This window comes from Perissodus microlepis, chromosome 15, assembly GCF_051167445.1.
Source record: "Perissodus microlepis isolate ML-2025 ecotype Zambia chromosome 15, ASM5116744v1, whole genome shotgun sequence".
NCBI lineage: Eukaryota > Metazoa > Chordata > Actinopteri > Cichliformes > Cichlidae > Perissodus > Perissodus microlepis.
In genome coordinates this window covers 22,189,204-22,331,404 of record NC_140475.1, presented here as the reverse complement: position 1 = coordinate 22,331,404, position 142,201 = coordinate 22,189,204, and the positions used below count along the sequence as shown (strand labels likewise).

Below are 142,201 nucleotides of genomic sequence, written 5' to 3'. Positions count from 1 at the left end.
GATGCAAACATAGTGACCACTCGATGATCACTCGATTTTGACATTTCATAATTTCATGAAATAGTGAAGCAATATTGTTTCCGAGAAAGTCTCGAGTTGGCAAAACTGAAAGTCAATTTTGTTGGTACATTCAGAGAAACTGGGAGTTTCAAAATTACAAAACTGAGAGGGCATTATACTGAAAATGACAGGAAATGAGAAAAGGAAGGAAAAGATAGAAAGACTACAAGGAAATAGGAGGGAAAGAACCTTTTCTTCAGTGTGTGAAATCACTCGAACAAATAAAAAAAACCTATGACACTTACAAGTTAAGCACATAAACTGCAGTAGAGGTCACCAAGATGCCCAAAAGCTTGCATCTTTTAATCAGAATTAAAACATCCGCATGAATCAGGTCACTTAAAATCTAGTAGGAGTAATCTAGTAGAAGCAGGATTTTACAAAACTGCAGAGCTGTTGTTGCATGGTTCGTGTTAGATAACAATCTATCAGGAAATTATTGCATCATGTACGCATTCTGGAAAAAGTTGAGCCGAGTTTTCTGCTTTGACAGGATATGTAGGCATCATAACAGACACACACACAAAATAATAACGTTGTTCTGTTTTCTGACAGAAATATTTGAGACAAAACAATCTGTTTCTTTTCTTTTCTTTTCTTTTTTGGAATGATTCTGAGTTGCTTGTAAATTGCAAATAATAAAAGCTGCAAACAGGATGACGTCAGCATGCTCTGCTTGTCTTTGCTAGATATGTGTGCACTTTGAAGCCATGCTGCTTTCTGCTTTACGGCTGCACATTAAAACAGCCCAACATACACAGCTGCACCTGATGTGGGTCAGCCCATATGGAAAAAAATGAAATAAAATAAACGTGCGTTTCACGAACCATCTTCTTTTGCAGTTTTTGACAATTCAGTAAGCATAAAATAAACATTATGTTACTGTAGCAGAGTTTTATAGCTAAGGTAAAACCCTTTAAAATGTCTTTTCCTTTAATCTGACTGCTAGGACGAGGACATTACTGCTAGCGCTGAAGTTGCAGGTGTAATTTTGAAACTATTATCAATAATAATACATAAAAACTGGTGTGAAAGACTGCTAATAATATCGATTATTATGTCTGAATATTATTAACATATAGATGCTTACTAGTTGTGTATTTCCACAGCTGCCACGACTTACAATTTAAATTTAGATGTTAAATAGTGAAAATTCGCACATATTTTTGTATTCTGAAGCCAAAAACCAACATTCTCACAGTTAGGAAATCTGTGTCAGCAGTCGAGTAAACAAGATCATCTGATTATGACTAATCAAGAAAATCCCTGCGTGTAGATTACATTTACTGGCAGTCTACAAATCTGTGACACACACACATGTAAAAGCACACATAGTTCAGAAATGAAAACATGCAGAAAGTTTTCTTTACCTGTCCTCACAGGTGTATATCATCATATCATCAGACAGGAAAAGGAAAATCATTATAATCCTTCCATCCATCCATCCATGCAAAGATCCATATCTGTCTGTATGTCTGTCTAACCTCTTTTATACCCCAGCTGGTGAGTGTGGTGTAACCGCACAATAAATAACCGTCCGCTGTCACTCAGCCTGAACGGCCTTATTCACTCGTTAGTGTGGAATGCCTGGAATGGAAATCCATGTCAGTGTCAAAACAGGGAGAGATGACAGAGAGGGAAGGGAAGCGTGTGAAGAGGTGATGCTTATGGAAACAATAATGGAGGGGAAAGAGGAATAATAAAATGAGGTTGATTAGTACAAGACGGGACAAGTGTATGGGGGTGAAAAAAGTGGAGGAAAGAGAGAGAAGAGAAATAAGATAAAAGTAGTAGAAGAAAGAGGGCAAAAGACTGAATAGAAGAAGGAAAGATGTACAAGTACTATGATGAAGGAATATAAAAACATGGATAATTAAGAAAAAAGTATCAAAGTAAATACTGGGAAAAAGTGAGCAGAAAGAAATTGGAAATATAATCATGTAGGAGTGAAAAAGGAAAAGACGTGAAGGTTTTTAGTAGAAAACAGGAGACAAAGTAAAAAGGGAATAAAAGAAACTGCAATTTTAAAAAGAAAAAGAGCAAACAGGTTAAACTGGTTATCTGTAAATACCATCAACCTACCAGGTGTCGCAGAGGAAAATTAGCCCGTATTTCTAAATTTGGTAAATTTACAAGACAATAACAAAAAAAGATTCAAGTGATTAGTGGAGATGCGTGTGCAGGAGGGACAGCAAAGGGTGGAGAAGAGACAACTGGAAATGGGATGAAAGAGATTAGATGGGAGGGAAGATAAGAGAAAAACATGTTATGAGAGTGGCAAAGAATAGAGGGATTTTGGGACATAAACCTTGGAAATTTGTGAAAAAGGACAAAGCTGATGGGGGGGGGATTAAAAAAGGAGGGGGATAGAAACTATACCAAAAAAAAGAGGATTAGAGATGATGAATGAAGTGTTGAAAAAAGAGACAAATATAAAAACAAAAAAGGGAAAAAAAAGATTAAAAGATTGGGAAAGGAATAAAGCATTGGTGGGAAGAGGGTAGGAAGCAGAGAGGAGGAGGAGGAGAATGAGGAAGAGCTGAAAATCTGCGGGAGGAGAGGCAGAGGAGGAAAAAAACATGAGGAGGAGGAGGGAGGGGGACGCCTGTCCTGTTATGGCAGAGAAGAACACTCGGGGTTGCTAGATTGCATCATCGCCGGATCAGCCTTCTAAAAATAGGATGACGTCACCCCTCCCTACTCTCAGGCTCCCAACCCTAGCGCGCTCTCTCTCTCGCTCTCTAGTAGCGTTGCGTTGCGTCATGTGTCCCGCCCCTTCAACCAATTTAAAAGCGCGAGGTGACGCAACGTAAAGGCCACAAGAGCAACCGTAGCCAACGAGCAGGAAAGCAGACACAGGAAGAGCGGAACGCACAGACATAACAGAAGGTTTATTTTCTTCACGGCGCACTTCATCCGATCCGGACACTCACAGCTTTAACAGGTAGGCTGGAGATCTGTTTCCCGTGGAGGAGGACGGGGGTGTTTGAGCGTGTGTGTGAGGGGCAGAGAGGCGGTGTTGTCGCTCTTTGATCCCGGTGAGAAGCGCAGAGAGCCGGTGTCTCCGTGCGCTCCGTCCCGGGACACTGCGAAAACTTCCGCGCGTGTTTTTGCGTGAAAATATAAAATATATAAACAAAATATATAAACAAGCGCATCTTTTTGGAGCAGTTTGCACTAACGATTTTTCTTTTTTTTTTTTAATTTATTTTAGCGTATTTTGTATTTATAAAAAACTTTTGAGATGTTTTTGTTTCAAATATGACATCATGCGACGTTTTGCTTGGATTCTGCTTGAATGCATTTTGTTACACTTTTTTTTGTAACTTATTTATAATCAGGTATTTCGGATTTTTGCACTTGTTTCCTCACTTTTGACGAGACTTTTAATATTGTTGTTTCTTTTTTTTTCTTCTTTTCTTTTGAGTTAACTTTATAATAACAAAACCAAAACAAACATATGAATAGCACAATTCTCTTTTATAATTACCTGAACACATAATAACGAAACTGAAGGGAACAGAGGGAGGCGGTGGTAAAATATTTGTAGAGCTAACAAGACTTTTTAAAACTTTTTTTTTAATTCTAAGAAGGTGCAGCTGTGTGCAGACTAATACAAACATAGCATTAATGACTTCGTTGCAAATGATTTATTTCTGGAGAACATAAGAATATAATATAAATGTGCTTGTTTTGGTTTTGGTCTCAGAGCTGATGTAAACACCTTCTTATCTGGCTGATGGCCATAATTCAACTCTTTTCACTTCTCTGTTTAGATAACAAACATCCACACCTCCCCAATTAATGAGCCTTTTTTACAGCATGTTTTCCACAAAGCAAATATTTGCTTAGTTTTTGAATGACACAGCCATTTGTCTTGTCATCACAATCTGTTTGTCCTCCTTAACATGCCATGTTGACCTTTCAAACCGATCTTAGCTTTGGTCTTCCTTCTGACATCTGTGTCATTGTTACTCAGCAAAAAATTGAACATTCCTTTATTATTCTTGCCACATTATTTATCTTGTTACTTTCAGTGTTGGGTTCACAGTGACTTTATCTCTGGGCTCTTTTGAATTATATTAAGTGTTTCTAACCCACCTGACGATTTTCATCTCTTGCGTTTACAGAATGATGCTTCAGCACTCGGGTCCTTCTCTGGCTGACATCAGCTGCTCCGCCTTGGTTCCTTGCTTCTCCCCTCAAGGCACACTCACCCTGGACGACTTCACCAACTTCACACCCATCGTGAAGGAGGAGCTCCGGCTGGCAATCCAGAGCAAGCGACTATCCAACGGGCTTAGCACCGACATGAGCTCCGATGGTGCCAGCTCCAGCTCAGATCGAGCCTATGAGCTAACTTCATGCAGGAACGGGGTCAAGCGAGAGGTAAGGCAGAGGGGGAATTACAGCATGTAGTTATCTGTAATGTGTCTGTTATATATATATATATATATATATATATATATATATATATATATATATATATATATATATATATATATATATATATATATATATGCATGTATGCATGTATGTATGTATGTATACAGAGAGAGTATTTTTTTTCTTAATGGTTTATATTTCTCACTTTTTTTTTAGTTGACATCTGAGGAGCATGAAAGAAGGAAAAGGAGGAGGGAGAGAAACAAAATCGCTGCCGCCAAGTGCCGCAACAAGAAGAAGGAAAAGACTGAATCACTCCAGAAGGTAGTTTTCCACTTTCATCAATTTGAGCATTGGTTATTCTGCACCTACTCTTAGCTTTTTGCACCCTCACAGTTAGACAATTTATAAAGCATGACATTCACAGCTTGCGGTGAGAAGTAGCTTATGTTTCTCGGGTGAATAACAGTCTTCTTCTTCCATCCTTCTCTGCAGGAGTCTGAAAAGCTGGAGAGCATCAATGCCGACTTAAAAGCTCAGATTGAGGAGCTGAAGCAGCAGAAGCAGCAGCTGGTCTACATGCTCAACCTGCACCGGCCGACGTGCATCGTCCGAGCCCAGAACCCCCAGACGCCCGAGGACGAGCGAAACCTTTTCATCCAGCACATCCAGGAGAGCACCTTACAACTCCACAACCTCACCTCCACCACCACCTCATCCGCATCCACGTCCACAGCAGCGCCTCTCGGCGGAGGACTTCTGACTCTCGATCATGTCCAGTGCCCCAGTCACTTATGATCGCCCAGAGTGTTATCTAGGGCTTGCAATTCTTCCATCTCCTGCTGCTGATGTAGGACTGACTGGTTTCGCAAGAGGTGGAGTTGCCACATACAGACTTATGACCTGAGAATGAAATGCCACCTATGACTCCTCACGCCCACCTGCCGTCCATAATGCTGCTAGAGAAAAAGAGAGCGGTGTAAAGTGACTATACCCGTAGCTGTTGATTGGACAGGAGTGAGAAATGATGGACAGCACTTTGACTTGCATTGTGTTTCTTTTTTTTTTTTAAACATTTTAAACAGTCAGGGCCAAGAACAGATGCTAAAGCACTTAAACAAAGTTCAACAGCTTTTCTTGATTTATTAGTATTTTGAATAGTCGATGGTCTGATTTTTGTACCAAAGCACGATTTCAAGGTGATCAAGGCACATTATTTAAGAGTTCACCCCGACAGTAAGGAGATTCAGAATGACTGTGTGAGTGTATACAGATGCAAGTCACTGACTTTAAAAAGAAGCGGTCTTTGTTTAGTGTACAGCAAAGATGACATATTTATTAAATGATTACTGTATGTTAGGATGTTGCTGTTTTAACCCTGTCTGCTTGTCCTGTATACAAAGTGAATTACTAAAAACGCTGCTACTACTAACCACTCAGGACCTAGGTATGCTATAGACGTCAGTTTTGTTATACATAATATGAGATGACTCGTCCAAAAGCATGAGTACGGGTCAGGTTCCTTGCTGTGAGTGTAGCAGACACAAAAGGGAAATGTACGTTGCAGGCAGGGTTTCTAATTCTGCACTTACTGAAAAAAGCCTAGTACAAAAGACAGTGTAATCACATGTATAGATAAGTGTTTTGTTGTGGGTTTTTTTTTCTTAAGAATTCAATATTTTCTGGCAATCACAATTGCCCAATGGACACTTTATTTATCACTGTGTTCTCTCTTAAAGCAAAGGGGATTTTTTTTCAACCTGTTCTGTGACAATGAAGCTACATAAGTGTTATTTTACAGATGTGTTTTCTACCTAGTGTCTTGTATAAAGTATCAAATGCATATTAACTATGTGCTGCTGTATGTAAACACCAATGCCTCCTTTGGTCTCAACAGAGCAAAACCAAAAGTTATTTTTTTAAAAATGTATTTATTGAAAACATTTGGTCCGGATGTTGTGTTCATTAGATATCGTTAGCTAGGTATCAGAAGCGCTGCATCAGTTTACTCTGAAGTTATGCAAGATTTGGTGACACGTTAGAATCTAAGTGTGTCGTGAACTTCCACTGTTTGAAAACGAACTGCCAAAATAGTTGTTGTTCACTTGCACACCCTTTTCCATTGTAAAAAAAAAAAAAATAGCCCAAGGAAAAAAGCAGTTAATTGCTCAAACAGAAATTTGACAAGCACGATGATTGCTGTTTGTTGTTTATTGGCAGTAAAATAAAGCCAAACATGAGATCAGAAGCCCTTTATTCCTGAGCGACACTCTAACTTCTCATTCTCAATCAAACTGAAACTCTGACGCACAAAGCGAAGGATGAGTACATACCAGAAGGGGTTTCCTTTGACAGGATAATAATGAATTTTGTAGACTGAAGTTGTATTCCTCTGTTAGAAGGTTTATATTGTTGTATGTGTTGTGCGAGAGTCACATTGTTAAAGGGACGCAGGCGTCTTTGTGGTCATAGTACTTTTGTCACCTGTTGTCCCGATGCTAGTCATTACTAGATAGTCACTAAACACTGAGTGCATGTATTCATATTGTGCCTATTTCTACTACTGAAGACTTTTTTTTTTCTCTATAGCTGTGTCATAGCAGAAATAAATAAAGGATGTCAGGTACAACTGCACTGCTACTATCACTGTGTAACTACTTCCATCTCTGTTTTGATTTTGATACTTTGATAATTAAAGATGTGAACTGAAAATGCGACCTGTGAGATGCCTTTTCTAGAAACGGACGGGCAGATGTGACATCAGGAGTTTCTGGTAGAGAGCAGAATTCATGTTTCCATCAATTACAGCAACCATTGAGGTCCTGAAACAGGACAGCAGTCCCAGACCGTCACCCTGACACCACCATGTTTGGCTGTCGTTTAATGAAATGCTGTGTTAGTTTCACACCAGATGTAACGGGACTCATTATTGAAAACATTTGGTCCGGATGGCTTTGTCACCCTGTCCAGACTGATAGATGTTAGTGACTAGTTATCTCTTTCTAATATTATATTTTGTTTGACGATCTGAAACATGTAACTGGGACAAAAATGCAAAAAAAAAAATTGTTATTAAAATATCAGCAGTACATAATAATAACAAAAATAATGGTTAGAGCTTAATAAATGTGCAGCAATGATTGTAGAACCAAAAACAAGCTCCATGAAGCTCAGTGGAAGTGGGCTGAGTAGCTGATTTCTTATGATAATCTTAAATTAAATTATGATATGATTATTGCTACAGTGAGCTCACATGATGCTGGTGGAAAAAAAGCTGTGATAGTACGTTGATAACACTAAACAGAGCAGAAATACAGAAATATTAGTGCCTTGCTCTTTGCTGTTGGAGCTGTACAATATCTTATACCTATAGACTTTCTGCACTTATGAAAACATGTGCCATCTGATGCAACACATTGTAAAACAAATGTTTGCAATGCTTATCATCAATAATCACCACTTTCTGACAATGTAGTTGACCGGTCAGTTGCTTTGGATTGCATCAGATCAGTTTTGAAACAATGATTTTCATTTTGTAGCCATTAACCCGCTCGCGTATGTCTCATGTTCTCCGTGTCTGAAAATGACAACAGCAGAACTAACAAAACTCATGCTTGATCTTTAGAAAACTAACTCTGCAGCTGTGGTCTTCTGTTTTACTTTAGGAACACAGTTACATCAGCACCAGGCCCTCTCTCATTAAAATAAAGAGTGTGTTATGAATATCAGGAAAAATAACACAGTTTCCTTGAAGGATACTCGGTTTTAAAAGCTTACATTCCCAGATGGGTACTAGGAAGCTGCTGTACTTCTATCACCGTGTTTTTTTCCACAAGTGGAACAATTTCACAACATAAACGTTTGCTTACAAAAATCTCCGACAGAATTCCTACATGTAAGCACAGAGCAACTGTGCATGTGATGGAGCTGAAGGACAAGACTGAACATGTTGTGTTCAAAGAGGCAGGCAGAAGGGTGAGGTAACACTGCCTTGTTAGATATGACTGGATGTTTTCTACAGTATCTGTCCAAGAAGGCTCTGATATGCAGTTCACATAACAACAAACCCGCCCAATAAGGCCACTGGCCAATCGCTACCGGACCTCAAGAGATGTGCGGTACATCACACCGTAAACAAGCGTGTTCAAACACGAGCCAATTTGTGGATTGTGCAAAATCAAATCCATTTGTTTCCCGTCTTTTTTTTTTATACATAGTTATGCCTAAGTTGCAACATAGAATGATGTGAATGATGTGATGTGATAGGGAATTAATCCGATGAAACCATTCAAATGAGCTTTCTGAAGAAACGTGACATACGTGTTCTAAACAATCCCAGCAAACTGAAAGCGTATAAACAGATAATTATGTGATTACACAAGATGCTTCATGCCTTCAAGCATCAAATCTCACCCACCTGCACCAGGACGTTAAAACTCACACAGAAAATAACTTGTTCCAGGTCTGCCAGCCTGAGATTTGCTATGGTTTGACCCCACCTAGCTGTCACTGAAAGTGGATGAAAGCAAACATCCAGGTATACAATCACTGTAATCAATACTTTGCACCTGTCCTAGTGAGTTTCACGGTACCAATAGTTAGTATTCCGGTAAGCTGCCCAGAACCTAGAGAACACATGACGTTCCGCCTCTTTCCTATCACAAGTATTCTGATTTCCTGTTAAACTCCTTAAAGAGCAAGTCATCTCATTTCAGGAAACCATGCATGGAATAAAAGAGTGAAAAGAATCAATAAATAAAGAGTTCAGTTCACAATTGTGCTGATATTTTCAGAAGAATCCTGTGAGTAAGATTCTCATAAACAAAGCAGTGTGAGAAAAAGTGGGTGGGGCAGCATTTTACCGAAGGTGATGTCTAAACCTGCCCATCAGTTTAATTTACACAACTGGTATGTTAATTACAACTCATCACAAACCAAAAATAACATTCCAGTTACTCTCGAGTTTCTTCCCACTCTGTTTCCATATTGACATTTTAATAATTTCCCCAAATACTTCTCCTAATAGGGAGAAGCAAACCTTTTTGATGTTGAGCTCGGTGGCATTTTTTGTGTTCACATGTCAATTATTCAAGGCCTTTCACAACAGCTCTTATCGTTTATCAATCTAGTTGTTGAAGTGATGAAATAACGACATTCTTTGAGTCTATTGTACACTTCAGCCCTACAGGTGGTGTCCCAGCCTCCAGATATATGTGGACATCAGTAGTATCAATCTTGGGTTGCCTAAGATTTCAGTGGATATTAAGGTCAGGTTCAGGATCTTTTCACTGCAAATAATCCAAACTTTGCGCCCATATATAAATCTCTAACCTTGTGCTGTGTGTGGGCTCATCTCAGGCATTTCTTGGCTGGCGTTTAGTCCATTTTTGATGTTTTTATGCTCTCAAATGATGTTTGAACACGAGAGACTTTCAACTTGTTGACATTTTAGAGAAATGTATCCTTCTACAATTTCCTGTAAAAAAAATAGCTCACAGATCATATATGCCGGCTAGTCCAGGTTCACTGACACTCACTTCTGTTGATACCTGTCTCTGCTGACATTCAGAGTTGTTCATGAGACCACTGGGATCTGCTTGGCTCTGAGTCATCAGACATTGAGACCGAGGGTCCATGTGGATGTCTGCATGCTTGCCAATTTTCATGACTGCACAGACTTGTCGACAGATCATTTACATCACGTTACAATGTACCGACCGTACGACTGCTTTAGATGACAACTTTTTTGACTTCAAAGAAACTACTTCTCCAGCTCCGGCAGCAGAGTACAATTGAGGCTTGGATTTTGGATGTAGTTTTTTATTTTTTACAGATGGAGCTCCCAGACAGAAGGAGGAAAAGAGGAAGACCACAGAGGATTTGTGGATGCAGTGAAGGAGGACGTGCAAAGACTTGGTTTGACAGAGGAGGATGATAGGGATAGAGTTAGATAGAGGCAGATGATCTGTTGGGAAGACCCCTAAAGGGAGCGACTGGAAGAAGAAGAATTTATCTTAAGTCCAGAATTGAATCCACACCCTAAACACTCCTGTCTATAAATGCCTCTGTGCCCACACACGTTTCTCATTGTTTCTATGCCCTACCCTCTCTCACGCGCACTTTGTCAAAGGTATCAGTCAGGGAGCTGCTGCCAATACTTCATAAGGCTCCAAGCTTTGTTGCTTCATTATTATAAAACATTCACATGTGGGGTTTTGGTACTTGCTAGTGAATGATGAGTGCAACAAATAGAATAAAAGAGGGCTCCACTCCTCATTATTCAGTTTATTACAACGCTGGGATGAACAACAACGGGGCTGTGACCAATTTATCACATCTGTATAAACACCTTAGTTTCATTATTATCATCTTGTAAAGAGATGACTTCAGATTGGCTTAAGGTATACTCCTGTGTCATAAAAAAATACAATAAAAGGTTAATAACTGCGTATGGGATCTTTTCAGAGGTGAGCCAAGGTTCAGCGTTCTTCAGCTGCAGGCTGTAATTAACAGGTTCAATGGGAATGTCAGGAGGAGAAACATCAGCAGGCAGAACAGCATCTCACATGAAGGTGTTTGTAATGCAAATGGGATTTCTCCTTTGCTTTTGAGAAAAAGAACAGTGCCAACTATTTGGTCAATCTTTTTGTGCGCTCGTTAAAAAGGAACTAAGATTGCACTACTTCACAGTATGCAGGCATGGGGACTGTTGTTATGCACTGATATGACAATGTACCATAGTTTTCAAACTCATTAAAGTGTTAGTAATGGTAACTAAGGCGAACTCCCAACTCTTGAGCCACGATCGCCCCGCAATCTCATTGCACACAATCACAAAATTAACAAACATCGCTAAACTGTTATATGTGGCAGATAACATTATTTCTGGCCCATAACTTTGAAGTTGAGTTTTTATGTTGCTTGTTGCCATGCAGGAATGTTTACTTTTGGCAGGTCAACAAAGTTGTTGGGACAAGTTTAATGGCAACACCATTAGGGGTAGGGTGGCTTACATAAGTGTTATGGTTTTATAAGTATGCACGCATCTGTTTGGGTCCGAGTTGTGCTCTGAGACAAGTTACGACAAATTATGCGTCCGTCCTTCAGGCTGATTCTAAACAGACTTTAAAAATAGACAACTACTTGTCCCTGGTTCTGTTTCCAGACAGGCTCAATTCATTTGACACTATGTGACATAATAATCAGTTTGTTTGAATTTGTACTTCCTCTCCTCTACCAATCCTAAAGTTCATTGCTCTATAGTGCCTGTGACCTGTTGATTACAGTGATGTTTGGCCATGTTTTAGGAAATGTCAGACACCAATGATGCTGGAGATTTAAGAATATTTTCCTTCTGTAATCATCAGTTTGTTTGAACATTAGTCTATGAATTAAAGTTTATTTACAAGAAGTGAAAATGCCTGATGTTTTCAACCTGATGAGAACTGTTCTGCTTCATTGCTCAGGTTTAATATCATTTTGAATTCATTAATAATAAATAATTAAGTTAAAAAAACATTTTCAACAGCAATCAATCTGTAACTTATTGCATTTCAAAAATAATTGAAACACAAATTAACATCCTTTATGGGTTGTTTCCCTTTAAATACTGTGGGGCTTTTTTTTTTTTTTTTTTTTTTAAAGTAACTTTGTTTCTCAAATTTCAAGCGGAAGTAGAAGTGGGAAGTGCATGCTTTAACACACCCTGAGTACTGCGAAATCAGAGGACAGTACAGTTTATCCTTGGGTCTTTTTGGGGTCAAAAGGTGACATCATGTTAAGTCATTCCAGAGGGCGAACTCAGTTTCTACCTCTATGTTTGATCATACAGCTTGGTTGTTTCACTGGCAAACACGTATTGCTGCCTGTGGTCTCAACTGCTGGTTGTTTGTCTTGAGCGTGTCCCATGAGTTGTTGGCTAATATGGAGCCAAAGTACACACAGGCAGGAAGAAGGGGGGTTGTAATGGAGAGGAAAGATGGTTGGTCACTTGCTTAAATGAGAGGGAAACTGAGGCAATTCAGTGACAAGCAGAGGAAAGACAACTGATGAAACAGCAGTGTCATAATCTCTAACCAATGTCACCCTGTGTGGTCAAAAGGTCCAATGAAGACTAAAAGGTCATTAAGGGAGCAGTTCACGGTTAACGAAACTACATTCAGTGCATTCGCTGTTCTAATCATCACAGCTGCTTACTTAGCTACTGATGCATTAACAGAATACGAGAAAGATGAGTGTGAAATATGAGGAAAATCTGGCATCCAAAGGGCTCCATTTTTCAAAGAATGTGTCTGGGTAAGTATCCGCTAACATCTGGTAAATGATTTGGTAACACTGGAATGTATTGCATTATTAATGTGGGAGTATCCTGTCAAAACATTTGATTTAATTAATATAGTCACCCTGGTGTCAAAACCAGTTTCAACAGCTTTGATTGTGTATTTTGTCTTAGTTTCTCCATGTTTTGAAACCTACAGGATGCTCAGCATTACAGACGTGGTAAAAACACAGCACATCCTCTTATAAGGTTTGATTTAACAGCACAAAAAATATTGGTCATTATGAGGTTTTAAAAATTACAACCTGTGTCATTATTTCTTTATTTGTCAAAATACAGAAGGAGAGTGTAGATAAACGGTCTGATTTGGCAATGGCCCAGGCAAAGTCCACATCTTGAACTGATTGAAATGCCGCGTACAAAATAAATGCCTGTAGTCCTCAATGAACTGACGCAATATTATCAAGAAGGGAGGGCCAAATTCCCCCCACTGAAATGTGTGAGAAAAAGATATGAAATTACACAGATAAAATAATAAGATAAAATTACACAGAAATATATTGCTTACTTACTCAGATTCTTGTTACGAAGGGTGGTTCTACATTCCTGTTCCTAGTAAACAAACAGCTACAGGGTGGATTCTTCACATGTTTGTTTCAGTCTTCACCCCAAGGCTAATTTAACATTGCAGGCATGTAGCTTTAATTTCCGAGATGTGTCAAATCAACTCGACCTGACCTTATTTATTTGTTAGGGGACCAAGTCAAGTTGTGGGCAAATGCGCTGGGAACAGTTTAAAACCCCCCCCAAAAAATACTGAAATCCAATAAAGTTTACCTCTAAAAGCAGTAGTATTACAATATACAGTTTGACTGTGGTGTTCAAAAAGATGACGCCTGAAGGGACGTGTGGCTATTACATTAGATGACTGGTTGTAGGATTTATTGTTTTTAATTTGCTATCTCTCTAAATAACGTTGGAACGGATGGTATAACCTTCCTGGAAAAAATTGGGAAAGACTCTTTAGTGCTCTACGCCACATGAATCCACTGTAGTTGCTCAGGTAGTTACAGGAAGCATAGTTTCTCATGGTGTCAATGACGTCCAGCATCAGACCTGTAAAAAAAAAAAAAAAAAAAAAATGGAAATACCACATATAAAAAATGAGAGCCCCTGTCTGTGATGACCTTTACGTGGAAGGTTAACATTGTATCTCCTAGAATAAAAGGAAACAAGTCATAAAGTGCAAGAGGTTCCAGTGCAAAGACAGAGACACCATTTTGCTTTGGCTTTGTAAACACGTTGCTAGAAGCAGCAAAACAAGCCCTCACTTATAATTCCAGAGTTAAAAGAGGATTTGAGTAAACTGTGTGATGAAAAAGGCATTCAAAAAGCTTTCAAAGTGTTCATAATTATTTAGTGCTGCTTGCACTAAATTAAATCTATTTGTGAGATGCAGACCAAAACCTTAGACACTTAAACTATTGCAGAAACAGATGATCTGTCCATTGGCACAACCACTACTCTTCTAGGGAACTTACTGAGAATGCAGTTCATATTTCAGCAGAAGTGTGTGTGTGTGTCTGTGTAGATGCGTTGGAGGTGAATGGAATTTTTATGTCAGCATGTGGGTGCATTGCGTCTGTGTGTGGGATAACATTTTTTATTTTTTTATTTTTCATTTTATATTTCTATTTTCCCTCAGCTTTCCATCAGTTTTTGAGAAGTAAGTAAGAAGTAAGTCGACTCTAAAAAAGACAGAGAAGTTGTAATTTGATTTAATTTGATCTCATTAACATTTATGAATACATTTTATAACTCGCCTAGGAACTTTTGAGCTATGGTCACTGAGGTCATCCATTAGCTTACTGTATTTTTTGGACCATGAGGCGCACCAGATTTTAAGGCGCACTATTGATGAACACGTCTGTTTTCATGCATAAGACGCACCGGATTATAAGGCACATTAAATGAAAGAAAACAGATAAGTCAAACTTTACTCAACTCTTGCTTCCTCTACATCCGTACCATTGATTCATTAATGTTGAATTCTCTCGCAGCTGCTCTGTTCCCGTGTTGTTGCAGTATATGAATGACTAACCTCGTATTGTGGATACATTACCTCACTTGTTCTCCTGACTGAAGTTTGGTCCGTTTATAGTATCCTGCCATGCGATTGCATTTGTCCCTAACCATCGGGAACCCTTGGGTTAACTTTTATCTAGTGGAAAAAAGTTAGCGTTCATCTTCCAGCTTCACTGTGTTTATGTTATGCTAACATAGCTGTGCTGCTAGCGATCACGTTGCACATCATTATATACCAGCTAGTCCAACTTCAGCAGCCCTACAAAAGTTACTGCTGTTTAGTTTTCTGTCTTCATTTATGTTGAAAGTGATAGCAGAGCTGTAAGTTTTAATTATTTCAGAAATCTCTTAGTCAGAACATGGTATATCATGTTTAGGTGGAAACTAGCGAGCTAACTTCCTGCTAACTGTGAACTCCGTTAAATGTCATAAATTCTGTTTTCGTGGTTGCCTGGATGTGAAACTTAATTGTTACACCTGGTAAAGCAGCAACGCTGACCATTTTATTAAAGAAAGAATTTAGAAACAATTTAGACAGTTTTTAACTCTCAGTGATGCCGCAGTGTTCGTTTGAATTTGGGACCTGAAGCGGACGGAGTTTTGGACCCAGATTACTCTGCGAGGCTCCTGACTACAGCAGTGTTGGTCAAGTTACTTGAAAAAAGTAATCAGTAACTAATTACTGATTACTTCCCCAAAAAAGTAATCCCGTTACTTTACTGATTACTTATTTTCAAAAGTAATTAATTACTTAGTTACTTTTAAAAACACGATTTACAACCTGAATAGGTGATAAAGCGATAGATCTTTCAGCCCAATTCTACTTTTTCTGCATAATCCATCATACAAAATGTAATCAAATGGAAAAGTCTCTTTTTTTAACTTGTTTTATCAGTTTTAATCTTTTAACTTTATGCATCAAGCAAAAATTAAATTATGTGCAACATTCTCTGACTTGAAGAAATTAGTTTAACATTTAAACCTATTTTCTGCACATTCCAGCACATAAAATAAAATATTTTTTTTGTGTTTACACTCAGTCTTTCAAATAGATGCAAGTAAAACACAGCAGAAAATAAATAAAATCAAAGACTCAGCGGTCCTGTTGCTCTATTTTCACCTGTAAAGCAGGAGTAGGGTAGACGGAGGTGTGCTCTGGTGCAGGTGTGCCACAGCGGTCAGTGGAAGGATACGGCAGCTTCTCTGTGAATTTCCCATTACGTGGTAGCGCACTGGGTGCTTGTTTAGGGTTTTTTTTTTTTCGCTGTAAAAAGAAGTTTTCTTCCCACGCACAACGGACGTTAATGTTTTTGTCACTTTTTATGGACTCAAACTCAAAATAAGGTCAGTACTTCCACACTTTAAACGCTGCACGCTCATACTCTCTCCCGCACTCGATATATGATCCATTGTTAATCTGCACACAGCTGTTGTCACGAACGTGGCACGCGCTTACGTCACTGTCATGAGACATTCTCGCAAAATAATCACGGTTTTAGTAACGCAGTAACGCAGCGTTCCTACAGGAAAGTAACGGTAATCTAATTTCCGTTTTTGCAATAGTAATCCCTTACTTTACTCGTTACTTGAAAAAAATAATCAGATTACAGTAACGTTACTGCCCATCTCTGGACTACAGTAGCTGTAAGACTCTGACAATCCATCAAGCAGTGCAGCTTCGTAGCTTACCAAAGTCGTACTAAAACATTTTTTTGCACGCCGCGTACCACATAAAATTGATTTGAGGTCAGTAAGTACAACCAGAATTCATACATAAGGTGCACCGGATTATAAGGTGCACTGTGCCTTATGGTACGGAAAATACGGTAGTGTTGTAATTTAGTATCATAATCATCTATTTTATGAGTGCAGCTCACAGAGACACATAATAAAGAACTTTCATTTCACCCACAAAACTGAAGTGCAAGCTTTTCAAATAGGCTTTCATTCACAAAGAGCCAAATTATATGTCAGATAATTAAAAATCAGTCAATTCATATAATTCAAAGACTTGTGTTGCCAAAAGTAAAGCTTAGTAGTCAGTAATCAGCAACAATGCTTTTTTCTGGCAAGCCCGAACATCCTAGTGTATTGCATATAGTTATAGAAACACTGTAGATATGTTTGTTTCACAGCTGAAGATGGACATTTTAACATGAGAGACTATGGTGACTGACTCACTTTTGGAGACAGCCTCATGTGACCATTGGTGGAACTGCAGTTTTGGCATTTCTGCACTGGCTTCACCTTTTAACCATGAAGGTTTCCTGTTTTTTTTTATCATGCCGTGCTTTGTGAAGCCACTTCGATCTTTTAAAATCAGTTAATCAGGTCACGGCTGTCCCAAGAATAGCCAATCACAGTTTGTAGCAGGATACCAACACAAAGGGAAATAAACTGTAGTCTGTGAGAGACTTGGTTTAAAATATAACAACCCCTAGGCTAAAAAACATGGACTTTAACAAATACAAACAAACAGCTATAAATTTGGTAGAATTTGAAAAGTTTAGTGTGGGGATACTGTACAACATCATACTGTCTAAACATTGTCAAGCTAAAAGGCAACAATGGGACTCAAACTGTACTCTCCCGAGTAAATGTCCTCCTTTAAAACAAACACTTGATCCCATTCCCATGCAGAGTTTGTTTGCAATTTAATATCGGTCACCTCTGTCACTGGATAAACTTTTCCATTACAGGCTACGTTTCCTGAAAAACGGAGCCAAGATGCTGAAATTTTACTATGGAATTTCATCTCAGTGACTCAAAATGATTTATGATCTCAGCATTTCTAAAACACTTCCTACAGCCCTGTTCTCATCATTCTTTATCTGTACACAGAATGAAAGATTGTATCAGAATTTCAGCAGAACTCTGTGGATATTTGTGTGTGTGGTGTTACTTGGCAGCTGTGTAGGTGCCTGAATGCCTTTATCTTTGTTCTGTGTGATTGAGCATATATTTGTAGCTTAATTATCTGTCTCAGCAGGCTGCCTACTGGATTCCTCTGAATAAGTCAGTGACATATTCGTTTCCGCCTGGGCAGCGTTTCCTTACTTATTGTGCACCGTGAGTTGTTTTAGAGAATGGTTCACTTATACGTTGGTCTTGGCTCAGTTTCATAGAGTCTGTGCTGCCGGTTTCCTGAGGATGTCTGAGGAACTGGAGAAGCCAGGCCAAATATGGTTTCCAGGAATTCAGAGTTTAATTTGTGTAACTTGGAGACCTTGATGGGTGGAGTTCAGCACAGTAAGACAACTGGGAGTTGTGCAAGTTCATTTCAATTTTTTTCCCTGAAGCTGTTGATCTGTTTCATTAGAAAAATTTTTGTACTGTTTTTTGGCCAGTGGTGTTTACATTGCAGCAGATTAATGAGTGGATGTACGGTAGGTCAGCTTTTTCTGGGTCCTAAGAATTTTTTTTTCTAATATCCTTGCAAAATATTTTCTCTTAAATTCAACAGCTTAACATGATTCGTTTCTTCAGGCTGTAAAAGGTAAAACTTCCTCATTTTCCAAAGTATTCAGACACATGGACAATAAAATGAACATTAGAAATAATTTAAAACCACTTGTCGAATATTTTAACCTTCACGCTGGGGGAAGCAATTATTTGATCCCAACTGAATTTGGCAGAAATAACCAGTCTCTCATTTTTACGGTAGTTTTATTTTAATGAAAAGAGAAAATATCAACCAAAACTCCAGGAAAAAACACATTACATCGAAGTTATAAATTGATTTCTGTGTCATTTAGTGAAATAAGTGTGTGATCCCCTACGACACAGCTAGAATTCTGGTTCACACAGGTGCAGTGTGCCCATGTGACACACAGATTTCAATCAGTCAATCAACCAGTAAATCAGATACTCATGATCTAAACTTGTTATGTGTACAAAGCACACCTGTCCACAGAATAAGTTTCTTCCATTCCAACCTGTCTATCACCATGGGCAAGACCAGAGGAGGCGTCAAACGACATCAGGGACAATCCGCACATGGCTCGATTTGACAATATGACCATCAGCAAGAAGGCAGGTGAGAAGGTGATAGCTGTTGGTGTGATATAAAATAACCCTCGGTCTGGAGCTCCACGCATGCAGAAATGGGGGGGATCAGCCCAAAATTACATGGAGTTTTTTAATGATCTGAAGGCAGTTGGGACCACGATCACTAAGACCACCATTGGTAGCACGCTACATCGTAATAGATTGAAGTCTTGCAGCGCCCCACAAGGTGAGAATGACCCAAAGAGCACCATCCCCACAGCCAAGCACGAAGGTGAAAACATTATGCTTTGGGGCTGTTTATCTTTTAGAGGTACAGAACTTCACCGGGATCAATGGACAGGGGCGTGTATCGTAAATTCTTGGACCACAACCTCCTTCCCTCAGCAAGAACACTGAAGATGGGTCATAGACGTGTTTTCCAGCATGACAGTGACCCAAAACATATCACCAAGGCAACAAAGGAGTGGTTAAAGAAGAAGCACATTAGGGTCCTGAAGGCATACCTCAGTGCCAACTACTGGAAACATCTTATCGCTGGGTTTGCCAACAAGGTTTTCTCCACTAAGTACTAAAACATGTTTTACGTGGGATCAAATAATTATTTCTGCCACTATACATAGAGTATGGGTTAAATTTGACCTGCTGCAGCCTATCCCCGCTACCATAAATTCTTTTAACCTGAAAATTAATGACTACTCTTAAAGTGTGCAAAGAGGCTTTTCCCGATCAAATTTGACCTGTATGTGGTTAGATGGATTTTAGAGGGAAAGTTTCAGGGAATCCTGAAACTGTGAAAGCATACTATGGGAGGAAGTGGGAGTACTTGGAAAGAACTTCCTCAGAAAGAGGGAGAACATGCAAATTTCACATAGAAAGGCCCAAATGTGAATTTGACCAGGACCTTTTTGCTGTGAAGTGACATATCTCTTTAAGTGTTTATTTAAAAAATTCCACCAATGTTAAAAAATATCCAGAATCTAAGTAGATTTAAAGTTTTAAAGAAGTTTAAAACCTACTGTTCATCACACCTCTTTAATAATACATATTATTATAATTTATTCATTATGTAGACATCATTAATGTTGTTTTGACTGATTTTCCATGGAGCCGTCTACTGCCAGCTGTAATTCTACACTAACACGTTGAAAACAGCTCACCTTCCCACTTTGTTTCTTTTTGTCTTCAAAGAATTCATCAGCAGGTTTGTGGAAGAAAAGCATCAGTTTGGCTTCCCTGAAATCTTTTGCTACGAAATGGTTGGTCTCCAGTGGTTTGCTTCATCATATTCTGTGTCGAAATGATCCACTCACCTCTTCATGTGAAGGGGGAAGGAAGGAAGGAGGAAGGAAAACTGAAGTGGGCTCTGTACTGTGCTGTCTTAAACTCTGATGCAGTTGCGGTCAAAATGGAGAACTGGTAGCATTTACCAACTTATAGATTTCTATTCATATGCTCAAAATGACCTCAGGACTTCAAGTAAAAGGATGTGATGTCCTCAAAGACGTTTCTGTTACTTAAACTGATGATGGTGAGCATTAGCTTCGCAATTAGCCCGTGACACAATTGAGAGATTTTGCAGTTTTCATACATCATGCAGGTCTGGTGAGCTTGACCTTTTGTGATTTTGACCCACACAAACACACACAATTCACGGTGAGCAGTTTTAACGTTCTGGTTGTTTGGTGTGGTGTCACTGTGGGACTTTGAGAGGAATCCGAGGCAAGCATGGGAAGAACATGGAAACTCCACACAGAAAGGCCCCATGTGACCAGGAGATTTAAAACCAGGACCTTTATGTTGTGGGGAGACAGTGTGCTAACCGCTGCACCACCGTGCATTAGAAAACAAAGCTTTGATTCAAAGTGTGGTCTGTGGGTTTAGTACTTGACGTGCTAACATTTCATGTGTCTCTTAAGTGCAAAATAAAGTGCATTGCTGTGCTTTTCTTTCAACCAGGGCTCATAGCGTGTTAGCATATAGCAGCACAAAATGATGCTAAAGGAACATTTTACTTCAGTGTCAGCTTCTTTAGGGATTATCATAAAATTAGGTTTTAAGATTTGACTTTTTTTTAATCACTGGCAGAGTGAAACAGCTACTGGAAGAAGCATTCTCACAGAAACTGTCTGTCTCTGAATTAAAGTTAATAAACGGGTTAGTAACGGGGGTTTTAATATGTCTTGTGCTTTAGGAAACTGTATTGCCACACCATGTAGACACCGTCAGAAAAACCTGCTGAAGTTCAAGCCAAGCATCGGAGGAGGAAAGAAATCTGATTTACACTACATTGCACTCAGTATGGTTGTTAGTGCCAGATAGGCTGGTCTGGACATTACAGAAACTGCTGATCTGCTGGGATTTTTCTAAGGCCATTTCTAAGGTTCACAGAGGATGGTCTGAACAAGAGAAAATATGCAGTCCTCTGGGTAAAAATGCCTTGTTGATGTCAGAGGTCTTAGGGGAATGGCAGACTGCTTTGAGCAGACAGGAAAGAAACAGGAACTCAAATAATTACTCATTACAACCAAAGAAGGCAATATCTGAATGCGCAACAGGTCCAATCTTGAAGCAAATGTGCTCCAGCAGCAGAAGGCCACACCAGCTACCACTCCTGTCAGCTAAGAACGGGAAACTGAGGCTACCGTTCACACTGGCTCACTGGGCTGGTATTGTATTGTAGAATCAGTATTTGGTGAAAACAACATAAAGCATGGATCCATCTAGCGTTGTAACAGCAGTTCAGGCTGCTGCTGGTGTTGGAGATATTTCCATAGCACACTTTGGGCCCCTTAGTACCAAATGAGCAATGTTTAAACAGCCTGAGCAGTGATTATTGATGAGTAGGGTGTGTCACGATCTAGCAGGATAACACACCCTGTCACAAAACTCAAATGATGTCCACCGGGTTTCTAAAACATGACAGGGAGTTCGCTATACATGGATGACGTCCACAGTCACCAGATGTCAATCCGATAGAGCATCTTTGGAATGTCATGAAACAAGAGATTCTCATCACGGATGTGCAGGACCTGTGTGAGGCTATCACATCAACTTTCCAGCACCTCGCTGAAGCTACGCTACGCTATGAAGAATTATAGCAGCTCTGTGGGTTAAAATAGGGTCCAGCCTTGTACTAGTGAGGTGTACCTAATAAAGTGGCTACTTAATGTGTAATTTCTTTCAATCCCTATCCCTGATTAAAGCTGATTAAACTAATGTTGTTTTATGATCAAAGGCTTCAGACTAGCTTCTATGAGGAGAAGAAGAAGGAGATAATAGTAATGGCCCATCTTTCATCATTTAGGAACAGTGAAAATGTATAACCAGATCCTTTTTGTTAAACATATGTCCACATATGAATGAGTCAGTATTTTATTCTGATCACAACAAAGATAACAATATTACACTGACGTTGCTTTTCGACTGATAGCTTCGTATTTGCTGCAGCTCAGGTCTGCTCTCAGTAACATGATTAGCTCTATAACAGCACCACCAGAGGACGCTCTTCAGCTGCAGCAGCTCAAACCTGTTGCGTCGTCACTGTGTGTAAGCGTGGTGAACAGCGCTCTCTAGAGGTTCACTGCAGCATTACAGAGACACCAACTCTCAGATACATTCAGAAGTTTAACTCGTCTTCAGAAACTTTGTTCCCTGCCTCAAACAGAACGGGCTGCCATGTTCTCGGGCTGCAGGGTGGAAGAGGTGGAGGAGGCAAAGGAGCAGTGCATGATGGGACAGAAGGGCTCGTGGGCTCTAAGAGCTTCGGTCAGCAGGTGCTGCTCCTCTGACAGAGAATCCACCTGGAGATGAATTCACTCTGTTACTGCTGTGTAAAAGCAATGGAGGTACACCAGAACTATTTGCTTTCATTTCTGCTGTGTTTTATGCATTTCATACAAACAGGACTTGCTGCTGTTTATATAAAATAAAATTGTCTGTAAAAGACGAACAGAGACAGAATTAGCAGTGTGTTTACCTCTCTCCTCAACTTCCTGTTCCTCTGCTCTAGCAGCTCACAGGCCTGGAGGTGAAAAGGGGGAAACAAAGTGGAAAATACATGTTACATTAAAAAATAAAAGCTTTCATATGAATAAAAAAATAATATTTATTTGAAAATATGTCTGTGAAGGTTCTCAGTCATCCAGGTCATCGTAGTCAAAGGAGCTTGCAAAGAAAAGCGTCTGGACTTCTTTAAGTTTACTTGAAGACGTTTCACCTCTCATCCGAGAAGCTTCTTCAGTTCTAAGGTCAAATGGTGGAGAGTCCCAGATATAAACCTAGTGGGAGTATCCCCCCACAGAGGGACAAAAGGACCCCCTGATGATCCTCTAATCGCCTGAGCCTGAGTTGGTGTCGTAAACCCCCGCCTCTGTTCAAAGATGATCCATCCATCTTTGAACAGAGGCGGGGGTTTACGACACCAACTCTCTGCCATCTATAATCCAGTTTTGAGATCCCTTCCCAGACGCCTTAACGCCCACTCACATCCTGGGCCATCTGACCTCAGGAATTCGCATGATAAGGTGGGGCCAGGTTTCACAATGAACACACCCGAAACGCTGGCTGATTGGGACCCACACCCAGTTTCACACCTTGGCTCAGGCGATTAGAGGATCATCAGGGGGTCCTTTTGTCCCTCTGTGGGGGGATACTCCCACTAGGTTTATATCTGGGACTCTCCACCATTTGACCTTAGAACTGAAGAAGCTTCTCGGATGAGAGGTGAAACGTCTTCAAGTAAACTTAAAGAAGTCCAGACGCTTTTCTTTGCAAGCTCCTTTGATTTATTTGAAAACAAAAGCTAGACTGAACATTTCATCTTTGGGGTATTTTGATTGGGATTGTAATTTTGGAAATGTGATTTTTGCATAGACACATAAATGTGGCTGCTACACATTCATTGCATAAATGCACAATGGGATTTTTATTGCTGCAGTCCCAGCTTGTAAGCACTCAGTCATCTCTGGATTTGATAATATGGAGACAGAGAAATCAGAGAGCACTCTCCTTGCCCTATTTCACAAGACAACAAACAGTCAGGAGCCACACATCACATTTTTTTTTTATTAATAATACATTAAAAAAAAAAAAAAAAGCTATAAAAGTAATATTAATTAACTCCATTTCACTTCATATTTTTATCCCGGTGGTCCACATGTAAATGGTAGTTGCTCTTTAACTGACAGTTTGCCTTAAACCAGCAGCCTCAAGCAAGAAAGGACCTGTCAAAATACTCATTCTAGTTTATCAGCCACATACAGCCCAATTTGATCTGAACTGTAGTAAAACCTAAAACAGTTTGAGAAACAAAACAGCCAGCCAGAAACACTCCAGCTGTAAATCAAAGAAACATGTTGGCATGGTCGTTGGTTTAACCACCTCACTTTAGCCGATGTGTTATGTTCAGTAACAAGTCTGTAAAGGTGAGCGGGCGGTCATCTGGCTCTGATGAAATTAACGTCTCAGACAACCAGTCTCAAAGACACAATCTGTTCTCAGTGACTTGCAAAATAAACCTTCATGGAGGAAAAAATACAGTGCAAAAAATATTTGCAACATTTTGCAAACCTGTTAAGAGCCCAAAAATAGACCTTTTGGTGGGCCACTTTGGGCCCAAGTGCCATATGTTTGACACACCAACTTAATGCATATATCAGAATCTGATCAGCAGAAATACGTTCACCCACCTCGTGCAGCAGGTCGGCTCTCTGAGTTTGTCTTTTGCGGCTCTTCTGAGCTGCAACTCTGTTCTTCTCTCTCCTCTTCATCCTCCGCCCCTCATCCTCAGAACACTGACACAAACAAACACTATAATCCGTTGACACGTTCTACAATTGTGATATTTTACGTCTCGTTTTTTACTGCTTAACCAGAGTTTGTTTGTGCAGATTCATGTGAGGACACTGGCAGCGTCACATATCTGCCTATTTCTCACACAACCTCCATGTGAAGCACCGAGGGCGACCATAGCGATATCAGCCCATATACACAAGATGATGTTTTAAACCATCTTTAAAACCTCTTGACCCTTGACCTCCCCGTGGATTAATAGGAAGGTAAACAGTAAAAAAACAAACCTAAATGCACACGTGTTAAGAAAAAACACGATGACGTGATCTTTCTTACCTCCCATCCTTCACAGAGCTGGTTGGTGCTGATGTTATTCTGTTGAGACTGGCATGAAAAACCAGAGACTGACATCACAGGCTTTAAAATCAAAACCTAAAAGGAAAGACGACGGTGTTCTTAACACTGGTTCTGTCAGGAGACTGATAGGTGTGTATGTGTGTGTGTGCTGGGCACTGAGTCCAGTCAAGTTCAAACACACCAGGTAGAAAACTAGCTCGAGTTTCACTTCAGCTTACTTTTCAATTTCGCTGCCTTTTTTAAAGAAGTGGCGAGGACAGTTAATGTAAGTCACGTGACTTGGGGGGCCCCATGGTTAACCTGTATTTAGCATATGGAAGAAGTCTGTCTTCAGGACTACCAGACAGCCAACTGAGATAATCAACAGACGAAGCAGATTCTATTAAAAAACAACAAACTGGTGAGACGCAGGACTTTCACCCTGGAGGTTCAGCTTCAGCTACTGTTTACACTCATACATTAGATTTATGCACCAAAACTATTTGGTTAGATTTACAGAATGAAATGTTTTGCATTAAAATACACACTTCTTCCATTCATAAACATGTTTTAAAGTTTCTGTTTTTACTGTGCGCACAGATCATTCCCATATTCTGCAGGTGACAACTATAAATCCACTACTTACAGTTTCTCTCAGTTAAAGTTTTGAAAAACAGAAAAGGGATTTAAAGAGTTGTGACATAACAATATATTTAACTAAACTGACAGCTTTTACGGAGTTTTAACCATAAATTTAAGGTTTATGAAGCTCTTTAAAGTGGATTAAAGTGACCACAAAGTGACCAATATGAGAAAGAAGGTTACAAGTACAAGTACAAGCAAAGCCCCTGGAATTGTATTATATACATCATGCACAAGATAACAGAAATGACATAAATGATTTCATTTGATTCAACACTAATCACAGTTTTTCCTTTACAAAAATCAATTTAGTTAGACTAACAAATGAACAAATCTGATGCTGATCAAGTTGAGATAATATGCAAAAACATGCTGCACATAACTCCACAAGATTAAACCTCTGATGCTACTTTAGTCCTTGCAAGTGGACAAACAAATCAGCCAGTTTGGGGTATTTTTATTTGTGCTTTTGTGCTTTTGACTTGCCAAACAGTATCTCTGTTGCCGCCCACACATGGAACTGAAACTTCTGTTTGGCTTCATGGAAAAGAATGATCATGTTTACACTTATTAATTTCAGCCACAGACTGGATATTAAAAGGGGATGTATCCACTTTGACACAATCTGGTATATTTTAAGGCCCCAGTGTTGCTATTTTGGCCACCACAGTGCTGGTGAAGTGCTCACAGAGAGAGCAGTGAAAGGTTTTTGGCTAAGTTTGGACGGCAAGCTGCATACAGACACAGACCAGATCATACTAAAGCTTAACCTTATACAATTGTTAAAGAGGGTGGAGCAGGTTACAGAGAGCAAAACATTTTTGTAGCAGCTTGTAAAGCACATTTATTTCCGCTGTAAAGTTAGACATTTTAATGTGGGAGTCTATGGATGTGCTGGCTCTTGGGATCAGCCAAGTGGCCATTAGAGGAACTGCAGTGTTTGGGAATTTCACACTGGTTTAATGTTTCTTGAAGTGTCACTCGAGCTTGTCCTCTCCCACGCAGCACTCTGGTTTCTTGGCTTGGGGCACATAGCCCTCTGCGGCTGCTGCTTCCTCTACAGCTCTCTTGATTGGTTGCTTGTTTCCCATGGCTCTTTTCGCAGGAGGAAAGGGAGCCTCTGATTGGTCATTAAAACCAAACACTTCTCTGTGTATCTCCAGAGAGGCTTGGCTGGATTTCATTTTGAGGATTTCGCATAGGCCTTCAACTTGTGTTTGCAGAGTGTTGATTGACTGTAGAAAAAAAATATGTGTCAGTAATGACTCCATACATGAAGGTGTGACTCTATACATGAAGGACAACTTGCTAAGAGCTTTCAGTGTGTTACCTTTATGACCTGGATGGCCTGCTTTACCACACCAGGAGCGGCTGTTGTCAAATCATTCATGATGTTCTCTGGTAAAACACACAAGAACGGCACTGTTATCGAGGGTACACTGCACATCGGTGTCAGCTGTGTCTACAGTTAGTCTTGTCTGTCTGCTTAGGCATTGTGGAGATTTGCTGCAAAATAAAAAGAACTGTCCACACCGATTTAACACAAAGAATATCACAAAATAGTCACAGAATCATTGGAAATACTGAAACTAAACTTACTCTAGGCGTGTGCAGAAGGGAATACTGTCTGGTATAAAATTTGTAAGGAAACAGTGACTATATCTGGACAAATATTACTTCGGTTTTATTTATATAGGACTGGATCGAAACAACAGTTACCTCGAGTTAAAGACCCTACAATAATACAGAGAAAACCCAACAATCAAACAACCACCTACAAGTAAGCACTTAGTGACAGTGGGAAGGAAAAACTCCCTTTTAACAAGAAGAAACTGCCAGCAAAACGAGGCTCAGGGAGAGGTGGCCATCTGCTGCGACCGGTTGGGGGTGAAGGTAAGAAGACAGGACACACTGTGGAAGGCAGCCATTGATGAATAACAACTAATGATTAAAAGTAAACTGGTGGAAGAACTCATCTATTTATACACCATATAAACATATCTGCTTGATATGTTGAGTTTTTGTATATTCTGCTGTGATAAAGAACTGCACGGTCTTTTTTACGACTGTTCAGGAGGCCATGCTAGAATTTGCTCTTCAAGCATCATTTATCGTTTTCAAGCTAATGTTGATTCAAATTTATTTTAAAGCGATTGATTCGGCGGCTGTGGCTCAAGAAGTAGAGCAGGTCATGTACTAATTGGAAGGCTCCAGTCTTCATCTCCAAGAATCAATGGGAAATATACTGAATCTCAAGTTTCACAGAATGATAAAAGGCACTAACACGTAGGAAAAAGTGAAAGTGTGTAAATGAGTGATACCGTATATATGTATGACAGATAAAGCATTTTGAGTGGCAAAATAAGGTAGAAAATTCTGTGCATTTACCATTTAAAGTGGCAAACTGCCAGCATTTCATTGGGTCCTACTCACTGCTCTTTAGTAACACGCTTATGAAAGTAATGCAGCTCTGCTCTGCTCACCAACATCTGTGCAAATTACTCCTTAAGTTTAAAATATATACATATATATACATACATATATATGTGTATATATATACATACATATATATATATATAAACATTTTTCATGGCAACTGTATGAATGACTGTGTGACCTGCGATACTACAGTAAAACTATTGTTATCGCTTCATGAGTCATTTACAACTTGCCGATATGTTTTTATTCACAGCCTTTGCTTCATTCTACTAAAAATGGTGAACAAGAAGTACTGATGTGTTTAGGTATTTCACTTCAGTGATGCTGAAACTTTCATGTCTGCCTTTAAAAAGAACCAGTTCTTCCTAAATGCACTTTAAAATAGCAAACACCCCCTCACTGAACAAAGGGCGCTTTATGCGTTTTTCTTTTTGACTCTACACGTAACCATAAGATGTCTAAATTTACTCTCCAAAGTAAGACAGTAACACTGTCCTGAGCCAGCAGTACAGCACTCTGTAGCTGGTGCTCAGCAGTTCAAGTCAGCTGCAGGTGAACACTCACTGGTATACCTGTAAAGATTTGGTGTTTGGGGAAGATCTGAAAACACTAGAAGCTAAAATAAAAAATGTCTGTGTGTCTATAGAAATGATCAGAGGCTACTACCTTGATCAGGATCTTTGACCACCTCTTGAGGTTTGATGGCCTGCTCATACAGCCCCTGAAACATGAAACAGTTTGTTTCAATCTTTAGACAAATATCTGTTCATGAAAGATTCTGTGAAATCTATAATTAGCAATAAACATTTTCTCAAAGATAGAAAATACTCTTTGCTTTGAAAAACACTTGGCACTTTTGCACTTTAGTTATTCAATATATTTGTTTATTTTTATACAAAAAACTCAAATTGAGAGTAATGCACAATAATCAGAGCTGGTAAATCAAAAAATAAACAAGGAGAAAAAAAGCCCCACCATGATTTTCCGTTCAGCCTTGAGGGCATGCACCACATGAGGAAGGATCTTTTTGGGGAATGTACGGCGCCTTCTTGTGGTCTCAACAATAGTATCGTCCAGGAGGCTTTCCAGATCTACAGCTTCATCCTCTGCTGAGGGTGTTGGTGGTAGAGAAACAGACAGCATAGTTGACTAAATAAAGCTTTCCTTAAAATATAATAATTGAAACAAGAGTATGAAAAGGGCGAAGGATCACCTTCATCATCGGGCGCCTCCTCCCAAGGCCGTCCATTCACCAACACGTTAGCCTGAACAGCAGCCTCAAAATTCTGCACAGTTTCAAATAAACAAACACACAATCAGCGGCAACACACATTAAAATATGATGTCAGCTGTTCAACTGCAGCAGGATCAGATCAATTTGATAACGTTTCTATTTTGGTCAACACAGGAAGCCATATTACACTTTATTTTGCAGGACTGTCCTGATTAATCTAGTCCCAAAGAAGACTACCAGGATCATTTTCAGGAAACTCTGTTGCTGTTATTATATGAACACTGTACAGTCCTCCATACAAAGGTCAAACGTTGATCACAGTTGTTTCTGTACTTAGTTCACATGAAGCTTAAAGTGGGCTACAAATAATCTGCACAACTGAAACACTGTTTTCCCCAAATTTCCATGAAAACTTTTGGTTTCTTCTACTGCAGCGTGATGATGATTCAGTATGAAGCACACAGCTCGAAATACGTGGGATGCACTTACTGTGTACTTAAAATAATAGTGTGATAAAAAGACTCTAAAACAGTCATGCCTGTCTTTAAGGATTTAGTCAGTGCAAAAACTAACACGAGTCACAACATAAACTTCAAACGCTGCGTCGGTTACAATAAAATCATTTGTTAGAAGACTGACAGCTGGCAATATCTGTAGATTGTAAGTTTATAACGCAAGTATCCACACAGCAGTCAGCACAACTTAAAACACAAAACAAACAAACACACAGTATTTACACACTCTCCATTTAATTATTCTCCATCCTAGAGCATTTAGACTACCCCTAAGTGAAATTTAGTATTGTCACCATATCAGATTTCCTCTATGTAATTAAAAAAAAAAAAAAATCACTATAGTGGCATTTTTTCAGCTGTCTGTCTGTTGTCTCTTTTTGGCACAGACAGTCTGTAATCATAGGTGCATAAAGGATTTGTAAAAATAACTAGATCAAAAAAAATGGGGTCATCACAGCAGATCATCTGTCTCCATCTCATCCTAACCCAGGCATCCTCATCATCCATTGACATCCATTGTCCAATAGAGCCATTATCCCTCCTCTGCACGTTTCCACACCATCTGTACCTCACCTTTCCAACTTTGTCTCAAAATGCTCAACCTGAGCTGTCCTTCTGATGTACTTATTTCTAATTTCGTCTCATCACGTTCAACTATCATCTTTTTCCACCTCTCTTGTGCACTGTCCATTTCTTTGGAAGGTGACCCCAGGTATTTAGGCTCCTCTACCTTCGCTACATCCGCTCCTTGCATCTTCGCTGCTACACCTGCCTTCCTCTCATCCACACATATCTATCCTGTCTTGCTTCAGCTGACTTTCCAGAGCATACCTCCATCTCCTCTCTTCCACCTACTCTCAGTGTGGTCTGCTAACATCACAGCCCACAGACACTAATGCCTGACCTCATAACTATTACTGGTGAGCTTAACAGATGTGGCTTATTAATATCAAGCTGTAAAGTATATATGCAAAGATTTTATAAATACAAATACGCCTTCATTAAAACAACTATCAGCGGCCTGGCATCTACAGTTTAGCATTGCCCACATCATGTTCAGTTACAGTCAATCCCAAAATGTGAGAAAGGACTCGGACTCACTGCCAGCAGCTCCTGCAGTAAAACTCGCTTCGTCTCCTCCGGAAAGTCCTCCGGCTGCCCGTCCAGAGCCTTCTTTAAAAGTTCTTTGTATTTGTTCACCTGCTCACTTACTACTTTCTTCGAAGTTACCTGGACCCTGAACTCTGGATTTGTTTCCTCACTTGGTAAGATTTCACTCTCTACGGCCTCCATCTTTACCGCCAACTTGTTTATATTTTTTTAACGCAACCCGGAACTGAACAGAAACGAACCGGTCCTTCTACCATAGATGACCGTGAAGGAACAACGTTTATTTCTGGAGGAGTGTTCCGGGATGGTTGTTAGCTATGCAACTAACGCAGAGAAGTTATTCTAATATTATTTGGTCTCTTAGCTTTTATTTGCTGATTTTCAATGGAGATTGGCTTCGTTGATTGTCACTGTCATATCTCGGCTCATGAGTTTGAAGAGGTAAATTGTCACATGTTGGAAATTATCCGTCACCTCTTCATGAACTGCAGGAAATTTAGAGCATTACTAAATTAGGAAAACTGCTACTCTTTTTATTTACAGTCTGGTTACAGCTCCTAGCTTTATATATACTACTCAAATATAGCCTTTCTTTTACTTTTAGGATTTCGAGGATGTGATCCTGAGGACGAGGGAGGTAAGCATAATGAATTCCTTTTATACCTTCACATATGCCTTACAGATCTTGGCCATTTGAAACCTGTAGATATTTTCAGAGCCATTTGGAAATACAGCCTGAAACTACAGATGAGGAAAACATGTAGTTGTATGTTTCATCTTGGTTCACACAAGTGCAATAAGTGCAGTTTAATATAATATTTAAAATAGTAAGCATGCAGTTATGTGTGTCTATGTGTAGGCTGGTGTGAAGACTCTGGTTGCAGTTACAGAAGAAGTCGGAGAGTTTGCCCGAGTTCTCCAGCTGCAGGAAAGGTCTGCACGTCTGCAAAGCACATTGTCTGTCTCACAAACATATATTATGCTGCTTGCTTTTTATTGAGAGGACACCAAATTGAAGAAAAACGACATCAACAGCATAAAGCCTAAAATATTCATTAAGCTGAACTAAGACAGGAGAAAAAGAGACAAACTTTCAGTTATTTGCTGATGAAATAAATACAACTATCCAGGAACTTTGGTGCAACTAAAGGTTAGGTTTTGTGGACTAATATTTGTATAGTAAAAGTACACAGACACACTGAGGTGCGCTCACAGTAAGAACAGAGCTTGTGTTACTTTTTCCTCTAAAGTCAGTCATGCAGAGTGTAAAGAAAACAAATGTGTATATACTGTTCTGCACAGCTGTTCACAGCTGGAAAGCATTGCATTTATTATCTTTGATGTTATGTTGAATTCCTTTCTCACAGCTATCCAGATCTCGTGGCTCCGTGTTTTGGCATCCATCCGCTGCAGGCTGCCGAGGGCCCTCAGCAGCGCAGCGTTAAACCTCAGGTAGTGAACCAATGTGTAGCACATCTGTCTTTTAAATATTTTACTTAAATAATCATGAAAAAATGGGAAGGAAATCTGTATCCAGACTGTATCCAGTGATTCATGTAGTTTGCTTACTACGGTAGAAATCTGCTTTAATTCTTCATGGCATCAATTCAACCAGGTGCTTGAAGTATTCCTCAGAGATTTTGGTCCATGATAGCATCACCCATCCAGTACAGATTTGTTGGTTGCAGATCCATGATATGAATCTCCTGTTCCACCGCACCACACCCTAAAGTGCTCTGTTGGATTGAGATCTGGTGACTGTGGAGGACATTTGCATACATGTTCAAGAAACTAGTTTGACAAGGATGTACCAACCAGCTTGAAGCAACCATCAACAGACAGGCACACTGGTCATAAAGGGATGGAAATGGTCAGCAACAGTAATCAGAAAGGCTGTGATGTTTAAAGGATGTTCAATCTGTTCTAAGGTGGTGCAGAGTGTCAAACCATTACACCACCGCAGACTTGAACAGTTAATACAAGGCAGGATCCATTTCATGTTGTTTATACCAAATTCTGACTTTCTGTTTTTCAAATTTATTGTTGTTTCATTTTAGCGTCAGTTTTCCTTTCTTAGCTGACGGGAGTGGCAGCCCATCAGAAACAGAATGCTTATTAATCCCTAAGGAAATGATGTAATCAGACCACCATTGTGGTCTTCTGCTACGCATTTGCTTCAAGTATCTGTGAGTGCGTGTCTGTGTGCTCAGAGATGCTCTTCTGCTTCTTCTGCACACTTCAGCTTTAACAAGTGGTTGCTTGAGTTACTGTTGCCTTTTTATTGCCTTAACCTCCTAGGACCTGGCGTCCACATATGTGGACATCACATTTTGGGTTATTTAATTTATGGGGTGGCTGTAGCTCAGGTGGCAGAGCAGGTCAGCCACTAATCAGAAGGTCGGTGGTTCGATCCCAGGCTGCCTCCTGGCTGCATGCCAAATATCCTTGGGCAAGATACTAACCCCATGTTTGCCTACTGGTGGTGGTCAGAGGGCCCGGTGGCGCCTGTGTCCGGCAGCCTCGCCTCTGTCAGTGCGCCCCAGGGCAGCTGTGGCTACAATGTAGCTTGCTATCGCCAGTGTGTGAATGGGTGAATGACTGAATGTAGTGTAAAGCGCTTTGGGGTCCTTAAGGACTAGAAAAGCGCTATACAAATGCAGGCCATTTACCATTTAAACCAAAATACTCAATTCTGCTCTACATGGGCCTGATATCCACTTACGAGGACATTATACTGCTACTGTTCTATCAAAATTTTAAACTAATATCCTCATATGTGGCTCTTATTTTTCATAAAAACAAAAATAAGGTAAAAAAAAAAATCTGGTAATTCTTTGTTTTTACATTCATTGGGCCCCAATATGCCCAAATATCAAAGAGAAATTAAAAATGCATGCCGTGGAAGAGTTCAGGTCTTAGGAGGTTAAAGCAGTCTGGCCATTCTTCTTTGATCACTGTCATTAACTTCACATTTAAACTCACAGAACTGCTGCACACTGGTTGTTTTCTCCTTTTCAGACTATTCTCTGTAAACCCTGAAGATGGTGTGGGAAATTTCCAGTAGATCAGTGTTTGCTGAATACCCAGAAAAATATTTTTTTAATGTTTTTTTTTTAAGCCTCTCCTTTAATAAAGAAATATGTTCTACAGGATCTGGACGTCGCCCTTCCACACTTCTATAACCACAAAGAACGCCTGGTCGCTGTTGGAGAGGTAGACTTTTAACCTCTAACTGAACCTTATAATAATCTCTTTTATTAAAGTATTTTTAATTTTTCTGCGGATTTAATAAAACATGTTTATATGTCTAAGCTAAACGTCTTTTTAAATTGACTAAGAAGTGTGCTGCATCTCAGATTTCATGAAATGTAGCTCAGTAGGAAAAAGTTTAACCAAAGTTTTATATAATAAATAATTCCATGACTGGAAGTCTTCATAGATAATTTAAGTTATATCAGCTTCTGAAGGCTTAAGGGTGGTCATGGATTCAACTGTTACAAACACATACATTAACACACACTGTGTCTGCCCCATGTTAAAAAAATCTTTACATTGTTAACGTAACCTGTCTTGAAGCAAAGCAGATTAAACTTGTTAAAAGCCCCGATTTACCTGCTAATCTCGCTTGTAAGAAAAGGTTAATGTACACGGTCAGTAACAATCTTTCTCAGGCTCACAGACAGTCACACACACTAACTGCTCTCCAGCAGGTGCTGATGGTGCTGGGAATTTCTACATGGTCTCAATGAGGAATGTGTGTGTTTTTTCAGCACATTTCAGGCGTCACAGGGCTAAATCGACACTCTCCTACTGCTGTTTCCAGCTGTTGGATTAGGTTGGAGACATAGAGCTCCATCCTCTGCTTCACTGAGCACATTTCAGTTCAGCTACAGTTTGAATCTGTAACCTTTTCCCTCATATCTGGTCTGGCAGTTTTTTCTTTAATCTGCGGATGCTTGAGTGGTTGAGGGTACTTTGTGGTTTTAGGTTGAGCAATCAAAACCAGTTTGACTCAACTTTGGACATAAGCTCTGTGAGAACTGACTCACTTGAGAGATGGCGACTTAAGCCTCTTCCTTGCCAGAGGCTCATGCACCAGAGCAGGTGTCAGTTTTTAAGGTGGCACACACAAATGCATCCAATGTAGCATTTGGTGTGCCTCATTTCTGTTTCTTATAGAAATTTCTTATGTTTCTTCTCTTATGAAACTTAATCAGTAACGATTCACTGACATAGATCAAAGTTGAGAGTTTAAAGAGCGAACCTGAGACCAAGGTTTAGTTTCTACCGTAGCATGCATAAATCCTTTGAATACTGAACTTGTAGATCAGTGCTTTAAATGTTTATGTCATGTTAATGGTGAGCATTAAGATGCTAGTCTGAGTGTACCTTTTCAGGAGATGAAATTTTGATTAAATTTGTTCTAAAAATGACTTAAAATTTGGAACGATCATAGTGAAAAAGAAATGCAAAGTGATTCTGGTCTTCTAAAACTTTTCCTACATTAATAGTAGTCTGGGATGGGATGACTGATTAAAAAAAACTTTATTTTTTACAATTTGGGCTTGGGGTGTGTGAGGTCCTGCTTTCAAATCCCGGATGAGCCCCAAACTTTTACGTACTCTTAAAGGGTCCAGGGGATGAGGGAAATATCTAAAGGAGACGTGGGAGGCAAAATGGTTAAATTAAAGGGTTTTATTAATGTTTTTATTAGTAATTCAACTAAAAGAGACGGACAAGCCCTATCACATTTTAAAGAAGGAAAACAACAAAACCCAGTAGTTGGTCAATAAACTGAAAAGTAAGTCAAAAAAGGGTTAGTCACCAAAACACACTCCTCTCCACAGAGCAGGCTACCTACAAAACCCAACAAGGCTCTTTGGCACTAGACCTCACCTGTCTCTGGCCCTAATTGCTGATTAGAGTCAGCTGTGCAAAAAGGGTGGCACCTAAGGTAGGAGAGAGCAGGACACACCCACACAAGCTCAATTTCACAGGAGGCCCTGCTAGGGCCATAACAGCCTTCTTTTAATTTTTCAGATTGGTTTAGACTTCACTCCCTGGTGCGCCCCGACTCAGCAGGACAGAGATGACCAAGTGACCGTCTTCATCAAACAGCTCAGCATCGCCAAGGAGCTGGACTTACCTGTGTGAGGACTAATTAAAATAGCTATTGTTAGAGTTCAAGTTCAAGTTCTTTCCCTTTTCACAAATATAACACAGGGTTTATACGGCTACTCCACTGTGTTGAATTCCATTGTTTCATTGTTTTAAGGTTTGAACTTTTAAAATGTTTGAACTTTTAAATGACGGATTTCATTTAACACATTTTAGGACCAAACAAGACCTTATATTTAGCTTAAAGAAGTCCCAGTGCATCAAGACTCAGTGTAAACATGAATGAACAAATCATGCAGAGTCCAAGAATAAAAATATGAAGCTCACATTGAGCTTTTTACCCCGAGCCTGTGTTTCCCAGAAATAATCAAACAGTCAGTCTGCCGAGCATGCGCAAGTCGCTAAGTGAAGGTTTTTAATCCACATAGAAGTCTGTGTAACGTGTCGATTGTGAATTTCTGTTCAGGAACGTCCACTCCAGATCAGCTGCTAGGGTCACGATTGAGACCATGAAGGAACAAGGTGAGTGTTAGATTCCAGGGAACCGTGCAGACATCTGAACGTTATCTCATGTTCTGTTTTTCTGTCAGGCATCAGCCGAGCTCTGCTTCATAACTTTGCGGGGAAGCTATCGGTCGCTCTGGAAGGTGTGAAGGCGGGCTACCTCTTCTCTTTTCCCCCCGCCGTCTGCAGAAGCAAACAGGTGAGATGAAAAATGTCGTCCTGTGGAAAAACATTTTTTAACATTTTTTGCTGAGTCACCTGAATAAACAGTTTTAGTACCGCCACACAGAGAGACAAGTTAATCAAGCAGATCCCATTGGAGCACATTTGTCTTGAGACTGACTCTCCTGCCCTGGGGCTTCACCAGCATGTAAGTTTTAAAGGCTTTAAAATCATCATCATATTGAGACACAGCGCCACAAGTGCAGACATGTTTAATCTGTCTTTTGTCTGCCAGGTGAGGAATGAGCCCGCTAACATCATCCTGCCATGTCGCTACATCGCCGATGTCAAAGGTCTCCCTCCAGAAACTGTTCGGCTGGTCACCGCACACAATGCATACAGACTCTTCCCCAAAGCTAAAACACGCTGACAGTGACATGAGCGTGATTTCGAAATCCAAGGCTCACCCAGTGTGTGACGTCATGGAAAAGATAACTCCCTTTACTACTTAGGGGTGAATCAATTTTTTAATATAAATTTATTTTGCCCAAAACGCCAGAATCTCAGGTTAAACCTCACAAAATTTCAAGAACCACCAAACAGCTAAAACAGTAAATGAGAGCAGGAACACGGATTCTGCACAAAGACGTAAACACAAAGCGCGGATCAGAATCAGTGAGATGTCGCCTTCCTCACCCGACGGCACGGACACGGTCGGGGCTGAAAGCCGACAGCTCGCTGATTCTGATGTTTCGGCAGGTCCGCGCTTTGTGTTTACGCCCCTTTTGCGCTGATTCTAAAGCTGTTAGTTTTATCTCTCTCCAAACAATATTGACCGAACCGGCAGCAAAAGAAGATCCAAACTACGCTTCACATAAACAGCGTCATGAATTCACTCTTACTTTTGCTGTTTTGCTTCCATCTGTTTTCTGCATTATTCGCTTGCTTGTTACGCACAAGTCTACCATTATTTACAGCGCTGTCGGCCGCTGTTTTTTTTTTTTTTTCCTTTTAATTACTTCCGAAAAGAAAACGTAATTTCTGCCGTTCAATAGGCTTCTGAACAAATTTAAACTTTTTCAAATTATGCAAAATGCAAAACGCTCAGCCATGTCTCTAATAAAACCTCTGTAACTTCAGAGGTAATGTTCATATGTTGATTAATGGTTTTCTTTCGTTTTTGATGTACTGCAGAATATTTGTATAAAATCCCAGGCCAGGAAAATCACCTTCATGTTTTTCTGTGTTTTATCTTCAGCTACTTTGACACAAAGGCATCTGCTGTGATGCTTACACCTTTGATAAAGTCTTGCGAGTGTCAGCTTCCTTTTTATAGATACAAAAATATGTAAATGTACTGATCTGAATTATAATATTTCTGACTGTCTGAGGCAAAATTTCCCAGATTCGAATCGAATCGACTCGAATCGTGGATCGAATCGATTCGGGACCTTGTGAATCGGAATCGAATCGATTCTAGAAATCAGTGACGATGCCCTATTACTACTGTCCGCCCCTCAGTGTTTCACTGCGAGGCTCGACGTGAACTTTTTTAAACACATGATGAACACTGCTAACGTTTGAATATCAGAAAGGTTTTTCTTTACTTTTGAGGTTTTTTTAAGTTTCACACAAGCTAGAAGCTTTCTGCAAAGTCTTGCAGATCATTTTAATAATTAATGAGATGTGTCTTTCTTGACCAAAGCGAGTGATGCATGGAAATTAGTTTTTAAAAATGAGTTTTTAATTTCAGTACTGTCAATAACAAATACAATCAAATGTTTTAAGACCTCATGTGCCATGATCTCCAGCGTATTTGGGGTTTTGTATCACGTCATATATTAGTTATGAAAATAAAATATTGAAAGTTGCCCCACGTCTGGGTCCCTGGTGTATCTGCAGTATGAGCTCAGGTCATCTTCTAAGGCTGCAGCTCTCTAGACCAGGTGAGTTTTATCTGGAAGAGAAGAGACAGATCTCAGGAGTCAACAGCTGCTCATTTTCTTTTTGATCACTTTATAGAAAATCAAATAATACGGCTGTTCTCAAACTTGTTTTTCAAACAAGTTCTATTGAACATTAACAAAACAATACTTAAGTAGAATTTCAGTTAAATAAAAGCAAGAAGAATAGCATCAGTTTTGTTTTCCTTCATAAATCATTGATACAGCATAGTTCCACCTCATGTTTTTGATAAATATGTTTATGTCAGCCTGATCAAGACATGCAGAAATTAAGTGGTGCACTACAGATTTTAAACTTTAAGCCAGTTAACTACAGTACAAGTGGTAAATTTGCATTAGATGATTGCCTGGGTAAGTGATGTGAAACTCATTTTACTTTGTGGGCCACATACCATCAATTTAACCTTAAGTAGACTGGACTGGTAAGACCACTGCATCAAGTTTTTAACATCAAGCTAATAATAATACGCCTCGTTTTTTACTTTTTCCGTCTACTGTTAGAGAAAGGCATCAGCGTGGCTCCTAGGTGTAAGTGGATTAGTAAGGTGTTGTATGACACGTTGTGGGTAAAGTCTTTTAATGAGAAGGCTGAGAAACTGACCATGATTCAGGTTTGAGGCTCAGATTTAGCACGTTAAACAGCCATGCTCTCCTTTTCTGCAAAACCATCCAATGAGGTGGAAAGGACCTACTGAGGCTGGGTCTGTCAGCAAAAACATGTGGGCCACATGTTTGACAACAGCAGTCATAAAACAGGTGACCTGTAGGGTCCTAATGTAATGGCATGTGTGCAAACTATCTCTCATCACTGACATTTCATTTCTCTGTACTGTGGTGCAAATGAAGGTACTAAACAAATTTCATCCTTAATAATGTAATACGGGAAATTGGAATATCTGGAAAGTGGGATTCTTTGATAAACTAAATAACTGTGGATACAGGTTTGCTGTAGTTTTAAAATATTGAATCTTTCAGCCTTTTAGAATTTAATTACCTAATTAAATATTAATATCTTTAAAGTATTTGGGACAGACACAGTTTCTCGTGTCCATATCAGATCTACAGAAACATTTCTGTAAAATCTTCAGAGAAGCCTTCTTACAGCCCTCCTCGAAGTGCCTTCTCTCCGGGAGCTTGACGGGGGCAGGCCGCTGGGTGCAGGCCTCTCTGCGCTGCGGTCCGCCGGTCAGAGCTGTAAGGAGAACCGAGCTGGTCTTCAAGTGACTCCGGTAATGTCTCCTCTGTGATCTCTCCCAGCCCTGCCGGGGGTTCATCTCCACCTGACACCACGTCTCCCTGCTCTGATTCAGCTCCAGCAGAGCCCGATCCTCATACCCGGACATTACTTTTTATCTTTGTATGAAGTATTAATGTGGACTAGATTTCCTTTCATAAATTATCCAAAGGTAATCTGTGAGAATACACTTGTTACCTGGGCAACAAGAAACCGGAAGAGGGGTCTCAAAGATAATTTATTAAGGGAGATGAGCCACTCTGTGCGAGCGAAAGTAGAACATCCCTCGCCCCGAGATTACTAGAATGTGGGGTAAGAATCCCACATCAGATATTAAATTTCAAATTTAGTCGAGGTGTGATCTTAGTTTCCTTTGGTTTTGTTTTATTCTTTAGTTGTCAGGCTTTCACAAAACACTGATATATGAGAAAACAAGCCTTGTACGAGATTCAACCTCAGGTATTCTACAGTCTGCAGAACCTGTAAAGCCAGCTGCATAAAAACAAAATAAATAAAACCAACCACTGTGTAATTAACGTAGTTGTGACGTCCGGAGTGGACAGAAGTTTGATTGAGCCCACTGAGAAAGGACCTAATAATAATAATTGGGATATTTAGAAGCTGGAGATTTATAAATGATTGCAAGCTGAATATTTACACATTGTTCAGTGAAGTCAAACAACACTGCACTGTCATTCATTGGAAAAGAAACACAGAAAGGGCTGTGAAATGTTTCTTGCTTTGCATTTTAAAGTCCAGTAAAGAGATCAGATGCGTGTAGATTTTACTGTAGGTGTGAATCACCTGTAGGATCAGACTTGCTGCGGCATCCAATCTCACTGGGTCACACTAGGATTAGAGCAGATAATGCTCAGCATATGGACAGGCTACTTTGAGTATATGGAACAGGCAGCGTAGCTACAGACTAAAGGAACACTGATTAGTTTTTGATTAGTACTGATTAGTTTTATATTTTTTCAATCAGTTCTGTTCATCTTTACTTGTATACCATTTACAGTATTAGAGGAAGAACTGCTGCAATCTGATAATCCCCATTAAGGTAGGGCTTGGCGACTGTGGTGAGGAAGAACACTGTTTTATCAAAGTCTCCCATAGGAGACTTTGGAGGCACAAACATCTGTTGTGACCAAAGAAAGAGGAGTGTAGATAAAACATAAAATCCACGAGAGAGTGGCCAAACATTAGTCGCATACAGTAGTGGCATATTAGCAGCAGGAGTAAAAAGAAAAAGAAGGAAATGCTTAGTGCATCATGGGAAGTCTCCCAGCACCCTGGGCATACAACAGCATAAATATCAGGTGAGTCAAGCGTGCCTGCTCCAGCCCTTCTTTAAACAAAGCAGCCTCTACTTTGTTTAAAGCAGGGCTCTAAAAGTAGAGGGTGTGTCTATTGCTCCCAAACTGAGCTGTTTCCACGGGAAAGTAGTCTGACAGTTTAAGGCCGTGTTTCTAGGAACCACTGACTATGGTACCGAGAGATCTCACAAGAAGCACAGATTACATATGAAAATAACTCACTCATCTAATTTAGTAGAAATTAGAAACAGTCTAACATCCACCAACATTTAAATGATCTCGCGTTACTTTTTTGGTATTAGAAAGCAGATTAAAGAGAAGGTGATTTAGTGACGAAACTGACTCGTTTCGACTTCCTAGCATACACTTTTCTTTACGTCTTGCATCAGAGCTTCCACGGTTACCATTCACACATACGCCCAGATAGGCAGCACTACTAGATACTACAAGCTCATGCTGCTCTGCTATTGGCTCATCGCTATCGAAAGGCTTTGTGTCAGAGTCGGCTTAAAAGGTAGAGAGACGTATTGAAACCACCAGACAGGGAGAGAGAGAGAGAGAGAATCAAGTGTGTCAGACCGGGAGCAGCACGCTGTTTGACAGAAGCCGGGTATTGTTTTCTAAGGAGTGTTGAGTGTTCGAGTATTTTCATATTTAGGGATGTGTAGTCAGCAGTTGTTCATATTTCAGTCATCTGCAGCTCATCCTTCTTTTTCACCGGTAACCAAATGAGGAAACCTCTCTGTTTCCTGCTCAGCTCGCCTCAGTCGATCATCTCTGGACTCAGCATCGCGCAAAAAGAGCAAAAGGCTGCGAACACGCATCATGGTCGCCGGTGAGCTCGTGCAGGAGCATCTGCGCGCGGGTACCGGCGCACCTGACGACATCACGGTCGGCAGGAAGGAGCCAGAGGACGAGGAACGGCCAAACGAAGCGGTGCACGCGGGCGGGGCCGGGGAGACAGGCTCAAAGCGCGCGCAGGAGCTGGAGGAGGACAAGGAAGCTCCGCCTGATGAAAGAGAGGTGATGCTACCCAACGGAGGAGGAGGAGGAGAAGGCGAGGAGAAGGAAGAGAAAAGGCTGGAGACCAGGGTGTACGCCCGCCGGTTCGCCGTGCTGGCCGTTTTCAGCCTATACTCCCTCGTGAACGCCTTCCAATGGATCCAGTACAGCATTATCACCAACGTGTTCACGCAGTACTACGGGGTGACCAACGACAAGGTGGACTGGCTCTCCATCGTCTACATGGTGGCCTACGTGCCGCTCATCTTCCCCGCCACCTGGCTGCTGGACCGAAAGGGTCTGCGCTTAACGGCCCTGCTGGGCGCCGGCCTCAACTGCGCCGGCGCCTGGCTGAAATGCGCGAGCGTGAACCCCCAGCTGTTCGCAGTCACCGTCACCGCGCAGGTCATCTGCTCCGTGGCGCAGGTGTTCATCCTCGGCCTGCCTTCCCGCGTGGCTTCGGTGTGGTTCGGACCCCGAGAGGTTTCCACTGCGTGCGCCACGGCAGTGCTCGGAAACCAGGTCAGCGCGTGTCACAGATTATTGATAGGTTAGGTTTGTGTGGAGTTTAGTGAGCAGACCGAGTCAGGGGGGAAGAGAGACGCGATTCTATTTTAGTGATCATTCACAGTTTTTACAGCAAATGAACAACAAATACAATAATAACAGCCAAGAACTCACTGACAATTATTGACCCCCCCCCCAAAATCATTGTACCCACGAACGAATAGTCTAAATTCCAACATTTTCATTACTATAAATAGAAAAATTAGAAAAACTAGGGACCAGTGGAACATACTAGGACTAATAAAACCTAAGAATAGGCCTATAGTAGATGAAAAATAATTCCTTAGCCACAGCCAACTAATGGACAACACTATCATCACCAGATTATCAGCTCTTTATATGCTCAGTTTAGCAATAGTAATATTTGTGTAAGTAAATAATCTCTTCTTCTCTCTCTTCCTGTGCCTTTTGTTTGTAGTTGGGGACAGCCATTGGCTTCTTGTTGCCTCCTGTTTTGGTTCCTAACACCCCTGATAATGTTGAACTCACAGGTCACAACATCATGATTATGTTCTACGGTACAGCTGCCGTCTCCACGGTCCTCTTCGTCCTGGCAGTGATAGGTACACATTTAATATCACACAGTCGCACGCTGGCTTACATTATGCAAAGCAGCATACGTTGTCTTGGTACTGCCAAATGTTTCAGTTGTCAGGGAGTGGTGCTCAAACTCAGACTTCTGTTGTGTACATGTGTACAGAGGCCTGCAGGTACAAAGAACACTGGCACACCTCTGCTTCCAGGTACACAGGTGTGCAAGTATGCTTTTGCGCATCTAAGGGCCAGGTTGTCTTTTTGAGACTAAGATTATTGTAAATATTCTAAAAAACACTAAGCATCCAGTTCAGGATCATGAATTGGGTTTGAGATTAAGATTCTGCATCATTCTGTAAAGTGGGGTTAATAGTAGGTGTCTTTAAATAGCTATGACACCGTATGTAAACACACAGTGTTGAAACTGCAGCTGGTTTAAAACGAGCCAATCAAGAGTTGACATATTATCAAAGTTCCATTGCAGTAATTTCAGGAACTCCTGGTTTTGGCAGCTGACTTCCTGAAACTACCTCAGACTCTATAACAAATCTCTGATTTAACCTCATATTTGAATCGAGTCAAAAATAATCTAAATAAATAGTTTATAATTCAGAATGTGGGCTGTATGTATGCAGATGTGTATTATTTACATTTGATACCACATATCAATAATTTCCTACCTTTTCTGGTTCTTGTATGCTCACAGAGACTCTGATTTATTTTCTTCTCACATAAAAGGTCCATCACTTCACTGTTTCTGCCTTTTCCACAGTCATAAAAGACAGACCTCCTCTCCCTCCCAGTCAAGCACGGGCTGTCTTACCAGACTCCCCTCCTGAAGATTACTCTTACAAACAGTCCATCCTCAACCTGGTGAAGAATAAAGCCTTTGTCCTGCTCCTCATCACCTATGGCAAGTGTAAAACACCTGACTTTTACATTGTTTGTTTTTATTTTTGGTAACATTTTGGAGACTCTTTCAGGTCAGCAGATCTAATACATTACCATTAGTCAAAACAAACCCTGGCCACACTCAGCATATTCAGCCCTGATATTTCCTCCAATTATTTGATATGATATGAAGCAGGAGTCCAGTAAAGATTGCATAATACTATGATCATTACCTATGTTATCCTGACTTACGGCCTATGCTATTATCATCATGATGAATAGTAGCAACTTCTTCTCACCCACCATTATCACCTATACAGATTATCATTACAATGTCACAACCTTATCACTATAAAGTTACTCCAGATAGCAGCATTACCCATAGTACTGCTACACATATTTTCTTTCATTTGGTATGCTTTCTTTTTATGCTAAAATTACTCCTCTATGCACACCTCTATTTCTGCATTCCTAGAAAACAGCTGACCGCTGTCTCACCTTTGATAAGCTCCATTAAACAAACACTGTGGCACCAAGGTTGAATTTCATAACCTTTTTTTGCTAGTGTGTAAATTTCAAGATGCTTGGGCGATTTCTTCTAAAGACAGCAGCACTGGGCCACTTAAATAATAATAACTGGATATGCTAATGATAACTGGGATGCTCACTTCATCTTCTCTCCAGGTGATATTTGAAGAGTCATTGATAAAACATTGTCTGAAAATCACTGAGGGTATAAATCACATCCTTTATAAAGAGTATGAGTTGAAACCCTCAAGAAAAAGGTACAGGGTATCAAACTGTACCTTTTAAATAGATCGCATTTTCATAAATAGATAAAAATGTTTCAGTGTCTTTCTTAATCAAATTCTTTAATAGTAACAGGTGAAATTATAAATCAGTGCTTGTACTTGTGTGTTATCTTACATGACGTGTTTTCCTCATTTGTCCAAGACAGTTTTCCCCTAAAGGAGACAATAAAGGCTAATCTAATCTAACACACACACACACACACACATTGGAAGTAATTACAATGCAGACAAACAGAGCTGTGCATTTAGTAATTTTCCATCAAATAAACATTAACTTCTAAAGTCGCAGCAATTCATTCTTGTGCTCTGTGAGTGAAATCAGTCTGAGGCCTCTGCATCAAGCACAAAGTATGCACCCTACATGAGTCCTACTGCACTGGCAAGAGGACATTGTGGGCTTTGTAGTGATGCATCCTATCTGAGGGTTAGGCTAACAGATCACATATTTTCTAAAATCATATCAGATTGTTTCTTCGATGTGGGGTGCCTTAATTAAGTTTAGTAGGATTTCAGAAATATACATCAGTTTTACCCTTTTAAAACAAACCTTTTATTCCGTGTCCTTGGCAGTGGACGTGGATAAATGACTTGCTAACTCTTGGTGTCAACCTACGTCCCTCCTTCAGGAAGCTGAGGGAAGGGTGAGGTAGAAAGGATTTTGCTCAGAATTGTAGAAGGAGAATCAGACCTATTGTAGTCAGGAGACGAGATGGAGGAGGGTAGGAATTAGAGCAAGATGGTGAAAGTGCAGAGGAGGCTGTACAAGTTATTGCAGAGCCTGAGCAGAGAAAAAGTGACAGCACCGTTATGGGTAAGAAGCAATTTGTAACCCAGGCTATAAAGCTTTTTGGGATGTGTACAGACACACACACACACACACACACACACACACACACACACACACACACACACACACACACACACACACACACACACACACACACACACACACACACACACACACATAAATGTAGATTGCATAATGAGCTAAAATTTAGCTTACATTAAAAACTTTTTTTGATTTCTGTCATTAGTAATACATTTGCTAAAAGTACATTAAAGGTTGTCTCTAAGGGGAAAACAATAATGCCCTCTGGAAGGTGAGACCTCTCTTAAACTGACTGCAACAGGACTACATCAGTGCTACATCAGTAGCTGAGGAGATGTCCTGTTCTCCACTTTGTGCCAGAGAAACCAAACCCCACAACTTCAGCCTAACATACACAACACTTCATATCAGTAATAAACTTCAGGTATAGTCATTTCCTCAAAAGTTAGTATTCCCTCCTCTGAGCTTTCCTGTTTTGCTGTCTGGCCCTTCTCTACCTCGTCTCCTGACAGCACTAAGTCTGAGTCCCCTTTCACAATTCTGAGTGAAATCCTTTCTGCATCACTCATATCACTCTGTCATGTCACACATGATCAGTGGGAGATATGACCTAACAACCTTAGTGATAATCAGGTGTGCAGAACGACGTTTAAGCTAAAACTTCTTTGTTAAAATCATGTTTTAGTCTTCAGACATGTTACCTTCACCTAACTGTTGATGTCCATGAAATAAAAATACATTTTACCAGAAATCCATACAAAAATGAAAACGATATCATTACATTAAACCATTCTGCAGTCAAGCAAGACCAGATGTCCTTTACATAGGACTAAAAATAAATATTTTTTTTATTTTACTGTCACATATTTCTTTCAACCACAATACTTATATTATATAAAAAAAAATTAAATATCAAAAACTTTTTTTGGGTCTCAGAGGTTCAATGAAAGAAGAGCTATAACATCTATTTACAATACATCACTACTACTAATGCTACTTTTACTGTTTGATTCTTATTTTAATGTCTGCTTTGAGTGTTTGCATTCAGAATTATACTTATTATATATTATTTATAATTATAAACATCCAATTCTAGCTCAGTCATAATCCTCATGGATGATTTAAATTTTAAGCTAAATGCAAAACTGTGCTCACCTTTGCCTTTGCTGTCTGTCTGCAGGTATAATGACTGGCTCCTTCTACTCTGTCTCAACACTTCTCAACCAGATGATCATGGCCTGCTATGAGGTAAAATCATCCATCCGTCCCAGCTGAGACTGGGCAAGATGACTCTGGAGAAGTTATGAGTATCACGAGGTCATTTTAGAAATGCCAGTTAACATAACATGCATATTTTGGGACTGGGAGTTATCCATAGCACCCGGAGGCAAACCAAAGCAGGAACAGGGAGAACAAACAGACTCCACACTGAGAGGCCCCACAGAGCATGTGAGGCAGTTAGTGCTAACCGCTGTTACACATTACAGTACAATAATGTAGCAGATATCCATGACTACAAACACTCATCACAATCAAGTTAATTTGATTCTGAAGAGGTTGTTATTAATAATTAACATAGTAATCGTTATTCTGAGCTCTTAGCTCATGACGATATTCACATAGTTTTGTAATTTTGATCAGGTTGGTTGGTTCTGGTGTCATTAAACTGGTCAATGGATTGCTCACTAGTTTGATATACTAATAAACATATTAATAAATCTTGTGCAAACATTTTGATGTTTGCACAAGATCAAGCCCAATAACTCTGGAAACCCACTGGTTTGAAATTTCCATCTTACTTATTCTGATACTTTTGATGTTAAGAAGCTCTTTCGTTTGGTAAAAGCGCTGGAAACTTGCAATCAACATGCTTACTTACTTATTGGTAAGATAACTCCGTTTTATTATATAGCAAGATGTTAAGTAATACCACACAACCTACTAACTTTATTCATGTTTATCTGGATTTTTTACTTAGGCTAATAACTGTGATGCATCTTTTTTTGTTTTGATGCTTTTGAGACTTCAAGAAACAAAGTAAAAGCCACCTAGAGACCGAAGCTGGGGAGTCATGAATGTGAGACATAAATGCTTTTAAAAATAACCCAAACAATAACTGGTGACAGTCAACAAAGCTAAACATCTCTCCTTGCATACAAGTGTCTAATATATATACTGATTTCCAACCTCTACAACACAGAACTCAATAGACTCTTTAAGCATAAAAAACGCTTAAATTACATGTAAAACCATCTGATATTGCACTTTAATATCAGCAGCTGCAGTTCTGTGTGTACTGTATTTTGAGCCAAAGGGCAAAGTGAAGCCTTCAGTTCACTGTTTGTCTTTAATTTGACCCTCATGTTCTTAAAGGTTATGATGAAAAGAGCGTGAGTGTGGACGCAATGTGGGTAAAATACTGTCGTCATAGTGGAAAATTGTTACTCTGTCAGCACATATGTGCACCAGCTGCTCCACTTCAACCACTGTAAACCATGTTTGTGTCATTTATGTTACTCTGGTGAATGTAAAATGTAGATAAAACAGGTGTTAGAAAACTGCAGAGTGGATGGAGAGGCTGAGAGGGAGAAATATACAGAGAGGTTATTGAGAAAGCAAAGAACAGAGCAACTTGTGACGGCTGCGATGAGACACGAGGTTATTGTCTATGGCTTTGAGTTCATTAGCTGCTTTCATGCATGCCTGCATCCCACCATAACACACACACACACACACACACACACACACACACACACACACACACACACACACACACACACAAAGCTAAATCAACAGAGAGCGGGCTGATTCAGTCACTTTGAAAGACTCATGTCTTTCTTTCTCTGTCGCCATCAGACACTGTACACACACTGAGTGATGGAAAAGCTGATGCTCATTCAGCTGCTGCTTGTCTCAGCAATACAAACACACACACACACACACACACAGATCCTCAACCTTACATGACCTTATAAAACTCTCCGTCTCTTGGCTAAACTGTTAGATGACTTTCCAGCCCTCTCCCACCAGAAGCATTTTAAACCTCTGACCCCCCTCCCCTCAGCCTCCAATTAACAGCCATCATACTGACAAAACATGTGACTTTTTTTTAATCTCCACCTGCAACTGAGATACTGTATGCTCAGTTTAAACGGAGGCTAATGCCTTTGAATCAGCTGTCTGCACTGTGGCTCTTAGTGTAACCTCTCCTCTCCTCTCCTCAGAACCAGGAGTTGAATGCTGGTAGAATCGGTTTGACTTTGGTTGTTGCTGGGATGGTTGGATCTATCCTCTGTGGCCTTTGGCTGGACCGCACAAAGTTGTACAAGTAAGCGACACTTACACACTTATGTATACAAGCTATAGATATAGTTTATGTTATAGGTTGGTGTCAAAAATATGACCCATCAGCCTGCTGGATGGTTTCTGGATGGCAGAATTATTAGTGTATTTTGCACATCTTTAAGAACGGTGATCCATTAAAGGCAGAAAGACTTCCTAATAACAAAGACATTACCTTTGGTCTGCCAAAGGACACTGAAGTAAGACTGTTAAACCGAGGAGCTGTGCCAGTGTGTTTCTGAGGGATATTACAAAAGGTTGATTGATTTAAGAACAACTGAGACATATTGCTGAAAACTGATTGTGCATATTTTCAGAGTTTACACCGAAAAGGAGGGAAAGTGTTTTTCAGCGGTTATTATACACTGCTCTGATGCTATGGCAGCCTCCATGGCTCACTGGACACTGCCATGGCAGCATTTGCTTGAATGATAAGGTCTATTTCACATTCAGCACTTTTGAATGTGTTTGAGAACAGGCTCTGAACCAGTGGAGGGAGCATTTTAAGGTTGAGACAGGAAAAGGCCCTCCCCAGAGAGCTGACATACCATTACTAAAATATTAATGTGAACTGTAGCAGTAAGATTCCCCTTCATGACAGCTAAGACCAGGCAGCATACTTTTGATCATATAGAGGGATATCAGAGTTGTTTCATATGTCTGACACAAAGAGTGGTAATCCCTCAGCCAGGAGGGCAGGTACAGTAAATTAAAGCGGTCAAACTTTGGACATGATTCAGTTTCTGCAATTAAAGCTGTATTTTAATGTTTTCTCATAGTTTTTGTCAGTTTGTTTTGGTCTGTGTGGGAGAAAAAACAGTTTGATATGCTGAGAAGTATTACAGAAGCATGAAGGCTGTGTTTGTGCTTGGTGACCATAATCAAATGAGTATGGGGGCTCTCATGTTCGCGCTGTTGCTTTTTCACAGGATCACAACACTGATCGTGTACATCCTGTCGTTTGTGGGCATGTTGGTCTTCACCTTCACTCTGGACCTCAAAAACATCCACTTGGTCTTTGTCACTGCTGGAGTCCTGGGGTAGGTCCAGCTGTTCTTAAGAAGCATTAAAGAAATATATATAGATATAATATATTTAGTGTTATAGTTATATTATTTAATAACAACAACAAACAAACCAACAGAGAACAGGCTTTACCTTCCTTTTAAACTGAGCATACAGATCTCAGTTACAAACTGATCAGCTGCTTTTCATTTTGCAGGCTCTGTTTCTGATGCTAGTACGTTAAATTAGCTTGTTTGCAGGCCACACATCTTTCAGTGTTTTTTGTTGAAACACACCCCACCCCTAGGGAGATACAGTGTCGATGTTTACATGTAAATACCAAATGAAAATACATATTCTTGCACATTATGTAGATCAGGTCATTGGATTTTGTTTTGACTCTAAACCTCGTTTCTGTGACTTCTGTGTTTCAGGTTCTTCATGACAGGTTACTTGCCACTGGGCTTTGAGTTTGGAGTGGAGATCACCTACCCTGAGTCTGAGGGAACATCATCAGGACTCCTCAATGCCTTTGCTCAGGTACTCCAGAAGCTGTGCAACACTTTCTCATACTTAAGGAGCGCCTTCTATTTGCACTATGGGCCACATCTGCAGTAAGAAAACATAAGATTGGACCTCTTTCTCCAAACAGCTTTTGATTCCTCTAATAATAAAACATTTTTTTTTATCTGAAACATTTATTTAAGGAAGCTAAATATTATTTTTCATTTTATACCTTTTGGCTACAAATTTTCCACATCTTCTTATCACTTTGCCAGTGATCAGAGACTGGAATGTTTTTAAGGATGTAATGTACTTTATTAGCAATTGTTGCTAACATGCTATGTGGGTGTTTACTTATCTTGCAGATATTTGGGATTATTTTCACTCTGATTCAGGGAAAACTGACCACAGACCATGGCCCACTGTCTGGAAATCTCTTTCTCTGTGCTTGGATCTTCCTGGGAATAATTCTTACAGGTAAGCAGTGTGTGTGTGTGTGTGTGTGTGTGTGTGTGTGTGTGTGGGGGGGGGGTTATATGGATGTCACTATGTGTTCATTAGTGCATGGTAAATGAAATATTAGATTTCTAATGTTTTATCATGTTTTGTTTTCAGCCTTAATCAAATCAGAACTGAAAAGACACAATGTGAACATGGGAGCAGACAGCAATCACCTGCAAGCGGTAAGTCCTTCCAGGAATGTTTAAACTAGATTAAACAGTTTAGCTAAACAGTAAATTAAAATATTAGTATTATAAAATTTAACCTAATAAAGTTCTTTGTCTCTTGAAAGTAGAGTCTTTATCCGGAAACAAACAAATGTAAATTCACACGCTTACAGAAAATAAGAATTATATTTTTATTGTAATGGCAGAAAAGTAGCAATAATTGATAGTAAATGGAAACCATTCACAGGCACCTTTCAAAATATCTCTTTTACATTATGTTGTTGGCTTTCTGTGTCCTATACACCTGACTGTATTTAGTTTGAGTGTCTCTTTGTGTGATATTTTAATGTGACCTTCAGAGGTGACAGATTCTTGAACCTTTCTCTACTTTCCCTGAACATTGAGTCTCTTTTTGTTTCTGTTCTGGCATTTAGCCTTGCAAATTGTCCTCTAAGCAGACAAGGCTTTAAAACCCTATCTTTCACACATTATCTTGCTGCCAGCTGGTTGTTTCTAATGACTTTGCTTAAAACCCTTTAGACAAGCCAGGCCTTTAAATCTGTTTAAGGACTCTCCATTCAGTTGATAGACCACCTTCCCACCATCCTGCTGAGTCACAGTTGAAGCGCCCTTTAGAGACCTGAGTTTATTCAGGCTCTCCTTCGTTGCTTTTATCACATTTGAAGTTTTTTTTTTAAAAAAATGGTTCACACAATCTTTTGTAGGTTATGAGGTTACCACAATTTAATAAATGCAAAAAATAAAATAGCAAAAATAATTTGTCCAACTGTTCCTTTGCTTCAGGGGTCACAAGTAATGCCGGCATGTTTTTATTGGTGCCATCTGGTGGCAGTGTTAAGAATAACGTTTTAGTAGGTGCTAAATAGAGCACAGGACTGTGCCAGCTTCAATCAGAACAGAGATTTAATCACACAAAATCTACAAATAGTAGATAATAAATTACATAAAGAGTAATGCTGGATTTGGATAAAACCCTGAATTGCCACATTTCTGAAATCCACAGCTCAGAAAAACCTAAAACTATGATGAGAAGAGATGTAAATAAGGAAATATCTTATAGTTACAAGAGTCACAGGAGTTGTTCTTTTGTGGGTTATTTGGCAGTTACTAGAAAAAGCCCAAAAAGAGATGTGTTCATCAAGTCTGATTAATTACATTACAGTTCATTTTGATTTCTTGTTTGTGTCCCAGCTTACTACTGATTGTCCTGGAGACTGCCCTTCAGAAAAGAAATCCAATGGAGCCAAGATGGAGCCCTCAGTCAGCTTCTCTCGTGAAACCTCACTGTGACCTGCCAAGTCACACAATCACAAACAAGTGAGACTATCTCCCTGCTCCCGTGGGAAACAAGTTGGCATCAAATACCTACAGCAGTACCTGCTTTTTGTTGCCAAAAATCTCCTCCTTAAAACTTGGAAAGTTGAAGGCACCGGGCGTGAGCCAGGTCAAATTAAAGACAGCCACAATCTACAGGTGATTTAGGACAGGTGTCTCATGGATGGGATTGGTTAATGTTGTAACCAAGCTGCCTGACTCCTTTCAAAGCTCCTGGAAATATTGTTGTACACTGACATGCAGAAGACACTCCATTGCACTTTACTTGGCTGTAGGTAAAGGATGGCACTCTTAGCTGGTTAGTGAAGGAAAACTGGCTGGTAACCCCCCCCCCCCCCCTTCCCCCCTCCCAGTCCCAGACGACTGTGACACTGGTTCCTGTAACACTGCAAGAGAAAGCGAGCAGAGCAATCCTGTTCAGTTTTATACTGCCACAGATGTTAGGCCACCATTTCCTGAGTTTACTTGAATTATTCTTTGATGCTCTACTCTAGATGTGAATCTCACTGTAAATATCTATTACATTTTTTTACATGGCAGTAATCAAAAGGTCCTTTGACTCAGATTAACTCCTGGAATCTGTTTCAAACCTGCTTCAGCAAAGAATACAGAACATGTTTACTGTTTTCTAAAAAGCAGCATGAATTGACTGTATATAAAAGATGGATGTAGGTACTGTGACATCACCAACCCACAGTTTGAAACCTCAGCATTAGCAATTTGGAAGCTGCCACACCGTGGTTTTTTTGGAGTCAGAAGTGACCATATTTAGATGAGAGGGTGGGGTGCTAGCTAGGGCTCAGCTAACTTTCGTTAGCAAACTGCATCCATAAAGTGCACAGGTCCACAAACACTGATCCTAAATAGTTCCAAGTAAAAGACTTCAAATTATGAAAATAATAATGAATATTTAAGCTTCACGGACAGCTTGGATGGCTTTTCCACACAGACAGCCATTAAAAGTCTTTCACAAAGCATCGGCACAATGGAGACGTCAATTTAGGGAAGTTGGTTTAAAAGATTCAGTTCAATGAAATTTTATTTATACAGCGCTAAATCACAACAACAGTCGCCTCAAGGCGCTTTATATTATGAGGTAGACCCTAAATTGATACATACAAAGCGAAACCCAACAATCATATGACCCTCTATGAAAAGCACTTTGGCGATAGTGGGAAGGAAAAACTTGCTTTTAACAGGAAGAAACCTCCAGCAGAACCAAGCTCAGGAGGGGCGGGGCCATCTGCTGCGGCTGGTTGGGGAGAGAGAAGGAAGACAGGGTAAAAAGCATGTTGTGGAAGTGAGCCAGAGATTAATAACTAGTATGATGACTAGTATAATGTAGAGAAGTCTATTAACACATAGCGAGTGAGAAAGGTGACTGAAGAAGAAACACTCAATGCATCATGGGAATCCCCCAGTAGCCTATGCCTATTTTAGCATAAGTAAGGAAGGATTCAGGGTCACCTGGTCCAGCCCTAACTATATGCTTTAGCAAAAAGGAGAGTTTTAAACCTAATCTTAAAAGTAGAGATAGTGTCTGTCTCCCGAATCCAAACTAGGGCTGGTTCCATAGTCGAGGGGCCGGGCAGAAAGTTACTTGCCTGTGTGGCACACCTGTGAAATAAAGGAACCACACCCTCACTTTAAGCCTTTAACTTTATCCAGATGGATGGTTATAGCTAAAAATAAACTCAGCTCTAGTTTAGTTGTCATGGTGGGAGAAATTAGCATCGCCCAACTGTTTCTTGTAAATATGTTATTTTCATGTCATTGCTGAATTTGGGCATTTCAACATGGGCGTCTCTGGGAAATGACTTGTTTTTGGAGCCAATGGCAAGTGGCCAATCAAGGAATTGCACTTCTTTGCTAGATGATGTCTAAAAATCACCATGAAGACCTCATTGCGTTTAACTGTAGTTTCTTTTTACCGCAGCATTGTGTATAGATGTGTGCTGTTTTGCTGGACACATTTAAAGCTCCAGTGACATTTCATGGTGACTGAATGCACCTACTTGCTACGTCCCCCCCCCAAAAAAATAAATGTTCAATAGTTAAGGAAATGAATAATCCCTGAGCATTGTACCTTCTTTCTTCTGTTTACACACAAAGATAGTGTAGGATCAGAACACTTGATCTTAGAAGCTCTTTTTATAGAGACGCACACAGTCATATCCTAATGTGAACACATGCAGTCACAAAGAGCAAATAGTTTAGTTATCATTTGGAGGGAAGGCGAAAGCTGACGACATGGTAACTCGGCGGTAATATCGCTCAATAAAACAGATTGTGGAACTCATAAATATGTGACAAGTGGAATGTGCTGCAGTGTTTTCCAAATTTGGACCAAACAGAATGTAAAGATTTTCTGAGTTCAGCGCACAATTTTAAACACAGGCACAACTTTAGGCCTTTTTCTGAAATACATGATTTCAGTTTTAACTCTATCCGTTACGCATGTCACGGCTGGTCGAGCTGCTGTTTGTGGGACGAGGAAAGCAGAGTGGACAGGAGAAGCACAAAAGTTTGACATCTGAATATTCTCAGTTTAATATTCCTACTGTATCCATAAAAGTAAACGCAGATACTTGGGTCTTAGCTGACACGTAGCCTTGTTTCATGTTTGTGTCTGAGCTCGTACACCTTGTAAGAAACACATTTGTTTTCACTTATTTTGACCTCATAAGTCCTGGTCTATAATGTGAAATGCATGAAGTCAGACTTCGATTCTATTTTTACTTAAAAATTGTAAATTAGAATAAATAACAGACTTATTGAGTAAGTCTCATTACAAATGTACTAAATAGGATGCAACAAAGCACAACAAATCATACGCACCAGGTGGCCTCTTCAGTAGATGTGCCGCACTTGTCAACCTTAGGGCTAATTTGTTATGGCTACTCCTCATACTTGATGAGTAGGAGGGCTTAAAAAAATTGGGCTCACCATCACAGACATTTAACTGTCCATTCTTGTGTTCTTTTAATTCAGCTAAGAACTGAAAAGATGTAGAAAGAGAGCGTTTGTTTTCCTCCTCTGTGCAAGATTTTTTGGTATAAACATTTATTTTTCGGCTTTCTGCTGCAATCTCACCAACTCTTCACTCCAAGAGGATTCATGTCAGTTGACAGGGTCTCTTTGTTTTTCTGGAATTTGTAAGTAAATAAATATTGATTGACAATTACATATTGATACCACAACCTCAAACATTTTACTTTCCAAACAACTGTTAAATCCTCCGTTAAACTCTTTTGTAGTTGGAAAAAAAAGATCTGGTTATACTTTTTTTTTTCTCAGAATCTTTAAAATACTTTATGTGTAAAACATTTAGGAATATTTTATGCATTTTTCCTGTTTTCTGGCTTCTTGTTAATCAAGATTTGTTTTTGTTTTGTTTTTTTACCTTTTCTGACTCACTGATGTTTGTCATTTTTATAAACTACTAAAAGGTTTTATCTGGAATATAATTTGATTATATTTATTTTCAGTCTATTTATTTTCCTGTGAGTATGTTACAGAAAACAGCACTTAACAATTACAATGATGAGGTGGTGAATAACATGGCCTCGTAGTCTGAAAAGACTTCAGCCTGTGGGGTAAAAATATTTCATATTTTGTCAGCCATATTTTACACTGTCAACATCCAGTTTTGAACATTTCTTCATGGAAATAAATTATGTGATCAATAAAGCATTATATGCTTCCTTTGTCTTGGGGATACTGTTCGCATTAACTGGGTCACTGGATTTGGTGGCTATTTTATATCACCATTAGAAACAGTTTTTATGCAGCAGATGTTTTTAATGCTTTTGCATCATTGACAGTTTCTGTTTTCTGACATGTAAAAATCAAGTAGTTGAGGGTAGTTTGCGACTTTTTGTTCTCCCACACAAGTTTAATCTTTAAAGGCTAAATAGACCAAAACAAGCCGCTGCACATCGCACTGCATTGAACCCCTAGCTCACTGGTATTCTCTCAAATGGTCAGCCAAAAGTTAAAAATAAAGAAAACTGGTTTTACAATTTTTGCAAATGTGGAGGACTATTTTTTATCTGTGGATGGATACAAGAGATGTACATAAAACTTTTAACTGGATTTTTTCTTGTTTTGGGTCTTTGTTTTTTGAGAATTCTGTTTTGACTGTAACAAAAATATGAATAATGTCACTTACCTGTGAAACAAGGATGTCTATTGTAAATCTCAATGCCAATTATTGTTGAATATTTTCAAAGAAATAGCACAGTAGCCGAAAGTAGCTTGTTATCCGGACAAGTGAAACTTAAAATAAGAAACACCAAGAAAATATCTTGTTTTTCTTCACTGTCAATAAAAGCATTTTACTGTAACATATTTGTTCTTACAGACTTTTTCTCGACTCAATAAGTAAACTCAGAACTGAACAATCAAGCTGATCTACCTATAAGTTCATTTACCTGAAAGTGAGTTAGACTGAAAGTAACAGACAAAAAAAGTTGCGTGCGAGAGAGAGACAGAGGAAAGTTGTTGTTTGAAGCTGTTAGCAGTTCGATAGTATGAGGTTGTAAGAATGTATTACGGATATTTACCAGAGAAAGACAAATACTTTATAAGACACTGTATAAAAATAGCATACTGAGGTAGGAGGGTTCTTCCAGGAACTGTGACACTGTTTTCCAGAGAACTGATCAGTAGGTGGTGACTTCGTACCTGTGTTATACCATAGATGGTTACAGCTGCGGTCACAAGTTTATAAAAACTCATCATGAGCAAGAATTTCCTGATAATTCTGGACTTTTAACAATTTCTTTGAACTGCTCTCTTTCCAGGATGCCATGATTGTACTGCGTAGGCCTTTAATGACTTTAATAAATAAGAATTAGGTGCATATAACAGCACAGTGGTGCAGTGGTTAGCACTGGTTTCTGTGTGGAGTTTACTTGTTCTCCCCATGTTTGTGTGGGTTCTCTCTGGGTACTTGGCTAATTGGGGATCTTAAAAAGGCCATAGGGGTGAATAGTTGTCTGTCTCTGTGTTAGCCCTGCGTCAGAGTGGCGACCTGTCCTGGATATACCCTGGCCCCCATCCTACGATAGCTGGGATAGGCTATTCTTGTGTCTGTGTGTGCATTTTCCAAAGAGGGTGTTGGTTTATGTATTGGTGAATGTGGCTTGCAGTATCAGTATTTACCAAGAAAGGTATAAAAGTCAAACCCAGACAGGAAACGCATCCAAAAACTCCAAAGTGACCAATGTCAGTGGTCTTATAACATGCCCTTTCAACCTATTTTTGGCTGATGAGTTGGTGCTGTTACACAATTCTTTACTTATAAATACAACCATCAACAGGAAACACAATCACTTGTGTACAAGGAAGCCCATTTTGAGCCTGCGAGATGCAATAACCTGTAATAATCCTGATTTTTATGCTTCAGTTTGAAGGTAATTATTCCGATTTTCTTTTCTTGGCTCTGTTATCTATGTTGCGATGAAATATATACATTTTAATTGATTGTTGTTGCCATGTGGAAAAAAAGAAATACCAACATGTAAAGTATATTTTTAGGTTTTGGATCATAATTAGAAGAATTCCACTGAATTCGGTTGACAATAGAATGTAAAGGGTTTTTAGATATCATATAAACCATCATAGATCACTTGACCCAAAGCATAAAGTGCACTAGGGATCTTACCCTGGATCTTACAGTGCATATTCTTTCACTGACTGTTTATTCCAGTTGAATATACAGCAGTTGAAGGAAGAAAAACTACTTGAAAAACTCAAAGCTTTGATCTTTTAAAAGCTGTTTTAAGACAGAAATACAATTAGGTCCAAGATTTGTTGGAAAAAGACACACAAAAGTTAGTAGTTATGGCTCTGTACTCCAACACCAATGAATTCATTTGTATTTTATTTTTGTATTTTTTTTTTTTTAAATATAAGGCCCAGTGCAAGTTAAGGAAACCCCAGAGTTTCTCAAATCAAAGAAATGTAGTATTCTTCCAAAGCCAAGTCAGTCACTTGATATCAACACAAAAGAGCATATTTTTAAGTTATTAAATTCAAAAGTGAATGCGGAGACCCACAACTGAAGGTAGCTGCATTAAAGACGTAGCAGAACACTTCAAGGGGGGGATCACAACATTTGCTGATGTCCATGTTTTCCTGACGGGCAGTCGCTGTCTGCAAAGTTCTTTCATGAAACTGTTAAAAATATATTTTAAATTATGTTCCTTTGTCCCGTTACTATTGAGCCACGGTGCCTTCCTCATCTTGATAATTGGGTAGATTAGAATAAACACATCTTTTTTCTTTGCAGTATGCATCAGTAGAAGATACATCACTCTTAATTACAGACTTGGAGATGATGCCATTCTCCCCTGTGACAACGTACCCCCATTGGACTCAACATGCTCCATCGTTAGCTGGTTTCACAGCCGAGACCTACCTTGGACTACAGAGGTGGTTCACAATGGAAACATCATTGAGAAAACAGCCCAAGGCGCCAGGCTGAGTCTGTACAGTAACTGCTTCCTGGGCATCAAAAGCATCACTTTGAAGGACTCTGGTGTTTACTACTGTCGGCCTGGGGACAACAATGCACTGCTTACAACTGTGTATCTAAATATCCTGACAAGTGAGTACACTGACCTGAGCGAACTTGATTTGCTAGTGATATTTAGAACCTCCTATTGACTGATTCTTTCCCACACTGATCCTATGCAACACACTCCATATTTATGTCTGTGTGATTCTCTAACAATTTTCTAGGCCAAAATATGTAGATTATTATTGTTTTTATTTAAAACACTTTCATTATGACAGATCATTAGAAGGATATGAACATGATTTATTGGTGTAGAGAATTCAGTTTGAGGCATTTGGCTGTTCATTTAAAATTAAAAGGAAAAAAGAACCCAAGTGATAAAAATATAGCAAAAATACAGAACACAATATAATTTGATTTATGATTATTATACATGTTTCAAAGCATTAGGTTGAATAGGTTACATGGATTATTCCATTAGAATTAAAGTACAAAAGAAATGAGTAGAAAGGTAAACATGTTTATTTCTTCACAGCGGGCATTGGTGTAAGATACTTCTACCTTTATTACAAATCGGGACATGATGCCATTCTCCCCTGTGACAACGCACCCCCGCTTGACTCAAGCTGCTCCATCGTTCACTGGCTTTACAGCACAGATCGATCTGGGACTGCTGCCATAGTTTACAATGGGGCCATTGAGAAGAACTCATCCCGAGCTGCGCGGCTCAGTCTGCACAGTAAATGCCACCTGGGCATCAAGAACATCACTGCTGAGGACGCTGGTGGTTACTGCTGTCGGCCTGGCAAGAACACTGACCAGGACACAGTTGTGTATCTACATATTTTGAATAGTGGGTACTTACACTCTGCTGTAAAACACACTACACGTATTTGTGTCTTCTTCTTTCTTTTAATTCCTTAATTGGGTTGCCTAAGTGAATCATCTGCCTCACCCTTTCCCTACCATCCTCCTCTGTCATACCAGCAATCTACATGTCCACCTTCACTATATCCATGAATCTTCTCTGTGGTCTTCCTCTTTTTCTCCAGCCTGGCCGCTCCATAATCAACAGCCTTTGTCCAATATTTGTCCAATATTTCCTCGGGATGGGCCGTGGAGCGTTTAACATTTAGAGTTAGAAGCTGTCCCACTGATGAATCCAATGAAATGTGCATAAAGCTGTTAAACATTAGAATTAGTTTGAGATGTGGGAGCAGCTGTGATGACCTAATTGCATTTACTTTGTTTATCACCTATTTCTCTCAGTTTCAGCATCTCAGACACTAAATGGGGATGGAGACTTCACATTAGAGTGCTCTCTGTTCAGATACTCTGACCTCCATGCTTGTGAAGAGAACAGCATCCGCTGGCTGAGACGGGAAAGGTGCTGCTTGACAGAGGTGTCACGAACACTGGACGGACGTGTGTTTCACTTCTGACCGTGAAACATCAGCGAGGCCACAGAAAAACACACACCTGCCAGTTTTTTAAGGAAAACAGCGTGAAGATAGAAGCTCAGTACACACCTGTCTTCACAGGTAGGATAAAGAACAGTTTGATTTTGACATATAGCTTTGGTTTGTTACTGTAGCTTCTAAATGTTCAAAACATTGATGTTGCTGGACATTGACTATTAGGTTACAAGAAGGAAATTTAAGAAATTTAGGAATGAATATTTTCCTTCGTGTGTTTTTCACAGATTCCACAGATCCGTGTCCTCTGAGCTACATCATGTTAGCCCTTTGTATTGCAGGACTGATCCTAATAATTGCTATCATTGCTCTTATGAGAAACAGAGGTTAGACAATTCCAATGATAACAGAGCTGCAGGATATAAGTTTTACTGCAGAATTTCAAGCACAGGATCAATTTGGAAGGCTTTCCTTTTGATTTGGATGTTTTTGACCTATATCAAGTATTTATTTCAGTATTTGCGTCACTATAAAGTTCGCTGATCAAAAATAATCAGACGTTTCAGTTTAATTGCTGTTCTGTTACTTTTTCCTGCTACTTTAAAAGCTTGAAAACACCAAAGTGAGTTGAAGCTTGAAATATGTAGGATTTTCGATTTAAAAAAGTAGCTAACGCTTACAGTTTAAGTTAGCAGTTAGCAGTATGAGTCATCCAAAGTGCCTCTTGAACGATTTGGTAGTTTTTGAAAACCTATAAACATAATACTGGATGAAACTAGGACTTTATTTCACAGTTTTGCTGTTACAGGAACACTCTCATGAGTTAGTACAGGAAAGACATGCAAACCTGTCTTATTGCAGGATTTGCTATAAGGAGGAGGCACCACCTTGTGGCATCATTCAGTACTGCAGCATATTTACATGACTGACTGTTGCAGCATACTAATCTGGTCTTTAAAAGGCCTTCAAGTTAGATAAGTGAAACCTCAGATGAACAGCAACATATGCCATTGATACTGTGTCATTTTTATTTAGCAAAAATGAAACAAAACTGCATAAGCAAACATGAAAAAGCACAGCTTTCACTGGAGGTTCTGCCAGGAGAGAAAGCCTCTTGTCTCTTAAAGGAATATGGCAGCACGGTTTAGGTTTATAAAGTGGCACCTGAACAAACCAAAGAATATCATCATGTTTGCAGAAAACAAGCAAAGCATATCAGTTCAAACATAGCAACCGTCTAAATTAACAACACAGGCATTATTTTTTATGTGTCTGTAATATCTAATACACCACCTGTTTTTGAAGATTTACTTGCGTTGTACTTAACAGGTTGATGGTGAACGTGCTGATTTTGGTGACATCATAATTCTTTTTAGTTCTTTATCATTTTATAAATAATTTGTATTCTTCAGAAAGATCATGTTTACTTTCTCTTTCTTGTGCTTTGTGGCTTCTCAGTTCCTGCACAAATACATCATGAAACCTTTGGATACTGAACAAGACTGAAACACACTGTACAATGTGTAACTTCTAGAAAAATTAAATAATCTAATGGAAAATGCTTCATCTTCTACTGTGCTTGACAGTAAAATTTTAAATGTTTACAATGTGGAAGAGTTTACCCGTAGCCGATGTTAAAATGAGGTCGGTAAATGAAGTGGATAATTTTCTCCCTCTGCTTTTTTCAGGTAATTTTTGTTGCTCACAGTGAGATATGTATTTGTATTCTACAGTCAACTGGATAAAAAAATGGGGGCTTGGTGCTTTTTATGCTCCTTTTTCATGGTGAACAGTGATATTGGAAGTCTTTTTTCATTAATTATGCCCTGATCAGCTTTTCTGAAACCAAAATTTCTGAAATTTCCATCTCAGAGTTAAGACCTCGGGATCCTGCTTGTGCATATGTGTTGACAAGTGATCAACACATATGCACACATGGTCACTGAAAAACCATGTGTCTCTAATTTGAGTAAAACTAGGTGCAAGTCAAATTTTAAATAACTTAAAAGAAAAAAAAAAAACTTTAAAAAACGTAAACACATCATTGGCCAGCTAAATCGTACGGAGCCCCGGAAGGGACATGGGAGAAAAAAAAAATTAAGACGGACTTTTGCGAGATCTCGCAAAACTAACTCGGGATCTCGCAAAAGTTTTGCGAGATCTCGCAAAACAAACTCGGGATCTCGCAAAACTTTTGCGAGCTCTCGCAAAACAAACTCGCAAAAGTTTTAGCCGCATTCTTCCCGTTAGCTCGAGACCTACTACAGCCGGGAGGAACACCGCTTTCCCGGCACATCGTGCCTCGACCTCCCGGTCGGCTTCGAGCCGGCGTCCGAAGAATGCGGCTAAAACTTTTGCGAGATCTCGCAAAAGTTTTGCGAGATCCCGAGTTTGTTTTGCGAGATCTCGCAAAAGTCCGTCTTAATTTTTTTTTCTCCCATGTCCCCTGCGGGGCTCCATAAAATCGTTTTTTCCACCAATAACACAAATAAAATATAGTCAGATGCTTTTTGTGTCATTAAAGCATTTTCACTCCAACAAGCTTAAATGACATAAGGCAGAACCCGCATTTTTTCCTTGGACTTAATTTGCTGCAAACTACACTGCTGAACTAAACAGTCTATTTGAAGGCCATTTATCACTAAGAATAACCTTTGACTTTTTAAATAGATCAGATTTAAACGTTCAGAATTCCATCTATTCTCTTCTGCTCATCCAATTCAGGGTCACAGGGGCACCAGAGCCTGTGCCAGCTGCAATAGGGCGAGAGGCCAGGTATACTCTAGAGAGGTCACCAGTCTGTCACAGGGCTAACACAGAGAGACAGACAACCATTCACACGCTTGTTTTTTTTTTCTTCTAAAAAAAGAGTCTATTAAACAACTGTTATAGCTGCTAAATTCATGGCCCAAAGGGCCAAACGAGACGGGAGGGAGACAGTCAACAAAATCAGGTTTCTAGCTAAACTAATGGAAACAAAACCAAAACTAGATTGTGATTAACTCCCAGTTCTACTTGTAATTAAAATACACAAATAAAACAAAAAGGTAATACCCGTGGTGAGGGAAGAAGAGAAAGGGAACAAGATGTCAACTGCAAACTTCCACGCTCTGACTTCTCTGGCTTTACATACGTGGACGAGTATTCTGCGACCAATCGGCACTCTGGGTCTGTCCAATCAGAGAGAACAGAGCTGGTTAATGAGATGACAAGAAGACAATAAAAGGATGATGAATAAATCAGTGGCCCACATAACACCAGTAATCCCAAAGGATCACTGAAGCATTGCTCTGACCTATAGTGCCACTAGTGTGTTTTTTTCTCTTCTTTTTAGATAATTTATTATGTAAATTTATCAAATGCATATGCATGCGTTTGGCGTATTGCATTTCCAGGGAAGAACTTTAGTCTAATTTAATACAGAGAATAACAGAGTTCTCAGCATATTTTGCCTTTCCTTGTGTCTTATCCTGTATATGTATTTAATTGCAGCCCAGAGTTTGAAATAATGAGTATGTGCAAAGCTCACCTCAGGCACACAGCTCTGGATGTGACAACAGTTGTTCGTTCAACTTTTGGTACATGTGTTGATGAGGAGCAGCCAATCAGAAGAAAGCTTATAAAGGTATAAATGAAGACGTTTTCTGTCAGACAAAAGATAAGAAGGGGCTATACAAGGAGTAAGTATACATAATTTGGCCTTCTTGTCCTTCTTTTGTGGCATGTATTTTACAGACTTTTAGAAACTCTACCAGGTTAAATTAACCAAGACCTGTTTTTTGTTTTGTTTGTTTGTTTTACTTGCCCCTGGGCTTCTATTGAAAAGCCAGTTATACACCGCACTGTCCCCATAGCTGATTTAGCATCTACTGTGACATAAGATTGACCTTGTGGGTGAAACACTTCAGGTATCATGGTAAATGAATGGCAATGAATATGTTGGGGTCCTGGGTCATTTTGACCAAGCGCTCTCAGTTTTGTTGTGTTTCTGTATCATGTTAAGTTCATTTGTCATTCTAAGGAGTTATTCTATGGGTTCTAAGTTGTTCGGTTTAGTTGATTGGATTTCCCCTTGTGTCTTTACCCATTGCTGGTTCGTCTGTGTTGTTTCCCCAAGTCTCCCTGCGTCTCTGTTTGAAGGTTTCTGGTATGTTTTTGTTAGTTTTTCTAGTTTAGGTTATCTTAGTGTAGCCAGGTGGGAGGTCGGTATTATGGGACATGCCACTGGATGGCGTTGTTTCTTTTGGGGTACCTCTGAGAGCACAAGAGATGATGATGGGGATCTACAGAGACATTCACGGAAGTGCTAGCTTGCATTGGTGTAATGTGGGTGTGTAATGCCCACATTACACCAATGTAATCACGACGGTTTTTCGCTGCGTGATCTGTTTGAAACACAAAGTGTGGAATAGTTAAGGCACCAGGAGTGGCTGCAACCGACTTCAACCATTCATCTCAGAGGGATCTGTATTCCGTTTTTCTACTGGATTAATGCACTGTATGTATTTGAGTTCACACTTGTATTATAATATCTCCGTGGGTAAGAGGGAAAATGTACCTTTGTTAACTGTTTAATTTTAGCTCTGTCTTTCAGCAGGAGAAGCCACTACAATTATTTTTGCACTGCTGAGTTTTTGTTTCTGGATGGGTTTATATCAGTCACACATTGACGCCAGACATCTTTGAGTTACAGACGCTGACAAAGTTGAGAAAATAACCTGCAGTAGCAGTCGGTTACCAGTGCACAAAGCTGTTACTGGATAAGAAATGAATGCATTTATTTTTACAACCTTTTTATTTCCAGCGCTTACTTTATCATTCAGATTAAAAGAACCCCAAAGATATTCTGTGTTCTGGGCTGTTTAATTTAGCCAGGCTACGTTCTGCACATGCCATCACCACTGCTGTTTCTACCGTCACCATAAAAATAAAGTTTGCATCAGAAGCCACGCCTGCATCTTGGGTCCTAATCAGTGTTGGTCAAGTTACTTGAAAAAAGTAATTAGTAACTAATTACTGATTACTTCTCCAAAGAGTAATCCCATTACTTTACTTATTACTCATTTTCAAAGGTAACTAGTTACTTAGTTACTTTTTAAAAACATGATAGACAACCTGAATATGTAATAAAGCAATAGACCTTTCAACCCAACTCCATTTTTTTATTCAGTGTACAACAGACGCTAATGTGTTTGTCACTTTTTACGGACTAAAACTTAAAGTAATGTAAGTACGTCCACGCTTTACACGCTGCATGGTCATACTCTCTTCCACACTCTATATTATCTATTGTTGAGCTACACACATCTGTTGCTGCCACGGGCGTCGCTTGTGCTTACGTCATTGTCATGAGACACCCTCACAAACAAAATCACGACGGTTTAGTAATGCAGTAACGCAGCTTGCATACGGGAAAGTAACAGTAATCTAATTACTTCTTTTGCTATAGTAATCCCTTACATTACTCGTTACTTGAAAAAGTAATCAGATTACAGTAATGCGTTACTTCTATCACTGCTGTACTCTCCCTCCTTGTAAACAAAACAGTATGCGTTGGGTGGATGAGACAGGAAGTGTGTTTTGTGGGACAGAGGTGTCAAGAACACTGGACGCACGTGTGTTTCTCTTCTGACTGTGAAGCTTCAGAATGGCAACAAGAAAAGATACACCTGCCAGTTTGACGATAACAATACTGTGAAGATAGATGGCAGTAGTACTAGTACTAGTAGTACTGTGAAATTATGTAAATGTACTACCCTCAGTCTTCGTCAGTGTGATCATTGCTAGCTAATTTAAACTAGCTAAGGATACCTTTTAGATGACCTAGTATTTTATTTTAAATATGATTAAATTTTGATTTCAATGACTAGAGTTTCCCTTGACGATTTACCTGTGTTGTTTTTCGCAGGTACATTATGTTGGTGACCGTGATGATGACACAGTGAACTATGAAAATGTGAGAAACAGGACAGCTGATCGTGAACTGGACTGAACGTCAGAGCACCACCTTCTGTTAACCAGAACAAAAATGAATCTTTGTTTTTAATTAGATTTTTCTATTTTAAAAAATAATATCTTTCACTTTCCCCGTAAGTTTCTTTTTTTTAATGCTTCATAATCTCATGACATCTTTTTGAATATTGACCAAACTACATATAACAATTGTTATGCTTGCATAACAAAACATTGCTTATATGAGCAATGTCCTGAAATCAGGTTTCGTCATTTTCAGTCGAATTTGTGTTGCACTTACTGCAAATAATGTGCTTCAAAACAAGGAAGTTCTCACTTTCCTATTTTGTAATCTGTTGTTCTCTTGCATTTCGTTTGAAAGTTTACCTCTCCACCTGTGTTCAATCAGCCAGTCACTCACCGACCATACACTGTTAATTCTTTGTTTAAAAGTAAGCAGCGACTGTGTCCTGCACTGCTTCTGAAGTCCTGCTTTGGACTCTGGACCCTGTTTTGGACGGTCGCAACCTAAATAAGTTCACCACTAAAATAATGCCCCCCCCCCACACACAGGGGAAATTTCATCTCCCCTGTAGTTCTGTAGCCTTCTTTCTTTTCTGACTGTGAAACATCAGAATGGACACGATAATAGATACACCTGTAAATTTGGTGAGGAAAAACCATGGGAAGATAGAATCTTGCTACCCACATGTCATCATGGCCAGGATTATTTTAAAAAATTAATTCACCTAAGATATGCAAATTCAGTGTGGAGTTTTACTCTAGTCTCCAAGCACTTTATTGGCTACAATAGTACAAGGAAAAGAGATGTATGAAAAAAAAAAATGTTTCAGCAATCATTGCAGCGATCAGTCTCCTGTAACCATGACATGGGGGCTCTTCACTTTGAAGGACTTAGTGTAAGATTGTAATCAGTGTTCTTGTCAAGTGAGACAATTCAAATAATACCTATACTAAGCAGATTTGAGCCTAATCGCTGCTGCTTCTTTTACCATGAAGGATAAATCCCTTTGAAGACATCAATGTGAATTAACAAAAAAAAGAACTTCAAATTTTCAGAGTTCAAAGGATTGTGACCTGATTTAACACAAAACAAAGCCCAAAAATACCCAACACTATAAAATAAAATAAGATTTAGCATTATAGTAGACCTGTTTTTTTCATTCCACATGTCCTCTATGTACTGTTAAAAGGAAGAACAAATTTGGAAATCTGTGTCTAGACTAATATTAAAAACACATTTTAATATGCAATCACCTTTTCACAGTAAATTTTGTTGTATTGGTAATTTTTTTATTTCATGAAATGTGTATAACTCGTTCAAATACTGACAAAACTATAAAAACTTGTATTACAAAACTGAACCTCGTGGAATCCTGTTTAGTTTTTTTCAAAGCTACACTTCCTGCCTCATTCGGTGAGTTCTGAAGTTTAAATGTTTTTTCAATTAAGTAAGTTATTCATGTCAGTTATCACGATGCTGCTTCTTGGTCAGAACTTTTGACTCCTGAAGATAAGTGAAGCTGAAAGCCAAAGTTCCTGTCTCATTCTGTAAATCTAAGCTGTCCCTCTCAGAAGGTGTCAAGGTAACAGTTATTTAAGCCTCATTTTAAATTGATGTGATAAAAATATGACTTTTGACACACCTGCATCACAAATTGTTTTGTTTTAGCCAAACCATCTCTGTATCTGTGATCTTGGACATAGCAGTACCCATTATGTTTTTATAATATTCAAGACTACTGTTAAATACTTTGAACTTTACTTTTAAGACACACACACACATTCCCATATTGATATCTTAGTGAGGACATCTAATTGACATAATGCTTTCCCTAGCCACTTACCCTAACGCTAACCATCAAAACTGAATGCCTAACCCTAACCCTCAGCCTAAACCTAACCATTACCTAATTGTAACCCTGACACTAAAACCACATTTGAAGTCTCAAAAATGCCTTGAAACTCGTGAGGACAGGCACTTTTGTCCTCACAAGTGACTGTTGGTCCCCACAAGTATAGTAACACTCCATTTTTTTGGTCCCCATAAAGATGTCTAAACGGGTACACATACACACACACAGTGTCAGACAGTTTAATCACAGAGTTGATCATCTGAAATCTCCTCCATATAATCCTGTTTGCCACATGTTTTATGTGACAGGTTGATTTACAACAGCCACAGTTTAAAAACGGGACACCCCCCCTCCCCAAAACAGCTGTTTGTTGCTACCAGCAGCTGAATCATGTCATTTCTGTCTTCTGCTAAATCGGCATTTTAGTTCCAAATCATCACATTTCCTCTTTTTGACATTAATAAATGGAAATTGCAACACTTTTTATTTCGACATTATCCTGCTCTATGGCCAAACCAGTACGGTTTTCATCCATCTAATTAAGGTGAATTTTTTTTAAGCTGTGTTTGCAGGCACGGATGTGACATAATCCAAGTTCTTTTAAAATAATGTTGGTGGTTTGTGATGATGTCAAAGAGGAAACAGAAGCATCAGACAGACCAGCAGCAGAGAAAAGCCTCATAACGTTTGCGCGCTGACAAAACGGCACAGAATGGTCCTGCTTACATTTATTCTAATTCTTGTGCTTCAGTGTGAAGGTAAAGCCTCCTTTATTTTTATTGCTTACTTTGATAACCACTTTGATAGCTTCATACAAGGTTTTTGTTACTTGTTAAAATTAGTCAATACTTCGGAAGACAGAATTGTGGCATGAGCGTGAGTTCAGTTTGGAAACAAATTTAAACTTGATTTGTGATTGTGGGGTGGGGGGTAGAACAAACCTCTTGCACTCAGTTTATTCATTTTTTTTTTTTTTTAGATGACCATGTTATGCTATATACACATTTTTCTGAATGTGCTCTTTTCTTTGCAGTGGGGGTCAGTGAAACCAAACACGTCTTGTATCTAACACCTGGAAATGATGCCATTATGCCCTGTAACAATGTGCCTGATACATGCTCCATGGTTATCTGGGCTTACAGCAAACACGAGTCTCAGACAATAAATATGGTTCATAATGGAATTGTTGAGAAGAACTCAGCTCAAGCTGCCAGACTGAGTCTGCACAGTAACTGTTCACTGAGTATTAACAACATCACTGCAGAAGATGCCGGTCATTACTTCTGTCGGCCTGAAGGGACCGCTGATCAGGACACATATGTGGACCTAAATATTTTGACCAGTGAGTATTTAGACTTCCATGGACTTCCATATATCCATATCTGTGAATGACACTGTACATTAAGCATTAAACACACCCGTTATCACCACACTTACTATTATGAGGGATACAGCATTGATTTCCCTCTACACGTGTCATGTAACTGAATGTATCACCTTCTTGGGGAATTAAAATTCTCGTGTTGAAACATGGAGACAGGTCTTTAAATGAAAAGAGTTTTTATTTCATTGGATGAGAGCAGTAAATCGGGCCATGGCTTATGTATTCATTTCAAATTTTATATTCTAAATTAGTAAAACTACTATTAGATAATCACTTATTTAAACTATTAAAATACCAGGAGAAAAATAGAACTTATTTGTAATGTCTCATAAGGTTTTCACATTTAGGAAGATAATCCAGATGTTTTGAACTTGCATAACTGTTGTCACTCGTGTTCTCTCCTCAGTTTCAGCATTTCCATCAGACGCTGATCCAAAGAAGGATGGAAACGTCACGTTAGAGTGCTCTCTGTTTAGATACTATCCCTCTCCTTGTAAACAAAACAGTATGCGTTGGGTGGATGAGACAGGAAGTGTGCTGTGGGACAGAGATGTCAAGAACATTGGACACGCGTGTGTTTCTCTTCTGACTGTGAAGCTTCAGAGTGGCAACAAGAAAAGATACACCTGCCAGTTTGAAGATAACAATACTGTGAAGATAGAAGCTCACTACACACCTGTCCTCATAGGTAGGATAACATCAATAAGAAAAGTAAATTAAGATAAGATGGGATATAAGAGTGAGTCACTTTTTAAAAAGTGAATTACATACTTTTTAATGACTTTTGAAAGACTTTTAATGCTGACTACTTTGAATCCTCTGACAGATTCCACCCCAAACAAGGCTTTCATCATCATTGGTGCTGTGATGCTGGTTCTGGTGGTTGCCGTCATCGCTGCTGTTTTCATCAAATACAGGAGGCGTGCTAAAGTGACAGAGGGTTAGTAATTATAGTACATATAAATGTGGTCATTCTTGGGTCATCTACTTATCATCTCGTTCATCTAATAATATTATTACTATTATATATTATTACAAGAGCTCTATCCCATTTTGAGCAATCTGCAATAATTGCAGCTTAATGTTAACTTGTGAAAATGCTACATTTTCACTGCGGTTACTTCAGTCTAATATACTTTGCACTGGAAAATTGATTTAAGAAGCTCTACATTGTGATTATTGATTCTACTTTTTCTTCCAGACAGTCAAAAACCCACCCGACCCAAACATGTAAGTATATTGATACACACTATATATGATATGTTTTCACATATAACAGAAATACCTTTGTTTAATATTAATATAACCTTTACAAATGAACTTGTTTCTTGCACATTATTGCCACTGATCACTCGGAAAATTGCAACATGCTGACCGTGCCACAGTATATGATGACAATGTGTTCTTCCCTTTTCTTGTTTAGAATGAGGAAATACTTCAAGGAGTCTTGGGCCAGCTGATCTCGGTAAATAGTTCATGTATCTATAATAAATATAGTAATGAACATAGTAATACATTAAATTATTATATATATAATTCATTGGTTTAATTTGCTGTCTAAAGTATTCCAGTTAAACCTGGATTCATCAGATTACTGTGTATGCTGAACCCGAATACGGTATTCGGAGAGGCACAAATAACGTGTTTTTTACGAATACTTATTTCGAACAAATACTTAAAAAAAATATTTGTATTCGGGAACAAGAAAAACTTTATATCAAAAAGCTGAGTTTCCTTATGAGACCGCTGTGCATGGCTGGATGAGTGAGTGACGTGTGAAAGAGGTGACTGACACAGGCTGCTCCACACAACAACAGAGACAGTTCGGCTGAGCGAAAAAAGACTAAACTGCATCACTATTTTTGTTGAATAGATTTTTTTGTACCTTAACTGGGTTCCGGACGCTGTTTATAACTTTCGCGAAGATCGGTAGACTATTCCATTACGCTGCATTACTGACGACTGCAGTCTTCGTTCTGTTTACGTAGCTCTGTTAGCTCGGTAATTTACAAATAGGCTGTTGACAGAGTAATGTTAACGTTCGGTTAAAAGGGCTAAAACAATGCTTGTGTAGTTGTGTCGAATTTTATGCATTTGTGGAAACATTTTACAGTCAGTACTGTAGGTGAAACCAAAGCGATATGTAATGTGTGCAAAAGTCAAATCAACAGAGGCAGATATATCAAACATCTGTCAACATCTGCTATGCATAATCACATGCATTTAAAGCATCCTCTCTTGGTACTGTCTTCATTATATTAAATTATTAAAACCAGGACACTACATCCATCTGTTATTTAAAGTCTGTATGGATAGAGAGGGGAAACAATACATACCTGTGACTAAGTGGACAGGTGCACTTTGCAGCAGTTTAAAGCTGGTTTGAGATGCAATGAGTAACTGAGGAACAACAATTACTTTTTTTTGGCACAATGGCATAATAACCTCAGCCTGCTTGTAATTCCTGTTCTCTGACTTCACTGGTTTTAGTGGACGTTTTAAAAGGATTAGTTTCACCCTTTCATACAGAATTTTACTAAAATAAGAGTAAAGCCAAAATCAAGTCTTTATTTGAAAGTTAATATTTAGTTTTTGAGACTATGTTTGATCATCATGTGTCTGAAATAGAACCTAAAGTAGTTTTCATTCATGTTTTTGCTTTTTGAACCACTGTGTTTGCTTTCAGGATGAGCCAGAGAGCAGCATCACCTATGCTACTATTGACCACACTGATCAAAATGCCTCACTGAGGAAAACTGTAACTATTGGTTTTTTTTTTTGGTTTTTTTTTAACTTATATTCCATTTTAAAATTACTTTTGGGCTATATAACCGTTGTAGATTCATATTTTATTCATTAACCCATTTGATTTGAACCAGTGAATTTTTTGAGAAACAAAAAAGCAAAAAAAAAATTCTACTCTTCACTGTTTGTTATTGTCTAAATTATTTAAAGCCTTTAATTTTCTGTTATACAGGTTAAAAAGGAGGAAGCAGTGACTTACTCTGCAGTGAAGACAAAGGTAGAAAGTGACCCCAGCGGCTTCTACAGTAACATCAGCTAAACTTACCAAAAATAAATCAGAGGAAATAAAACTTCTCATAATGTCACTGCTTTTATTTAAGCTTGCTGTTGTCAGAGATAAACATAACCCTACATCTTTGTCAGCTTCAAATACATACAAACATGAAATATGGCAGCATTACCGTAAAATACATGAGTTCATCCAACTAAAGAAGTAAAAAGTTTTTTTTGTATAATTGTTTGTGTGTGAGTGTTTTTGACATGTTATTTAATTTTTTAGTTTAAGTCATCCATAAATTAAATTGTTCTCCTCATGGTCCTGGGTATTTGACCTAGGTGTTTGAGCTTGGTTGACTTGTTCTTGATTTTTGCAGAATATTGAGTTTCCGCTGTTCAGTGTAGAGTGCCTCTGTTACTTAAGTTCTAGTTCTTAGTTTCTGTTTAAATGAATTCCCTCTCCGTCTTTACTCGGGTTGTCCTCCTCAGCGTCCACAGTGTGTAGTCAGTCATGTCAGAATTATAGGACTATGAGGAGGAATAACAATTAGATGTCCAAATGGGGAAACAAGTCAACAAGTCCAGATTCAAAACAACTGATTTTATTTTTAGGTTAAGCTTAAGGTGCTGATAAAAATATATAGGAAAAAGAAAAAGGGGAGATGGCAGTCCCAAAATGGCAGTAAACAAAGGAAACAGAAATAACAAACTATGCAAAGAAAAACTTCGCAGTAGCAACAGTTCCTCACAACTGAACCACAACACAGTACTCAGCTGGGTAAATGATACTGATGTATATTTTAATTTTGGAAGACTGTCAGAGCAAATAAATCAAACAGCCTGTTAGCAGTGTCTTTCATTTAAAGCACTTGCGTGTAGTCTATTTGCAGACACGGATGTGAAGAAATCCAAACTCATGACAGAATGGGTGGCGTGTGATGGGCTCAAAGACAAAACAGCAGCAACATAAAGATAGAGAAATACCTCACAATGTGTGCCTGCTGACAGGGAATGGTGCAGAATGGCTCTTTGGAAATTATTTCTGGTTTTTGTGCTTCAGTTTGAAGGTAAATCTGCTTTTTTTTATGATGCTAGGCCAAAAATAAAGGTTGTTTTGTGTTTCTTCAGTTTGTCACCGTGGGTCTGCATTTGGGTCCTCTATCCTGCAATGCCATGACAGTTTATGTTAAATTTCTTTGAATAATTTTGCAGAAATGATAAGCTTCAGTAACAGTTTTTAAAAAGTAGCCAGTATTTGGGAGAAAAAAAAGAATAGTAATTATGACTGAGTTATATTTGGAGTGATTCTCAATTTTATGTAGAATTTATTTTTAATTAGTCTTGATTTTGGATTACATGAGATGTACAGTAAAGTTAGATATCATTGAAAGTTATTCATATAAGAACTCATGCACTAGATGTATGCATGTTGCCAATGTTAAGGTCTACGTTCATTATTTGTTTAGTTGCATTTGCATTGTTGCCTCACAGCAAGAAGGTCCTGAGTTCAATTCCACCATCAGGCTGGGGTCTTTCTGTGTGGAGTTTGAATACTCTGGCTTCCTCCCACAGTCCATAGACATGCAGTTAGGTTAACTGGTCACTTTAAATTGCCCATAGGTGTGAATGGTTGTCTGTCTCTCTGTGTTAACCCTGATGGTGACCTCTCCAGGGTGTACCCTGCCTCTCACCCTAAGACAGCTGGGATGGGCTCCTGCTACCCTGAAAAGGACGGGTGAGCGGGGAAGAGGATGGATGATGCGTGTTATTCATCACAGAAACTTTCCTTTCCTTTGCAGCAGGAATCAGTGGTGAACCATACTTTCTCTATCACAGACCAGGAAATTATGTCATTTTGCCCTGTGACAAGGCGCCTGATACGTGCTCCATGGTTACCTGGTTTTACAACAGAGAGCCATCTCAGACAACACAGGTGGTTTATCATGGAGATGTTAAGAACTCAACCCAAGCTGCCAGACTAAGTCTTCACAGTGACTGCTCTCTGTGCATCAACAACATCACTACTGAGGATGCTGGTGTTTACAACTGTCGGCCTGAGGGGACCACTGGCCAGGACACAACTGTCTATCTAAATATTTTGACTAGTGAGTACTTGGACATAAATGATTTGGGTCTTTGCAGAGTATCATGGTCATTAATATCTTTTTTTAAAAAAAAAAAAATCTCTGAGGCCCTTTCCCTCAAAAACAAATTTGTGCATGACACTCCGCACTAAGGATTAAACATCCATCATCCCCACAGGCTCTGTGAGGGATCCAGCCTTGATTTTAATCCATCATTAGGCATATTTGGAGTAACTGAATGAATCCATTTTGGTGGAGTCTGAGCTTTAACTCGATATGCCTATGCAATAAAAGGAGCAAACTTTTACAGTAACATCTGGATGAAAGTTACATATATTAAATGTGCAAAAGTACTTTTTCTACAGGACAATCACTCAGTAAACCTGTGACAGTAAGAAGAAATTACAGAACTTGCATTTAAATTCACATTCCACTTTTTTCTTAATGCTGAGGTAACTGTCGTCACTCATTTTCAGTTTCAGCATCTCCATCAAACCCCGACCTACAGATGAATGGAAACATCACATTAAAGTGCTCTTTGTTCAGACTCAGTAGCCTCCCTTGTGACGAGATAAGCCTCCGCTGGGTGGATGACACAGGAACTGTGCTGCTTAATAAAGTCAGATACACTGGATGCACATGCATTTCACTTCTAACTGTGAAGCTTCACAGTGACCACAACAAACGATACACCTGCCAGATTGTTGAGGAAAACAATGTGAAGATGGAAACTCACTACACACCAGTCTTCATAGGTAGGTTATATATAACAATTAGATGATTTTTACCCATTAAACACTGATGAACAGAGTCCACAGATTCCATAGCTCATTACACACCTCTAGGTAGAATAAATAAGGTGGTTAATTCTACCTAATATGTGCAAGTCGCTGCTATAAATACATTTTTAAAAAGGCAAATTGCCTTAGATTTGAAAAGACAATAAGTTCTATCGGTGACGAGGGGAAAACCACCATGGTAACTCGTGGGTTGGAAATGTAAGTCTGGCCAGTTCAGGGCTCAAGGACACCACACTCAGGGTTGTCATAGGTCTTGTGGTAGTGGGCTCCATGCTCCGACCTGGGAGTGTAACTGTCAGTCTTTTCCCACCCAAGCCTGCTGCCTTCCATCAGGTTTGCCACCACCTAAAATTGTGATTCAAAGAAAAAGACAAAAAGACAGTAGAAGCCAGACCAGGTTAAAACAATAGTAGTGTTTTGGTCCACAGCTGAAACCAAGGTTTCAAAGCAGCTGCTTCTAAACTCTACAACGCTCTTCTTTTTACCTTCCAGGGTGTCCTAATTTTCAAACAATTTGTAACGTCATTGGCAGATCTTACCAACATACAGGACCAGGTCGGAATCAAACTCTAATTAATGTTTTTGTCTGGTGAATCCCTTGCTAAAGGAGGTGATTAAAAAAAAGCATTTAAGACTTCTTTCCTTAGTATTTGAAGAATTCAAATAGCTTTTAACCTGTCCAGGATGAACCCCGCCTCTCACCCTATGGCAGCTAGGATAGGCTCAAACCCCTCCACAATGATGACTTGAATAAGAAAACAGATTGATAGAATAGCTCTAATAATCACATTCCAGTTAGGAACATTCAAGAAAAATTGACTGTTATAATGTACCCCTGGACTACAGTGTAGTCTCCACTCTTACAGAAAATAATGGCATACAATAACTTATATAGAAAAAAACCCCAACCCAATGTTTAGGGAAATGGCCTCATTTATTCCACAGTGCTGCATTTTGTAAAAATAACTTTGAGTCCTACTTTAGTTTCCAAATATTCAAACGCTGAAATGCATGAAGAAATACTGTGAACCATGTGCTTTGTGCAGACTTCAGAGAGTCCATGGAGCAGTCTCCGCTGAGCTATGCCATGTGGCATCTTCGCATGGCAGCACTGATCCTAATGATTGTCATCACTATTTTAGTCATCAGATACAGAGGTGAGCCAATACAGATTATACATAATAACTATAATTACTGAAAGTATACGTTTGAATTAAATTGCTGCTCTTTTTTTAAGGAAACAAAAAGCTTCTTGAAGAGAGCAACGTGAGTTTAAAAAGATCTTGTTTTAAATGTTATGTAGGATTTTTTCAATAAACAGTGCACAGTAAGTGGCTCTGATAAGCACATTCCATGTATACACAATTTGTCAGTGTGAACTGGGTAGTTTGAAACCTAGGAGGAACTAAGATAGCTTGTAAGACAGATGATGAGAAAGTTGGTTCACCGTGAGTTGCCATTAATATAAAGCTGCATATTTTCACACCTGCATGGCAGTACTGATTTTTCTAGGACTTACCTGATAAAGATGCATGTGAAAACATAAATGTCCTAAACAGTTAGACTGGACTTTAGTCTTTAACCTGCCAGATCCTTGGTAACAATTATGTGAAGTATAATGAATCCTCAAGTTATTACTTCAGTGGCCACCCGAGTTTCCCTTGAACATCTGCTTGTGTGCTTTTTACAGGTCCATTATGTTGGTGACTGCGATGATGGCACAGTGATCTATGAAAATGTGGCAAGTCTGGCTGACCCTGAACTGCATTGAACTTCAGAGCACATACTTCAGCTCAACATTTTCTTAATCCCTTTGCAACAACTTAGATTCTCTTTAAGTCTTTTGTATATTAACAATAATGTAATGTACACCATCCAACTAAAAAAATAGACCTGTAACCAGGTTTAGTCTTTTTCGGTCAAATCTTACTTTCTACCTACTGAAACTGCAGTAATAGAGTGATCCTGAATGAAGTTATGCTGCTTCTTGCTTATATAACTTTGGATTCCTGAAGATAAATAAAGCTGAAAACTGTGAATGGAGAAGAAATGCTCAGTGCATTAGCAGCCTTAGCCTGTAGCAGCATAACTAAAGGATAATTCAGAGTGATCTGAACCATCCCTATGAGATTTATCAAAAATGAAAATTAGGAGTCTAATCCTAAAGCAGCGATGGCGTCTGACTTCTGAAATTCCAACTGGCAGCACAGGAGAAGAGGCCAACAGCTAAAAGCGCTGCCTCACATTCTTCTTTTGGAAACTCTAAATGCTGAATCTCAAAAGGTTGATTCTGTTCACCTGGACGTAGCCTTTTCAATGGGAGAAACGTTTTGTCACTCATCACTCTCAGCTGAGGCCTTATAAACAGTGCATTTGGACAATAACTGAAACCAGCCAACTAAATGAACAATGGGCTGTGAGGTCAGTTCCTTGATCATTAATATGCAAATTGTCATGACCATGGATCAACAACCACTGATCAAAGATCATTAATCAATATGCTATATGCTGAAAGCAAAAACACTTGGGTGCACCTCTCCATCATTGAACACAGCTTTTCTGGCAAGCCTCCAGTCTTCTTTTTCCTCCAGATGTATTTTAGCAATTGAGATATCATTCACAACAGATATTGAAACTGATCTCCATGTCACTGGTAGAACAAGGAGATGAAGCTGGGCAAATTAGAAAAAACCCCTAAAGATAGGATTGAATAATCCAAAAATGTACCTCCTTCTGAATCACATTTCCTTGACCCCCATGAATAAGGAGGTTGCTATCCCACTTTTACCATCGGCATGCTCTGCATTTAGAGGTAGCTTTGTGTGTGTCCAGTGTTGGGTGCTTTTTTGGTTGAGCCAATTTAATATAAGTTTGCTCTGATGATGTTATCTCAGGATGTTAGTGTAGGAGATGAGCCCTCATTTTTTTTTTTAGCATTCACAGATTATGTTTTAATTTATTTAATAAACTATCATATCCCTGTGTGAATACATAAAATAGCTACAAAAGATATTATAATACCATCAACCCCCCACCCCAAACTCTAGTACTCACAGGACTGGTCACATTGTTTTCCAGATAACTGATTGGTCAGTAGGTAATGACATCATACTGTAAAGATTGACCCGACACACTGTGATGCTGTTCACTTGAGGAGTGTTTATTGAAGCAACACACATGTGGCTTTATGTTTCGGCACGCTGTTCACCAACTTTTGAGTTAGTCATCTGCGAACACTCCTCCCTCTAGCCTCTGGCTTCACTATATAAAAAGGGAGAAACTTGTTAGGAAAATCATCGCCACCTGTCCCTCCAGCCTCCTTGGCACCACCCACTTGAGCTTAACTGCCCCAGTCCTCCCCTGCAGCTTAGCCAGAGATCACACCGCCGCCACACATACCTGTTGATTTCAGGCAGTAGAACCTGTTCTCTAACAATTAGAGATCTCTAAGATTAGTAGTTCAGTCCCAGGTTCCATCTGCTCTTGACTAGGTTTGATCTCCTAATTGTCCTGGATGTAGCCGTGAGTTTGTGTGACTGCTAGAAAAAGTGCTTGAAGGCCTATTTGAATTGGTGGCTTGTAGTAAAAAGCAGTATGAGAGCAAGTCCAGTTATCATTACCAAGAAAAGACACAAAGCTAATTTTACAGAACAGAGAAAGATGAGGCAGAGAGCAGGAAGAGTAAAACATGGACAGTAAAACAGACAAAGACTCAACAGTATCATTAGAAATTACTCTATTACAAAAATAACAAAATCAAAATGGGAATTCAAAACTCAAACAATAAAAAAATAAATGAATGTAGAGCACAAGAACAGCAGTAAAATCAAACAAAAAAGTGCCCAATGCCAGGGACTGTAACCCACATTCAGATTCATACATACCCTGTCAAACTGTGCAGATACATTGGGTGACGAATATTTGACGGATATTTCACAAGTTTTTCTCTGAAACCAGGAACAGGAAATGTTATCACTTCTGTTCTTCTGTGCCAGAGAGCCTAATTTGAGCCTGTAGAGAGAAATGCAACAACACATTTCTTCACTTTTAACAATCCTGATTTTTATGCTTCAGTTTGAAGGTAATTACTCAGATTTTCTTTTCTTACTTTTGTGCTTGACTATGTTGCTATGAAATATGAACATTTAAATTGTTGTAGCCATGAGGAAAATTATCATCAATTGCCAACACAAAATGACAACATCTTTGTATTCTTAGATTTTGGACCTTAATTTGATCAATTCCATTGACTTTAACCGCAACAGAAAACTGAAAAGGTTATGATCCAGCGCTTCACACAAAGCAGGTTACTGTAGATTCTGCTTATTCTATATCTACTATGCACATAGCAATCAATTAAGTGTTCATTCTAGTTGAATATACAGCACATTTCTCTTGTTTATTACTGTTTATTTCTATTGTTTATTAATTATTAATTATAGAATGAAATCTGCATATGATTGTTAGAATAATGTTTACATCTTCAGTTGGCTGAGAGGTGCAAATGACAGGATAGAAGCTACTAGAAAAACACTTTTCACAGGTCTTGATAGGGATGATATAGAGTTAAGAACTTTATGGACAGACAAGATTTTTGTAGTTTTGCCTCTGTACATCAGTACCAGTGGATTTTTATTCAAACAGTCAAGATGTGATTGCAATGCTGACTTTTGGCTTAAATTTAAAGGCATCTTATAAAAATTGTGCATTAACTGTTCAGAAATCATAGCTGTTTTACACTTTCAGAGGCTTTGTAGAGGCAATTGTACAATTGACTGGCAAGTAGTTTCATGGCCAGGGGAAACTTTTTTCTTTCTTTTGTATCTCATGACAAATAAAACAGATAATATATATGAATTTGATTCAAACTGTTGCTTTCCACTGGATTTCTAAATATGAGGCCCAAATAGAAGGATGGAAGTGATGGAGGACATGATTAGGCAGAAAAACAGAAACCTGTCAGAGAGATGGTAAAAACTTCAAGGGCATGCACAGTTCAGAAAAAAAAAACCTATCAACAGATGAAACCATTATATCCTTAAACTTATGTACATTACTCGCGCCAACCCAAAATTATGGTAAAATGTGCAGTAGACATGCCAGTCCACCTTTTTTACTGCCAGTTTTTTCATATCCCATATGCCTTGCCATGGAGTTTTAGAGCCGACGGCGATATCATTTTCTGGCGGCTTTTAGAAACCAACAACTGGGAGTGTCATGACTCACTCTATGAAGTCTATCTCTGATCAGTACAAAATGCTGGTAGGTCAGCGCTGCATCAGGGCGCACCCCTTGGGACCTTACTGGATCCCTGTACGTGCCTCCTGAGCCAGGGAGTCTGTTGGGACTTCAGCAACACCAAACACCTGGCTGGCTTCCATGAATGGGCACTCCTGGTGGAAGTGTCCACGCCCAGTCTTGACCTACAGGTCCTCTAGCTGCCTCCCATTCACAACTGCCTGCATCTGCCCATCATCTGGGCCACCTGAACTGGCTGCGGTACCTGTGGGTTTGACATGTCACACCGGGAAGTTGGACACCACTGTAACACTCATTACCAGAACCCCAGCAGTTTCTGGGGCCTCTTCCTCTAGGCCCCAGCAACTACTAGAAATAGGGAAGGTGTGGTTAGGATGATGAAAATCAACTGCGACCCAGGACTTTCTTGCTATGAGATGTACCAACATCATACAGGTTTTATATACATGGTCCCCTTATTTTCAGGGGCTGAAAATAATTTAGCAATATAACATCATTTGAAATGTAGCAATTGCTGATGATCACAATATCATGCCACCCTAACTTAAGCCTTCAAATAAAAGTCAGAAAAATAAGTGAAGGAACGTAACCTACATCACAGAAATGATTATGAAAAAAAATATGAAAGTTCAAATTAGCATGAGTATGAGAGGTTCCTATTAGTCTTATAGGCTGTGTGCAAAAAAATGAACATTTAAGTTTCCTGTTTCTTGATATTGATTGATAGGTAAATACATGGATTCAAAGAAAAAAAGAAAGAAAAAAGTAGAATAAACATGTTTATTTCTTTGCAGCATGCATCAGTGAAACCTACATCGATCTTTATTACACACCGGGAAATGATGTCGTTCTCCCCTGTGGTAACACATCCTCATTGAACTCATCATGCTCCATCATTACGTGGTTTTATAACAGAGATAACTCTGAGACAATAGAAATGGTTTGGAATGGCGCTATTATGGAGAACTCAGCTCAAGCAGCCAGACTGAGTCTGTACAGTAACTGCTCCCTGGGCATCAGGAACATTGTTGCTGAAGATGCTGGCCTTTACTGGTGTTGGTCTGGGAACACTACAGCCCAGGATACAATTGTGGGTCTACATATTTTGAACAGTGAGTACTTAGACTGTAATGATTCTGAGCTTGGACAAATCTCATATCCTTTTCTTCACTTTGACTCTCCTCCCAAACACTACAGTTATGTTCACTACATTTTTGTCTTAATAAATTAACTGCGTACACAGAACATTCAGCAAGCAGTAACTGCAGACTAACAAACTGTGAAAGAGGCGAAGATTTGACTAAACATCGTATAACAGTTTTAGTTTGGGAATTTAAAAGGTTTCAGATTCATGCCGACCTCTGAAACAACAGATTAAAAGTGAAGTCTCACCAGTGAATCCAGTGAAATTTGTTTGAAATGTGGGAAAAGTTCTGAGGACCTGTTACAGAGTTTTAGATTTCTTTTATCACCTGTTTTCTCTCAGTTTCAGCATCTCAGACACAAAACTGGGATGGATACATCACATTAACGTGCACTCTCTTCAAATACTCTGACTCCCAATTGTGTGGCGAGAACAGCATCGTCTGGTTGAACGAAACAGGAACTGTGCTGCTTGGCAGTGGTGCGAGGGACATTGGACCGATGTGCGTTTCTCTTTTGACTGTGAAACCTCAGAGGGCCCACAACAAAACATACACCTGCCAGTATATCAAGAAAAACAGTGTGAAGATAGAAGCTCACTACACACCTATAGGTATGATAAGAAGCTTAAATGAATTTCAAAATAATCTGAATTATGCACTTCAATAAATAAAGCTTTGGTTTTATTTGTAGAAGTAATTTACTGTAGTTTCCAAATGTTCAAACATTAATTTGACCAGAATTTAATAATAAAGTTACAAAAGCATGACATTTTTCTTGTACTGTTTCTCATAGAATACACAGATCAGTTTCCTGTGAGCTACATCATGTGGACTCTTCGCATTGGAGCAGTGATCCTAATGACTGCAATCACTGTTTTTGTCCTCAGAGACAGAGATGAGATGATTTAGATCCTGATACAGCACTGATAAACAATCTGACATTTGAATCTAATTGCTGTGCTCTCTGCCTTTTCAGGATGCAAAAAGCCACTTGAAGACATAAGAGTGAATTAAAAACAACTCAAAAAATTTGAAATTTATATCACGTGTTCTTATTTCAAAGTAAGCTTTGGACACCAAACGACATCTTTGTGTCAATATAAGCACTTTACTATTTGTGTCAGAGTTAAATTAGAGACTGTGTGTCTCTAAGTTAAATTAGAGACTGTGTGTCTCTAATTTAATAATCATACTTCTCAGATAATCCCTGAACTAGGACTGAGTTGCACTCACCTGGTCAGAAAATGAAATGATGAAATGCTCTTTTGTATGAGAGCAGAGCCTGAGGGCCTGAGAGCCTGGGTTAGCAGATAAAGATAATAACCACGCTCAATCCCTGTTATTTCTGACTTGGATTTTTGGTTTTGCCCACCCATCTAAGACAAATAAACCTGACCTTGCTTCACTATATAAGAATTTCCATTTTAATAATCCCCCACATTTCTTCCCCATCTGTGGTAAAGTATCCAGTCATTCACCCCGGTATTGTTACCTGCCTTTGGACTGTCACAATGATAAGGATATGGGCTTTTGTTCACTGCAGTTTCAGTTCTTCTTGCTGAATAAAATGTAGCAGCATTGCACATTGTGAGTACAAGAAAATAATTAGTAGAATATAATGTGTTAAATTTGCTTAGATAAGAGGGTCCAGCAGTAGATGAGAGGAACAGGGAAGGATTTGTCTGTGTGTTTTAGTTTGGCTTAGCTGTAGGCCTGAGAGTGTGTAATTGTTTAGAGGGAAAGGAATTTATGGACACTGGGGGTCTGCCTGTCATAAAAGGAGACAGGAAGCTACAGTTGGGGATTGCTGATGTTTGTACCTTTAATAAAAACTCATAATTGTTATAAACTTAGAAGTAGGTTTGCAGGAGACTCTCCACATGCTTATCTGTAAATGTAAGACAACAAGGGGCCAATGGCCCAGTGGATGATGCAGAGTGGGGGTCTCAGTGTTTGTAATCTGTTAACTCTGTTTTGTATGTTGTCTAAAGGAATTTGGTTTAGCTTGGGTGAGGAGATTACTTTTATGACCGGCAGGAAGTCACGTACACAGAGACACACACAGTGCTTTGGCTGTTACGACGCACCCACACCTACATGCACACTCACTCACGTGCACTCACATGGACACACGGGTATGCGCACACACAGGCACTCACGTGTTCGTGTATACACACACAGACACGAGTTTGCAGCACACCATGGGGGTTTTATGATAGGGTCGCTTCTACAAAACTGTGTTTCACAGACAAAGGAGGGAAGATTTGCAGAGGGACACCGGCCTTGCACATCTCCCCTTCTAGAAGATGCATGCTTAAATGAAGATGAATAAAGATGAATAAAGGTTTTTGTGAAAATGACTACTGAGTCCGGTGCCGTCTCTGGATGCCCGAGGAATAAAAAGAACTGGGGTGAAACTGATTTCAGAACAACATCTACATAAAAGATACCAAATTATGGAATTAAAATGTTATGACTAATTTTGGGATCTTGTGTTATTTAAATGGTAATTGGGCAATAGTAACTACACAACTTCCTCTGAAATTCTGCCTTTTAATTCATAAGAAATAGGAAATGTCATCACCTTTTCTGATGTAAAGCTTGTTTACAGAAATCCAGCGACAAATGTCTTCACCAACCTTTTATAGAAGACTGTAGGCGGCCCGATGAACATAAGCTTTAACGCAATACTGATTTCATCATTAGGTTCTTTTTCTTTTGTAATGTCTGAATAATTTCCATTTAGAAATACAGAGAGACCCCAACAATTAAACACTTGGTGAAAATGAAAAAGAAAATCTCCCTTTTAAATGAAAAGACAGTGGCTCCGGCTCTACAGGTTTCTTTATGATTGCATTTAATTATTAGTTTATTATTAGTGGCTAAACCTATAGACTATAGTGTAACATCTTGTTTTCAAATGGGTCCACATATGCTGTTTATTAGTTTCTGCTAGGGCTGCCTTGCTTAACGTATAGGTGTTTCCCATTAAGTAGCTGTTGGTAGAATAAAAGCACTGAAAAGTACAGCGGTACTCAATAAAGCCAAGTTATGATTCTTAAGCTTTAATATTTGTCATCACTTGAACAAAGTAGTTCTTAATAATTCCCCTGGATCGTTGGTTGAGCCTAATTTTGTGAGACATCTGGAAAAATAAAAACCCTGCGTTATATATTGTATTACTCGTTTCTTCAGTTCTTTCCTATTTAGACTGCTTAAATGATAAAAGTGAAGATCTAAACTTGTATTTGTATCTGTATTTGTAGGTTCTTATCTAAATACTTTAAATGGCAGCATTGCTGTAAAAGAAACAAGTTTATGAAGTTAAATACAGAATACCTTAAATGATGTGTCCTTTGTAGCTATGGGTGACTTAATCCAGGCAAAATTACAAATACGGACTTTATTAAATATACTGATTTTATTTAAGAGCCAAGTCAACTTAAAGAAAAAGCTAGGCTGTTATTTATTTAAAAAAGACACCAAACCCTCCTTTCTGCTAAAAAATAAAAACAAAATCATAAAATTGGTGAGAATGAAGAATTAAATACATATAGAAAGAAAGATAAACTCATTTGGTTGCAGGTGACTGCAAGTAGAACTTATAGGTTTTAAAAGCTATGAAGGATTTTTGTAAGTTTTTTTGTTAAGTCACAAAATGACTAAAGTTAGTGTAACATACATCAGTTTCTATTTAACAGACTGTCACTGAAAAGATACAAACCAACCCAAAAATATAAGCAAGTTTTGAGATTTTAAAAGAAATTTATTCATGCCATGCTTTGACAGAATAAGTCAGACATGTTTTACATATGCTGTGGGACCAGCGCGCTTAGGTGACAGCATCTGAGCTTCAGTTTGACCACTTCCTTTCCATTTATTTGAAAATTGTGAACATGTTTCCTACAGGAATTTATGTTCTTGGCATCTATGTCGGTACATTTTCTCTATGTTGCTGCAAATGTTAGTTATTATTTTGTTTGATGATGGTGATGATGATGATGATGATTTGTGTCGTCTTTTCTTCTGAATCTGCTTTTCTGAGTAGCAGTGATCAGTGGACAAATGTACCACCTCTATCACAGACCTGGAGATTGTGTCACTCTACCCTGTGACAGCCTATCTGATACATGCGCCATGATTAACTGGCTTTACAACAAAGACTCATCTCAGACTAAAATACTGGTTCAAAATAGCAACGTGAAGCAATCAGCTCAAGCTGCCAGGCTGAGTCTGCAGAGTAACTGCTCTCTGGGCATCAACAACATCACTGCAGAGGACGCTGGCAAATACTTCTGTCGGCCTGAAGGGACCACTGGTCAGGGCACAAGTGTCTATCTGCATATTTTGACCAGTGAGTACACATTCATAACATCTCATTAACTGTGGGGCACTTTCAAAAACAGAGATCCCTCTCTCACACCCAGTTCTGTAAATAACACTTCACACTAAGAACTAATCACCAACCATCATCTCCTCAGGCTTTATGGGGGATGCAGCTTTCATTTCAATCCATGTGAACTGATGTCTCATGTAACTGAATATGTTGCTTTTTTGGGATGATGAGAGCAGGGATTTAAAATGATATGCCTATGTGATGAGATGAGCAATCTGATTGGCCATTACTTGTTTATTCATGTGGTAAAAAGTTTACATTTGCATCTGAAACAATGTCACGGGTATTACAACTGCAAAACTAATGTTTCTACAGGACAATCACTCAGTTAATATGTGGATAACAAAAGATAATAAAGAATAACAAAGGGTAAGACAGATATTAGGCTCTTCTCATTCAGTCACATCCTCTCAGTTTCAGGATCTCCATCAGACGCTGACCCACAGAATGATGGAAACATCACTTTGGAGTGCTCTCTGTTTAGATACTATTCTTCCATACCCTGTGGAAAGAAGAGTATCTGCTGGGTGGATGAGACAGGTGTCCTGCTCAATGGGCAGACAAAATGTGTTTCTCTTCTGACTGTGAAGCATCAGAGTGACCATAACAAAAGATACACCTGCCAGTTTCTTAACAAAAAGACTGTGATGATAGAAGGTCACTACACACCTGCTATAGGTGAGATAATAACAAAATCAAAAGTAAAGTAAGATAACATTTTAATCAAACAAATGCTGTCTGATTATATTAATATAAAATGTTTATTACCAAGTAGCTCATGTAATAATATGTAATAATAATAATGTCATATGTAATAATATGTAATATGTACTAATATATATTTATAATTTGTTTTGTTAAGCCTCTACGAATCCTGATTCCACACTTAACAAGGGCCTCATCATCATCGGTGCTGGGATGGTGATTCCGGTTCTGGTCGTCATCTTTACTGTTTTCATTAAGTACAGTAGGAGAGCCAAAGTGAGAGAAGGTCAGTAAAACAAGGACAGTGTTTGTAGGAAGGCACAAAGCAGTGCAATAAATGTACTACATTCAAACCAAACAGTCATTCTGACATCTGAACTTGCAGAATGATAAAGTGATGCATAATAAACTATTGTTTTCTCTGCGTTTTTAAGAGTTTTCATGGATTGATTTGAGGAATTTAAGGCAAACAAATGCTAAATTTAAAGCATCCTCTTATTTCTTTTCCGTATTTTATATGAAATATATCCTGTAACAGTGGTGGCTGCTCATTAAACACGGACAAAGGTTCAAATAATGAATTCCATGTATATACAAGTCACCCTTAATAGCTGAACTCTGAGGCTTCACAGCTCTAAAAGGTCTGTTTCAGACACTTTTTCCACTCTTACCTCTTTATGATGTCAGTGAGAGTGAATATACTTAACATGGCCATTTCAGGCATACATCTTTCACTCTTTGCACACAAACCTCACCCAGCTGCTGCTCAAATGTTTTATTTTTAGTTGGCAGCCAATCAGAAGAAAGTCAGTTTGAAGAAAGGCTTTCTAACAAACGTTCTTGTTAAATTTGTCAAAATCAAGATTGGTTTTCATTTTCAGTGTAATGAACTCTCAGGCCCACTGTAAAATCATTTGAGCCAGTGCACTTAGAGCTACAGCTGGCTTTTTATCTACATAATGATACGTATATCTACATATGATATGATGTACAAGTGCAAAACCTTTACTATAGTTACTTCAGTTTTTTCTACCTTGGACTGAAAAAATAAACAATTTTAACATTTTCAGAAATGTGTCATTAGTAATAACATAATTACACAAACATTTATAATGCCACATATTATGACATTTGTTAACCAATTCAGTAAATCACTTTGTGTTCCAGCTATTCAAAAACCATCCCACCACAATGTGACTACACTGAAAAATACGGTATCTATTAATTTATTACATAACCAATTTTAAAAGTGAACTTGTTTGTATGCTCAACTTGCTCCTCAAGTTGCCAAACTGACAGGAAGTGTCACTGTGCTTCCCTTTTCTTGTTCTTTAGCTAGAAAATGAGAAAATGAAAAATAAAGAAACCCATACAGGCACATGGAGAACTAATCCAAACAAAAAGATTCCATCTGGCCTCCAGATTTAAACTCAGGATCTGATCTTCTTGCTGTGAGGTAACATTGCTACCTTGATAAATCTTTACGTTATAGCTTTGAAATATCAAATTTACAATTAACATATAGTAGATATTAGCTAGTTAGGTAATATCTATATTAGATATATATCAACATTAATCTGATCAATCTGCATTTAAAACCACCTCCACAAGGAAAGTAATTTTAAAACAAAGAACTGTAATACCTTTGAGATCTCAGTAATTATGAAGTGATATTAGAGCTATATTAAGAAAAATAATATGATGGATCATTTTGAGGATAAACTCCAAATTTTTGGAAAAAAATATACTTCGAGAAAAAAAAAGTGCTATACTCTAGAAATCTCCTAAGATTAAATGGCATTTGACCACCTCTAATTCTTGTTTTTTAGACATTGATTTAGTTTCTGATTTAGTTTACAACACCTTACCATGCTTCCAGGATTCTCCTCATAACTATTTAAAGAAAATTCTCTTGATTATTTAATGTGGCAGATTATTGAACTGCAATAATCTGATCATACTTGTTAAAGTACAGCCAAATTAAGATTAAAGTTAAATTAACCTATTAAGATCCACCAGGAGACAGTGACCCATTGACCTGTCAGAAAGACAAATGAGGGTTATGGTTATGTTCACATTGATCCTTTCATATTGAAGTTTCACCTTTATAGATTCCCCAAAGTTTTTTTTTAACAGAAAAAGGGTAAAGAGAAAATGCACAAACTGATAATTGTTAGAAATGCAACATATTGTAGTTTCTGAAAGTATTTTTGTTGACCTAAAATGGAATTTATGATGTCAAAGTTCTCGCCCAAGAGCGGAGTTCTGTGTATTGATATTTATGCAATCTAAACCACTGTGTTTCTAATCAGGACGAGCCAGAGGAGAATATCATCTACGCCACAATTGACCACTCTAATCAAAAAACTCTGAAGTAAAAGGTAAGTTTGTCAGTTTTTTCCTACAATAATTATGATCTTATCTTAAATTTTCTTTGCAGTGCTATATAAAAGGATGTATTACAAAGCATATATTTTTCTTCAACTCCTCTGATTTCAATCAGTGAGTTATTTAAAAACTGAATAAAAAAACTGAACTCAACAGCAAAATCTTTGTAACGATCTGACTTATGTAAATGTTGTGTGAAGCAGGTCAAAAACAAGGAGGCGGTGACTTATTCTGCTGTGAAGACGAAGGCAGAAACTGACCCCAGGAGCATCTACAGTAACATCTGCTAAGCTTACCAAAATTAAATCAGAGGGAATAAAACCTCTCATAATGTCAGTGCTATCTACCCATGCTGGTTCGGGTTTTAGCACCACCACAGGCACCAACCACTTTGCAGCCACAGCTGAGTGCAGCAGCTTCAGCAATGGAGGTACTGCCTTTTTATCCCAGTAGAGCACTTTGCTCTCAGACTGTAGGTTTACTTGCTGTTCCTAGAGTTTTTAAAAGACCCCTGCCATTTTAGGATTCAGGAGACAGACCATCTCTACATTTTAGATCAGGCTTAAAACCAATTATTTCTGGCCCAGGTATCAGAAAAAACAACCACAAAAAACAACAACCCAACACAGAACTTCAGAAGCACAGTGCCGAAGCTCGGTTCGTCTGGTCAAAGTCACGTGATCAGTGACATCCAAAGCTCAATTCAGTATGTCACTGCTTCAGTACCTGATTCAATGGTTTACGAGGAAGTGAATCATTGGCGGGATTTGTGATGTGTTTAGGTATATCCATCCTGAGATAGCAAACCAGTGTGTGACTTAATGACATGGAGCCAGTGAGGACTTTTGGCCTGTTCATAAATAAACAACAAAAATAATAACCTTATATCTGTTATGTTTGTATCTGTACAAGAATGACAACACCACGGAACAGAAGTTTGATACCATCATGGGGAGGCTCGCGATTCTCCAACGGGAGATTGAAAGACCAGTGTCGGAGTGTTAAGAACAGCTTTGAAATTCTCCTGAGCTGCTCGCATAAAAGAAAAATCAACAACATCAACATGCGGACACCACGGCGCCAGCTGCACGGGTCCAAGGCTGGAGCCGAACAAAAACTCCCTGATAACGACTGTGTGATGACTATTCTTCCCATCCCATCCAAGGCCACCTGGGTTGGCTAGTAGACTGTTTACTTAGCCTGATAGGGTGAAGGACCCTGTCTCAGCTGAACTATGGACACGCACACACATACACTTACACTGATAAGCACTCACACATCCCCCCTCCCCTTCCAATGCCTTCGATGCTTGTTGCCTCCTAGGAACACGAGGCGGGTCTGGGCCCGCGCTGGTGAGTCGGCGCAGTGGCAGGATGGCTGCTGTGTTGCCTGGGATTACTCCTTATCCCCTACCCAACCCTGTTGCTGGTCACGTGCTCTATAATGTTGTACTGTGGACATTTATGTGCTTTCTGTGCAGAGGAGTTTTTTTGTTTCCTGTTCTCATGCTGTCCTCCTGTAGCCCAGCATGAGTAGAGGTCTCTTTTTTTCCTCTTGTACTTTTCCCATTGTAGTGTACATTTCAGTGTTTTTTTTCTGTAATGCAACCGTTCTCTGACTTGTATCCCCATGTGATGTCTGTGTTGTGTGTGTAAGGTCGGGGGGCGGGTTCATTTCACTGCAGGGCAACCTGCATGTGGCGAATAAATTTGAACTTGAACTTTTTATTTTACCCAGATCAAAAAAATCAATTAGAAATACATTATACATGTAAGTTATAGTATTTTATATATAAATGTATCTGTCCACTGGTTAATCACATAACCATGTGGGGGCAGAGACCTCACACCACAAACATACTCCCAACCTAGTATATGACTGTGTTGTGTATTATTATACATCATTGATTGATTTATTTTTAATTTATCATGTTTACAAATGTCAAGTAGTCACAGTACAAATGAGACCACATCATTTTACATGTTTAAACAAGGAAGGTTTATTAATTAATAATCAAATAGACATAACATTATTTTGTTACTCAAATTTGTGATATTTATATGTGATATTTTAAAAGAAGCTGTCAACTTAGCTCTGTAGAGTGAACAATCATAATGAAAAAGTTGATTTTAATTTATAGACGCAAGCCGCACTTCATATTTCTGACCACCAGATGCTACTAAAGAAGACTGTGTTAAAAGGTTTAGAGTAATGAGCCCCTTTTGAATACACACTTCAATCCTTCAGAAAGCTTCATTTGCCCACCACTAGCTGCCCGTCCCTGAGACTGGTTCTGCTGGAGGATCGGCTGGAGGGTCCAGATGATCAGAATCAACCTTTTGGTGATTCACTTGCCTGGATGATTGAGCATTCATCAAGACTGTTAAAGGGATGCTTTTCCCTTCCCACTGTCGCTAAGTGTTTGCTTATAGGGGGTCATCTGATTATTAAGGTTTCCTTTTGATATTGTAGGGTCTTTATCTTCAGGTGACTGTTGTGAATTGGCACTATATACATAAAACTGACATGAACTGTATTATACAGACATCGAGTGTGAGACCAGATTAGATGACAAGGATATTCTGCTGTTGTGGATCATTGTACCAATGTCTAAACACAATACACACACACACACACACACACACACACACACACACACACACAAAGACCCCACCCCCCAACACCCCAACAACACACACACACACACACACACACACACACACACACACACACACACACACACACACACAAACAAACATGTACAAAGCCTCTAGCAAATATTATATTTAGAGTTTAGCAACATTTTTTTTGCATTTAAATTTAATAAGTCTCACAAAATAATAATAGATCAGTTAGGACTGACATCATTGTTTTGATCACACCTGATGAATATCTTGTGATTTGTGACCACACTTGCCTGAGTGCTTCTCAGTTCTCAGAAAAACAGAAGCGGCATCATTTGTCACACCTCTAAAATAGCATCAGCATTGCCAAGTATCAAACATCCAAAAAATGGTAACTAAACAATGAAGTAAAATAATATGACTGACACAGACTCTTACAGCAGAAGCACACTTTTGTAATGCTGTCTAATTATCAGAATCTGTGTGTTCATAGTCTGAGGCTGCAAATATAATTGCAATATGTCCACACAAAATATGCATGATTCCCATCTCCTAAAGTCAACTGTCAACACATTACGTAAGTGCATATGGATGTACTATGTTTCAGAACATTTTAAATAAAAATGTTGTTTTTGTCTTTGGTTATGAATCAAATCTGAAAGAGATACTATGAGCTTACCTACCTTAAAATAAACAACACTATAGTCTCATGGGGAGGAGACATTAACCACAGGAAGTAGATACCACATTTCTGCTCATGACAGAGTGCAACAGAAACCTTTGAGAGATGCTAGACTGAGAACAGGAGATAAAAGAAGAAAAAGCTCATAATTTGGAGCAAAGATTTTTTAATATCTTTCTATTTTAGATTTTTTTACTTAAAGGTAAGGAAACAAATATATAACATATATTTAAACAACAATCAAAAACTTGTATTTATATTACTGTTTACTTTGTAAAGTATTAATTACTCACAGAAAGTGCTGTGTTTGCTGTTTCCTCAACAGCAGCACCTGGAAGAAATTAAATTTATTGTCATAGTTGGAGGTGAAGTCACTTTACCTTGTGAAAATGGAAAAGATGTTCATGAAAGATGTCACAATAATACCTGGCTCTAATTGATTAGAGAAACAATAAAACAATAATGCTGCTGTAACACAGGAATTTAGCACCGGCTGCCAAAGATGCCACAGCTAAATAAAGCAGCGCGAGTGTTACAGAAAACCTCTCTCACGTTATAAAATGACAAAGGTGAAGATGATGGTCATTATGACTACAGACAGTCATAATGACCATCAGGTCAGAGGTCAACATTTAATTTTATTTTATTTTATTTATACAGTGCCAAATCACAACAACAGTCGCCTCAAGGCGCTTTATATTGTAAGGTAGACCCTACAATAACACTTACAGAGAGAAACCCAACAATCATATGACCCCCTATGAGCAAGCACTTTGGTGACAGTGGGAAGGAAAAACTCCCTTTTAACACAAAGAAACCAGAACCAGGGAGGGGCGGCCATCTGCTGCGACTGGTTGGAATGAGAGAAGGAAAACAGGATGAAAGACATGCTGTGGAAAATAGGGAGAGATTAATAACAAGTATGATTCAATGCAGAAAGGTCTATTAACACAGTGAGTGAGAAAGGTGACTGAAGAAGTAGTGACATGACATGATATTTTAAATCTTCACATAGTACTTCCATTGTGTTGGTAATACATACAACACTAAGAACAGTAACAATCTTAGTTTCTGAGTTTATAAGGCTGTTTGGCAATTTTCAACCAATAAATTATTAAGTTGACCTTTGTAATGGGGAAAATTTTGGTTTATCCTCATATTTAGATATAAGCATGCAGATGGCAGCGCAGTGGCAAAAGCCCTCCTATCAGAGATCATCTCCAGATGGGGTATCCTGGAGAAAATCACAAGTGATGATGGCACCCATTTTGTAAATCAGGCACTGAAAGAAATCAGTGTGAGAGTGGGGTTTAGATTACAAACACATTGTGCATGGAGGGGCTGTAGAAATAGCGAAAGACTCCTTGAAAACCTCCAGCACACCTCAGTCCCTATGAAGAGTTGTATGGATGAGCTGCCAGAATGGGGGCTGAACCCCCAAAGTGGACAGGCATGTCTACAGAGCTATGTAACAGTGAACTGATTGTGTATTGTCAAAATCTCCCCAAGACTCTCTCGCAGATACACCAGACAGCAAAGGCAGTCCCTCCCAGAATGGCAGAGGAACCCTTGCACCCTTTCAAGTCAGGTGACTGGTTGCTGGTGAAAGGCGTAAGAAGGAAACACTCGAAGGCAAAACGCTGGTTGGGCCCATTCCAATTCCTGCTGACCACACAGACAGCAGTGAAGGTCGTGGAAAGAGGCAAGTTGATCCACGTCAGCCATTGTAAGCTCTTCACAGGAGAATTGCCTGTGACACAGAAAGAACAACCAGACAAAACACATGGGGCAGAATAATCCCCGCACCTCATCCAGGTAGTAGGCTACCCTCTACCTGCAATGATGTGCCAAACCAAGAAGCAGCTCATTGCCAGGGTAGCCCTTGTGCTCTTCACAGGGCTGCCTTGTGGTCGAGCCTCTGGGGAGACCTGCAGCTGAAGACCTGCAGCTGAACACCATGCCAAGGCCCAGAGACATCCGTACAATAGGAGGAACTGTCAACAAGCAGAGAGACAAATGTCTAAGTATGGCGGACGCCTTGAACTACACTATGTATACTCAACCACTCAAGATTTCAGTTTTGATTTGTGTAATGTGATAAATTGTAAGGGAAAGGGTGACATTTGGAGAGGGTATGATTTGTATTTGTGTAGGCTACCAAGGGGACGGCAGAACCTGGAGACCGAAGCTGGTGCAGTAGCTGGGACGATGTGTGGTCTCACTCGCAACCAAATTATTGGGGCCCAAACAAGGTACGAAATCTGCGCTTTTCTCATTAAAGAGAGGCCGGGTTGGGACTGGGACCAGATCCAACCCCTTGTTATTGACCATAAATGGTCTGAAACAAAATCCCTGGTCTATCGCATATTCAGGACGATGTTATGATCCGTCTGCAGACTCATTTTACATGATTATCAGAGTAGACCAGGCAGGCACAGATAGCATGGGGATAATTAAGGTAGTTCTTCACTCTAAGGCGGAAACTGTCGGTGGGGGTTACATTCCAGTCAACGGCACTTCAGCACCACAAAGACTAAGGGGTGAATGTCACGGATTTGGCCTACGAGACCTCCAGAGACCTATTTGTGAGGTATGTAAACATATCCTCACCAGAGGACATGATACAGGTAGAAACAGGGTACATAGATAAAAACACCTGGCTGGATTGGATAACATACACAGCCAGTACAAACAACATGATAGCGTGTGTGGCCTGCTCTACAGCGCGCCCCACACTGTTCACTGTGACTGCCCCTTTATTGTTCAGGGAGGACAGGCCAGGATTTGACTGCATGTTACAGCTCCACATGAAGGAGGAGGTGGGTCATGACTACCAAATTTTAAGTGCACTTTTCCCAGTAGTCAGGAAGGGTGTCACTCCTCCTCTGTTTTCCCCAAGGGCCGGAAATTACACCTGTTTAACCAGGGTAAGTGTCACCCCTATAGGAAACTCAGACGTCGCATGGTGCAATGAGGTCATAGATGTCACTGAATGGGCAAATATGAGCAGCATTAATGTTGCTCGTGCTGACCGCTCCTGGTGGTGTGGAGACAAGACCGTGAGAGACACTCTGCCCAGTGGTTGGTCAGGAACTTGTACTATTGTGAGATTAGCGCTCCCTATAGTGTTAATGGGATCTCATGCTACTGCAGAGACCGTTGTGAGTAGAACTGGTAGAACCATGTCAGAAGATTCTGATTTGACTAAAAACTCTCCAACTTACATAGATGCTATAGGCGTCCCTAGAGGTGTCCCTGATGAATACAAATTAGTTATTTCTTAGATGAAGGATGTGTGTGTGTCAATATGTCCTGGTGAAAAATGCTTAGCTATGCTTAATGATGTTTCAATATGTTATCTGCTAAATGTTAGATCGTAGAGGGACAAATTCTAGGTGGTTCCTGAAGCAATGTTAGTGGAAAGTCTTCCCTGCCCAGCAATAACCCAGGTGGGACAAAGTAAGCCGTTGTAGCTATAAGATAGAGGGATAGCATTTTACATTTCCAATAAGTAGGATTGTGGGTTTGTGACTTACACGCAATTTAAAATTAGTTAGATATGACAGTGTGGTTGCATCTGATGCTTATTTTTGTCATGTGTATGGCACGCAAACAGAGCTGACATTAACCACAATGTCATCAAAACACCTCCTACCCTAGTTCTCAGAAAAAAATAATCTCATGACCACAGTTCTCAGACCACTAAAATATCTCGTCCGTGTTATCCTCTATAAAACATTAATGTGTTACATCTAGGACATCAGGAGTCAAATATGGTTTAGAAGTTCAACTCCCTCATAGTTACGTGTGCTGTCCATCATGCCATGAATCCTGCTGTTTAAAAAGCACAAATGTCAATTTTCCCAAAGAAGCACACATACTGTATAGTGACACACTTTTGTACTAGCTGGTTGAGTATATATGGTTAAAGGATAAAAATACCCTCATTATATTGTGTCGTAATGCTAATTTTGAAATATAAAAGTAATGCATGGTCGATTCATTAGTTCTGAAACAAAACATTTATATTCTTAAAATTTATTCATTCATCAATATTATGCTAAAAAAAATACAGTGTGAATTTGATTTAAACAGGATATAAGTTTAAACTGAACAAAATGAAGACGTTAATGTGATCTGCCTAGACTGAAAACCACCAGTCACAATGAGGTGGAGACAGGAAGTAGGCTGGATTCTACACTTGTCTTGAGACACAAGTACAGCGACATTGAGACTTGAGGTTATAATAAAGAAGAAGACAAAGAAGCACAATGGTTGAATTTGCAATATTTAAAATTCTTCTTATTTTGATGCTTCTATTTACAGGTAAAGAAACATATTTAAAATATGTATCAAACCTATACTGACATTGCTAATGAGGGTTCAGGACGTAATAGTCATGTAACTGAAACTGTTTACTATTTTTAGTTAACACGATGAGTTTAGGAAATTCTTGAACCATGTGCATTTTATATATATGAATATAAAATTATGCCCTACATACAATATAAAAGCTGTGTTTGAGTCTAACGTTATCATTTTCATTTATCTACTTTTGTCACCAGCAGTTACTCAAATGACCAAATTAAGCTCTAAAGTTGGAGGTGAAGTCACGTTGCCTTGTGTAAATGGAAAAGATTTTCACAATAGCTATAAAAGTACTACTTGGCTCTTCAGTGGTTCAGGAAGCAATGAAACAGTGGCACTGTTTGAACATGGGCAGTTTAACGGTGGTCTCAGAGCTAAATCACACAGGCTGAGTGTTACACCGGACTATTCTCTGATTATAAAGGAGGTCACATCAGAGGATGATGGTCATTACACCTGCAGACAGTTCAAATCAGGAGAGCAATTTACAGACTCTTTGGTTTACATGTCTGTTATTAACAGTGAGTATTGACATTACTGTTTTCACCTTTAACTGCTTTGTTACAGCGCACTCAAAGTACAGTAAATAAGTACATTATCTTGGCCTATGCTGACACCTGTATATTTAATGAGAGCTTAAAAAAATCAAGGAAAAATCTGAACATTTAACACATACAGCGAGTGGATCTAATAGCTCATTTATAATCATGGATAAGTTTTCTGATCTAATTAAGCTCAATACGTTCCCCTCCATGATTCAGTATAAAGATAAAACATTTGTTTTTATTCTTTACAAATGATTTAAAATAAAAAATGTGATGATTTCACCAGTCTGGTGTATTTATAATAATAATAATAATAATGGATTGGATTTATATAGCGCTTTTCAAGGCACCCAAAGCGCTTTACAATGCCACTATTCATTCACTATCACATTCACACACTGGTGGAGGCAAGCTACACTTGTAGCCACAGCTGCCCTGGGGCAGACTGACAGAAGCGAGGCTGCCATATCGCGCCATCGGCCCCTCTGGCCAACACCAGTAGGCGGGAGGGTAAAGTGTCTTGCCCAAGGACACAACGACCAGGACAGAGAGCCCGGGGATCGAACCGGCGACCTTCTGGTTACAGATTGTTCTGTTTGAGTGATTTACAGTATATACAAAGTATTGCATATCTTATAGTATAGTAGTGCTGTTGCATACAAGTGAGAATATGATAAAAAGTTTGAAGAGATTTCATAATGAATTGTTTTGTTTTTATATTGATAGATTTGTAACTTTTAGACTCATTGTTTTTTGTTTAATGACTGTAGATAGTAAATGTGTATATTTTCTCACTGGATTTTTTAACATTTCAGAAGGGGACACAACAAAAGGAATAATTACATCAACAACAACCAAAACTGCAATATCAGCAAATGCCCCTAAATCTAAAAGCGCTACATCAACCACAGAACCAGAGAAACCCTCAAAAACAGGTACAGTGTGAGCATCTAAAAATGAAAACTGTATGTGTTTATTTAATAAAAAAAAGCTGTTTCTGAGTAAATAATACAGATCAAACCATCACCAAAAACAGGGTTAACATTAACTCTGGTAACACATTGTCTCAATCAGGCAAAATGTTTTTAAAAAAACTAAAAATATATAAATTATTTCCACAATTTACATAGGCTGGATGTAGCTCTTTTTTTCAGCTAGCCCTATCAACACTTGTCAAATCTTATGAAATACTGACAGGCAGTGCCACGTGCTGCCATATTGCACAGGTGCAATTAGACAAATAAGAAAGGGTATCTCTCTTGCTCTCCCATTTAGTGAAAATACACTGAATATAAATCATTTACCATGTTGATAACTGGTTCATTAAATACATAGTATAGTAATTAATAGCTATATTTTGTTAATTTTTGAATAAAATTTTTTTCCAGTTCAAACCAAACACACGCTGATCATTTTAGCAGGTGGTTTTCTAGTACTCATCATAATCCTGGCACTCATTGGATGGAAGAGAAATAAAAGTGAGAACACCCCATTTATATTTGAGAAACACAAATATTTTTTTAAATAAAGTTGTTGGACTTAAATTGTTGTTGTTGGAATTCCCTATTTTGTCTTTTTAGGGAACAAAACACAGAAGAGTGATGAAATTGTAAGTTTTAAACTGAATAGTCAAAGATGTTTATACAGCGAGGACTTCTATAGTTAATTTCTCTGTGGCTATAACATCACTTTATTTTAAGTATCAGTGGTTTAAATGAAAAATATCTAACAACCTCTATTTGTTCAGGAACTGAGCATGAACTACTGCGGTATACCACAAACCAGTCAGAAGGGGGTGAGATCACACACCAGTGCAAATTACACCTGTTTCATATTTTACTTATGATATATTTATCCTCTAACACACACACACACACACACTATACACTGAACCAAATTTCATTTTTTTTGTAGTAGCAGATTATTAAAAGTAATGGTACTCATTACATTTCCATTTTCCTTAGTGTCAGGGGTAGATGGTTGGGTGTCCAGATGCAAAGTATAATGTTTATAAAGAATTTGAAATCTATGTAAAACTGACATCAAAAGAAATTTTTTTCTCAGATTATATTTGACTGAACTATACTCTTTAGGAACAAATATATTTTTTTTAAAAAAATGTTTCCTGCTGCCTAAATGCAACTTCACAAAAAATGCAAATGATTAAAAAAAATGTGTCACCTTTTTTGAATGGTGTTGGAGTAAAAGTACAAAATAGTTTGAAAATGGTAAAAAAGTATATACTATAAATGTACCTCTAGTAATTGAGTAATGAGGTGTATTTGAGTATTTATGTTCATTTTCTATATCTTTCTGTCTTTACTGCGTAGGCTGATCCTGCTTACTATCATACCATTGGTAACAGAAACAAGAACTACAAAGCCCCAGTAAGCTGTCTCATTGGTTACACTTAATGTTAGTTTTGTTGCATGAAGACACATTTCAACAATGAGAATTTGCTGTGTATAATTGTGTTGAATGAAAAAAAAAACAACTTGAATACATTATGCGTTAGGATTTGTGTGTGTGTGTGTGTGTGTGTGTGTGTGTGTGTGTGTGTGTGTGTGTGTGTGTGTGTAAAACCCCTACAGCAGATTAAATCAAAGCAGCAAGGGTGCAATGAACAAAAATAACACATCTCACACATGTTTGAAATTCATGAAGAACAAAAAAAGTATAAAAAGTAATGACTTCACCAGTCTGGTCTATTCAACTATTAAACTAGACTAGTTTATTGTCTCAAAAAAATCCAAATTTTTTAAGTATGTCCTTCTAAAATAAATAAATATGTATATATATCTATCTGCAATCATTACTTCTGAGATTTAAATGTCTGTAAAATCAATCTAGAAATCTTTCTGAATCTGCACACTAGGAAATACTAAAAGAAGGCACAGGTTAATCACAAGAATTTTGATATCAAAAATATTAACATATCACCTCTGGTTATTTTTAATATCTAGGCTAATCCTGCAGCTGATGTTTCCTATTCCTCCATCAAAAAGACCAGGAATAAAACCCGGGTAAGTACCAGTATTGGTCAAGAACAAATCACAGCAGCAAAAATTTTGTGTAGATATTTTTTGATTTCCAATGACTGAAGAATTATGCCGTTTTTTTATGTGTGTATTTATTATGTATTTATGTGTGTGTGTGTGTGTGTGTGTGTGTGTGCTGCTTTCCTATATTTTACAGGTTCAGAGTAATGACCATAAAGATGATGCACTGACTTTCTCCACCTTTGGCAAAGCCTCCAATAATGATAACAGGATCTACATGAACATGAAAAGCATACAAAAAGCCAGGGGCAGTTATTTTTAATGATCAGAATATGCTTTATATTATTTGATATTACTGTGATGATCATTTAGGAACCTACATAAATCCTTTTTTTTCCTAAATGATTCATAAAGACAAATTTCAAAAATCAAAACAAAAAACAACAACTTATAATTGTAACATTTTTTCTTTTTCTTTCTATCTTATGTTTAATAAAAAAAATGAGATATTATCTGTCAATTTACTTTGCGTGATCTGAATTCCAAACTTTGCTAACAGCCAAAACATTTTACACTTTTAATTTTTTTGCTATATTTTGAATAAATATTTATATGAATCAGTGGCGGGGCGTGGCCTGCAGTGCCGCTGCAAGAGAGGTGGTCACACCTGAGCGTCATCCGCAATCACGCCTCGCTGCCTTAAAGTCTGTGCTGTCTCTGCTGTTGTGTTATGTGTCGGGCTGTGTGCTGGAAAGCTAAACCCAGCTGCATGTGTACAGCAACGTGTGTGAAATTGATCAACAAAGAGAAGCTGTAAAACATGTTCATGCAAACATCGTCGGGTCTGCCGTTATATCTTTACAATAGGACTTCTGCTCCTGAACCTCTGCGCACAGCTTCTGCAGACTGGGGCTGTACAATGTCACTTTCATCTTTACGCAGGACTGTAAGCTGTTGTCTGTAAGGCATGAGCGGTTTTTGTTTTTATCATTGTTCATGGTGGGGAATAGCTCAAATACGTATGTGGATCCGAAGATCGACAATCCACAAATTAGGCATACTGTTAGGCCGCTCTCGTCAGAAGTAAATAAATCTGCACAGGCATCATTACATCTTCTATTTTCTTCAGATATTTTTCTTTTTTTCTTTTTTTTTACATTTCTCCATACTTGGCCTACCTGGGGTTGAAAGTCTCAATAAATGCACGGCGGGTTTCGGCTGGTATACCGGCTTCCACGAGTGTGACTCTTATTTTGAGCAATGAAAAATAATAAAATATAATTTTATTTTTATATTTCAAGATCATGATAATCTTTCAATTTAGAACTACAAATTAAAAAAGAACTAACACAAATAAAATACAATTCAGCTAAATACTTTTACAATTTATTCTCCCTAACCACAGGGCCACAGCATAAAGACTAAAGAGCCACAGGTTGCCCACCCCTGGGCTAGGCAATGGTACTATCATGGCCTCTGTATGCCATGGCCCAAGCAATATATTCAGAGAACCCTTATTTTTTTGTGAAATACTTCCACCCTATTGAAGCAGGGAGTAAAACGGTGGGGCTCACTAGAAGTGAGAGAGCACATGGTACAGCAGGGTGCTTATAATACATGATGGAAGAACAGCAGCACAAACTTCTCAGTGTGAGAGTTGTTTAGTTAACTGGATAAACTGGTTTAGATACAAAGAGGGAGGGCAGCATAGGCTCCCTGTGCCACGACTGAAAGAGCTGAACCCCAAGACGGACCAAGAAAGCAGATAAAGACCGAGATGCAGTTGATGTGCACAGTGTTTATTTACAATACCAAGGTAAACAGTGGAAGATTGCAACATGCGACTATTTACAACAGTGAGAGACTGTGGAGATATTTACAAGAATGTGACAGGAAGTGCAACAGTGAACAAAACTAGAGAATAAACAAATACATGGGGATCAATGGCTGAGAACGATTGAGGCACTATTTACACACACTATTACAAGGAACATGAAGTGCTATATACACACGCTATGACTATAACCCTGAATAGGAAACAAGACACTAAATCTACATCAGGGCTGGGAATGGAGGCTGTGGGCTAGAGACAGAGTTAGAACCTGAGGGGACAGAGGTAATGAGCTGGTGGCATTTACCAGCTCATCTATGTCAAACCTTTTGATAAACAAAATTCTAATGAAAGTGAGAACATGTACACTGTTACATCTTTCAGAAAATGTTTTGAAATTGTGGTGCACAGTTCAGAATAAATGTTTTTCAAAAACCATTGCATCTTTTTAATAAATGTTTATTTCCAAAGGAATTTCTAGAAGTTCAGAACAGTAAAATTTCCACTTTTTAGAATTAATTAGAAGATAACTCTTACGTAGTTAAACTAAAATACTCTTTGAGAGTTAATATATAAACTCTTAGCACCTAGTTAGCATTAGTAAGTGTTAAATTATCAACTCCAGATAGATTTGGTGTTTAACACTAAATCAGAGTTAATGTACCAACTCTCCAAAAAGAGTTAAATTAACACTCTCTGGTGTGGACCCATATAGACACTTTAATAGTGTTGAAATCAAATCTGACAGTGTTAATTTGGACATGCTGGATTTGCTGTGCAGTGACAAACCTTAGCAGACTCTGTGGGTCAAGCTTGCGCAGTGAAGCACGAGCGATTTGCTACTGCACTGGGCATTCCAATGTCCTCCTCACCCACACAGTGCCATCTTTTGCTGTGTGGCTCAAACAGGGTTTCCAGTACCACGGTGCCTCTTCCGTGGAGGCATGTTGGGTTCTTGTTCCGTCTCCTTTTCAGATTCTTCTGAGGAGGTATCAGTGGCCTGCTGGACAAATGAAACCTCTCCTCCATCAAAAACTGCTTCGTCCATTTCCTGAAGCAAGGCCAAAGCCTGTTGCGCGGAGAGGTTCTTCCTGCGTGGCAGTGATACGGAGTCCATCCTGATGTGCGTTCTCAGAAATGTGAACAAGAAATGATTCTTCCGCCTGGTCGGTCTGCTTTTATGCACAGCACTGTGCTGTAGTCAAGCAATGCCACTTCCTCACATACACAGTGACAATGGAACAATGGAAGATCTGTGCTGAGAGTCAAGGAAGGTGTGAATGTGTGTCTTTTATATTTGCAGGTCAGTCAATGTGTGGGATATTTTGTATAGATACGGCAGGCATTTCTGAAAGTTGTAACACAGAGGTTTGGCCTGGCTTGGATCTGAGCAACTCTTAGTGAGCAAATGCAAATGTGCCAGGCCTCAAAGATAATGGGTGGTTTGCACAACAAAAGCTGGAGGAGAAACGAGCTGACGACCTGTGAAAATCTCAGCAGGGGTGATTAACACCTCGGGACTTGCACCAGAAAATAAAAAAGCCAGTAATTCTAGGAGGTGTTGGGTTGAGGGAGTGTTACGCAAATTTGCGCAGGTTTAGTAAATCTAGTGCTAGAGGCCGTTGGGCCTGTCAATCAGATCATGAGAGAGAGTCTGTAGGAGAGCATGCGTGTGGTTGGCTGAAAGTGTTTGGGGGGTGGGTGTTAGAGAGTGTGCCTTTGGTCTATGCAGGGAAAAGAATCATGAAAAGGTGAAGAGAGAACGAGTTGTTTGTTTTGTTTTGATTCTGGAGAGAGCGTTTTCCCTGTTGTTTTGGCATTGGCTACGGTCCGCAGTTGACTGTGTTACTGTTCTTAATAAATAGCCAGTAAACGGAATACCTAATACCGTCTTCTGTTGGAGGGACACTACAATATTAATTAAAATGAAGCTGGTAACATCAGTAAAATCCATTAGTGTGAAAAACATATAGGCATAGTATATGTGGGTACAGTAAATGCTAAAAATAGCTTTATTTAGCGTGTTGCGAGGTAGTCTGTGGACAACATGATGGCATCACAGTGTATAATTTAGACAGGGACGCTAAGAGGCCTTGGTGTACCTGCAAAGTTTGTCTCTCAGCTCCCAGTTGTGCACCAGAGTTAGTGGACAAAGAAACAAACACACATTACAGATGCTGTGAATTATAGGAAGGTGTATTATATTGACCGACTGGCCTCAAATGTCCATGAATGAGTCATGTGGCCTTTGTTAGAGACTAAAACCACAGGCCTGCTGCTCTTCTACCTACATTCTCACCATCCTCTGAATCGACCTTAGTTAATCTAACCAGTGCACACAAAAACACACCCAAACTTACTCTTGGAACTGATAATATCAGCTTTCAATAATTAGAAATAGTCATTTCTAATTGTGTTTGAGTTTCTCATGCAAGTTAAAACTAACATCAGTGTGTTCACACCTCATGATTATTTTGTCCATTTGTGGGTAACACCTCCAGAGCTCTGCTGTTGTTTTGACCAAATTCATAACGAAAGACCTCCCACGCAAAAATTATTTGAGGATAACTGGTGTCATATGACTAAAAATTGTTCTTTCCCAGCTGCTAAACAAGTAAAATGTTTACAACCTGGACGTAAAGATGGGCTCAACTGTTCAATTTCCACCTGTTTATGTCTACTGTTAACATGAATTCTGCTGTCTAATAAACACCGAATAAATAATATGTTTTATTTAAAAGCACATTTCACACTGCATTATATAATGTACGTGGAGTAGTGGGCTTTAGGATAAATTGCACGAGGCTATCATTTAACTGTGTATGTTTCTGCTGCACAAAGAATAACCAAACAATTTCTAATATCATACATCCATTTTTAGGGTCTGGAGATAAGAAAATTATACAAATAATAATGAATAATAATCATGACCAGAAGACAAAAATAGCTGGAGTGTTTATGGTAATAATGACCTCATTATTGGATGAGGTCACGGTTGCTTTTAAAGATGGCTGTGGACAGGAAGTGTACTCTGGCTTCAGTAGAGACAAAACTACAGCATCTGCACATTTACACATTTACACAAATAGAATAACAGCACACATTAGTTAGCTCTGATAGAGTGTCACTTTGGTAAAAAAAAAAAAAAAAGGGATAAACATCACTCTTTTTTTTTCTCTTTACATATGCCTAATGGTCTAATATGATCCGCCCACACACAAAAAACCCCAGTGAAGTCATGCTTTGGTGGAACATACTTATGTCTACATTTATATCTATGACACTCGAGTACGTGCCATTTCAGAGTCAAGAGTGAGAGAACGGGAGACAAGAAAAGACAGAATAAAGCACAATGGCTGGATTAAAACTGGCTAACATTTATGTGTTTGTGATACCAATGCTGCCATTAGCAGGTAAGGAAACATTTAACATATCTTTAAAAAAATATGAGACATTTTGACATTTTTTTAGTTCAAATTTTGCAGTAGTGACAAGATTTCTATGTACCATTATCCTAGTGATGCCACTTTTTTCAAAAACAGATCTTTAACAGACTTAATCAGACAGACTGTTTTGTAGTCAAAAAGAATCTCACAGCTGAGTGTTTTGGTCTTTGCGCCTCAGTAAATTCAGATCAGAAGAAGCAGTTATGCATCTGTCTGTATTAACAGCGGGTATGTCCTTTGAAATTGTTTGCACGTTGAATGGTCTGAAACGTTACAGTAATAAGACAGCATCACGATAAGGAAATTTAAAGCTAAGTCTACAGCAGGGGTGTCAAACATAAGAACTGACCCACCACAGACTCCAATCTGTCTCTTGTGTGTTTACACTCTTGACTGAGTGTAAACACAATCTTTGGAAAATGTAAAGGAAGGCATACAGAAGGCATTTTGGACTTTTAACTGTATTTTTGTAAGTTCTGCGTCTTTTCATACTGATAAAGACCTTTCCCCATTGCCATTCATACTACACTGAAGAAATAAGACATAGTTGAACAATGAAATGACAGAAAGTTTCCATTTTTCACAATCTACTATAGAAATTTCTGTGAAGTCTGACGATGAGCTAACAGAACTTTTTCCTTTAATTTTGTATTATTTCTTAAACCTTAAGCTCAAAGAGTCATGCTGACAGCCCTCTTTCATTTACAATAGCAGCATTACTTTATCATGTGGAAAAACAGATGTATTGTTATATATATTAAATATATATCAGTGTTTAAATGTGTAGTTAAACTTTTTTACACTTACACAAAGGCTACAGTGGTCCCTTGTTTATCGCGGGAGTTATGTTCTAAAAATAGGTAGGTGCAATAGGTGAAATCTGCAAAGTAGCCAACTTTAACTTTTACAGTTATTATAGATGTTTTAAGGCTGTAAAACCCCTCACTACACACTTCATACACTTTTCTCAGACAGGCATGAACATTTTCACGTTTCTCTCTTGTTTAAACACTCTCAAAGTTCAAACCTTCGTAGAAAAATAAGTCCAGTATTATAGAATGAAACCAAAGATCAAACCCTGTTTTCAGGTCTAGAACATGGGAATAGAGCAGCAGCGAGAGAATTCAATATTAATGAATCAATGGTACAGAAGTAGACGAAGCAAGAAGAATGAATTGAGTAAAGTTTGACTTATGTCACTGCTTATGTCACGCCTTATAACCCGGTGTGTCTTATGGGCTGAAAAATACGGTAACTTTTAGCTTCCTTTAGCATGTCCAGAAGTCCAACTTATTGTGTGATGGTTAGCATCTTCCTCTGCCTTTTGGGTGCTACCACAGGTGTCTTTGACGGTGCAAAACATTTTGTCGACATTGTAGTGTTTGTTGGGGAGGAAACTTACAAACATACAGTACAGCACTTCAGAGTCTCACTGCCAGCGATCGAAGATTTATGTAAATTTGACAAGCTGAATGCATTCTGTGCTGGACAGGAGACACGGCATGGAGGATGGTCTACAGATAATGGTCTACAGCCGATCAGGACGCAGAACACAACGCGATGTAAAAAAAATTTAAAAAGCATGCAAAATTGCACCAAAAAAATCCGCGAAATAGCGAGGCCGCAAAAGGTAAAGTGAGGGACCACTGTAATTTCACTGGTCTGGTCCACTTAAGATCAAAGTGGGCTGTATGTGGTCCACCATTTCAAATGAGTTTGACATCGTTGGTCTCCAGAGTAAAAGTACAGAAACTTTTTCAGGTAGTGATGTGAGACAGTAATCGAATACCAGGTTTTATATGCCAGAACTTCTAATCTAATGAAGAATGAAGATAAAAGTTTTACGTTTGTATGTTTTTTATTTGTTTGTTTTGCTTTGCTTTTCTCTTTTCCTCAGCAGCAGGAACTCACTCCTACCTGTCTGTTAGGATTAGAAATGAAATCACGTTGGCTTGTCAAAACATAGAAGACTTTAATAAAAGCTGTAACAGTACTACCTGGCTGTTTGGTGCTTCCCGAAGTTTCATAACAGTGCCACTGTTTGAACATGGGAAGATTCACAGTGACGCCAGATCTAAGTCAGGCAGACTGAGTGTCACAGAAAACTGTTCTCTGGTTATAAAGAACGTCACATCACTGGATGACGGACGTTACAACTGCAGACAGTTCATATCAGGAAAACAAGTTTCAAACTTTATGGTTTTTCTGTCTGTTTTTAACAGTGAGTATTTCTATCATAATATTTTTGCCTTGAACTGTTTCAAACATTACAATAATTATAATTAGAGGAAGGTCATTAACTCTAAAGTGACTGATAAAGGCTACTTTTGGCTTCTCTCGTATTCACAAAAGGTCACCGCAGGAGACAATTCGTATTTGATTTGGCAAATTTAAAGCCAGATGATCTCGAACCACCAATCTTTCACTTATTAAGCAAATGTGTAAATCCAACCTTTATTTAATTATGTGTGATTTACACACAAACATATAAAGATTTATAGATTCTAATAGCTTCATAAACAGGAAACAAAAACTCAGAGGAGAATCGAATTCATTGTTCTAAATTATGCTTTACCTATAATGCTGTGTTTTTGTCATGATAACTTTCTTCTTCTGTCTTCTTCAAACTTATTAAATAATCATTTTAAGTACCCAGAATGAACTTTGTTTTTCTTTCTTTTTTATCAGCAGCAGGAATCCCACCATCCAATTCCACCAACAACGTGAGACATGAAGGTGAAGTGCATTTGTTTTGTGCAAGCAGTGCAGCATTACTATTGCTTATCGATGAGCAGAAATTCAGAGCTGTAGGAAGGGCCTTGAAATTGAGGGCGATAAAGTGAGTGTGTGTGTGTATGTGTGTGTCAGTCACAAACACAGGTGAGCAAATTATGACACCATAAAAGAAGAAAAAACATTTAAAAGTATGCCAGTCTTCTAACTACAAGGTTTCTCAAGGCACAACAGTGAAAATATACAATAAATCTCTTTGTGTATAGCTGACAAGAAAACTTTAAAGTTTATATAGTTAAGTTTAAATAAGTTTATATAGTTCACTAAATTGAAAATTAAAAAACTGAAACTAAATGTAAAAAACATTAAAGTGAACTAACTAAAAAATGTTTTAAAAAGTGTGCAAAATGTCTTGGAGGACATTTAGCTGGGAATACGTATTGGCTGATAGGTCATTTTGAAAAAAACAAAAAACAAACCCCCCCAAATCAAAACAGCTAAATCACATATTTTAGAGAAAAAATAAGAATAGTAGTTTTGTGTAAAGAGTTTAAATACCTTTATCAATTTTGTATTTGGCAGGGGGTCCTTGATGTCTGCCTTTTGCATTTCCCATTTCCTATAAATATCACTTGCACTGTCAAAATGCAGCAGACTTTAATGCTAAATGTAACAGTAAAACCTGGACCTTTGTTGGTTGAGTAAGTAATACATCAGCGACACTGTCACTGGATCAAATCACTGGATGACAGTGATTACCGCTGCAAGGAGGTTTTTATCAGGAAAACAAGTTTCAAACTCTGGGGCTCTCCTGTCTGTTTCTAACAGTTAGTGTTTCTATAGTGATGTGTGAACCTTCAAACATTACAGTAATTATGATTAGAGTGAGGAAGTTAAGTGTAAAGCCACTGATAAAGGTTACTTTTGAGACTCCTTGTGTCACTACAGGGGTCACCACAGCTGGTAGCTCAACATATTTGATTTGGCAGATTTTAATACCAGATTCCATCCTGATGCAACCCCCTCTGATCTCCAACCAAAGATCTTACCCTTTTTATGCAAATGTCTAAACCACACTGATACAATTATGTTGTTATTACTCACAAGAATAGACTTTTTTTTTAAATTAAGAGCCTAAAAACAGGAGACAGAAAATGAGATTGAAGAATATTTGTTTAAATTTTCAGTTTTGGACCCTGATGCTTGACCTATGATACTGTATGAGTTTATCGTTATGCATACAATGTCTTTTTTTTTTCAAGCATGAACATTTCCAAATTTGAATCTAAACTTCTGCTCACTTTTGTGAGCAAAATGTGAACAGTTGATACATACATAAATATGTATGTATCAAATATATTTATACATAAATATGTATAAAGTTATGGTGCAGAGATATATGTGTGAGCACACACACACACACACACACACACACACACACACACACACACACAAACACAAAAACAGTTTTGTCTGGTTTAATTATATCTGCATATTCCTAGATTGTAAAACTAAATATCAGATATTTTATTTTTCTGGTATTCTTGACATCTTTAGCAAAGGACTCAGCAAGCACAAGAACAACAGCATCATCAACAACTACAGCAAAACCCAAATCAGAAGGATCTATATCAAGCGCAACAACTACTCAAGCACCCACAACAGCAGTTGTAACAACATTACCCTCAACAACAGTCATCAACAGTAAAACAACTATAACAACAACCAAAACTACATCACCCATGAGAACAACCTTTACTAAATCAGTTACAACAACAACCACAGTTGTTGAATCCCTGATGACAAAAAATACAACTACATCGATTGTAATAAGAACCAAAGCTATATCCCTGGGGACAATAACAATAACTACATCAAATACAACAGTGACCACAATTAAATCACCTACGAAAACAACCACATTTAATTCAACTACAACAATAACCTCAACTAAATCACACACGACAAGAAACACGACAGAAACAGCTACAGCAACAACTACAATTAAATCTGCTCGAGCAGCTCAAGAATGCCCAAATGCAGGTCAGTACAGTTTTTCAAATCCTGTCAACATACTGAGCTCTGGTTCATAATAATGTCATGTTTCATTGTTTCACTTATGAACTTTACAGTTCAGTCCAACATCATGCTGATCGTTGTAGCCGGTGGGTTTGCAGTACTGTTTATAATGATGGCAATCGTCATATGGAAAATAAGTAAACGTAAGAATGGTATATTTACACTTTATAAACAAATTTCTTTTACAAGTCAGTCAGTATTGAACTGAAATGTGTCCTTTTCTATGTTTTTAGTAAAAAAATCACCGACAAGTGGCAACATTGTGAGTTTTCAAATTAAATAATCAGGGTTTTAAAGAATAATGACAACTTTTGTGAATTCTTTTATTTTCTCTATCCATCATTTTCAGTAATAAACTTAAACTAAACTTTGTTTGTCCAGGAAATGAGCACAGACAACTGCCATGTACCAGGAACCAGTCAAGAAAGGGTGAGATTATGCACCAGTGCAAATTCACACTTGTTTCATATTTTATGAGTACAAGTATTTTTTACTCGGGTGACAGAGCACATGTATTTTTTTTCTCTAAGTGTGTTTAAGTGTTTATTTGTTACGTTTCTTACTCTTATCTCACAGGTTCACAGTAAACGTCAGGAAGGTGATGTGGCGACCAACAGGAGAGTCAGAGTTTCCTACGCCTCTTCTGCAGCTTCCAGTGATAGCAGCAGCATCTACGCCACCATGAAAAGAATCTAATGTTCCAGAATTCAAATGAAAAAAACTAGTAAATGAAACTTTTCATTTGTTTAACTACATTAAGAGAGATTTTCTGCATATCTGCTATGTTTTTTACATAACAGTTATATATTCCAGATATTTTGACCCCTGTTTTTTCAGTGTTTTTTTCCTATCTTACATTACATAAATACCATACATACATATCGTTTGATAATCAGTCTTTAGCTTTTCATATTCACATCTTAACATTTGCACTGACCTTTTTCATATTTAAGCATTCATAATTATTTGTTATAGGTACAAGTATTAGTAGTATTACTTAGTAAAATTCAATTTTCAATAGTATATATTATTCAATATTTAGTAATATTCAATATCATGCCTGAAATTTATTATATAACCTTCATAATTTCTTTTTGTCTAGTTTTATCTAATTAACAATCTAAAAGTACATTTTCATTTACATTAAAATGTGGTTAATTCTTTTTTTTAAACATCAACCAAAATGTTTTTTTAATTTATTTGATATTTTTCAGATTTACGAATAGATTAAATACAGTAATAGTAATAGCTGTAATACTGTGACATCAAGAGTTATGACCAGCATAATCTTAATGAAGTATACATTTGTAAAATTTCTTTGTGATATTGCAGTATATTGTATTTTTTAATAGTAGTAGTATGCAGTTATATACAATCAATATGCAAATGCTTTCAGGTGCATCTTTTTATTTTTAAGATTAATTCACATAGTTGCCATTTAATCTCACTTTGTCGCAGGTTTATGCTGTGACTTTCGTACATAAAGTCATAATCTCTCATGTATCAGAAATATTAATCAATAATGTTTTGTGGATGATTTGTTTATTTTTATTTGTTAAAACAAAAACATAAATTGTGTTTTTGGTTATGATGTTCTTTCTGAGTTTAATAAAGCATTTTAATGTTCAGCTTTTTTTTTTTTTTTCAAATAAACAGATATTGAAAACAATGATTTTCACATACAAGGTCTTGAATAATCAGGCCCAATCTAAACACCTCATCTTATAACCCAGTAGACCGCTTCACTCTAAAACTGCAGGCTTCTTGTGGGTCTTAGAGTATTTAAAATTAGAATGGGTGGCAAAGCCTTCATCTTTCAGGCTCCTCTTCTGTGGAACTAGCTTTCAATTTGATTTTGGAGGCAAACACTATCTCTGCTTTTAAGATTAGGCTTAATACTTTCCTTTTTGACAAAGCATGTAGTTAGGGCTGGATCAGGTGACCCTGAATCCTCCCTTTGTTATGTTGGAATAGGTGTAGGCTGCTGCACTGAATATTTCTTCTTCAGTCACCTTTTCCACTCATTATGTGTTGATACACCTCTCTGTATTTAATTATTGGTTATTATTAATCTCTGGCTCTCTTCTTCCCGTGAGCCCAACCAGTCACAGCAGAGCCTGGTTCTGCTGGAGGCTTCTTCCTGTGTCTACAGAGAATACATGTCATATATTTTGTAATAATGTGGAAGAGGGAATAAAGAGCATATATATTTCATTATAAAATCTTTAACAGTATATGCTCCGCTAGATTTAATCAGTACATTTTATAAAGAGACCGTATAGATCTGACTGATCTGATGCTGAAATAATAATCATTACAATATGCAAAATAAGTTCAGAACCAAACTGTAAACACAAAATCAAGATAGAACACACATTGTTCTGGGTGAACAATGTTAACAATTCAATACTCAATTCAGTTTTACACAGCTGCATTTATATGTTGCCAACTCCTTTTATATATTATGTAACAAAGTTTGGATATAACACAGTTTAGATTTGCAGAAGTGTAAATCTATGCTGACACATAGTAAAGCATACACATATGAAGTAAAACCCCAGCAATCAAATGATGAACTATAGGCAGCACTTGGCAGAGGTAGGAAGAAAAAAAAGAAGTTCTTTTAACAAGAAGTAATCTTCAGCAGAACCAGGCTCAGGGAGGGGCTGCTATGTGCCATGAAGGGAAAATGTAGAGAAAAAAGGAGAGCCAGGAGAAATACACAATCACCATCCACAATGAGAAAGGAAGAGAAAATAGGAAAACTCAGTGTGAAGTGTGAATTAATGTTTATACTGCATCAATGCAAAGGACAGAATTTGAATGAGATGAATGAAATAAAATGTGAAAGAGATCAGTTTAGTTTGCATTAGTAGTGAAAATCCCATCATATCTTTTCATAAACACTTTTTCTGAACCTCAGTGGAAAATGTCAAGGAAAGGTGTGACTCTGACAAAAGTTAGAATGGATTGTTTCAGTGTAACCGAAGATGTTGGTGTGTCAGTTGACTGTCTACACTTGGGTTAAGCCTAAATGCATAGTATTGTATTTACAATCAAACGGAGGTTTCTATCTTCTGAATCATCTGTAGATTGTGGGTATGCTGAATGCACTAGTCAGATGCATGTCTGAATTACCCTGATTAAATGAAAACAACACTGGAGATTAAAAATATCCTTACAAAGCTCCTCGTGGTGCTGCAGGTTTCTTTCGGAGTCTCAAACTGATTTTGCTTGCTTAAAGACGAATCAAGGAAACACCACTCCTTCTACCTATTTCATTAGCAGCGTCTTTTATATAAATGATTTCTTGTTTAGAATGAATTACATCAGCCCACTGTGTCTCACAAGGGGACAGCAAACAGTTTAACATTTGAAGGGTTATGGATCAGGCTACCAGATGGTGATAGAAGCAGTTTGTCATCTGAAACCCCAGGTGGCAGAGTAATTCGAAAGTGCTGCAGAAGGAAGGTGAAGAAGATGAAGAGTTCCATCCTGGCCAGCCTTGCTCCGGGACAAACCCTGCGACCTGAAATAGAAAACAAAAAAATATGCTAGATTATATCTGTGAGTAGACTGGGTCTTGACAAGAAGTTGATTACAAACCTGCAGAAAAAAACATGAAGGCATCACGCTGGATAAACTTTCCATCTTTGTCCAGGAAGTGTTCCGGATAAAAAGTGTACGGTTTCTCCCATTCACTCTCATCAGACAGAACAGAAAACAGGAAAGGACACACAGCTGTCCCCTGTTGAATACACAAACCTTTATTTCCTGCATTTTTTAATATATATTCACAGAATATTACACAAAACTCATATATTGTTTTTACATGCGACTTAAAAGTAAAATTGCATCTGGGACAAACAAGTTTTGGATGAAAACATTTTTAGAACTTAAAAATGCAAATAACTGATTGATGAAGACTGAAGAGTGTATAAAACATTGATTTTCATAATAATTTGGATAATCACATACTAACTGATCAGAGGAAGAATCCTTCACTCTGTTTTGTTCCACATCTGTGACGATAAAGAGGTGATCCTACAGGTGTTAATAACTATAGCGCTATATCTAAATTAGCTTAGTTTAGTAGTGAACAACTACAATATTTTTTTTACAATCCTTTTTTTTTCTTTTCCAACATTAGTCAAGATTCAGAAAACAACACAACACAATAACTGCTGCTATTAAAGTGGTGAATGATATTATGCTGTCCTCGCCCTGAGTCTCTTAGTTTCACCAGCTAGACAGCGAGATAACGATGCTCGAATAACCAGACTTATTTTCCTTTTTGCGCTGATTTATTGAAGAATGGCCTCTGACCATTGCCTTCTCTTTGACCATCGTAAAACTGAAAGTACAAAATACTGTATTAGCTAACTAACATTGTAAACTAGCTTGTTACACTCTTACTGCAAGCTAACAAGATAAAACTTTCAAATGTACAAATTATTGTACCATTTTTACACAAAACAAAAGATAATAATTATTTTATCGACTGTATAGGAATTTCTTTCACTTATGTATTAATCACGTTATTGTAATGCCTTGGTGCCACTGGATTTTAACATGTCTGACACTCATACTTAAGACAAATGGTAGGGGGTGTAGTAAGGATGTTGGGGGAAACAGGAACTCCAGAGGACCAGTCTTTTGTCTCTTCGAGGACTCTGGGAAGTAGCAAGGGAGTGTGAACCTTAAGGTGTGAAACAGCTGTGTACTGCCTTTTGTTCCTGGAGAAGGTATTTAACTGAGAGCCATGCTAGGCTCAGTGAGACTGCTGACCGTCTTCCCTGTGGTCATGTAGGCTCTCCATCAAGCTTGGTTGTATGTTCTTTGTGTGTTTGGATTAAAGAATGTTAGCTACCGCTCACCGCTCATCTGCAGGCTTTATTTAAGTGGAAAACTTCCACAACAAAATGGCGACGAGGATGGGATGGTCCGTGTGGTCGCTGAACAACGGTTCCGTGGACGGGCTAATCACCCCTGAGGGAAAAGGTACCTTTGTCCTACCAGCTGTTTAAGCGAAGGAAATGGAGGAGTCACGGAGCCGTGTGTTTCAGTCACCACCGAGATCATCGATTTTGAGGGGACTGCTGCAGATGGGTGAGTTGTAGCTAACTTTGTATACAGTTATGAGGAGTTTTTTTGTCTGGCCGAGCGGTGAAGTGCTTGCTGCTCTGGAGTTCGAGTCTCCGGAAGGAAAATCTTGGGGTTCGAGTCCCCAGGCTTGTGTTCGGTTCCGGTGTTGTGCAAAAGAAAAGCAGTTGTCTGCCAGAGTAATTGCAAAAACACCGGTCCGTCACAGGGAACGGTGGTTCGAGTCCACCGTTGATAATCACGTCTGCACAATACAGTGTGTGGAGTGACGGTATTTTAGCACTTTTCTGCCGGTAAGGGAAGAAGGCCATTGCAGGGGACGCTCTGAATGTAAATATGGGATCTAGATCCAGTAGCAGCGCTCCACCGGGCGGCCAGAGACAAAATTCAATACGTGACTGTATGGTAAGAACTGAGTAAATGTGTGGTGTGTAGGATTGCAGAGAATGGTTGTGTGGGAAACGTTGATGTGTGTGTAAAAACAGTGAAAAATGGGTTACAAAATGTTGAAAATGGGGAACAAAAACAAGAAAAAAAAAAAAAAGAGAGAGGAGTGTAGAAATGTGTGTAACAGTTGTTTCCAACTAGAGGGAGAGGGTGGTACTGCAGGCCACCAGCTCCTCTAGGGTGGACACACAAAAATTTCTTTTTAACAGAATTGTTGATAAAAATAAGCAATAAAATTAGGGAAAGGGTTTTCTGTTTAATGATCAAAATGTCTCAGTGTGTCACTTGCAGCTGAAGAGCAGACCTGGATCAATTTTCCACGTGCAGCAGTCGGAAGAAAATTATAGGTTAACACCATTAGAAACACTCAAGCCAAGTTTTGGCTGAATTGTTTTACAGCTTAACTTCCTTAACTTTGTCACCCTGAGAACACAAGCTCCAAGAATCTCTCCCTGAAGACAAGAAATGCAGTTCCAGAACAACGAGATGGATCTCAAGAGCTCACAGCAGTATCCTGAGCAGTGAAGAAAAGGTCCAGCAGCAGAAGCTGTGCAAGACAGCGACAGCAAGGAGAAAAATGGCATCATCATGTATGGATGGATGGATGTGCATTTCCAACGAGCTGCACCTTCACTGTGTGTGAATGGACCTTTGGAAAGACTGCTTGAGTTGGACATTTGCCACTTTCGGCGCAAAAATGGCAAGATGAGAGTGTTAAAGACACAGGACAAAGCTGAAAGAGAACTGACTCTCACTGGACTGCTGCAAGGAGGAGAGATGAGATGGGACCACAGTGGAAGGAGCAGGGGAGGACATGGAGGAAACTGTTTTAGTGTGGGAATGAAATTTGGGTTTAGGAAACTGGGAAGAAAGAACGACTGCCTTGCGTGGAGAATTGAAAAGTGTCTGGAGCACCGCAAAGAGGAGAGGTACACAAAAATTACACAAACAGAAAAATGCATTAATCCTACTAACACAAACACACATGCAATGAAGCTCATGAAGACCAAACAGTATTTTAAGCATGCGTTTCTGTTACCATCATCTTGTCCGGTTCACTTAGTAGGTTAAGAAGTGATACATAGACTAGTGAACTAGTATTATTTTTGGGGAAGGATGATTGAATCATTGCAGGGGTGAACAGAATGCTGCAGGGGGGTCAGATGAGTGGAGACTAATAGATTATTGAGTTTCTGGTTTCTGATGTGTGAGGGAGGTCTTATCATGACACACATATGGTTACATGGGGGAAAACAAAAACTCATTATCTAATAGAATATTGCTGTTGTGTGAGGTGTGTGACTGGTGGATGAAAGTTTTGGAGATTTACTGATGCATTTTCCTTTGGTACCTTTGTTTTGATCTATCATTCTAAGAGAGTATGCTTAGACAAGTCCTAAAACTAGGCCTTCACATTTTTTGATTTTAACAGTGCACTGAGATTTTTTTTTGTTTAGCAATTTTCTCTTTTTCAAGCAGGCCTGCAAGATCGGAATCGAAAGCGCTACACAACATGTTGAACAATCGCAAGTGAGCTTCTCCAAAATTAAAATGGGCTCAGGAGAAAGCCACTTATTTGGGACAATCAGAAAACAAGTCCCTGTCAAAAAGGATTCAGCGAGGTAATCCAGTCTAAATTCTTTTTTTTCTTTTTTGAAATGACGTCATTGCTGGCAGTAGAAACTTATTGCATCACGAGAGGTTCTACTGTCAGCAAATAATAAAAATGGGGACTGACTTGACACCAGTATGCAAGATTGCACCTCCACCTTGACCTGACAAAAGGGTGGATGTATGTATGTTTCTTTTTACAGGAGCAGAAAGGTGACAGCGACAGGTTGCATGACCTTTGGGCCGTGCTGACTTAACCTTTTAATTGCCACTTTCTGTGTCTTTGTGAATTTACCAGCAGTGTGTTATTCATGACCTTGTATTGTTTACAGTGCAGAGGTCACTGTGAGAAAGTGTGCATACAGATGTGCTGCGCTAACATCTACATCACTTTTTCCACAGCAGAGGGCTAATCATATGATCTAATCACATGATTTACAGCAGGACACACCGCTGGCTAATGTTTTTTCTTACGACAGGGCCTGGAGTGAAACTACTCCAGGAGAGAAGCCCTGGGAATTTTTAAGAGACAATGCACAACTTCATTGTGCATGTCTAATTGTGCTAAGCTGACATAGGGCAAGAGAGGGTTTCCGGGGATGTTTTCATTTTTAAATTGCAGAGACCGTGACATGAGGGATATGGAAGGATTGACTGAGGTGCAGATGCAGACCATGACCAGGAAAGAAGGCTTCAAGAGGACCATTGAGAAGCAGGAACCATCTCCAGGACAGCAGACATACGACAGTGGGGGGGGTCACAGGAGAAGCTTTTGATACAACCCAACCAATTAACTGTGCAGTCTCTAACATAATCTGCTCCATTGTCAATGGACACAGATTTGAATATGATGATTCACAGTTTAAAGAGAACTCTGAATCCAGATATGTGTAGGTGCTTTGTGGATGCCTTTCTGGTCGGCAAAAAGCACCTGGAGGTTAGTTTTTCTATTATCCATTTCATTTTAATGAATAATTAACTGAAGCTGCCGTGAGAGTGAACTGCTCTTTTCTGCCCAGTTCTAATGAAGGGAAGACTAAATGTTGTCCTTTACCCCATTTCCTGTCTCCAACACGAAACTGTCCATGCAAGCACCTTATCAATCATTTGCTAATGTTAATGTCTATGTGCAACGTGTTGCAATTTTGTCTGTTAATCAATAGAGAGAGATTATTTTCATAGTGGTGTGTGTGTGTTTTTTTTTTTTTGTTTTTTTTTTGTTTTTTGTACTACTGAAGCTCCTTAAACTTTATTTTAGTGACTTTGCTGTTAAATGTCTATGTGCAGGAGGCTGGGATTACCAAAAGTCACTTCCATGATGATAACCTTTTGATAACAGTAATGAATCTGTTTGCTGCCGGCAAACACTGAGATAAGATGGGCACTTCTGCTTATAGCCAAATATCCAAAGATACAGGGTGAGGTGCCTGAGTAATCCTCAATTTGAAAATGCCAATGGACAGGAAGGAGTGACCATAACAAAATCAAAGGAAAGATGTGATGTAAATTGCATTTCTTGACTATAGCTTAGGGGTTTCAGTCCCCTAGAGATAAAATGTGTCCACTTTGTCTTTCATGTACCAGAAGAGGTCCAGCAGGAGCTGAGGAGGGTCATAGGAGACCGACAGGTGCAGGTTGCTGACAGGAAAAGCCTGCCCTTCACTGACACCGTCATCCATGAAATACAGAGACTGAGCAGCATCATCCCCAGTGCACTTCCCCACAAAACCACCCGAGACATCACTTTTCAGGGTCACTTTATCGAGAAGGTTAGACTGAATAACCCACCTCTTATATTCTCATTGGTTTAACTGAATGCATAAAACTGAATCTTGAAGGCAGGTTTTTAAGCAACTGCAGAAAGAGGGGAATGATTGGCCTTGGAGAAAACGTATGTGCTGTTTCTTCTCATTCCAGTCCTTTTTGTGCCTACTGCCTTCTCGCTATTATTCCCCATATAGAGGATTTTCCATTTCTGTATTGTAATTTGTGCAGGGAACCACAGTGTTTCCTTTCTTGACACCTGTCCTGCCTGATCCAGAGGAGTGGGAGATACCACACAGCTTTTATTCTGCTCACTTCCTGGACAAAGAGAAAAGTTTTTTAAGCGAGATGCCTTCATTCCATTTTCTGCAGGTTTGTGAGCTCAGCCATCATTGCTTAGGTTACATCTACTGACAGGACAGCTGAAGTTATTCTTCAATTGTCTCTTACAGGTCGCAGGGTTTGCCTCGGAGAGAGTCTGGCCAGGATGGAGCTCTTCCTCTTCTTCAGCACCCTCCTGCAGCATTTTCGTTTCACTCCTGCACCTGGAGTTTCAGAGGATGAATTGGATCTCACGCCAAGTGTGGGCGCTACTTTCGGACCTTCACCTCACAAACTGTGTGCTGTTTCTTGTGTGTGATGGAGAGAAATTCTTGGCAAAAGTTGTCCTAGCCTGTACAAAGAACTGAATCATCTGGGTGTAATCTTTTTTTTTTTTTTTTCTTCTTCTGTTTTTTTCTTTCTACTAAACAATAAAAGTAATTTTCCATAGAAATGTACGCCAGAATCATCAGTACTGTTTTGTATCAAACTGTAACCATCTTAATGGTGTTCATCACGAGAACAGCTGCTACTCATGATTCAGGTCTTCAGTGGTAAGTCCGGCATTTTTATAAATCTGTTTTCCAAACAGTAACAGCTTAGCTCTATATTACATTTATTTCTCATGATTAAATATAAATAACTGTAAGGGATAATATCTGGAAGATTCCTAAGGCCTTAAAAAGAACCAGAGAAATCTAACGGATTTTGTCACTATTTCACTTTTTATTCATGATCCTTTAACTCAAATACACTCATTGTTTGATTGTGGTTAAACAATAAGAATTCTGTGTCAGGTCTTTCTGAGTAGAAAATAAATATCAGTATAGAGCAAAGTAACAGCTTGCTAAGAGTAATGATTTACTAAGTCATTCAGATGAACCTTTCTACTGCATTTTCCCACCCCCTTGTAGTGGATGTCTAGATTGGTCAACAAAGAAAAAGAACTTCAGTACCAAATGCTGGGTCAGTGAGTCGCTGTGTACAAAGAACTATCAGAGGACATTTTGTTTTATAATCATGGGGATATTAGATGTTTTTCTCCAGTGTTTCAGTTCTTCGTTCTTATTGGGGGCTGTCACAGTCTTCCTGCTAATCTATTTAATTTCCTCTTCGAGTTTCAGTACTCAAAAAAATGGTAAGGAGCCTCCAGGACCCAGACCACTTCCGTTGCTTGGGAACCTACTTCAGCTTGACCTGAAAAAACCCTACAACACATTACTGGAGGTGAGTTTGTTTTTGCATTACTTTTCTTTTAGGTGGTTTTCAAGATTCAGCTCTACAGGGAGCTGCCTACATTTGTTTTCTTGGATTTGTGTCAAAGAATGAACTTTTTTCTGTTCTTAGTTATCCAAGAAATATGGATCAGTCTTCACGGTCTATCTGGGAACTAAAAAAGTGGTGGTCCTGTCAGGATACAAGACAGTGAAGGAGGCACTTGTAGACTATGATGACGTGTTTGGAGACAGAAATCCACCAGAGATTATGCGTGAACTTAGTCAAGGACATGGTATGAAAAGTGACTATTATGCTACAATAAATGTATTTTTCAGAATCTAGTGTTAGTTAAACTACTTTGTAAAAATTTCATTTCAGGGGTTGTGTGGTCCAACGGCGATTCATGGAAAGAAATGAGGCGCTTTGCACTGACTAACCTGAGAGACTTTGGGATGGGCAAGAGAGCATGTGAGGACAAAATAATTGAAGAATGTCAATACCTCATTGAAGTTTTTAAGAAATTTCAAGGTAAAACTAATCACATTGTGTTGAGTTTAGTAAATAGTAAATAAACTGACATTTTTTTCTAAAGTTCATGTGCTATTTTATTTCTGTTGTAACAGGAGAAGCTTTTGATACAACCCAACCAGTTAACTGTGCAGTCTCTAATATTATCTGCTCCATCATCTATGGCAGCAGATTTGAATATAATGATTCAGAGTTTAAATCTCTGGTAGATCGGACATCCAGAATGATTAGACTTAGTGGAAGTCCCTCAATACAGGTATTAATTCCTATTTTTTGAAGCTACAGAATTTTTAAAAGTACATAAACTGTATCAATTCAACAATGTTATTTAATCCCAAATATAAATGTGATGATTCACAGATCTTCGACATGTTTCCATCGCTCTTCAAGTGGACTGCGGACAGAAATGAAATACACAAAATATATTCTGCCAATAAGAAACAAAACCGAACCATCTTTAGTCGCTTAAAAGAGACTCTGAATCCCCAGATGTGCAGAGGCTTTGTAGACGCCTTTCTGGTCCGCAAACAAAATCTGGAGGTTGGCATCTCTATCATCTTTCAAGTTGGTGTTCATGAATGTTTAACTGAAGCTCAGGGTGAAACTGTGTTCCAACTAGTGAAAAAATCCCAATCAGTGGGCTAAAATTCCTCCACATTGATTGAAAGACTTTATCAGAACTGCTTATTTAGAAGTGGTTGATTGCAGTTCTGCAAAGGGTGACACAACCAGTTGTTAGCAGGGCTCTAGAGTGCGACCAATTTGGTCGCAAATTTTTCAGTGGTGTGACTAAAAAAAAAAAGTATTTGGTTGCACCTGTGCGACCAACTGTTCGGGTAGCAACTTAAAAAAAAAAAAAAAAAAAAAAAAAATTCTGCAACCTTCCGTGTGGTCAACAACAGACACACATTATGCCCCTATTGTGGACTAAACCAATCAGAGATAGTCAGGGGCGGGACCTCTCTGATTGGCCGTGGTGCAGGTGGAAGAGAGAGGTGAGTAGCTTGAATAAAGCGATATCGATTCATTAAATCCTGAATCGACTTAAATATAACTGTGTTTTGCCAGAAACGCCAGATTCTCAGATTAAAGCTCACAAAACTATTTCAACAACAACCAAACAGCAAATGAGAGCAGGTACACGGATTCCACACAAAGAAGTAAACACAGAACGGACCCGACGCATCAGAATCAGCTTTGTCTTTCTCGGCTTTCTCACCCGACGGCCTGCAGACGGACACGCTGTCGGAGCTCGGCGATTCTGCGTCGGGTCCGCTCTGTGTTTACGTCTTTTTGCGCTGATTCTGAGCTGCAGGTTTTGTCTCTCTCCAACCAAAATTCACGGAGCCAGCAGCAAAAGAAGCAGCAAACTGCGCTTCACATTTGATCAATGTCGTCATGAATTTTGCTGTTTTGCTTCCACGACTATTAAAATCACACTCCATGCACAGCTAGCTCTCTCTATCTCTCTCTGTACTTCAAGAACAGTTTCCCGTCTCAAATCTCTGTTTTCTGTATTATTCATTTGCTTATTACCCACCAGTCTACCGTTGTTTACAGCGCTGTCGGCTGCTGTCTTTTTCTTTTCTTTTTTTCACTTAAATGACCTCGGACAAGAAAGCCTAATTTCTGTTGTTCAATACTGAAGTAATTTAAACTTTATATGCAGAATATTGTAGAATATTTTTAAGGTTATCTGCTATAAAAAGCCAGACCAGAAAAATCTCCTTCATGTTTTTCTGTGTTTTATTCTCAGTTACTTTCACACAAAGGCATCTGCTGTGATGTTCACAATTCTGATGAAGTCTCACATGTATCAGTACTGATAAATGATCAGAATTATAATATTTCTGACTGTCTGAGGCTAAGTTGAATCGAATCGGGACTTTGAAAACCGGAATCGAATGGATTATAGGAATCAGTGATGATACCCAGCCCTAGTGAGCAGCCTAGGCACGACAGAAGTGGATGTAGCTGTAATAAGAAAATAACTATTGATAACTTTTCTGTTAAGTTAAGGCCTGATCCGTCTGAAATTCATAGCCAGTGCTCTGACACGGTGTCATCAATCTTTGAATGCTGAAAAAGCACAGTGTATCCAGAAAAACACATTATATTATATAAATTATTATAAAATTTGTGTGCGCCTAACTTTTGTGCCGGTACGCCTAACTTTTTAAAGTTAGGCGTACCTGTAAGCCCATGGCAAAAAGTTAGTCTAGAGCCCTGGTTAGGTTTAGGTGGTAAATACTTTTTTGCACAGAACAAGGTAGGTTTGGATAGTGTTTTTCCCCTTCATAAATGAAATCATCATTTAACCCCTTAAAGCCGGTCAGAGCGGGCACGCTATTTTTAGATCCCCGTAGAACTGGAACCGCGTAAGCTAGCGCAATAATTTTTTCTGCTTATGAAACCGGAGGAGTTGTACTTACATCTTATGCCATCAGCCTGTCCTAGGTCACGGTTTCCTTCCACATATAGCTTTGCAAAAAATGCATAAAAAGCGCTTGCAGCAACAAAAACATATTACAGAAACACGCTTTGCCGATCCGATCAGCTGTTCGTAACACTTCCCACATTGAAAAAGACATCAGCACTAACAATCGCATGTCCGCCATTTCCTGCCCAAAACCGTAAGTGACGTCATTTCGCGGAAAATGTAGTTTTTTACTTGTAGGCCTTAAAAGCCTATACTGGTGTTTTTGTAAGTCATGTTTGACTCTATACTTTTCTGAATAGTTTCTGGGATGCTTAGAACTCGAATTGAACTGCTTTAAATAGTTTATTTTGATGCACATGCTGTTTTCTTTGCAAATTTGCATCATAGGATTGTTTTTTGTTTTTCCTGCAGTATATAAAAATTGCTGTATCTCAAAAAAAAAAAAACTATGAAGACGCTCAAAATAAATTTCCTGTTGTAAACTATTTTTTGCAACTTTTTTGTATTTAAAGTTTTGAGGGATAAGCCTCTTAAATTTCTCCAAGTAGAAATATATGTAACAAAACAAAAACAATTTTCAATTTTTTTTTTGTAGTTTATTGCACTTTTTTGCAATTAATGTAGTTACTATGGACTTAATGCATACATATTATTAAAATATGGGCTATAACAGTTGTATGGATGTATAGCATCTTGAAATGCTCCCAAAAATGGCACTACAACATGTAAAAAATATAATATAAGCGCTGGCGGACTTGGTTCTATGGTAGGTCTTAAAGGGTTAAAACCTGTAATTCATATTTACCTGCGTAAATACAAAATACTTTGCCAAAAAATTAAAGTTTTTTGATGCTCTGAAACATTTATGTGCGATAACTATGCATAAAAATCAAGAGGAATTCAACAAAGGGGAAAAATACTTTTTCATGGCACTGTATATAAGACATTATGTCTATGTGAATTCTTTAGAGGTATGCTTTCACAGGGATTGGAAATACATGTAAAATCAGTGTTGGATAACTTTTTTTTTTCGTACTACTGAAGCCCCTTAAACTTTATTTTAGTGACTTTGCTGTTAAATGTCTATGTGCAGGAATCTGGGATTACCAACAGTCACTTCCGTAATGAAAACCTTTTGATAACAGTCATGAATCTGTTTGCTGCTGGCACTGAGACAACATCAACTACACTGAGATGGGGACTTCTGCTTATGGCTAAATATCCAAAAATTCAAGGTGAGAAGTCTAAGTAATCCACAACTTGCATATGCCAATTATTGTTTTTACTGAAAACAGACCATCACAGAAACAAAATCTGATCTTCATGGAGTTTTCAAGTATGGTGAAGTGTTTTAGTCAGCCTCATAGGGATGAAATGTGTACACTGTTCTTGTTCATACTCCAGATGAGGTCCAGCAGGAGCTGAGGAGGGTCACAGGAGATCGACAGGTGCAGGTTGCTGACAGGAAAAATCTGCCCTTCACTGACGCCGTCATCCATGAGACACAGAGACTGAGCAGCATCATCCCCACTGCACTTCCTCACAAAACCACCCGAGACATCACTTTTCAGGGTCACTTTATCGAGAAGGTAAGACTGAATAACACAGCTACTATGGAAAAGTAAACTCAACAAAATACTCAACAAAGCTGTGGCCCATCAGGTACTTGGACTGGTTGAGGATAATAAGGACTGTGTGTAACATAACTAATTACTATAAGCCATTATTATTTAACATACAGGAAGCATTTTCAGTTTGTGTATTGTCATTTCTGCAGGGAACCACAATGTTTCCTCTCTTGATATCAGTCCTGCATGATCCCAACGAGTGGGAGAGACCACATAGCTTTTATCCTGCTCACTTCCTGGACAAAGAGAAAAAGTTTGTCAAAAGAGATTCTTTCATTCCATTTTCTGCAGGTTTGTGAGCTCCTCACTGTTAAGGTTACATCTGCTCATAGGAGAGCAAGCAATTTTTCATGAATTCTCTTGCAGGTCGCAGGATTTGCCTTGGAGAGAGTCTGGCCAGGATGGAGCTCTTCCTCTTCTTCGCCACCCTCTTGCAGCATTTTCGTTTCACACCTGCTCCTGGAGTTTCAGGGGACGAATTAGATCTCACTCCAAGTGTGGGCTTTGCACTCAGCCCTTCACCTCACAAACTGTGTGCTGTTTCCTGTATGTGATGAAGAGGTGTTCTTAACAAAGTTACTTCCAGGTGTTAGATTTCTAACATTTCTGTTCTGCTCAGTAAAGGTAATGTGCCATAGCAATATACTTCTGTTGGCCTGTTAAAGAATCCAGCTCAGTTTAATGCATAATAATAGTCGCTTGTTTAGAAAGTGTTTTGAAACACTTTTATGATCTAGAAAAAGAAAAAAACTGCTGTGTTGCTGATTATGTTCCAAAGTTGATGTACTCCCCAGTCTCATGTACTAAAGGAGGTCTTGTTTTTGTTTTATTTAAATTAGTCCTTCCTGTGGGGTTTTATTATTTGTTATTTCAAAGCAATTCAAATGATCTACAAAATTAAATAAACCACTTTTAAATTTTATTTTCAAGGTTTTTTGTATAACCCAGTCTTATCCATTAATTTACCATCTACCTGTATAACAGTCTGAATAGTTAAAAATACTAGATAATGAAAATTATTCAACACTATGTGAACAATGACATGACATTTTTTCACATGATACAAATTCTGAACAACAAACAAATGCACAATCTTCCCGCCCCAGTACTTCTACAGCACAACTACACCAAAACTACAAAAGCAAACATAGACTGTGTATATTGACAAAGTGGAGGGTAAAGTGATTCAGAACAAAATGGCAATGACCTCTTTCTGAGTTTCCTTTGTCCTAAATGCAAATATTGAGAACAAGGAGTTTTACAACAAGCCAGAGTTCAAAAGGGCACCTCATCTATTTCAGTGGATCACTGCTAGACCATAAAACCCAGAAAAAATGTGAAAGTCGTTTAAGTAACAAAAAGATGATAGGTGATGAATTCACAAATGTTAAAAGTTAAACTTTAAAGGGACGAAGCTTTCCATCGGAGAGCTGGGACAGCACTACCCCAACCCCTGAGTCCAAAACACCACCACAAAAGGCTTGTTGAGGTCGACCTGGATCAGGATGGGCACACATGAGAAATGTTGCTTCAGCCGATCGAAGGCTTGCTGAACGGAGGAGGACTACTGAAACGACATGTGGAAGGCAGCAACACCGTTCAGTAGGCCGACCATGACGGCAATGTTCCTCAGCCTACAGCCTGGAAAGTGGCCAACGACGGTGTGCTAGGCGTGAACAAGCTGGCCATGCCAGTCGAGGAGGATGAGGACCAGACGAGGCAGGACCAGACAAGGCAGGTGGCGCTGCAGTCAACGGTGTGGAAACTAGTGGTGTGTGATACTGCATATTTTGGTATCGATGCGATACCATGTAAATACAGGCCAGTATCGCAGATACCGATACTTTTCAACAAACAAATCTCAACAAATCTCATTTTCATCAAGTGTTTTTTGTGATGTTTCCTTTTTTATTATTAAATACTTAAAACCCAGAACATATTTAGCACAAAGTTTGTAATTAAATAGAAAATGCTTATAGAAAATGAATATTATCAATATTTATTAGAAAGATTTTTAATAAAAAGTCTACTCAAACCTCGACGAACCTTTGCCGAAACCACAGCATTGCAAACAAGAGCGGAACTTAAAGTAAAGAATTGATCTCACCAGGCTAGTATCGATCCGATGCCGACTTGGTATTGGTACAATCGATATGTGGATCGATCCGCTCACCACTAGTAGAAACTGCAGGTGACGGTGTGGAAACCGCAGGTGGTGGTGCTGCAGGCAATGGCGTGGAAACCACAGGTGATTGAGCAAGTGGTGACAGTGCAGTCAATGGTGTGGAAGCCGAGGTGGAGGATCTGGTGGCGCTGATGGCTGGATGAACTCCCTGGAGCCTCCAACAGAGACAGACGACTGAACGGGCCACTCCGATCCTCCAGCGGAGACAGCTGGCTCCGTTCTCCAGAACCCCCCAGTGGGAACAGAAGCAGAACCAGCAGGCGTGGAGTCCTCTGGCAGCGATGAGACAAAACCAGCAGGCTCGGAAGCCTCTGGTAGAGATGAAGCTGGCTGGCGCTGTGCAGGGCATTGGCTCTGCCCAGGCAGTGACAGTAGGGTGCAGTCCTCAGCTGGCCGAATGAGCTCACTGGAGCTTCCAGCAGGGGACAGAAACCCAACCTCTGGGGAGGACCCGGAGACAGTAACAGTCTCAAAAAAATCTGTAACAAATAAATATCTTGTTACAAAAAATAAATAAATGCAATGTCATCTGAAGTCACTTACAATAGTCAGACAGAGAAATGATACAGATGATCCAGTTTCAGTTTCAATGTTATTTCTATAGCACATTTAAAAGGCCAGGTACATCAAGGTGCTTCACACAAGAGCCGCATTTGTGGGGTTACAACAATAGAGGGACGAAGAAAGTACAGTTATCAATTACGGAAAAGTTTTAGATAAGTGGCATGGCCCAAACGCGAACCGGGTAAAAATTTAAAATCTCATTTGTTTCAAAGGCTAGCTAAAACAGGTGGGTTTTTAAATGAGATTTCAAGGATGGAATGGATTCTGACCCACGGACATCAATCGGCAGGCTATTCCAAAGTTTAGGTGCGGCAAAAGCACAATCCCCCCAGTCTTCTGTCGGGACATTGGTTGCACTAAGAGCCACTGATTAGAGTGCTCTCTTGGGGATGTATAGGTCAAGGAGGTTGATTAAGTAGCTGGACGCCAAGTTATTTAAAATTTTAAAAGTGTATAAAAGGATTTTAAAAACGATACAGTATTGGACAGGGAGCCAGTGAAGGTTAGCTAGGACAGGTGTAATATGATCATGTCTTCTGGTGCCACTTAAAAGACGTGCTGCTGCATTTTGGACTAGTTGCAGGCGTTGGATGAGGGAAAGTTGAAGGCCTAGATAAAGAGAATTGCAATAGTCCAATCTCGAGGTAATAAGAGCATGAATGAGTTTTTCAAGGTCTGTACGCTGTATATAGGGCTTTGCCTTGGAAATTTGACGTAATTAGTAAAAGCTGGATTTCACCACTGCAGCCACTTCCTTGTCTAATTTGAGGGAACTATCCAGCACTACTCCAAGGTTCCTAACAGTAGAGGAAAGATGACTAGCATAGGATCCCATGGTATCAGATAGCTGTTCCACGAGGATGTGACTGTCAAAGATGATAATGTCTGTTTTGTTTTCATTAAGGGTGAGAGAGTTGTTCAGTAGCCAGTCTTTAACCTCATGCAGGCAGTTGAGCAATTCAATAAAGGGGACTGAAGATCAAAAATTCAGGGGGAAATAGATTTGGATATTATCTGCATAGCAATGGAAGGATATTTATGGTTTCTAAAAATTTGTCCTAGGGGTAACAGATACAGAGAGAACAGCAAAGGACTTAACACAGACCCCTGGGGCACACCACAGCAAAGGGGGAAGAATAATTCCCCACCACAACGGTTGACCACAATGGTTGCCCATGTTGTGGTCAACCGTATCGAAGGCGGAAGTCAAGTCTAGTAGAACTAAAACCACAGGACGGCCTGCATCAACAGTTACAATGAGGTCATCAAAAATTCTAAGTATGACTGTGTCCGTGCTGTCGTGAGGTTTGAAACCGGACTGGAATTTTTCATTGATTCCATTTGTCTCCAAGAAGGATTGTAATTGCTTAAGAACTATTTTTTCTAAGATTTTGGACATAAAAGGAAGTTTAGAGACCGGTCTGTAGTTTGAAAGGACATTAGGATCGAGATTACTTTTCTTAATAACAGGTTGCGCGATTGCATGTTTGAAAGCAGCAGGGACACAGCCTGATAAGAGTGATAGATTCATTAGAAGTAAGATGCACGGTCCAATAGTGTTCAGGGCATTCTTGATAATGTGAGAGGGAAGCAAATCATGACGGGAATTAGAGCTTTTCAGTTGGCCTATTATTTCCTTAAGGGTCGGAAAAGATACAGGTTCAAACTGTTGAGTAAAGCGTATAGCCTTTAATATGAGTTGGTTTGCTGACCCACTGAGTGAGGTTAAAAGAGTCAATGAGGGCAAGAAAGTCCTTGACCAGCGGGTCCAGCTCACAACAAACATGGCTATTAAAATCACCAGTGATAAGAATACAGAATAGCTTACAAAGAGGTTTCCAAAAAAATCAGCGAACTCACAAATAAAATCCGTCTTGAATTTCGGTGGCCGATACACCACAGCACAGAGAATCGGAGGGGAACAGCCCAGCTCCAGTAGTTGCACCTCAAAGCTAGAGGATATGGCAGGGGGCCACTGTTATACTCGGAATTTGTTTTTAAAACCATGACTAGCCCTCCACCTCTACCTCAGCCCAGTCAGATGAAGATGTTCACACAACATGGCAAAACTGCATCTGAGACTTGACATCACACAGATGCACACAGACACAGATTTATAGTAAATGATGTCAGATGGTTTGAGCATGAACTGAGACTGCAGTTTGGGAAAGGCCTCGGTGGGGACTGTCACCAAACTGAGAACAAATGGCTTGTAGTGCTTGCAGGGCAGACAGAGAACCTGAAGGGCCGTGCAACAAGGAGTGGTCTCACTTCTTAAATTCAGATAAATTCTTTCCAAGTAATACATGCTTGGCACTGGTAATGTTATTAGAAAACAAAGCAAACAGTTGTATGCCTATATGCAAATGATACTCAGTTGTGTTTATCCATGAGGTCAGATCAAATCAAATAGTTAAACTATAGAATTAGCTTGAAAACATAAAGGTCTGGATCACCACTATGTTTCTGTCTCTTAATTCAGACTAAACTAAAGAATCTGACTTGGCCAGGATATGCTCTTTAACAGTGATTATAGACTCTAAACTGCTTCCCTGTCATATGAAAAAAGGCCCCAAAGCCAGAATTAAAATAATTTGACTATGCAAGCTCCATCGTGTCTTAAACTCTCTCAGAGTGCAGGCTTACTTGTGGTTCCTGGAGTTTCCAAAAAGAGAGTAAGAAATGCCATCATCTATCAGGCTCCTCTGTTGTGAAGCCAGCTCTCAGCAAGACCTGAATTTTACAATATACAACACCTAAAGATGAACTTTGTTGTGAAGCAGCATGATTGTAGGGTCTACCCTACAATATAAAGCGCCTAGAGGTTTGGCGCTGTAGAAATAAGATTGAACTGAACTGAAGTGAATTTAAATTAATCTGAAAATTAAAATGCAATTAATAGAAAATTAAAGCTGGGCTGAAAATTTGTTCAGCTTCACCCTTTATGAATATTGGTAGATGTGTCAAGGTAAATGATTCTGATTATTTCCGATATTCATCTTCATCTGGAAGCAGTTTTCTGTCATAAGAAGCATGTCCATTTTCTTTGATTTTCATATGAGTTATATGATTTGTATAATTAAGTGTGATGAGTAATTAAGAATGCTATTATTCACAATATAGAAAGCATTTTCAGTTTGTGTTTTGTAATTTCATCAGGGAACCACGATTTTTTCTCTCTTGACATCTGTCCTGCATGATTCAGAGGAGTGGGAGAAACCACACAGCTTTTACCCTGCTCACTTCCTGGACAAAGAGAAGAAGTTTGTCAAGTGAGATGCATTCATTCCCTTTTCTGCAGGTTTGTGAGCTCAACTATCACTGTTTAGGTTACATTGATGAAAGTAGTTCTCTCTTGCAGGTCGCAGGATTTGTCTTGGAGTCTGGCCAGGATGGAGCTCTTCCTCTTCTTCACCACCCTCCATTTCCGTTTCACTCCTGCACCTGGAGTTTCAGAGAATGAATTAGATCTGACTCCAGCTGTGGGTTTTACTCTCAGCCCTTCACCTCACAAACTGTGTGCTGTTTCCAGAATGTGAGGAACAGATATTCTCTAAAAACCATATCTTGCTCTGGTTAAAAGATTCACCTCAGTTGTTTCCAAAATGATCTGACTCCAGTTGTGGACATTACTCTCAGCCCTTCGATTCACAAATTATTTGCTGTTTCCCAAATGTGAGGAAGAGATGCTCTTTAAAAGCTGTTGTTGCCCTGCGAAAATAAATCAGCCCAGTTTTTTTCAGAATATTGCCTTCTGTCATTTTGTGTCCTTTATTTCAGAGTCACTGATTTACAAAATGTTTAGTTCATTTGTTCCTTTAGTTTCAAGGTAATTTTATTAGCCCAGTCTCATGTAGGTAAAGATGTCACATTTGCCTGTTTGCTTTAGAATAGTCTCTGAATAGGTGTCTGTAAAGTTTTGATTGACAATAAAGGCAGAATGTTTTGATCACTTAAAAATGCTACATCAGCACATGTATCATTTTCTCACTTGCTCTTAAAGATAATAATAATAATAATAATAATAAATGTTATTTATAAAGCACCTTTCAAGACACCAAAGGACACTGTACAATAGATAAAAACACATAATAGAACAATGGCAAAAGCACAAGATAAAATTAACAAACAGTGGGTTCACAGTGAATATGCAGATTTGAACAGGTGGGTTTTGAGTTGAGATTTTAACTGGGGGAGAAAACCAATGTTTCTTATATCTGGGGGTAGAGAGTTCCACAGCCTGGGAGCAAAGTTCCCTCTAATTTTTCATGTGTCTGAGCGAACACACAAACTCCCTGAGCGGTCCCTTGGACCACTGTGAGCAACAGCAGACATGTGCACTGTGGTCACACCAGCATCGAATCCATCCAAGTTACATGGTTTATTAATCAAATTACAGCATTTACATTTATGTTAGACTACTTTTAATTAAGTGCTTTAGTCTATTTACAATGAAAATTTAAAAAAAATCTTGTTCATGACCTGTGTAGTATGTTAACGCTATTGGAAGTAAAAATAACTTGAACTCCAATTTTGAAAACACAACTTTCTTTTCTTTTTCTTTTCTTTCTTTTTTTTTTTTTTTATAAAGCTCTAACTTGTATTATGAGTCTGTGGTCTGGGAGAGAGTCCTGTAACTCTCTGTCTGCAAAATACAGTATATAATGACCAATGCTGGGCAATTAATTATATAGTTACTTCTTCAAAAAAGTTATGCAAACAACAAAGTTTTTTGCAGCTGTTTACCTAAAAATGCAGCCAAGGCATTTTTTTTCTAAATAAACATTTCAAACTATTTACAGAACAATCAGCTGTTCTGCATCAAATTTGATGCCACACAAATTATTTGTGCCACTCCAAAAAATAATTTCTGTCCACTATGAGATAAAGGATAAAGGACTATTCATAAAATCAAAAATACTAAAATTCACAGATCTGGTTTAATTTCTTACTGCACAATTTTGTATAAAGCAATAAACAACCTATTTCTTGACAATATTCTAAAATTGTTTTCAAAAGGGGAACAGAGATACAATTTAGGGGGGAAATTAAATAATAAAAAAAACATTCTTGTATCTGTACAACAATAAAATGTTTTTGCACCTCTGTGTGTGGAGTGAAGCTGTGGAATAGACTAAGTGAAGAACTGAAGCAATGTCTCAGCATGACTCAGTTTTAAAAACATGGTTTTTGCAAAGTACAGGGAGGAGGTAGGGCTCTAATTGGGTGTTCTCACCCACTATTTTCACAATAGCGTGATGTATATATGTGTGTGGGTTCAGAAGTATGTCTATAAAAGTATATATATATATATATATATATATATATATATATATATATATATATATATATATATATACATATATATCAGTAAATTGTTAATCTTTTGATGTGTTGTTACTGGGATATATATCATTTAAAAAAGATAAATAATTAAAAATAAGAACTACATGTAACATGTAATGTAATTCTAATGAAGAATTTATGATGGACAGGGCATAAGCAGGAAGAAAAAGTGTAGACTATTAATTACTAATTATAAAAATATTTATAAAATATATAAAATATAAATAAAATGGTCAAAAGGGGGTGGCCTTACAGTTTTTCTCAGTTGATTTGGTGCTTTTTTCACATCACTATTAACATGTGCACAGCAGTTAGTGTATTTCTCAAAACAATTGGTGCAAATTGCAAAACCTAGTGGATAACCTGCAAAAGCAGGTCACTTGCTAAAAATCGATAATAAGCAGTGTGTACGGACGGTACCTTGCTCAGAGGTACCACAGGGTAGCTGTACAGTGGATTCAAACCCCCAACCTTCCGATCATGGGGGCAACCCTGCTACCTACTGAGCTATCCCAGCCCTAGGAAAAAAAAGTAGTCAAATGGCTTTGTCACGTTTTCATTATGACAGTGTACAGTATTCTCGCTGTGTTTTCCAATGCAAAAAAAGGTCAGAACTCGCTGACACTACCTGAAAATGCTCAAGACAGCTCTATACACTTTTTGTACAGCCTTTTACCGTAAAATCTACAGTAATGTTAGACATTCCTGTAGTTAGGGAAGTGAGTGAGTACAAGATACTGAATACGTATGTTTCACATTTTTACTGTATAGGCTGTTTGTAATTCTACAACATTGTGCAAAAGAAAAATACTCTACAGTCACTTATTTAGAATAAACATAAGAAACACCCTTTTGGTAGAGCTTTGCACAAATGTGAACAATATAACAGTACATATTGTAACTGAACATACGTAAATCATTCTGGCACATCCAGACATTCCTGTCTGTCTGGCAACATATTTTGATCTACATCACAACGGATATCAGCCCTTGCAATACGGCGAGGAAAGTATCTCCTGGAGTGGCGTATCCGCCCTCTGCATGACTCTGCTGTGATGTTGTCACATGCTGCATCCATGGCTGCTAGCAGGGCCATTTGCGCATGTGAATGCCGGTCATAAACCTTCCACCTCCAGGCAGAGAAAAACTCCTCTATCGGATTAAAGAATGGGGAGTAGAGAGGGAGATATTCAACCAGCATTCTGTCATGTGCTGCAAACCACTGTCTGACCAGATGTGAGTGGTGAAAATGGACATTGCACTGTTTGCAATCACCATTGCACAAATGGCTTCCTCTTGCTGCGGGGTAAAAAGGGGACCTCTTCCACCTCTGCGAGGTTGTCTTTCAATCCTTTGTGTCGCAGATTACAATAAAATTACAGTAATGTACACTAAACATGAGATATTATGAGATGCTGGATTACTGTCCACTATATGTATATGTATGTATAGTATTATACATACATACCTGTTCTCCCTACGAAATGTTTGAATGATTAAATTCACAGTGGGTCTTCCAACATTTGGTTGCACCCTCTGACCAGCCTCATCCATTGTGAGGCCGTGATTGACAACATGGTCAACAAGTGTTGCCCTCATTTCATTAGGAATCTGCCTATGTATTTGGCGTCTTCTCCCTCTTCCCCTGTTTTGTCCCCCGCGCATCCTCACCCCTCTTCCATGATGCTGACCTTCCATTTCTGTGTCACAGAATTGCAGACATGGTACACACTATGTGCAGTTCATACCCACATAGCAAAATTGGTATGGCCCAGATCTGGCCCACACAATGTGCTTACACATGGCCCACATACAGCAAAAAATGACAGCCCTTTGGTGGCCCAGATCTGATTTGCCAGAGGTGGCCCACACATGGGCCAGCACAAGGCCAGTTGCAGACACACTGGTGGTCCTGTGCTGACCAATGTGTGAATTACCTCTGGCAAACCTGATCTGGGCCACCAAAGGGCCATCATTCTTTGCGGTATGTGGGCCATGTGTAAGTTGTGTGCAGCCAGGGGCCAGTTGCAGACACACTGCTGGCCCTGTGCTGGCCCAGAACAGTTTCAGCTCTGACCCCAGATGTCAGCCTAATGCGTACCTTAATCAAGCCATGTAATAACAACATGTGGCGGAACATAATAGTGCAAAAGTAACATGACAGAACTCTGTTCAGACAGTGAATGGACTGATTTCTATATAGCGCTCTTCCACTCTCCCGGATTACTCAAAGTGATCTGTACAACATGCCACATTCATACACTTTCTCTAAACTGAGTGCTTTCTAACCACATTCATACACATTCACACTCTTGACATGCAGACTGGAGAAACCAGGAATCGAACCACTAACCTTCCAATCAGTAGGTGACCTGGCCTCAGTGATGGGAATAATGGCGTTACAAGTAAAGGCGTTACTAACGGCGTTACTTTTTTCAGTAACAAGTAATCTAACTAATTATTCCTATCGTTACATCGCCGTTACCATTACTAACAAGAAAATGCGGTGCAGTTACTATGTTTTTCTTCAGATTACCGCAGCTTATATCAGGTGCACAGAAGTAGCTGAAGTACACGTCAAATAATTCACGTCACGTCACGACATTTTTCTTGTAAAACAAAGGGGGGCCCAGCAAAAAAAGTTTGGGAACCACTGGTCTAGCACAACACCTGGAGCTAGGGGGCAAAACAATCGCATGAGTGCTGCTGTTCGACTGAGGAAGAATAAAGTAGTCGTGGTAAGCCAATCACATGACCACTTTAAGATGACAAAGCAACAATGTGATATTCACCAGTTTTTGAATTGTGTTGATAGGCCACATAAAACCAGAGTCATGATAATATATACACTGTGTTTTTTTCCTCAATACTTTGGTCACGTTTACTGTCTAAGGACAGCGCTAGCAAGCACTCTCTGCTTATGACCAAAAAAATAAAAACACAAAACCAAAAACAGCCCTTTGGTGTTGGTGGAAAATTGCACCATGTCGACCAATCAAAAATGATATGGCAACATGACATTTGGTTGTTTAGGAAGAGGGGGAAGTTTTAGGAGGGCCGGCGAGAGAGAGAGAGAGAGAAAGCGAGCAGAAAAAAGAGAGAAAGCGAGTTTTGAGGTGTGAGAGATTTGTGACGTTTAGTGTATTCGGAGTGTGTAGTTCATGTGTTGTCTTGTGTAGTTAGTGTGTAGTGTTGTGGATAGTTTTGTGTTGTGTGTCAGAACAGTGAGGTAACTGCTGTCTCCAGTTAAAAAACAGGAGTGATACACCTGCTGCTGTCAGACCTGCAGGTATCAGGCTGTGATGTTCTCCTTTATAGTGGACAGAAATTATTTTTTGGAGTGGGACAAATAATCTGTGTGGCATCTTATTGAGTGCAGAACCTGCTTGTTATGTAAACAGTTTGAAATGGTAAAAGGTAAATGGCTGCCAGTAACTTTGTTTTCAAAACTTCTGCATATGATTTTTAAATTTAAAATGTATATTTGCATTTAAAGTTATGAAATATGATTTAATAAACATGTTTGTGGTTGTTACAGTAAAAAAATATAACTTTTTCTACTCGGATTTTATGTTTTTTGTCTGATTTTAGCAACATATATATATATATATATATATATAAAAAACATCTTACGGTTGCAGCTGAGCTTGTGGTTGTACATAGAAATGTCCTTCTAGTTGCTTCAGATCCAAGTACAATTTTAATTTTTGCATATTTGCACAGTCCAAAGTACCAGTTTGTTCACAGTAATGGTTTACTAGGTCATTCATATGGAACCTTTCTACTAAATCATCCCACCCCCTAGTACTTATTGTCTAGATTGGGCACCAAAGAAAAAATCTAGTTTAGTACCAAATGCAGAGTCAGAGAGTGTCTCTGTAAAAAGAACTCTCAGTGGATATTTGGTTTGAAAGCCATGGGGATATTAGATGTTTTTCTCCATTGCTTCAGTTACACATTCTTGTTGGGGGCTTCCACAGTTGTCCTGTTCATGTATTTAATCTCCCCTTCCAGTTTCAGTACCAAAAAACATGGTAAGGAGCCTCCAGGACCCAGACCACTCCCCTTGCTTGGGAACCTGCTGCAGCTGGATCTGAAAAAACCCTACAACACATTACTGGAGGTGAGTTTTTGTATTATTTTTCTTTCAGGGTGTTTTGTAGATTCAGCTCACCAGGTAACACATTTGCCTTTGTTTTTCTGTTCCTAGTTATCTAAGAAATATGGATCAGTCTTTACTGTCTATCTGGGACCCAAAAAAGTGGTGGTCCTGGCAGGATACGAGACAGTGAAGGAGGCACTTGTCGACTATGATGACGTGTTTGGTGACAGAAATCCACTGGAGATCATGCGTGAACTCACTCAATCACATGGTATGGAAAATGACTATTATGTAGGGTTGCTATTTTTTTTAACTATGAAATAAGATACACTCTGTGATGTCAGAAACACAATGCACAACCCTCTGGACATAGTGTAAATATGCAGTGTATGTGACATTACAAGTAATGGTCAATATATGTGACATTTAAGGTAGACTAAAGGATGAATCAGTTGGCAACCCTAATATTACGCTACAATAAATGTATTTTTTCACACAGTTACACATTGAGCTTAATCTATCTTAGGTAAACTATTTTGTAAAAATTTAATTTCAGGGGTTGCGTGGTCCAACGGCGATTCATGGAAAGAAATGAGGCGCTTTGCACTGACTAACCTGAGAGACTTTGGGATGGGCAAGAGAGCATGTGAGGACAAAATAATTGAAGAATGTCAATACCTCATTGAAGTTTTTAAGAAATTTCAAGGTAAAACTAATCACATTGCGTTGAGTTTAGTAAATAGTAAATAAACTGACATTTTTTTTCTAAAGTTCACGTGCTATTTTATTTCTGTTGTAACAGGAGAAGCTTTTGATACAACCCAACCAGTTAACTGTGCAGTCTCTAATATTATCTGCTCCATCGTCTATGGCAGCAGATTTGAATATAATGATCCAGAGTTTATACTTCTGGTAACGCGAACATCCAGAATTGTTAGACTTGGTGGAAGTCCCTCAATGCAGGTATTAATTGCTACTTTTTGAAGTATATTCACTGACAGTATTATTTATTTTGCTGTGCATAAAGCATTACTTTGTCAACTTTGACAGATCTTTGACATGTTTCCATCGCTCTTCAAGTGGACTGCGGACAGAAATGAAATACACAAAATATATTCTGCTAATAAGAAACAAAACCGAGCCATCTTCAGTCGCTTAAAACAGAGTCTGAATTCCCAGATGTGCAGAGGCTTTGTGGATGCCTTTCTGGTCCGCAAACAAAATCTGGAGGTTGGACTTTCTATCATCTTTCAAGTTGGTGTTCTCGGATGTTTAACTGAAGCTCAGGGTGAAACTGTGCATGTTCCTGCCCAAAACTGTAGCTGTGTGTTCATAGAACTTTGAAATGTATCTGAAACCTCTGTTGATTTGCAACTAAACTAAACTTTAGGATTAGAATGATTTGAGTGACTTTTCTGTTAAATGTCTATGTGCAGAAATCTGGGATTACCAAAAGTCACTTCCATGATGATAACCTTATGATAACAGTCATGAATCTGTTTGCTGCCGGCACTGAGACAACATCAACTACACTGAGATGGGGACTTCTGCTTATGGCCAAATATCCAGAGATACAGGGTGAGAAGCCTAAGTAAAAAAAAAGACAAGATCAAGTGAACCACAAAGCTTTTATGTATTTATTTAGTATAAGTGAAGTGTTTTAGTCAGGTAATGGGGATGTGTCCACTGCACTCTTTTATGCTTCAGATGAGGTCCAGGAGGAGCTGAGGGGGGTCATAGGAGATCGACAGGTGCAGGTTGCCGATAGGAAAAACCTTCCCTTCACTGACGCCGTCATCCATGAGACACAGAGACTGAGCAGCATCGTCCCCACTGCACTCCCTCACAAAACCACCCAAGACATCACTTTTCAGGGTCACTTTATTGAGAAGGTAACACTAACACACTTACTATGGAAAACCGAAGATATACCAAAGAAATATCTTGATGGAAAAAATAAATGCAATATGAACAATGTCCTTTCAAGTTGGGGCCATGATACATGACGACAGGCAGGTCAGCCTAAATGCAGACAAAGGCATAGACATTGCTTCTACTGATTTACCTGTCAGCAGGAAACTGAAGCTTACAGGGAGGTTGGCAGGAAAACTGCTGCCAGCAAAAGAAAGCTTTAAAATCATACAGGCAAGAATTACACAAGTTATCGGAAAAAAACAACAAAAGCACCTTGCAAAACTTTGTAAAATGTGAAACTGGAGAATAGATTATGTGCCTTTTAGTGTGCTGTTCTGTTTTTCGTGACAATATTGTACAGATTCACAATGCTCTTTTTCTTTTAGATATTTTTTTCTGGCAATTTTGCCTTTATTGGATTATGTAGCAGTTAACGTAGACAGGAAACTGGGAAGAAAGAGGGGAAAGACACACAGCAAAGGGCTGCAGGTCAGACTCACACCTGAGCCTTCCTTCTCCAGCCGTGTAGCCGCCTGCTCACCCACTGAGCTAAAGTGGCACGCCAACAATCCTCCTTTTAAAACAGCATGTAAAAAAGAAGCTAAAGTGAGTGCAGAACCAATTAATAATTATAAAGAGCAGAACAAAGCAAAATGCATATGATGGATTCTAGTTTGAACACTCTGGAGACAAAGTAAGAGAGGCAAAGTTGAGATTGTTTGGACATATGCAGAGTGGGGGAATTAAGGATTTTGGACAATGGTGAAGACAGAGCAGCCAGGCAGGAGGAAAAGATGAAGACCACAGAGAAGATTTATTTAAATAGTGAAGGAGGACATGCAGAAGGTTAATGTGAAAGAACAGGGCGCTAAAGGGAATAGCTGAAAGAAAAAAAAAGAGGAAGGTGCCTGCTGTTTTCTAATATTATTGTGAAGAGTGCAAGAACGACATGCAGGCCATCAAACGCTATATTTAAAGTAAATAAATGCTGATTAATTTGGCAAAAGGCAGCATTATAAAGGATTACATCAGAGGGAAGGCTCAGGCTGAGCAGTTTAGAGACAAATTCAAAGAGCCAAGATTGAGATTATTTATACATTTGTTTGAGGAGGGATATTAAGCATGTTGGACAATGGTGAAAAGAGAGCAGGCAGGAGGAAACATGAAGATAGCAGTGCAGGAAGACAGTGTGACAGAAGAGGGCGCTAAAGGCAGCAGATGAATAATAAAAAAAGAAGAATTACAAAACTGTTATAGAAGAATGCAAGTATTTTCACCAATATGCTGCTGATCACAGCCTATATGCAAAGGGAAAAAAATGCTGATCAATTAATCTGTGTTGCAGCTAATCTGGATTTGTATTTCCCTCTTGTCTGGATATCCCAGCTGATTCAAATACTCCACCTTGAGTAATAAACTGTGATTTTCTGGGGCGACCGAGAAACAAATTTAAAGTTAAATAACAAAATGTCCTTTTACTACCATAAAAATATAGAATATAGAATTTTTTAGTAATTACACAATGGAAAATGTATCGAATTTTATGGTAGAATAAATTAAAATAAATGGGAAATTATGTAATGAAATATCACCCATAAAAAAGTAAAAAAAAAAAATATATATATATATATATATATATATATATATATATATACTGTTGTTAAACTAGTAACTGAATTTGTATTCTACAGTGTTTTTGATTGTACTGTAAAAGGGGTTGCCATGTCTATCTTTACTTAAGTAGAATGTATATTTAATATTTCTTCACTGTTAAAAAGGTATTTAACATAAAACTACTGAATTTACCCTTTAAAGAAATTCTGAAAATGGCTTGTAACATACTGTTAATATCAAGTATATATTCATACTGATCAGACAGCCATTGACCATAACCCCCCTCATTACCTTTGCTAGAAGAAGTTTGACATTAGTAACATAAGTAACTTCTGTAAGCTATTAAAATGTATCATATAAAAAGCATTTTCAGTTTGTGTATTGTACTTTTTGCAGGGAACCACAGTGTTTCCTCTCTTGACATCTGCCCTGCATGATCCCAACGAGTGGGAAAGACCGCACAGCTTTT

General features: G+C 38.8%; 11 protein-coding genes and 1 pseudogene across 16 annotated transcripts in view; 9 read left to right on the top strand and 3 right to left on the bottom strand.

Moving 5' to 3' along the window:
- Positions 1-2,863: 2,863 nt before the first annotated feature.
- On the top strand, positions 2,864-7,158 carry atf3 (activating transcription factor 3). Its single transcript, XM_084953985.1, has 4 exons — positions 2,864-3,004; positions 4,191-4,449; positions 4,663-4,770; positions 4,942-7,158. Exons 2-4 carry the CDS (start codon positions 4,192-4,194, stop codon positions 5,242-5,244), a joined length of 669 nt encoding a protein of 222 aa, XP_084810111.1. The 5' UTR covers positions 2,864-3,004; position 4,191; the 3' UTR covers positions 5,245-7,158.
- A 15,015-nt stretch (positions 7,159-22,173) lies between these two features.
- On the bottom strand, positions 22,174-25,392 carry batf3 (basic leucine zipper transcription factor, ATF-like 3). Its single transcript, XM_084952873.1, has 4 exons — positions 24,944-25,392; positions 24,505-24,609; positions 22,794-22,838; positions 22,174-22,617 (listed from the first exon to the last, which is right to left on the bottom strand). Exons 1-4 carry the CDS (start codon positions 25,016-25,018, stop codon positions 22,474-22,476), a joined length of 369 nt encoding a protein of 122 aa, XP_084808999.1. The 5' UTR covers positions 25,019-25,392; the 3' UTR covers positions 22,174-22,473.
- Positions 25,393-25,509: 117 nt separating this feature from the next.
- On the bottom strand, positions 25,510-31,127 carry nsl1 (NSL1 component of MIS12 kinetochore complex). Of its 2 annotated transcripts, none has more exons than XM_084952871.1 (6): positions 30,875-31,127; positions 29,238-29,310; positions 29,000-29,133; positions 28,691-28,745; positions 26,916-26,983; positions 25,510-26,820 (listed from the first exon to the last, which is right to left on the bottom strand). In XM_084952871.1, the coding sequence occupies exons 1-6, from the start codon at positions 31,064-31,066 to the stop codon at positions 26,563-26,565; spliced, it is 780 nt and encodes a 259-aa protein (XP_084808997.1). In that variant the 5' UTR covers positions 31,067-31,127; the 3' UTR covers positions 25,510-26,562. The 2 variants fall into 2 exon arrangements, with proteins under 2 accessions (XP_084808997.1, XP_084808998.1); XM_084952872.1 differs by having other exon boundaries at positions 29,000-29,130; positions 30,875-31,126.
- Positions 31,128-31,152: 25 nt separating this feature from the next.
- tatdn3 (TatD DNase domain containing 3) lies at positions 31,153-38,538 on the top strand. Of its 3 annotated transcripts, XM_084952869.1 has the most exons (10): positions 31,153-31,324; positions 31,488-31,520; positions 31,743-31,816; positions 32,251-32,335; positions 34,034-34,096; positions 35,924-36,033; positions 36,468-36,523; positions 36,592-36,704; positions 36,795-36,875; positions 36,963-38,538. In XM_084952869.1, exons 1-10 carry the CDS (start codon positions 31,268-31,270, stop codon positions 37,095-37,097), a joined length of 807 nt encoding a protein of 268 aa, XP_084808995.1. In that variant the 5' UTR covers positions 31,153-31,267; the 3' UTR covers positions 37,098-38,538. The 3 variants fall into 3 exon arrangements, with proteins under 3 accessions (XP_084808995.1, XP_084808994.1, XP_084808996.1); XM_084952868.1 differs by having other exon boundaries at positions 36,795-38,538; XM_084952870.1 differs by lacking the exon at positions 36,963-38,538 and having other exon boundaries at positions 36,782-36,869.
- spata45 (spermatogenesis associated 45) lies at positions 37,660-40,772 on the bottom strand. Of its 2 annotated transcripts, none has more exons than XR_014802711.1 (2): positions 39,233-40,772; positions 37,660-38,624 (listed from the first exon to the last, which is right to left on the bottom strand). XR_014802711.1 is itself a non-coding variant. In XM_084952874.1 (2 exons), exons 1-2 carry the CDS (start codon positions 39,972-39,974, stop codon positions 38,605-38,607), a joined length of 261 nt encoding a protein of 86 aa, XP_084809000.1. In that variant the 5' UTR covers positions 39,975-40,772; the 3' UTR covers positions 37,660-38,604. The 2 variants fall into 2 exon arrangements, 1 of the variants encoding a protein (XP_084809000.1); XM_084952874.1 differs by having other exon boundaries at positions 39,734-40,772.
- A 1,234-nt stretch (positions 40,773-42,006) lies between these two features.
- On the top strand, positions 42,007-56,707 carry flvcr1 (FLVCR choline and heme transporter 1). Its single transcript, XM_084952867.1, has 10 exons — positions 42,007-42,705; positions 43,169-43,313; positions 44,057-44,197; positions 46,997-47,064; positions 49,041-49,144; positions 50,088-50,198; positions 50,598-50,703; positions 51,033-51,144; positions 51,283-51,350; positions 52,548-56,707. The coding sequence occupies exons 1-10, from the start codon at positions 42,007-42,009 to the stop codon at positions 52,644-52,646; spliced, it is 1,653 nt and encodes a 550-aa protein (XP_084808993.1). The 3' UTR covers positions 52,647-56,707.
- A 12,256-nt stretch (positions 56,708-68,963) lies between these two features.
- On the top strand, positions 68,964-77,526 carry LOC146372163 (uncharacterized). The gene is made up of 14 exons (XM_084953439.1): positions 68,964-69,216; positions 69,492-69,800; positions 70,249-70,530; positions 70,669-70,782; positions 71,044-71,072; positions 71,266-71,307; positions 72,529-72,600; positions 72,820-72,864; positions 73,840-73,930; positions 74,663-74,968; positions 75,424-75,702; positions 76,794-76,904; positions 76,985-77,013; positions 77,438-77,526. Exons 1-14 carry the CDS (start codon positions 69,171-69,173, stop codon positions 77,516-77,518), a joined length of 1,836 nt encoding a protein of 611 aa, XP_084809565.1. The 5' UTR covers positions 68,964-69,170; the 3' UTR covers positions 77,519-77,526.
- Positions 77,527-79,741: 2,215 nt separating this feature from the next.
- On the top strand, positions 79,742-89,630 carry LOC146372162 (uncharacterized). Its single transcript, XM_084953434.1, has 8 exons — positions 79,742-79,828; positions 81,801-82,118; positions 82,493-82,762; positions 82,945-83,058; positions 86,200-86,505; positions 86,962-87,225; positions 87,410-87,528; positions 89,565-89,630. Exons 1-8 carry the CDS (start codon positions 79,771-79,773, stop codon positions 89,628-89,630), a joined length of 1,515 nt encoding a protein of 504 aa, XP_084809560.1. The 5' UTR covers positions 79,742-79,770.
- Positions 89,631-95,389: 5,759 nt separating this feature from the next.
- On the top strand, positions 95,390-101,238 carry LOC146372161 (uncharacterized). Its single transcript, XM_084953433.1, has 8 exons — positions 95,390-95,573; positions 95,893-96,027; positions 99,248-99,337; positions 99,440-99,468; positions 99,607-99,654; positions 100,190-100,246; positions 100,823-100,882; positions 101,055-101,238. Exons 1-8 carry the CDS (start codon positions 95,390-95,392, stop codon positions 101,178-101,180), a joined length of 729 nt encoding a protein of 242 aa, XP_084809559.1. The 3' UTR covers positions 101,181-101,238.
- A 15,964-nt stretch (positions 101,239-117,202) lies between these two features.
- LOC146372160 (cytochrome P450 2K1-like) lies at positions 117,203-120,512 on the top strand (annotated as a pseudogene).
- A 662-nt stretch (positions 120,513-121,174) lies between these two features.
- On the top strand, positions 121,175-126,909 carry LOC146372159 (cytochrome P450 2K1-like). Of its 2 annotated transcripts, none has more exons than XM_084953000.1 (9): positions 121,175-121,420; positions 121,541-121,703; positions 121,790-121,939; positions 122,035-122,195; positions 122,300-122,479; positions 125,473-125,614; positions 125,784-125,968; positions 126,157-126,298; positions 126,374-126,909. In XM_084953000.1, the coding sequence occupies exons 1-9, from the start codon at positions 121,214-121,216 to the stop codon at positions 126,559-126,561; spliced, it is 1,518 nt and encodes a 505-aa protein (XP_084809126.1). In that variant the 5' UTR covers positions 121,175-121,213; the 3' UTR covers positions 126,562-126,909. The 2 variants fall into 2 exon arrangements, with proteins under 2 accessions (XP_084809126.1, XP_084809128.1); XM_084953002.1 differs by having other exon boundaries at positions 122,300-122,503.
- An 11,061-nt stretch (positions 126,910-137,970) lies between these two features.
- The window catches only part of LOC146372158 (cytochrome P450 2K1-like), a 6,376-nt gene continuing 2,145 nt past the window's right edge, over positions 137,971-142,201 (top strand). The window contains exons 1-8 of the mRNA XM_084953003.1: positions 137,971-138,225; positions 138,313-138,475; positions 138,761-138,910; positions 139,007-139,167; positions 139,255-139,434; positions 139,641-139,782; positions 139,912-140,096; positions 142,129-142,201. The exon at positions 142,129-142,201 is cut by the window's right edge and continues 69 nt beyond it. Coding sequence (XP_084809129.1) covers positions 138,019-138,225; positions 138,313-138,475; positions 138,761-138,910; positions 139,007-139,167; positions 139,255-139,434; positions 139,641-139,782; positions 139,912-140,096; positions 142,129-142,201 — 1,261 coding nt within the window. The 5' untranslated portion in view covers positions 137,971-138,018. The remainder of the gene's footprint in view (positions 138,226-138,312; positions 138,476-138,760; positions 138,911-139,006; positions 139,168-139,254; positions 139,435-139,640; positions 139,783-139,911; positions 140,097-142,128) is intronic.

Bases quoted from the DNA above. Each gene is read 5' to 3' on its own strand.
- flvcr1 (XM_084952867.1), top strand. From the start codon at position 42,007: ATGGTCGCCGGTGAGCTCGTGCAGGAGCATCTGCGCGCGGGTACCGGC. The intron at 47,065-49,040 runs GTAAAATCATCC...TCCTCTCCTCAG, and splicing joins TGATCATGGCCTGCTATGAG to AACCAGGAGTTGAATGCTGG. The intron at 50,199-50,597 runs GTAGGTCCAGCT...TCTGTGTTTCAG, and splicing joins GTCACTGCTGGAGTCCTGGG to GTTCTTCATGACAGGTTACT.
- tatdn3 (XM_084952868.1), top strand. From the start codon at position 31,268: ATGGAGATTGGCTTCGTTGATTGTCACTGTCATATCTCGGCTCATGAG. The intron at 32,336-34,033 runs GTAGTGAACCAA...TATGTTCTACAG, and splicing joins AGCGCAGCGTTAAACCTCAG to GATCTGGACGTCGCCCTTCC. The intron at 36,524-36,591 runs GTGAGTGTTAGA...TTTTTCTGTCAG, and splicing joins TGAGACCATGAAGGAACAAG to GCATCAGCCGAGCTCTGCTT.
- atf3 (XM_084953985.1), top strand. From the start codon at position 4,192: ATGATGCTTCAGCACTCGGGTCCTTCTCTGGCTGACATCAGCTGCTCC. The intron at 4,450-4,662 runs GTAAGGCAGAGG...CTTTTTTTTTAG, and splicing joins GGAACGGGGTCAAGCGAGAG to TTGACATCTGAGGAGCATGA. The intron at 4,771-4,941 runs GTAGTTTTCCAC...CCTTCTCTGCAG, and splicing joins AGACTGAATCACTCCAGAAG to GAGTCTGAAAAGCTGGAGAG.
- batf3 (XM_084952873.1), bottom strand. From the start codon at position 25,018: ATGTCAGTCTCTGGTTTTTCATGCCAGTCTCAACAGAATAACATCAGC. The intron at 24,610-24,943 runs GTAAGAAAGATC...TGTTTGTGTCAG, and splicing joins AGCTCTGTGAAGGATGGGAG to TGTTCTGAGGATGAGGGGCG. The intron at 22,618-22,793 runs GTAAACACACTG...ATTCATCTCCAG, and splicing joins ACAGGAAGTTGAGGAGAGAG to GTGGATTCTCTGTCAGAGGA.
- LOC146372162 (XM_084953434.1), top strand. From the start codon at position 79,771: ATGCAACAACACATTTCTTCACTTTTAACAATCCTGATTTTTATGCTT. The intron at 82,119-82,492 runs GTGAGTACTTAG...GTTTTCTCTCAG, and splicing joins GGGTCTACATATTTTGAACA to TTTCAGCATCTCAGACACAA. The intron at 86,506-86,961 runs GTGAGTACACAT...ACATCCTCTCAG, and splicing joins CTATCTGCATATTTTGACCA to TTTCAGGATCTCCATCAGAC.
- spata45 (XM_084952874.1), bottom strand. From the start codon at position 39,974: ATGTCCGGGTATGAGGATCGGGCTCTGCTGGAGCTGAATCAGAGCAGG. The intron at 38,625-39,733 runs GTAAGAAGGCTT...CTTCTCTTCCAG, and splicing joins AAGGCACTTCGAGGAGGGCT to ATAAAACTCACCTGGTCTAG.
- LOC146372163 (XM_084953439.1), top strand. From the start codon at position 69,171: ATGGTCCTGCTTACATTTATTCTAATTCTTGTGCTTCAGTGTGAAG. The intron at 69,801-70,248 runs GTGAGTATTTAG...TTCTCTCCTCAG, and splicing joins GGACCTAAATATTTTGACCA to TTTCAGCATTTCCATCAGAC. The intron at 74,969-75,423 runs GTGAGTACTTGG...ACTCATTTTCAG, and splicing joins CTATCTAAATATTTTGACTA to TTTCAGCATCTCCATCAAAC.
- nsl1 (XM_084952871.1), bottom strand. From the start codon at position 31,066: ATGGAGGCCGTAGAGAGTGAAATCTTACCAAGTGAGGAAACAAATCCA. The intron at 29,134-29,237 runs GTGATCCTTCGC...CAACACCCTCAG, and splicing joins GGAGGCGCCCGATGATGAAG to CAGAGGATGAAGCTGTAGAT. The intron at 26,821-26,915 runs GTAACACACTGA...TTTTTTCTACAG, and splicing joins AGGCCATCCAGGTCATAAAG to TCAATCAACACTCTGCAAAC.
- LOC146372161 (XM_084953433.1), top strand. From the start codon at position 95,390: ATGGGGATAATTAAGGTAGTTCTTCACTCTAAGGCGGAAACTGTCGGT. The intron at 99,655-100,189 runs GTGAGATCACAC...TTTACTGCGTAG, and splicing joins CACAAACCAGTCAGAAGGGG to GCTGATCCTGCTTACTATCA. The intron at 100,883-101,054 runs GTAAGTACCAGT...TATATTTTACAG, and splicing joins AGACCAGGAATAAAACCCGG to GTTCAGAGTAATGACCATAA.
- LOC146372159 (XM_084953002.1), top strand. From the start codon at position 121,214: ATGGGGATATTAGATGTTTTTCTCCAGTGTTTCAGTTCTTCGTTCTTA. The intron at 121,704-121,789 runs GTATGAAAAGTG...ATTTCATTTCAG, and splicing joins TGAACTTAGTCAAGGACATG to GGGTTGTGTGGTCCAACGGC. The intron at 125,615-125,783 runs GTGAGAAGTCTA...TTCATACTCCAG, and splicing joins TAAATATCCAAAAATTCAAG to ATGAGGTCCAGCAGGAGCTG.